Source organism: Sander lucioperca, chromosome 2 (assembly GCF_008315115.2).
Source record: "Sander lucioperca isolate FBNREF2018 chromosome 2, SLUC_FBN_1.2, whole genome shotgun sequence".
In the NCBI taxonomy this organism is placed as follows: Eukaryota; Metazoa; Chordata; class Actinopteri; order Perciformes; family Percidae; genus Sander; species Sander lucioperca.
Genome location: NC_050174.1, coordinates 39,163,803 through 39,307,981, shown reverse-complemented (window position 1 = coordinate 39,307,981; position 144,179 = coordinate 39,163,803). Strand labels below are relative to the sequence as shown.

Below are 144,179 nucleotides of genomic sequence, written 5' to 3'. Positions count from 1 at the left end.
ACTGGCGTCAGTTAGGGGTGTAAGACAAAATCGATACACTTGAGTATCGCGATATTTTATTTTGCAATACTGTATCGATTTTCAAAAACACAATATTGATTTTTTTTTTCTTTTTTAAACTTTTTTCTTTTTTTCTTTTTTTAGTTTACGTGCAGGAATATTTATGTAAGACAGTGGTTCACGTTTATGTTGTGTTTAAACCCCCTACTGCTAGATGGCTATGCTGAGACACCACTAGTGTCCTCGCCTAACAGTGCCTAGCAAGGCCTGACTTTTTGCTAGAAGCTAACAATGTAGCTATGGCTGAACTTTGGCCTACTTTAACATATACAAATTTGCTCATTAGGACCTGTGAAACACAATCCCAAACTGGCAGTTTGATTTTCTGTGTACTGAATTGTTTACCTAAAGTAAACTTCTTTGACTTTTATACACATCATGTCTTTTTTTAAATATTAGTTTTTCTAAACTTATACGATGTAAAATTGCAATATATCGCCTTACACACAGTATCGAAATATACTGCAATATATTGAATCGTGACCCATGTATCGTGATACGTATCGTATCGCCAGATTCTTGCCAATACACAGCCCTAGCGTCAATTAGGGTCAGATTTCTTTATATGCTCATCTGCTCCAAGAACGTTATCTGCAAGTGTTTACATTACATACACTGCTACATGTAGCTACATGCTAATGCCAGGGAAAGCTGTAATCTTGGTTGCAGATGTTGTTAAATTTTTAATTTCTTTCCAATTTTGGATCACATTCCTGCAGGAACATGCCCGTGTGTGTAGTTTGTTGACATTGAACATAAAAGAAAACTCAACGTTTCTGTCTGGCAACAGGGTTGTTGTGTTTAGGCTACACTTGGAAATTCATTTTAACTGTGGCTTTTAAAAGTGAACATTCATATCTTGAGCATTTACACACTGCTGATCTCGATCTGAAGTCTTGTGGAGGCCAGTAGGAAACAACAGGCCCACTGTTTACTCTAGGTGTGAAAGGTCAAAAACAAATCGATAAACAAGTAAAGAGGCTTAATTCATTTTCAGGTTTTGATTAATAACAATATTTGGCTTATGGACTGAGAATTCATGTCACGCTACTGACAGCGGAGGGAGGCTTAAGGATTATGTTTTGCAGCAGCAACAGCCTAACCATTTTAACAGAAAAACCCTTACAGTCCAACTTTCTATTTAACTTTACTGCACTTTCTAAAGGTCACCTGAACTTAAACCTTTGCTAGTTTTTAAAGGTTCAATATATCATTTCTTAAGTAATTGCACAATAGACTTAGGAGCACCAGTGATGAGAGACTGTGTTAACCACCATAACTCAAACTAACAGCATGTATAAGCGATTACCTCGTACTTTTTAATTGAGTGGGTTCAGAGAAGCTCTAACTTCCGAGTTTTACGAGTCTGGGGTCTTTTAACGGCTCAGCCACAGTAATTTGATAATCATTTTCATTTGGTAGAATGCTGGCGATCAATCTGATGGATGACTTCATCAATCCTTATAACACAGTCGTATGGGCCGCGGAGTCTTGAGTGGAAGTCGAGAGGCCATGAATCGTCCCTTTATGAATCACATTCCAACTAAAAGTTGATTAGTGAGCTATTGCAGCAGCCGCACTTGATATTCATTAAGATAAGGTGTTACTGCCAGTGTTACATGGTTTGTGACAATAAATTTCACATTTGCATGAAAATGGGCTCAGAAATTTAAATGGCAAAAATACAGTCTAGCTCGTTGAAGCACAGTTTGGCAGTAAGGAATAAAATGATTTATTCATGAGGCTGGCAGGATGTTGGATACTAGCATCTGATGTATGTGGTGAAGAGTGTTGATACTGAATTTCACTTGGTTTTGCAGTATGTATTATTTCTTTAGGATGTTTAAGAATCAATTTAATTTCCCATTTAAATGAACATTTCAGGCGTTTTGCTGATCCACAAATCCTCGAAAAGTACCTTAAATCAAACAAGGTCACATTCCCAGGTCAACAACATAACAATTGACCAATGGAGCGTGGGTTTCAGAGCCAAAAATGCCCAAACAAATCACACTCTTAAACCCAGATTCATCATGTACAACACTTTCATGATAATTCCCTGGCTGCCTCCTCCTCTTACCCCGCTGGCCAGCCTTTGTTTCGCTTCAGCTCCGTGGTGTGTTCAAACAATTGGTCAGTGAATCATATTTGTACCATCCTATTAATAATTGAGATTATCCTCATGATTATCCTGTTTTGCAGACAAGCTCTCCAGACCAGCAGATTATGAGGAAATAGTTATAAAAGGACTTTGGTATCCCCGTAAACATACAGTAGGTTTATATTACAAATTGGGATTTTTCTGAGAATTCAGCTTTTGGTCACCAAGTTAGACTTAAAATGAAGATAAAAATCCATGTTGTTTGTATTTGTGACCAACTTTTTCACACTTTTCCATTTGTGAGATTTAGAGATGTTAGTAAAGGCAAATTTGTAAACTTTGGACAGAGCCAAGCTAGCTGTTTCCCCTGCTTCCAGTTCCTTTATGCTAAGCTAGGCTTAAAGGCATAAAGGCGCTGCCACCTAACAATCAAGTGTAAATATGGGTTGTAATTGCTGATTGTACAAACGACTTATGGAGTCATTTTTCAGTTTTGAAAGAATAGACAGTTCCTGTTTGTCGCTGTAAAACAATTAACATATATACCATCTTTCCTGTGTAAATAAGTAACAAATACCTACAGTATAATCTACAACTTACTACCATCCAAATGCCACAATTCCCTCTGCATGTACAGAAATGAAAGCATTGATGCAAACTAACTAAACTCAACAGCGACAAATCTGAAATCCTCATCATCGGCCCAAAATCCCTCATCATCTCCTACCAAAACTTCTGCCTCTGCATCCATGGTTCTTCTCTTCCAATATCCACAAAAATCCGCAACCTCGGGGTGATCTTTGACCAAACCCTCTCCTTTGAGTACCGCATCAACCACATTACAAAATCTGCACTTTTCCCATCTCAAAAAACATTGCCCGCCTTCATCCCTCCCTTTCCTTCTCAGCCGCTGTAACACTCATCCACACACTCATCACCTCACGAATGGACTACTGCAACATGCATTCTGTACGGAACAAAACCCACCAAATTCCTCAAAAAAGTACAATATATCCAAAACTCAGCCGCCTGTCTACTTACTCATTCCAGCACCAGAGACCACATCACTCCAGTCCTCCTAGACCTCCACTGGCTCCTCATCCAACACAGAATCCAGTTCAAAATCTTCCTTATCACCTACTACAAAACTCTCAATAACCTCGCCCCCTCCTACCTCTCTGACCTCCTGCAACCTCAGATGCCAACCTCCTTTACCCCTCTCACTCGCCCAAGGCACCGGACCTGGGGGGACAGGGCCTTCTCCCTCTCCCTCAGGAACTCTCTCCCCCAACACCTCAGACTTTCCACATCACATCACAAAACCCATCTCTTTAAAGCGGTAACCAAATTAAAAACAGCTCATTAATATGATATGATATTATATATATTAATATGATTACTATAAATAAGTAAAAAAAGTTCAGTAAATCCCTAAAACAGCTGGCTGCTATAGTTTTTATCAAACAATTACTCAAACTAGAGTTAAAAGTGAATTTGTTGGGGGACCATTTTCAGCAGCAGATTAATACACATTTGGTGCTCTAGTGACTATTTGTGCGAGCAAGACAGTGTATGTTGGACTAAGTCAAAATAAACTACTGTGTGTGTGTGTGTGTGTGTGTGTGTGTGTGTGTGTGTGTGTGTGTGTGTGTGTGTGTGTGTGTGTGTGTGTGTGTGTGTGTGTGTAAATGTCACTCAGAGCAACAGAGTGCGGCTCATTGATGATGTTTTTTTTAAATAGTTTTTGGACAACAATGGAGCTCTACGGCACAGAGGAAGAAGATACAGTATATCAGGCTTTGATACACACACAATACTTGTTAGGAGATACATACATTGTTGGTTTGGTCTTTTTGTGGGATTTAAAAAAAATAACAAAACTATAGAAAATCACCAGCTTCATCCTTTTAATGATAACACAAAATCAAATTACCTACAGTATACTGTATATTGATGCTGTTGGCTAAAACATGTACTAAAGTAATGGGCATTAAAAGCACGTCTTAATGTTAATGCATCAGAGACGTCTCTCTTGTACACACAATTATAGTTAGCCTCAGGGAGAGAAAAAATTAACGTCTTTCTTCTCTATCATTTAAATGTCACAACCGGGGGTTACTTTCATTTACATGTCAATGTGCACGTCAAAACTAACTTTTGTGGAAACCTTTGTTGGTGCATGTGCTGTGTGCATACAGTACACACATTAGTACACCTCAGACTTTCCACATCACTTGCTTACTTTAAAACCGCACTCAAAACCCATCTCTTTAAAGCGGCTTTTAACTTGCAACCAAATTAGCTGTTTTCCATTTATTTTTGTTTCTATGCTGTTTTGCTGCACCTTTTCAATATTATTGTCATGTATATTACAGGATATTTCCCCTCCTCATTGACTCACTTTTGTATCAAATCCTTTTTGGACAATTGCCTGGGACAGCCTCAATCATCTGACCTGCCTGGACGGATGAAAGAGAAAGACATTTAGACAAAGTGAGAGTGGCCCCCGGGGGTCCGAATGGCTCTGCGGTGAAGAATTCCATCTCCAGCTCTCGATTTCCTTGACGTCTCCTCACCTGTGGAAGCCCCTGGGCGCAGGTTGACCTTATCCACAATCCTCCACCGCCACTCGTTTCTCTACCAAACCTTCACTCCCCCATCTCAGCTGGAGAGAAACACACTACAGGCCTGGCACCAGCAGTATCACTACTGTATGTCTCCTCTTTTTGCACCACAAAAGCAGCAGGCGTCAAGTACAGATTGTTTTCAGGTGCCCCATGTAACATTTCAAAATCATCATATTAAATATGAAGTTTTGGTTCAACTACTAAAAAAAGATCTACCTTTGACTTTTTTTTTACCTTTTAGAAATAACTGACATAGTAGTTAACTGAATCCGGCTCAAACATGTAACAATTTTCTCAGTTGGCCAATCAATAGGATTTGTTTGTTTTTCAGCTCCTTCACACCAGGAATTTAATTCTTTATAATAAGATAGATTTAGTTGCCAATTGAACGTTGCCAGTTGAATTGGTTTGTGATCTGATCAGGGTGTCTTACTTCAGTGTTATTGTGGGGAAATTACATATTCCACTGGCCTGAGTAGATCAGTCTGTGGTAATCTGCGTTTTATTAGTTTAGACCTAAATAGCTCTGTGTAAAAAAAAAAAAAAAGTAAGGATCTGCATTGGCTGTACTTGTATTGCTGTACGAGTGAGAGCATGAATTAAGATCCAGGAAGCCCAGTTTGAGTAAGTTTTCAAGGCTGATCAAATGCCATAACACTGCACAACAACTTAAACAGCTGCTTCCATAATAACAATACCTACATTTATGTCTCAAGTGAAGTAAATAGTATGACACCATTCTTGTTACAAAGTCATCTACCAGGAAGGTGTGATTTCACATATTTGATTTGCCAAAGCAGTGCGTTGAAAGTTGAGCCTGGTGCGACTTTATTTGCAATTATTTGGGGAGCCTTTTTCTTGTGGCCCTCGCTTAAAAAAAAGAAAGAAGAGGCTGTGTTTTTGACATGGCTCTGTCTGTCTGAACACAGCCTTGTAATTATGGTTTTGCAAAGATGCCCATACATCCACGCAGAGGATTTTATTTGTAACTGTAGGTCACAGAGACTTACAGAAGAGTTAATGTGCACACTTCCCTAAATGCAGCATTGTGTTGTGTGGCCCAACGCATCAGACCCGTACACATTTGCGAAGATATTGTTGTATTTTCCAATAGCGGGAACTAACTTAAGTGACTTCCACTGGAGGATCGGTAGCAATCAGGCTACTGTTGTTGTCATGAGGGTCAGATAAAGATCTGTTCGGGGGTGGTGATGGCGCAGTGGATATGACACGTGCCTTCGGTGTGGGAGACCTGGGTTTGATTCCCACCGCGATACATTGACCAATGTGTCTCTGAGCAAGACACTTAACCCCTAGTTGCTCCAGAGGCGTGCAACCTCTGACATATATAGCAATTGTAAGTTGCTTTGGATGAAAGCGTCAGCTAAATGACATGTAATGTTTGCCAACATATTACACACTTTAACTTCTGCAGTTCTGAAGTCACCAAAAGGGCAGCTCTGGAGATTATCCTGTTTCTAGTATCTGGTAGTTATATAATATTTAGTATTTATACGTTTTCAATACTTGCTGATGGTAAATCTTTAAAAAGAGCACATTAATATGTTTTTTCATTGAAAAAAAGGTTCAGTAAATCTCTAAAACAGCTGGCTGCTGTAGCTTTTATCAAACAATTACTCAAACGAGAAAAGAGTTAAAAGTGAATTTGTTGGGGGACCATTTTCAGCAGCAGATTAATACACATTTGGTTCTCTAGTGACTATTTGGGGCAGCAGTATGGTGTATGTTGGACTGAGTCAAAATAAACTACAGTGTGTGTGTAAATGTCAGTCAGAGCAACAGAGTGCAGCTCATTGATGTGTCTTTTTTAATCGTTTTTGGACAACAATGGAGCTCTATGGCACAGAGGAAGAAGATACAGTATATCAGGCTTTGATACACACACAATACTTGTTAGGAGATACATTCTTTGTTGGTTTGGTCTTTTTGTGGGTTTTTTTAGCAATAACAAAACTATAGAAAATTACCAGCCTTCATCCTTTTAATTATGACACAAAATCATATTACCTACAGTATACTGTATATTCATGCTGTTGGCTAAAACATGTAATAAAGTAATGGGCATTAAAAGCATGTCTTAATGTTAATGCATCAGAGACGTCTCTCTTGTACACACAATTATAGTTAGCCTCAGGGAGAGAAAAATTTAACTTCTTCTTTCTTTTCTATCAATCAAATGCCATTTCATTTACAAGTCAATGTGCACGTCAATACTAACTTTTGTGAAAACAGAAGTCTTTGTTTGTGCATGTACTGTGTGCATACAGTACATGAATTAGTACTACTGTAGATACTGAAGTACATAAATACCTCTTCTTATCAGAGGATTCCTCAGTAATCTTGTGTCTTTGAGGCCACGCTCATTAATTACAAACCTCACTCAGAGGCTCTGTAACACACCAAGTATTAACGCAGCATGTCATTAATGAGAAAGGGAGAGTGACATGTGAAGGTCTCGCATTGTAACTAATTGAAAAGGCATCAATCATCCAGGGCCATTTTACTTGCCTCAGCACCTGCTATTGTATGGAGGAGGTCACACTTTGAACAGGATCAAGACAACTTAATCTAGATAAATTAACACATGCAGACTGTGCCAGGAGGACGCCTGCCATGAGTGTTATCTGATGGGATCAGGTCCATGGTATCTCTTGTTACTCTGGGAATATTTTAAAGGCCCTTAATACCCACACAGGTTTTTGGAGTTCATCTGGCTGATTTTGTAGATTAGCAGCATTGCATGCAACCAATACTAAAGTGTAATCAGAAATGTCAGAAAGACCCTCTGACCTTGGAACCATCATGTAATATGGAGAAGTTCTGGGAAGCAAAATAAGAGGGAGAGCAGCTCAAGAGACAGTATGGAGGATCATCAATAACCCACCGCCATGAACTCACTTCTGTGTTTTCTTTTCCATACTTGTCATGTATATTTCATCCTCATGTCCCAGCAGCTCACGCTTGGTCACTACTGAGCAGTGCTCCACTGAGGCTGTGGCTAAACAGATGTTTGGAATGGCAGATGAACACAACTTAGGCCTCACATATGCTGCACAATCAAGAGTTGGGAGTGATTTATTCATACCAGTGAATAATGTAAACACACTTTTTCTAGCGAGCAGGGTCTGGTTCGGGTGTGTGCGACTCAGTTCAGCTCACGACAAACTGATGTTCGTGTCAGAGGAAATATCAATCACGTATCACTGTGGGGTTAGCTCTAGATGATTGTACAGATGCAGGCAACAGTAGTGTCTTTTTAGCCATGCAAGTTTAATCTTTTTATTGCATGCTTTCTAACCTTTAAGCTGTAGTCAGAAACGCTCAAGTTAAGTTTTGCTGTGTCTAAAATCACGCACTTCTGTACTTACTCTCACTATTTTGAGTACATAGAGCGTTGACACTGACGAAGTATGGCCAAATGCAATGCACTATGAGAACCTGGATGCTGCACTCAAAACAACCAGTACGTTGAGTGTGGAACGCTTGACATTACTCGCACTCAACGGATGCCGTCTTTGCTACAGAGTTAAGCTACAGGACCACCGACATATTTTTTAAACTTGTGAATATGGCGGGCAAGGATGCTGCAGCGGTTGCAATTGAAACGGCAAACTGAACTATACAAATGTAATTTATGCATGTGTTTTTTTTCAATAAGTACCATTACACTGTAGTCAGAAAGTGAAAAAACAAATAGATATATATCTGGCAGGCGACAATAGGTGGTGGTAATGCTCCGCCCGGTTACAATTTAAGAAGAAGTAGAAGAAGAGTAATTTCTGCTCAGTGCATAGCGGCTGTGCACAATTTGAGACAATACTACACTGTCGTAATTTATACACTACACAAGTGAGTACATGGTGTACACAGTACACAGTGTACTACATGTAACTGTACTCACAGAGGTATCCTAATTGAAACACACCATGTGTCGAGTCCAGCTCAGAACAGGGTTGAGATCCAGTCCAGACCAAGTCCAAATGAGTGTGTTTTCTAATTTTATTAAGAACTTAAGCGCAAAATAACCTTAACATGCAAGGAGGAGAACGTAAAGCGTCGTCCAAGTTCAGTAAATATTGCTGTTTGGCTGCTGAATGATAGAAAAATGAAGAAAAAAATATACAGTAGACATTTTTATGATTTTAGATTATAATATAACAGTTTTTAATGCACCACTTTCAATCACTGTCAATTCAAATCCAGTATATAGACATGTACAGTATACAGTACATGCACATACTGTACATAATCATCCAGTCATGTATATATCCATTCAGTATTTAATTCTTTGCACTATTTGCATAGTTTGCACCTTATAGAACACTTGACTTGTATAGTGACATTTTATTTTTATTGTTTGTCATTGGTGCTATATATGGTGTATATATATATGTATATGATATTCATATATACACCTATTTTTCATATACTTTTGTACATAATAGTCCTAAACTTTACCTTTATTTGCCCAGATTTGTTGGCCTTGTTCTTGGCTGTTATGTCTATTTCTGTGTAGTGCATACAACCGGATTCAAATTCCTTGTATGTGTATATGCGTACAGTATTTTTGGCCGATAAAGCTGATTCTGATTAATGTATACCTGTGTGTCAATAGGATGGAAATCCTTCTTGGAGGTTATCAGCAATGAATGAGTTAATCTTCTGCCCCCCATCTAGTTAGGAAGATTGCGATGGTGAGTGGTGAATTAGATATCTAAAATGACCAGTGTGATTGTAATGACAGCTCTCTGTAAGAATCATTTCATCTGCCTACATTACTTGGAAGACGTGATTAATGAAGCGCAGCGTCCTTCACATTTCTCCTCGACTCTCCCTCTCATTCGCAGACATCAGGATCTGCTGACATTTACTTAAGTTTGGGCTAATGTATTAATTTCAAAGATAATTATTCAATATACTTTTGTCACTGTTGATATAGCTCAGCGTCACCCTGCATGCCCGGCTCTGAAAGGCTCTATATGACTTTGCCAGCTAGGGAAACGGGCTCCAAAAGACATCTCATTCTTTGAAGAAGGCCATATGTGAGAAGTATTCATTGATAAATAAACCTTCAATGAAGTTATGCAGTTAGATCAGAAATCCCAGTCACCATGGATGTAGTTTCCAGATTTGTGCAGCTGTGTTGCATTTATATACATGCTGTGTGTATACAGTATGCTGTGTACATTGGCCATAAACTAGCTAGCTAGGTAGCCAGATGATGCTAGAGGAGATAGAGGAATAGATACATACTGTTTTGTAAAACAACTGCTAGGCTATAGGGTGTGAAAGTCCCATTGTAACGCCATGGTTAGTACTTCAGCTAAGGCACTCAAATGGGCACATAAATTAGCATTTAATCAAAAACATACATGCTTGTAAACATTTAGCATCGATTGTGTCTGCGGGTTAGCAAATCTTACTACATTTTTCCCTTATAGTTTGTTGTTCCTCTAGCAGTGTTTACACTTTGCACTAAATTTGTAAAAGTCACATTTCTGAAAGGCATGGATTTTTGTCAACAAAGCACAGCCATGAAAATGTTGCTGTTTTGTGGTAGATGCTAGAATTTACCCTACTACTGTAGTTACTGAACAAGTCATTAAACGAAATTGGCATACCTCACCAGTGTCAACATAACAAGGGTTAGGTTTAGGTCATAAGACAGGGTTTGGGTTAGGGTTACAACTCGGTACTTATAACGTGAGTCACGTCTTCATATATAATGAATTCTAAAGGAGATTATTGCTGCTTGTTTGGCTTTTTTTATTATTACAAGTCGCATTGTAGCAGGGTTCAAATAACTGCCTGTGTGTTGACACCTGCCTGTGTTGTCCTTTGGTAACTACATTCTAGCATCTACCTTGTTTCCTGAAACCTCCAATATGGCTGACAGAGAGCGGGCACATGAAACCACCTGCGACTGCTCATTCAGCTGGAAACATGCTTGTACCGAGTGTAGCAACTGCACTATTTAAAGCCTAAAGTGGATTTACATTTCGACATCTTTGCATTAGCCCCAAGAAAAAACTGTTGTGAGAGTATCTGGCATTGTATTGTAGATACATTAGAATTTGAAATAAGCTCTGTTAAAGTAAAGAACGTCCTGTCAAGAAAAGAAATGCAGGACTTGTAAATACATGAATGACCACTGTGGACCAGTTTTCTCAAACAGAAAGGGAAGGGTCCTGCTAGAAGTAAGAGGAACCTTCATTTGTTTTTCAAAGAGTATTGAAGTTGTTGGCTTGTATAGACCATGGGGGTCATCTGTCAAATAACACACTCCACCTTTCAGCATGTTGGATTGCCAATACATGTGGTTGAGCTGAACTCCAGCAGAGCTGCTCAAATAGGATCCATATGCCATGGACTTTTCTTTATGTCTTGTAATTGTCAGCAGTATGGCACATCCCCCAAGGAGCTGTAAGGCAACAGGTGTGGAGGAGTACGAGACGTCTATGAGAAATAACTTGGCAGAGGTTTCTGTTTCCCTTCAAAGGGTGATAAGATGGTATTGTTAAAGCTGAAAGACTCCAGGAACCTAAAACTCCCACTGAGAATTAAACAGCTGATGAGGTGAAATGAAAACCTCAAGTGTTTCCTAAAGAAATCTAATCTTTATTATATCTGGTCTATGATATAGTGTATATAACGGGACATGAATCATTAACTGACAGGAACCAGATGTTTGGTGATGTATTGTTATTTTTCACAGTGTTGTCCCTCTGGTGTCATAATTCCATCAACCGGATGAGTATCATTAAAGGCACCCTAAGGAGTTTTCACTATGCAGCTCCTATCAGGGTCTGGTGTGTGTAATGGTATAACCTTTCATTTTTTGCTTTAAGCTTGGACATAAGAAGTCATACAAGCCAGAAGTGCTGGAAAAGGTAAAAGAGACATATATAATCTTTCAGGACAGTTTCCAATTTTTGAGAGACACTCTTAAGTTGGTTTTATGCCAAAGATTCCTGTGTATCCATTTTGTAGTTTCTTAAAATGGATGCCATTTATGTCAGAACTTGTATTTGACCATCTCCTTTTTGCTGAACACCGTGTGGTCAAGATTAGCTCCAAGGATTTTAAAGGATTGCATTTATTGTAAACACACATGAACTGAAGTGACATCTCCAGGAGGTCTGGAATACCATCAGAGGTATTAACAAACCGAAGCAGAGAGGACGAGGTCAGGAATCAGAGTGGCCGTCAAAGGCCCTGGACCATCCTTAAACCAGACGACGCAGCATCAGAAATCGCTCTTCATGCTACAAACAAAGACTCTGAACATCATTTTGTTTTTGCGTGTCAGTCTCTCACCATACAACACAAAAAGAAAACAGCAGGAGCGGGATAAAGCCCGGAGAAGAGCACATCACAGCGGCACGCTTGTCATCCACTCAGCGAAGACGACATCGCAGCAGTGCACACATCATAGAGGTTGTGTGTCCGAGGCCATCTTGCAGATGTCTTTGTTGTGTCCTCTCTCTCCAGGCTGAGCTGACCACTGTGTGTGTGATAGATACTAGGAGACACGGGGGGGGCCGCCTGTGATATTTCAGCAGCTGTTTATTTATGCTGCTGCACCGCCGCAGACAGGACACTTCAAATCATGCTCATCGCTGCCACCACAGTGTGTGTCTGGCAGTCCAAAGGGATCTAGTGCCCGACGTTGCAGTTGAGACACAACAGAGAGTCGAGGGGCACCCTACATCTATCACTATGGATATTATCAGCACAGAGGAAACACAGGTCTACTGTGCAGGTTGTGTGTGTGGGAAGAGCGTGGCACTGGCTGTGTTGACATAGATGCTTTTATTCCACATATATCCAGAATAAAAGCTAAATAGCATCAAAAATGCCTCATGAAACCAGCTCAGTGGGAATAACCTGGCCCATTCCGCCAGAAATGTCATGCTGTTTAAAAGAGGTGGCACAAAATGTAATAATCTGTTTAAAAGATGATTTATCATATTTGACATGTCGTAATGATTTATATTTTTCCTGTGCACACTGGCCCACCTGTGCTAAATGATATTTGTTTATACATGAGAGTTTGTGAGTCACATGAGGTGCTTTTTGGGTGCTGGTCGTAGTTTCTAACTGTAAAAGTAACATGTTTCTACTCTTATCAGAATCAGATTTAGAATCAGAAAAGGATTTATCGCCAAGTAAGTAACACTTACAAGGAATTTGCCTTGGTTGTTACATACTTGGGAGGTGCATACATGACTATAGTGTTTTACAGTGTAAAGCAGTAAATATAAGATTCCCAATACTCTTTTTTTTCCAAAGGTCTTTCCAGTTTGTGCTCAAATGTATATACGAGACACTGTATCTTTGCATAAAAGCAACTTGAGCGGGGGAAACATTTTGGCTTCTCTATGAAACATCAGTATCAGTGACAGCCTTCAAAAACACAGTCGAACCAGTCGAATCCCAATGCCAACACAGAGTTCTCCCGGCTACAACTAGACAACCATCTTTTATTTCCTCATTTATTTTTCATTTAAAGCTGAAGCCACATTGGTGTGCCCATGAAAAATACAGATTTCACCCTTGTCTAGTTGGGGGAAAAAGATCCAATGAGGCAGAAAGAAACATCAACAGGGAGGAAAGGGCAAGAGAGGAGAGAGGGGAAAAAACACACAGTGTGTCCTTTGAGCCGGTGTCACCCTGCTGGGCGGAGTTTGACATTCAGACCATGCGACAAGGCTCGACCCAGGGTGGACGGCCCCCCTGCAATATTAACTCTCATTTGGAGAGCAGCTGTGGCTATGAGCATGAAACATTGAAGGAAACAGCTGCCATGGATCCAGTGCCATCGCACCACCTCTCGCACTGTCTATTAAAGCGCCCTCCCCACTGTTCCCTTAAGCCTGCATGGAAAAGCACACAAACTGGCTCTTATTCCTCATGTAATTTCCCTTCTGACTGCGGTCTCTGGGCGACTTAGCTTGTCTGTGTGAGGCTTGAATGGCTTGGGAGATGTCACCAACATCTGGACGAGGAAAAGTGCTTTCAAGGCCTCTCTGTCTTGCTATTTGGTAGTTTGTGTGTGTGTTTAAATGCAATCAAGGAAATGATACAGAAAGTGTTATTGAAGGAGTAAATAAAGGCTGAAAGGCTACGGACAGTAGGAGAGTGGGAGATGCCCAACTACTGATAGATTGAATAGTAAACTGGTAGGAGAAAAAGAGGCAAAATTATACTGTACTGTTTGCTTTCAAGATTTCCCTTCCAGATGAGTTGTAGGATAAGTGATATTTTATCAACAAATCCCATGAAAATACCAAAACCAGTAATACATGTATCCTACTAATCTGTGTAGCCAATCCTTATATGTTTTTTAATATAAATCTGAAAGAACACATGAAAAAAACATTCTGTTTCATCGGTGGTATATTCTCACCGAGCATGCTCAGTGACATTTACCTGACATGGAGCTGCTCTCCGGGTATCAAAAATGCAGTCACTGAGTTGTTTAGAATAAACAACACTGGACTAGACTGGGTAAACCCAGCCCGATCTGCTGGCGATTTGATTTCGCCCTGCAGCTCAGGCTGGAAACCTGTACATTTATCTATCCTGCTTTCATTACAGTTTTTCAGGGACCAATCACAAACTGGCTTATCCACCTGGTGCGCTATTGGCGGGTTTAACACGATGATAGAGAAGCGACCAAGCAGCTTCTTGTTTACATTCAACATAGCGGCCACCGAAGCGAACTATGCCCGTTGATCACGCCTCTTGTGCAGTAGAAAATACAGAGCAGACTCCCCAGACTAATGTTCAATCTTAAAGGATTGAGCTTGGTCTGGTGATAGCCAGACTAACACTGGACATGTTCAGTACACTGATGAAATATGTCTCCCAACATGAGAGTATGGCTCTATTAAGTGTTTATGGATGCCAACAGCAATTCAACAGAGTGCTGTTGTATGAAGGCACAAGGCTGTGGCTACACAAATAATACTTTAGATGAAATTTTTAAAATAAAGTCAGTCTTATCCTACAACAAATGCCTAAAAATTCAATCACTTCTGGTGCAAAGGCCCTTGTTTCAACAGACTTTACTTGAAAAAAACTGTAAAAAGTTTCACTGAGAGCAATGAGACAGATAAACAACACATTGAATGTCCAACCATGATGCATTTGTGACTACAGGATTTAAAATTACATTAATCTAACTAAAAGAAGTAGCACTATTTTTAGATTCAAGCCACAATGACAAGGCACTACTCAAACTATAACCACTTCTTGTATTTATTCAAAGCAAAAAATATTTGAAATGTAGTGCATCATCTTTCAGAGCTACAGTATCAGATAATGACAGAACTGGCAATGGGTTTAATGTGTCATAGCAACTGATTTATATTATGAAAATGTGCCAGAATATGGCCTACTATTGTAACTCATATACAGTTGAGAAATGAGAGAAAAAGGAGAGAGAGAAAGAAATGAGGTGAGAAATGAAAGGAAAAACTAGCATAAATATTTCTTCTCCAAGCATTCACTGGAGGGATGGACACCATTCTTCCAAAAGAATTTCCCCAATTTGCAGTTTAGATGATGGTGGTGGAGAGCGCTGCTACTGTACAATTCTCCCGTTGGTCTTCAATGGGTTGAGATCAGTGATTGTGAAGGCCATAGTGTGATTCACGTCATTGTCATGGAGGCATCTGCATTTGTAATGTTTCTTCACCCATTTAGTTTTTTTAGCTTTTTACTTTCATGTCTCACCTGTCTGTAAACACTGAATCTCAATGAAGTTGTATTTAGGTGCCTGCTGCCCCTAACCAGTCTTTATCCTCCACCCAGTGCCCATGCAATGTTGTAGCTATCACCTCCCGCCTGCCTGTTCCTAATGAATCACTGTGAACGCTACAGCGACTCTACTTCCCTTTTACAATCATACGTTCATAAGCTATGATGTATTATAAAAGACCCTCCCCTTGTAATGTAGCTCCACAGAGACACATGCTAATTTACTTTAGCTTCTGGAAGGGGTGGGGGCAGGTGAGAGCATTAAAGGTCGTCAGTGACTCCTAGTGACAGGCTGAGATTCAGTATGCAGGCAGCTGAACCTGAAGCTCCGCTGGGGCCCGTACCCCCTGGTGTTCTCCTAGTAGCTGTACAAGCTCCTGTCGTCGGTGCAGTGTGTCAGTGACTGATTCAAAGGCAAATGGCTTTGAATAATTGATCGCCCAGGTCACTGTGGCTTTGGATTATAACCATGTGAACACTCTCCGATTTTCGTTTGTGTGTTTAGCTGTAATGAAAAACAATGTCTCGCAAAGAAACATCATGCTCAACAAGAATATGAATAAAAAATCCTCCTGCAGAGCTCACGCTGCCACCTTCGATGTAAATGAGGCCCTGACTCTTCGCCAGCAATGTGGACAATTAAGCAGTTATTTATTATTCAAGAGTGGAAATAATTGATCATCTGCGGATTGTAATGGCATGGGCAGTGCAGTGTCACTGGGGACAATTAGCAACAGGGGTAATTACACTTACAGCCAATTTGTAATACCAGCATCTCTTAATGCCACATGTGTACACTGGTGTCAGTAAGCAGGATCATGTCTTAACCCAATGGATTTTCTATTTCCAGGTTAAAGAGAGCTGCTGTATTTAATGGTTAACAGCAGGAGATTGTAGTTTTACATACAGTATATGTAAACACTGCATATGTAACCACATACAAATGTGATCTAGGTAAAACTTTTCAAAATGATAATGCCACAAATAGTCGGTGGGTTTAACTTCGATGTAAGCAATTATTGTGCCAAAGTGGGTGTTACAGTTCCAATTAGTAGTTCCTTATTTTGGCTTGTGCATCACTTGTCTGTCTTGACACTCATCCTGGTTTTAATCATCAATGTTTTTACATTTGTGATAGCACTTTTGTTGTTGTTATGCTTTCTTATTCTACACTCTTTCACTTAAAGGTCAGTTCTTGTCATGAGGAGCACTAGTTTTGTCAGGTCTGAGAAAATAACCCTGATGATATTATTATGATGTCATCTAGCTTGAGCTTTGGGACTACACATTTATAACAGAAAGACTGCGTTACAAACTGAAAGAAGTGGGGGGTTACCAGGCATACTGTACATGAAGAGGAACAGTCCTTTGCACCCAAATGCTAAAATGTTAGTGTGTGTGTGTGTGTGTGTGTGTGTGTGTGTGTGTGTGTGTGTGTGTGTGTGTGTGTGTGTATCTTGTGTCTTATACAAACTACTGCAGAGCCGTGTGGTTAATTGTTGGAGTGTGGTAATGCAAACCAGATCATTTCTCTCCACTGCCGGCTGTCGTGGTTTGACCCTTCAGTTATGTTTCCATAATGACTGGTCACCTTGTTTAAACGTATCTGAAATTACCTCATTTCCACTTGCCACACTGGTAACATCAAATGATTCAGAAGAATCTCCTCATAATGTGTCACTGCCAACAAGGTGATTAATGAAAATTGCAGGAAAACTGTATATTTTAGGTACTGTACTTTTTTCAAGACACAATCTTCATAGAAGTATTCAGCTGTGGTTCACCACAATGTTGTATGTTATTCGGTAGGAAGGAAATTCTAATACTACCACCATCTCTGTCTGTCTGTCTGTCTGTCTGTCTGTCTGTCTGTCTGTCTATCTGTCTGTCGGTCCACCACTTTGGTCCAGACTGACTTATTGCATTAACAATTGGATGGCATTCATCTTCCACAGAGGATGAATCCCCTACAGTATATACATTGTTGATCCCCTGACTTTTCATAGTGCCATCATGAAGTCAACATTTTAATGTTTCCAATATTTTGAACTTTATGACCAAATACTGGCAAAACTTATGACATTTCCAACAGCCTCGACTATGCTTCTGTAGTTTTATTGTCCTCTCTCTATTCTGGTGGCGTTGCGGTATTTCTAAAGTTTTGTCCATCTGATACCCCTTGAAGGGGCCCCCTTAATTTCCCTTTGCCTTTCTGTTTTGGTCGACTTGATAATTTAGTCTTTTAAATTAATTTTTGAAACACTGAGTGAAAAGATTTCTTTAAAGTAATCAATTTTGTGGCTGGGTTGGCTTAGTTGGTAGAGCAGGTGCACATTTACATAGAGGTTTATTCCTTGATGCAGAGGTTTATTCCTTGATGCAGAGGTCCAGGGTTCAAGTCCAACCTGTGACGATTTCCTGCATGTCTTCCCCTTTCTCACCTAGCCGTCCTGTCCATTAAAGGTGGAAAAGCCCCAAAAATAATCTTTAAAGTGCTCAATTTTATAATTAATTTAGTTTAGTCCAATGTTGCAGGATACCGTATATTTGATGTAGATCTGTGTCCCATTCAGGGACATTATTACTGATTATATTAAAAGGTCCGGTAGTAGCACATAGCCTACAGTACATACAGCACAATAATGACTCAACCTTTAGATAGTACGTATACTAAACACAAAGTCTTGATTGTTTGTAATCACCTGAAAAAGCGACAGAGAAAAAACAGTGTTTTCAACACTGTTTAACTGACAGAAGTGGTGCAGGAGAACAATAGTGAGACCTTAACACAGACATTTGCGATTAAATCCAAATAATGGTCCTCTACAAAGAATTTTAACTTTCACAAATGAACCATTTAATGTGCTAATGCAGTATGGATTCAGATTAATTGCATTACTAATTAAATAATGTACTTCTTATCAATATCAATCAAAAAAAAGACATTTGAGTCTTTTAAGACATCACAGTCACATAGAAATAGAGGTTACTGACACAAATACAGGATGTGCCAAAATAAACACTGCAGAGCTGGTTAACTAAAAGTGAAACCACTTTACTGTCACTGTCTACTACACACACACACACACTCTTTTTCTCTCTACCCCTCTCTCTTGTTTCTCTGATGATTCATTTCCAATGTGCCCTTTGCAATTAAACCCGGGGGTTCCTCACTTAAGACAGACAGGCCAGGGGAGGCGGGTGTCAGCCGAGACCATCAGTCATGCGTGGACGCTGTGGTGTGGCTCTGTGAATGTGATTAAAAAAAAAACTGCACTGCACTGCAAACAACTGCTGGCTGCCACACACACACAAACACACACACGCACACACGCACACACACACACACACACACACACGCACACACGCACACACACACGCACACACGCACACACGCACACACACACACACACGCACACACGCACACACGCACACGCGCACACGCGCACACGCACACACGCACACACGCACACACACACACACACACACACACACACACACACACACACACACAGACAGTCAATTATCAATGAAATGGCACAACAGCCTATTTCTTCTGAATACTGTTTCCCTTTCAATTCCTTCATTTCACATGGCCTCCCGGTCTCTCCTGTCACTGTCTTTTCCAGTTCCTCTCCCCTCTCTCTCTCTCTCTCTCTCTCTCTCTCTCTCTCTCTCTCTCTCTCTCTCTGCTATCTCCCATTGACGTTTTAGCACATTAATTGACTCATTATTCCGATTCGTACTCAGGGAGGGGGAAGGGGCCGTTGATTAACGAAGGCAGATGCCCAGTCTCTGTAGTGGAGCCCTGGATCACTGTTGTTTGTCCCATACGTTTACATGACTTATTAGAACAGCTAGAGACTGCTGACTGGAAGGAAGAGGAATGTATAAAACCCTCACAGTCAATGACTGGCTTACCAACTGCAGTTTTGATAATAGATTATGTTTTAATTCATTTATCACTCAACAATATCAAAGATTCTCTGGTTCCAACCTCTAACATATGAGGATTTGCTGCTTTTCTCTGTTTTGTATCAGTGTACATTAAACATGTATGGTTTTTGGAGTGTTGGGTGAATAAAACAAGCAGAGTTCTGGGAACTTGTAGGCATTTAAAAAAAAACAATAGTAATTTTTTAGACTAAATGATTAATGAAAATAACCATTATTTGCGCTACAGTGGGTTAGTTCTCCTTGCTTTTATCCCTCAGCCATTCCATGTTGATAGGTGATGTGTAGATAATGCACCTTTGGAGAACAGTAGGGTCTATAGTTTATTGATAATGAAGTCACTTATACTGCAGCAATCTGTGTCCAATAAACCAACCTGGTTGCATGTCGAATCTGTACTGAATTCACTTGTATTTTCCATGTTTTTGTTTGCAGGGCTTCTTTTGTTTGTGGTAATTTAGCATGCTGGCCTGTATGTTTGTTTTTTAGAAAAATCTTTTTGTTATTTTATGTTGTTATTCTTCTATGCAATCAAGAAGACGTCATGTTCCTGTGTCAGAGCCAGAAAAATGGCGATGGAAAAATTGTTACAAAAATGGCAAAAAAGTGTGGATGAGATAGATGCAGCTATGTAGTAGGTAGACTTACATAAATAAAAAATGACATATTTCTCCTATCAACAAGCAAACTTTAAGTTAACTGCTCCCAACAACCACTAACATGAACACAATGTAAAATTAAATGATGACGTGAAAACAAATTGACGTTCCAGTCTGATTATCAGGCTCTCTCAACTCTTCAGAGTTTTATTACTGTTTAAAAGGTCGGCTAGGAAACCAATAATTTATGTATCTGAACTTACAAAATCAAAAACTGAAACATAGGAATTCTCTGCATGCCTCTGCATGGTCCCTACTCCCACCCTCTGTCTTCTACTCCCTCTTCATGTCTCTCTCTATGTGATGCTAGCATAAGATTTTTAGGCCATATCTTTAACCCCATTGTACCACAGGGACAGCTCAACATTTAGCCGCACTGACACGTCCAGTTAGCTACAAGCCCAAAGTTTACCTGACACAGGGTGGCCTACTTATTGGCGCTCGCCCCTTTTCTTCTTTTAAACCACCGCTCAGTCTCCTCAGCCCCCCATTTCCTCCTCCTCCTCCTCCCTCCTCATCCTCATCCTCATACATCCTATTTGAGGGAATTAGGAGGGAATCAATCATTTGTCAGGCCCTACATGTTATTACAGCCAGCCTTACTTCGCAGGCAGGGCATCTTCAGGCGGACAGGATGGGGTGGGTAGTTTTGTGGGTTGGGGGGGGGGTATATCAAAGGGCCGAGACCAGGAATTCAAAGTGACGCAGGTTGGAGCTCTGGTGGCCGTTAAGTTTCTCTGACAAACTGACTGCAACACCCCCAGGCTCTTTTTTCCCTCTCCCTTCCTCTCTATCTGTCTGTCTCACTTCTCTGATATCTCCTCGGCCACAGCCACACTGTTTTGTCATTTAATAAGGCAGGAAGCCGCCGCCATCACTGTTGTAGCAGCCAATGGGAGGCTGGGGGAACACACAGTGGCCTCCCTTTCTATCTGTCTCCTCTATCTGTTCTTTAGTTGTCCGAGTTTGTGGTAGACTCAGACTTGTGGTTTCTCAGACCTGTGGTAGGATTCTCAGGGAAACACAACCTGCTCCGTGTACATGGGTGCTTTGTAAGCACTTCCCAGTCTGGATCGGAGCGGTATGCTTTAAAGTAGAAGAGGGTGCAATTACAATATAAGTTGAGGCTGGGCAAGAAGAAGGAGGTGTATACGCTAGGGTAATGTGCATCCTGAGTGATAATTTTTAACAGAGACGGTCGAGCTGAATGATTAAATCAGAGTTGCTGCATAAAGACCCACCAGGATGGCTAATTTCAGTGTATCCAACAAAGTGATATGGAGTGCTTTTTTTTTAGCACCTTTTGACTCAAACTTTACTGTTTTAGTTTATTCTCACCAGCTCTCATCAATGTCATTTCCAGACCCAGCAAGCATCTATTTTCAGTAAAAATAAATAAATAAAAGGTCTAAAACACACTGTACCCTACATGTGTAGGTGTTTAGGTCAATGGAGAGCAAAGTGGAGCTAAAAGGAGAGTTACTATTGAACTAGTCTCGCTTTGCCAGACCATCCACACGCTGGGGAGCGGAGGAGGGTCTGGCTAGTCCACACAGCATTCTGGGATGAGTGAAAAACCTGCTCTGGTTCACTGGAATTTCTTTAAACCAGTCACAATCGTCATGTGCGGCGCTAAGCTCTGCACGGAGCCGCTGTAAAAATAGTCGTGCGAGAGAAAACTCAGATTTGACAGATAGTCTAGCTAGCTGTCTCAATTTACCTTGCAGAGATCTGAGGAGCAGTTAACCATAGTCCTCATAAATCCACCAGAGATTAAAAAAATTCCAACACAAAGAAAGCGGAAGGAAACGGACATTGGCGAAAATACATGCATCCGGTGGAATTTCCTGCGGCACCGGAGCAATCCCGGAAGTGGAAAATCAAGGATATAGACTACTATTGAACTTACATTCATCAGGTGGGCACAACCACGATTCAAAATGAATGCTAATGTTGCTCCATGTCTGCTAGACATATATATATATATATATATATATACACACGTACACTGCCAACTTAAAAAGTGATCATTTGTCAGCGTTGTGTTTATGGCTTATATACACTTTTTTCAAAAGGCCAACAAATCAGGTTATGCAGGTTTAATAATAGAACTCAAAATAAGAGAAAAATAATAAATAATAGACGGACTACAAAAATATCTCACCTTTGGCTGTTGAGATGTGTTTGCATGAGAAATTAGATTTGTAGCTAAATGTTGTCTCTTACATAGAAAATGAAAGAATACTTGTGATACAAAGAGCTTTCGCTCTTTAATAATACCATACTCCATGTGATACATGCTGTTATCCAAGGCACCTTACAACATCAGTGTTTTCTTTCTGTCATAATTGTATTTTTCTGTTAGTAATTCTTCAATCTGCATAATAAATAAATAATAAACACATTTTACAGAAAACAACCTGACAAGAAGATGACCTAGTTAATGGGTGCTGACACAACACAATATGATTGACAAAAGCCTAACAAGAACTCACACAGCAGATACAACGCACTGTATGACAACCAACATAAACTCAAGTAAACACACTGTGGGCATAATACACAGTTAAAATATCTTACTGCAAAAATAATTTAATGAATTCAAATGAAAATGTGTGCAGTCGCACCAGAGGGAGCAGAAAGTGCCTGTAAATCTGTGTTCGTAATGACGTCATTAGCTCTCAGCTGTTTAAATAGTTGATTAAGGCCCATGCAGCTTGCACACCGACCCCTGACACCCACAACATCTGTTTTGTTTGTGTGGGCTGAAAAGCAGTTGCTCTCACACTGCGCAATATGTGCCTTCATAGCAAGGTGACATTAGCTCTGAGAACAACATACCCACTCCGATTAGCTAAACACTGGAGCGAGTGCAAAGGTCTGACTTTTAAATGCAGCGTTGCTCATCTGCTGCTGCACTCTGACTCCATGCCTGAGAGATATTGTTTCTCTGTTGTTTTTTTTTTTGAGTTTTGTTGATAAATTTTGCAAAGTATTCAGGAAAGAATTCATTTCCATATCAGCAATAATTTAGTATAGAAAAGAAGATAGAATAGTGATGGCATGAAAGTAATGTGGAAATGACTAGTGAATGGTTGATTGGCAGGAAATTGTGCATACATTTACTAATAATGTACTTGTTAAAAGCTTTTTCTCAAATAAAAATCTATTGTATATTTGTAAGTTCCAGCTTCTGTGCAGCTTTTCTTTGTCTCATGTAATCAAGAACCGACTACCTTTGGGTACTTTAATAATTGTTAAACAAAATGTGTAACTGTGTGAATGTGATCAGGGCATTCCTGCAAAAGAGAGGCTTTCTCTCAGTGAACCTTCCCTGAATAAATAAAGGTAAAACAATGTTTACCTATATCTATATCTATATATATATATATATATATATATATATATATATATATATATATATATATATATATATATATATATATTCATCCTTAAACTCAAAACTCAAGTGGTATTGAGTTAAATTATGGCTCTTGGATAAAAATTGTTTCTCAGTTTGTTCGTGTTTTAATTGTCCTGAAACATCAAACCATACACAGATGCAGAATAGATGAAACTTGAATATGAAGGTAGACTTGATTGAAGAAAGAATCCTAAAGTTTCTTATTTGAACAGACCTTTTCCTTTTTGACACACTAACAGTTTTCCCTCTTGTTTCCCCTCAGCGAATAGCTTTACTCACTCACTCCACCGTTTTTACACACAGAGGCCATGAGGAGTGCTACTCAGCATTTGTTCAAGTCTAACATAGCCTGGAAGGAGCTTTGTCGAGCCTAACAAAATCACCCTGGGGATGTCATTGTGATATCATTAGGGTCATCTCGTATTGAAACGTGACATGACATGGAAGATGCGGATGTTTACCAAGCAGGTAGGGGACACCCAATGGATAACAATTAAAATCTAAGAAACAACAAACATACAGCTCAATTAAAGCTTTCAAATATCTGAGAAACAAAATCTACAATTCTGAAAATATGAATGAGGTCCTCTGCAGTGGTTGCTGCTGTCTCTGAGAAGTCATTGTAAAGACTTCTGTAGGCCATATGTTAGATTGCAGCTTGTCTGCTAACAAGCTAGCATTAGCATGTGCTAATATGTTTGTTTTGGTGCATAATCTTCCACAGAGTCACCACTCCCACTCCCCCATTTGCTTTATCTAGACTTGCAGATGGTGACCCGCTCTAATAATAGTCACTTAAATAGGACATGACTTTCCTATGCGCACATATGTTTGGTCCCTGCTGATCTCTCTCTCTCTCTCTCTCTCTCCGTCTTTCTGTCTTTTTTTGTATCTGGCACATTTGTTTTGAATCTCACTTTATCCGTTGCAGCTCTGGCAGCTCGAGGTTGTCGTACGCTCTGACGACGACCCGCTCATGCAGAGCAGCCATGGTGCCGATGCCGGGCATTAAATGAAACGTTCTCTTTATCAGCTTGGCATGACAACAGAGAGAGTGTGTGTGTGGGGGGGGGGGGGACAGACAGACAGAGACATTCATTGAGGACAGGAGAGAGAGAGAGAGTATGGATGGGAATCAAGAGAGAAAGAGAGATCAACACCCGGTTAACTAGCCATGAGCCCAGTCAGAGAACTCACTTGATAATGCACATGCACTGTGCACGTGTATGTAAAAACTGCACGCTGTTGCTTCAGTCTCATGTTGTGCTGCCTGACATTGAAGCTTTTCTCTGCCCATATTTTGGGAGAGCCCCGCCATATAAACATAAGATTATTAATGGTGTCATATAAAAAGGATTTCAAAAAAAATATTGCTTAAATAGTGTAGAGTATCACATTTCCAACCTAATGAATGTTAGTTGATCCGGACTAAATGATCTGAGAAGCTTTAAGGTTGCATTTTCCCGTTGTTAATGACAAATGATATAGGATTAAGGACTTCCTGTATGTTCTATTATATTTTAACATGATGATGCTGCAGATGCAGAATGTGATGGCATGAAAGTAATGTGGAAATGACTAGTGAATGGTTGATTGGCAGGAAATTGTGCATACATTTACTAATAATGTACTTGTTAAAAGCTTTTTCTCAAATAAAAATCTATTGTATATTTGTAAGTTCCAGCTTCTGTGCAGCTTTTCTTTGTCTCATGTAATCAAGAACCGACTACCTTTGGGTACTTTAATAATTGTTAAACAAAATGTGTAACTGTGTGAATGTGATCAGGGCATTCCTGCAAAAGAGAGGCTTTCTCTCAGTGAACCTTCCCTGAATAAATAAAGGTAAAACAATTTTTACCTATATATATATATACATACAATTGGAGGACCTACTGGAGGACCTATACTTTCAGCTCTGGGAACATATAGGCTTTTGTTCCAATTCACAGACACTGTATAGACTAAATAATGTGTTGACTAATCAAGAAAAATCGATAGATTAGCCATAAATTGCCGCCCTATCAAAAAGCTTGCTTACTGTAAGCTTACTGACCTTTACTTTAGCCCAAGCCAATCTGCTATGGTTGGCTTTACGGACAGTAGGATTATCCTTTTTCGGTTATTCTTACTTTAGACTTTTACAATGAAAATCTAATAAAAACAAAAAGGCCTAATAAATAAGAGAAGACTCTCCTCAAATAACTCCCTGAAAATGTTCAGGACTACATACATTCACAGATGTAAATCATGATTTAGGAACTTGTTATAAAGGAGTTGCAATCTGAACTTGAAGTCCTTTTACTTTCTAGAGTGTAGTGCAACACAAACTAGAGATCCGGCCCAACACAGACAATGGTGCACAATCACTGGTTCTTGGCTTCAATCTATTAATTGTTCCATTTTCTTAGTCAGGGGTGATGGTGGCTGATGCTACTGCAGATTGCTAAAACCAGCTTATAGGCAGGGGATGCTTCAAATTCATCATCTTTAAGTTTTTTAGCTTATGGGGAAAAAGTATGGCTTGGATCTTACATATGTCAAGGATTATAATGTATGCTGGACTAACAGCCCACATGGTTGTGCCAGAACTGGGTGGAATGATTTGTGGGTTGTGACAGAGCCCTTTTCATTTCACTGATGGGAGTTGACTGTGGTGCTATAGTGAGAGTGTAATACTGACTCCGACCAAAAGAGGGCTCTCTCAACCTCCGGAGGCCTTGGGGCGGCGGGGTGGGGGGGATGTTGCAAATGCAGAGAGGGGGCATGTGAGGAAGTGAGAGTGTGATTTCTAAGAGGGTTTATCGGTTGGAAAATTTGAGTGGATGGATCAAATATAATCACGCTGAAGAAAAATGTTGAGGGAGAGAAAATGATGCAGAGAGGAAGGGAACATGCATGTCTGCACAAGCCCTGCTTAGCATATTGGTTACCGGTGACACTCCCTTTCAGCACAGCACAGAACTGCTCCAATGGAGCTGCTCAGTTGCTCACTATAAAACTGTTCTTCTCAGCTCCCAGGTGCGATGTGTTTAACTGTGCCAGAAAAAAGAGCATTTTATGATCACTGGATAAGTAAAATTGAAGAAAAGTGTTGCTTATACATGCTCCCATATTGGAAGATTTTCCAACTCGAGAACCACAAAAGTCACTTGTAGTAAAACCTGGCACCAAATGTGCAAAAGTTGTTGAAATCCAACTTCCACACTGGCCGTTTATGATAAATTGGCCATTCAGCAGAGACCATCATGGAGGTCAACGGCTGCCACCATGAGAGCAGTCTGGGTGTTTTAACGGCTCCACTGTGGGCAACACTGATCCGACACACTTCACATCCCTCTCTTTGGAATAACGTAGGGGTTGAGTGACAGAACATGTTTCCCCCGCTGATACCTTGTTCCCCCGTTGGCGCAGTACACCGTCAGTGTTGACGCTCTGGGGAGAGCATGGCTTTATAATTGTAACCACATCCAATTAAATTTCCAATTCAGCCCCCTATTAATCAGGCCAGTGTTCAGAGAGGCAGAAGCTACAGAGCATTTCCTGCAGAGACCTGTGAAGGGAGCTGTATCACATTCACAACAAGAGGATCTTTTCTGATGGGAATGTTTTTCTGCCTCTCAGCGTTTGGGGTTTAACTACAGGGGGGATGTTAGTTATGTGCCACAAAAGGTAACCAACCATCATTTGAGGGCTATATTCTGTTAAATAACTATCTCCTTTTGGCACTGATAGTTGGGGAAAGATTATCTCTCTTCTCCCTTTCTATTTTTACTGAAAACCCTTAAAGGTTTTGTTTGCAACTATTTTCACTTAAACTGAGCTAAAAATGTGTTTGTTTTTTTTAAGTTTGATTTGATTTAAAGTTGATAAATATGGCTACTATCCAACCACCGTGGGCATTAGTATTAATATCTTGCCATGCATTAATCCATCAGAATCAGCGCTATTCAGTAAATGTAAAATGTCTATTTCTTGAGCTATCCATCTCATTACTTCATGACCATTCGTAACCGTTGTTTAATATATTTTTTTCCCACTGTGTATGTAGGCCTACCTCCTGAATTATACTCCTAGCTCTGAAAACGCTGTCTCCTACATTTCACATAATGCAACTCTAAAGCACTTTCATAAGGCTTCCCCTGCCTGGTAACTTTGATAACATCATTAGGGTTATTATTATTATTATTATTTCAGATTTCAGAAATCTCCTTCAATACTAGAGCCACATGACTTTGTACAACTTTTTTCACAGGCTGAATATAATCCACATAATGAGTAATTTGAATTTGATTCAATTTGTAAAATTGGTGGAGTGCCCCTCTATTTTGTGGCATTCCTTTTGGGGATGATGCATCAGTAATGCAGAATGCAGAAAATCTGTGGGATGTCTTGAACGGCCACATCTGTCCTGCACATTATATCAGTGGAATTCTGCTTTCCCATTACATAAATCATGCACCCATATGTAACCCAAACTATTGGGGTGTGACAACTGAAATGATATTGGGACGCAGTAATAATCACAATCCATCTAATGGATCAGGCAGATCTAATCCACACATAGTTAGAGTTGAGCAGGGGGCTGCTAAATCCACATGCAGCTGCCTGACAAACAATAACAGAAATGGAAGTCATTGTGGTGCGCTACCTTTTTATAATCCCCATGATGAGTGCAAGTGTAAGAGAAAGAGCTTTGCTATTGTGGGACAAAGCCTGATCTACATGGCAGTGGGGGTTGCTACACGTCAGTATCAGATACCCCGTCATCCCTGCGGGAATTTGTATCAGCTTTTATCTCAAGCACCTTATAGCGCCAGCTAATCAAAGAGGTTTTACTTTTACCACAACAAATTTTCATCATATTTAGATGGTGATCAAATTAACAGTAGTTCCGCTGAATATCAGTTTTTAGTTACAACTATGAAAGAAGAAAAAACTCTTTCACAGGCATACATGAGGTGGGCTGTAGAATATCTGTTTATCTTTATTAGACTTTGATAACAAAGCTGAGCGGTGTCAGATGTCAGATGGATTCTATGCTTGTACTTAATTTGCATGATTATCAAATGCAAAATCAAATTCCCTGTCTTTTTAAACCTAACACATTTAATGCTTATACCTATCACTACAAACTAATGCCATGCAGCCAAACATTATTCAAACCTGCAGAACCTGATTTTTAATTCCAGAAGATCCCAGAGTTTTCAAAGCTTTAAGGCATGCAAGGTGAATCTTGGGAAAAAATTGTATTATACGATGCCTGAACAAAAATAAATATTTCCATTTAATGAAATGGTGCAGCAGTGGGTTTTACTGAGTGTGAACACCATATAGATTCAACAAAGAGTTGGAATAAGATAATACATAATATGATACTCTAATACAAAGTGGAAAAAGGTTGACTTTAGCAAACCACTTAAATTTCTAGTCACTGTGACAATTTCCCTTTCTGTGAGGACCAAGTAAATTCTCCTAATGTCAATTTCTTATTCAGTTCATCCGTATCCTTCTTTATGTGTGAGTAACATTATGTTAAGCAAATTGACATGATCAATAATAAAAGGAAATTTTACCTGATTAAGCTAAAGGAGTTAACATAAAATTTAAACACAACACATCATGAACCCATCATGTAGGTTCAGGTCCAAGTTGGTTGGAACAGCAACTGCTTTAATTCTGTTTTTTTAAGCTGTACTTGAAGCTCAACTAAAATGGGATTGCATTATATGTGTGTGTGTGTGTGTGTGTGTGTGTGTGTGTGTGTGTGTGTGTGTGTGTGTGTGTGAGAGAGAGTGTGTTCCTTGAACTTAAACTCAGTGGTCGGAGTGGAACAAGCCATTAACAGAAGGTCTGGGTGCATTAACACATGCAGCAGCTTTAACTGCCATTGAAAATAACCTGCATGGCTACTGTGCAGTCAGAAGCTGCAGAGGCCAACTGGGCTGACTCATAAGTCCATTGTCACTCAGCATGTGAAACATGGATAAGCTTTCAGACTGAACAATGGATTGGGCCCCCTGTATAGGCATCTGACATGCTTTAGCTCAGATTAGTGTGTAAAATATAGGTTATCCTCTGATTTAGGTAACAAATGCGCTTCATGGAAATATGAACGGTGATGACTAAGTGCCATTGTTTTAAAGCTTCTATAATATTGCTGTCTAATGCTGTTTGTTTGTTTGTTTGGTGAACAATATGCAAATGATTGTGGCTGATATGTAGGATAGGGTCAGTCCAAATATCATAAAACACGTTTCTTTTAAATGCATACATGTTTAGGCACATGAATTGTGATTTAAATGTATTGCAAAACTGAAAACATAAAAAAAAATTATATTAATGGTCAGTGGGTCGAAGGTCAGAGCAATAGCAAATGCTTTAATAATCATCTTCATCACATTGATGAATAATTAGAATAGAGAAGAGTGGTTGGATGGGACACAATGGATTAATATCAATCAGTGGATACAATAATGTAAATTAAAGCAACTGGACACAACAAGTAATTTAACCCATTAATTGCTCAATAACTCAGTAACTGCACATATAATATTAGGCTGGGATGGAAGCTCTATTGTTTTACTACCCATTGCTTTTAATTCACACATTTGCATTTGTGATAGGGGGTAATTAGGATCTATTTATTATTCACACAATCCCTCATAAAAGGCTAATGAGCATTTGTTTTGATGACAGTAAAAATGCAAGAGAAAACGATTTATTTTTGTTAGCACTCACAGGTCATTATGCTGTAGCCATTTGTCAGGGGCGTAGCATCCTCTGCTTGATCTGAGTCGAGAAGAGAGCTCACTCTTCCACTCCTCCTCTCAGGATGGACTGATCTGCCTGACAATATGTGTCTTCCCACCAGGGATCCATCTGTAATTGTAAGAGGTCTAATGTTTATTCATTTACTTTTCGTATGACTTTACACCTCACTTCCATCTCAACAGTACTTTTTGTGACATATTATTTATTAGTATTATTTACTGGTTGTTTATTTTGACAGTTGTTTTTTAAGTGGAAGTTTTTATTATTATATTATTATCTACCTTTTAATATGTATAATTATTTTCTGATGATGCTTGGTTTGGTTTTTGTTTTTTCCATTGATACTGTGAAATAAATTAACATTGATTTTTATCATTTTTGTGCGGACCTCAGGACGACTAGCAACCATTTTTTGGGAGCTAATAGGGATCTAAATAAAGAATGCTGTTTTTGGAGCCAGAAAATCATAATTTGAAAGGTGGTGCAAATAAGGTGGGTTGAGCAAGCCAGTCATTGGCTGAAAGCACTGTCCATCAAGCAGAAACTCCCTAACATGCATACTTTTAAATTACACAGTATTTTTATTTATTTTTTTGACACCATGTAATTTTGAAGCTAATATTTATGGCTACACCTTGCTATTCATGTAATCAAAAAAAGTTTGGGGGAGACTGGGTGAGGCTGAGGTGGAGCCATAGACTGTTACAGTCTATCGGTGGAGAAACCAGCAATTACCATAGCAACTAGATCCAACTGATAGGGGCCAATCAAACATCACTCTCCTAAAACAAACTTTTATTTTAAATTAATTGTTGAAAAATTGTCACTGAGCCCATTTAATAAATGCAATTAGCCATTAGGATTAGGAACATATTTATAAAAATATATATAAAATGATGCTTTGTATTTTCAAGAAGTGGGAATTGCCACCAGTCACCTAACAGTTAAATAAAAAAGTCCCGCCCCTTCTGCTAGCTAGCTAAACCCTTGTGGTGTTAGCTGGAACTTTCTAGAAGCATCCATGTCCCAGACAGAGTAAAGACTGGTGGAAAAAGTGGGGAAAAGGGGGTAAGACAGAAATAAACGTATATTATGAAGCTAATACTATGGCCATTCAAACAAACTATTTAGCTAGTTAGCCTGGCTAGGTTATTTAGACTAGATAACCTCAATATTTGTTTTCCTAGCTCAGCTTTAAACTAGCCTGTAGCCACCTCAGTGACAGCTAGCTAGTTAGCTCGCTAAAAGACCTGCCAGCATCACACACGCCATGGCTGTGTATGAATATAAATGCACTGCCATTTATCATTTTTAAATTTAGTTAACTTAGCTTGTATTAGCTAACTTGCACTTTGTCCATTAAATTAAGAATTGTAATTATCTTAAATGTGAAATGAAGTTGAGTTGGTAAATAATATGAAGCAAATATGTTTCAATTTGGGTAAAAAGAGTCATAATATTAAATGTGAAAGCATTATTGTATGGTTTACCTAACAATAGTTCTGAAAACAAGACATTTGGGCAATACACAACATTTAAACCAATTAATATGTCTTAGAATATTAGCTTCAATTCTAACTGTCTTGACCACAACAAAGGGGTGTCTGTGTGTGTGTGTGTGTGTGTGTGTGTGTGTGTGTGTGTGTGTGTGTGTGTCACTGAGCAAGGTTGAATAAGCGTCATCTAAACAAAAAATGGTGCTAAATGCCTGATTACACAGCTGCGATACTCCTAGTGCCTTGCTTGTAACAAGGGGACATATCAAAAAAAGCTCTCCCTTCATGCAGAGCAGAGACATTAACGGCTCAAAGGAGAGAAGGTTGGTGAACTAGCATGTCTTCACTCTCCCGGAGGCCTGCTGGCCTTCACCTGTTCCCTGTCCTCTTCTCCTCCACCGAGTTTTCCCCCTGCCCCACAACAGACGTCTTATCAAACGTGACTGATTGCTGTAATCTGGACTGGAGCCATTAAGCAAATTACCTGAATCATTGCGAGGATTAGTCTCATTAACACATGATTAGCATCAAATTAAAATAATGAGTGTTTAACTTGTGATGTCTTCCAGTTGTTGGAACAGCTTGCCACCAGCCATCAGCCACGCCAGGCTTACGCAGGGGGCAGCCCTCAGTGTCAGGGATCCTGAGGTGGCAAAGGCCGACCCTGGTGCAGGGGTGGACTATCCAGTACCTGGCCTGGACTACTTACAGTCGACCAACCCAGGGTGAGTGTTCCGTACAAGGTTTTTCATGTCAGAATGTCAAGGTACTAACATGAGAGACCACAGAAGTTTCGTAAATTTGAAAGGTCAAGTTCTGCACCCGTTATGGAAAAATGGAATTGATCATGATTTTTGTATACACTCAGTTGCCAGTTTGTATACACCTAGCTAAAAGGAATAGAGTCTAGTACAACATCCCTGCAATAAATCCTACATGACAGTTATAAAGTTAAGTTTTTGTTGAAACTGCATGCAACTGCAACTGCATTTTGGAGATGTGGTGCTGTTGAATTCTATTGCGTTATACTGACAGGTGTTTCTATTATTTTGTCCACTCAATAACAAAAACACCGCTCTACAAGGTGTTATGGAAAAAACAAGGTGTAATGTAACATGGAATTGATCATGTCATTGTGAAAGCCTATGACTTATGATATGTTGCAATACTACAATACAATGTTTGCAATTGCTTTTCCCCTCAGGTCCCATGGCACCAAGAGATATTAAAATAACAATATTAAAGTACCAAATAACCAATAACAACTTTAACAAGAAATAGAGCCATTAAACAAAAAGAAGGGACTAAGTAGCTAGTGCTGCCAAAAATCATTGTCATTCTTGCATAGAGAAAAGTATCTTTAACCTTGGCATACTTTTGCTTGTCTCCTGAAGCACCCAGTTTTACAAAGTATACTGCTGTGAAAGTATGGTTCTTGTTTAACAAGTCTTGTCATGTGATTGTGAAAACAAATGTGTGGGTGAATCATGAAGTGCTTCCTGCATTGTAAATCATTAAACCCGCCAAAAAGCAGTATGATATACAGAAACTAGAGATGCACCGAATGACCGGCTGGTGACCGGAATTGGCCGATTTTCACGTGATTGGCCATGACTGGCGACCGGCCGGTCAGTCTGACATATACCGATTTTATGCCGGTCAAATGCTGTAAATAAATAACATTGTAAAGGCTACCATACACAATGCATAGGAATTATATATAGGCTAGCAAATAATAACAATAAACCCACTATTAATTACATTATCTTAATGCAGTGTAACTACTGTAGCATGTAAATAATGCACATAAAATACAAATGTGAGCAAGGGCGTTCAACAATCGCCATTATATGGAATCAACAGCCACGTGCAACCTAGCTAGCAGGTAAAGAACACAAACAGCGAAATCAACAGCTAACAATGAACTGACAACATAAGTTATATGACTTACAGTTCTCAAGGACGCACACACGCAATCTCCACTGGCTAGTTATCCTCCGGACAGCGACTCAAGTCTCTTTTTCCTTTTGCTCCCTTTTCCACCGGGTGGCGTGCGTGCCCGCTCGCAGTGTGAAGCCCGTGTCGGTGCTATTCTCTGACATGCACTCTAACAATCACTTTTTACAGACGGCCTTTTGTACATAACATTGCACTTTAGATGTGTGTGAATTTCCCAGACCAGGAGTAATTTATATAGATCTATTTTATAGCGATCGATTATCTGTTCAAAAAATGTTCTATGCTGCATTAATTAAATGTCATTAGTCAATCACCTACATGCTCTGCTGTGATCGCTTTTCCTCCTCCTAAATTCATAGCATGACAAATTTAGAGGTCAAGGCTTTTGACAAATCAAAGCTCTGTGTGAACATCACCTTGAAACTAGTTTTCGGATGGATGCCTGTCAATTCCGCTTTCTTTGTGTTGGCATTCTAAACTCCAGTCAAGTTATGAGGACTATGGTTAACAGCTCCCCAGGTCTCTGCAGGGTAAATCCAGACAGCTAGCTAGACTATCTGTCCAATCTGAGTTTTCTGTTGCACGACTAAAACAACTTTTGAATGTATACATGTTCCACCAAAACAAGTTCCTTCCTGACACTATTTTGCAGAGGCACTGCCATTGTGTCGGGGCTTAGCGCCGCCCATGACGATTGTGATTGGTTTAAAGAAATGCCAATAAACCAGAGCACGTTTTTCTCCCATCCCGGAATGCTGTGTGGACTAGCTTGGCCCTCCTCCGCAGCGCTGTGGAGGAAGGTCTGGCAATGCGAGACTACCTTGAAACTGGTCTACAGTGCAGCACCTTGAGCATTGTCACAGATGTCAATCAAGACACACTGTGTCCCCAGAAGATACCCTTTAGTGAGCATTTTCAAAAAGAAGGTAAGGACATGGTTTTTGGGCTGTTTTTATAGTGCAAATTTGCCTTAGTCATTGTTTTTGTGTGTCTTTTTCAAAATTCCTTCGGAAACCTTTTGGAACTCAAAAAATATTTTTTCTCCTTCATTATTTTTTCAAATTAGCATGAAAAGCAGGGATGCTGTTTTCCAAAAGTTATGTGTCGCAGCTCTGAAATCACCTACAACTTTCAAACTTTCTTTTTATCATTTTTAAAACCTAATTTTAATTTGTACATTTGGACTACCCTTTATAATTGTGCAGATCTTGTGTTAGCTGAAATCATATTTTTTATTCATTTTAATACATACATTAAGTTGCATTGGAATATATTTATATAACCCAGATTTGTTCTCTTCTCAACTATTACTGGTTTGTCCTACTTCTGGCAACTTGCTGCTGTAATGACTCATTTTTATAGGGAACAATGGTGTTTAATTTAGAGCTATAGTGCGTAGTTTCTGTCGCCCCCATGAGGAATTCTAAGTTATGACAACAAAACTGTCGGCGCATCCACATGATACAAGCCTTCCGTGATCGCGCACCAGCCCCACCCCTCCTCCACGTAGTTGCTAGAAGCCAAGGTGGACACAGAGGATTAAAAAAACATGGACTCTTCAGAAGAGGTAATTATCTTTGCTCGATTTTCTACGTGCGAAAGTCATCAGACAACACAATTTTCTGAACATAGCCATACTGAGAAATACAGAGAGTTTTGTGGAGCTGAGAGTCTTAAAGGGGAACTATGCAGCTTTTTTAGCTTAATTTACCTTAACTGAACAGCTTCGGAGTCATTGGAATGGTTATATGACTTTTTTTCGAGTTGAATGGTGGTCGTTTCGCTTCCCCCCTAGGGCCTGTGAGCTGAAAAACCACGAGCTGCTGGCCTCAGCGTCAGGAAGTATTGCGTGATATTGGGTCTCGCGATGTATCGAATTGCTTCACGGCACTGCACACATACGCCTGTTCAGGAACCGGCTAACAAGGTAGCGATGGAGTTTTTCACACTATCGTCATGGCTGAGCCGGCAAAAAAGAAGCAAAAAGCTAGGAAAGCATTGTCGGAGGAACAGAGAAAGAGGAAACGGCAGGCTTATCGAGCGAGGAGTCAGACACAAGTAAACATAGGAGCTGCCAAATATCTATTCCGAAGCTGTAGGGGGAGCTCTATAGAGAAACCTGCGAGCAAAAAGTGAGAAAACAGCGAAGAAATGGCCAAAACTGCATAGCGCCTCTTTAATTAGCTTTGTATCAACTTATGTGGCAATGGCTTGAATGAAACGGACGTTCATTAATTTAAAAAAGTTATGCACTAAAGCTTTAAACCTGCATATTTAATGAAATAATGAAATGTATACCATAAATAAACTCTGCACAGATATCTAAGAGAAGTTTCCATGCTGCCAAGTGTGCTTGTCCATTTATAACCCGACTTGCTCAGTGTGTGGATAACAGGATTGGACGAGGCTTTCTACTGTTTTCTCAAATCCCAGACTCTGCAGACATTTAGTAACATCTGTCAAACCATAATTAATCAACATTCGCAGATGTTGCTTTCCTGCAACCTGTTGACATTTCCCCAAAAAGCCTTTGCAACAGAGAACATCTGATTACTTGAATAAATAGTAAAATGTTGCATTATCATCCTCACAATCCACTGTAACCCCCAATTTTACAAAGTGAAGATGAACAAATGGCTGGAAGCAGCCAGGGAGTGTAGTGCACCTTCTGCTTTTATCTCAACAGGAGATTTATTTTAATACCACAAATGCATATTTAGTAACCGCTAAGTGTAGTTAAAAACTATAATGCTAACCTGCTGCTTGGAGATTACGGACCATGAATGACATGTTTTATAAGAGGGGTGGGGGAGAATGGATGTCAAGGGCTCGCCCAGCAGCACAATTTAATATCATACGCAGATAGTACAATTCCTTTTTGCACTAATGAAAACAATAGCAGCACTAAACACTCCAGCCTACATTTAATTTAATCTTTGAGGGATTATCTTCCTCGGCTAATGTCAGAGTGTAAGACGGCCTGTGAATATTAAATACATTTCCTCTGCAGATGCTCCGACAACATCGGCAGGATAATGTCAACAGATTTTTTTTCTGAGTTTCCTCATATGGGTGGAATTACTTCATGAAACATTTACGCGGAAGCGTTTGCCTTTGCCGAGTTTTCCATTATGCTTGAATGTCATGAGACAAAGAGGGTGGGGTTTGAGGATGAAATGTGTGTTAATGGCCTTGTGTTCCTTTGGCTTTGGCTGAATTAAAGGGCTTAGCAAATCCATCTTAACCGTGACTGTACTGCAAGAGGTGAAGGGAGGAGAAACTCACTGCAGCATTGTGCAGAATATTATGTAAGTGTGGTCACTCATAAAGGTCTGACTCAGTGTGCATTATCAACAATTACATTAATGTTTAGTTTGAATAACTTTTACATTAATTGTTCATAGTTAACAGTTTAAGCAACTGAAAACCAAATGTATTTAGTTAGCCAAAAATGGGAAGACTACTTTGACTAAAAACTTGGGTAAGTTTCATTGCTCTAATTGGTTGTAGGTCACTTTTTGTTGCTCTAATTGGTTGTAGGTCACTTTTTGTTGCTGTGATTGGTTTTAGGTCTATTCAATCACATGCAGAGGCATTTTGACTTCACCGTTGATATGAAATTGAAAATTATCTGAGAGATTCAATGCGTATTAGTCTGGTTATGCCAGGCTATAGGCCCACCAGCGTGCTGAAAAAAAGTAATTATCATAAACTTCCCCGAAACTGTGATCACTTGACTACCAAACATGGCAGGGGAGCATGTTTATAAGCTTTTGTGAATTGCTAAAGCACAGTGTGGGATATGAAGCTGTCTCCTCTAAAATTCCGCAGCCAGCTGGAGTTTCAGAGTGTAAGTCAGCCTCAAAATGGCGTCTGTTATTTGCTGAAATCACTGATAGAGTAGACAAACTTTACAGCCAAAATGCACTAGCATTTGGTTTATGGCTGACGTTAATTTCCCCACATTGTTGCTACTTTATGTCTGTCTGAGCCCATCTGTGATCTCTGTAGCAACTGTATTTCTCACTGAGTACACTGTTGGCGCACAGTTTTCCCTTGCAAGTGAATGAAAAGTCATCCTAAGGACATAGCGGCACTGCCTAATTGCAGTTGATTAATAAAATACTAGCGCGGGCAGCAGTTGGCAACTCCATTATTATGTTTTTCAAACAGATTAATTGCAGTTAACAATATGAGCCTGCCACCAGTGATAGCGGGACTTTGGATACAAAGGCACTCATCAAGACTGAGCCCGGATCACATTAGTCATTTTAAATAGCTCACTCAGTGATTACTCTCATGGACAATTTCAGTCTGAGGTACAGGAATGTGCTGTTATGAGCTCACAGATGCTCAAACTACTGAAAGAAGTACAACTGATTGTACTTTATCGGTCCAAAACACATCAGTAAACTCAATTCACTGTCAGTTTAGTCAGTGTGAAAAGAATCAGATAAGATTGACTTATGTTAGTTGAACAGCATGTAAGACCCAAATACCTGTACATACAGACTCTCAACACTGCCTCTGCAGTTTGGGCTGGAGGCTCAGACTCTGGTAATGAACTTAAGCTGAGGGGAAAAAGGGCTCCCCTCCTCACGACAGCAAATAGCCAAGGGCAATAGCCGATAACTAATGTGTGGAATATTGCAATTAGCATGGCAAAGTACTTACAGGGATCAAATTAAAAAATTCATTAACGCTCGCACTTAATTAAGAAACACTTTTCGGTTTACATGATAAATTATGACACCTATTAAATCTTCCAGTACAAGCTGTAATGGCCTTCTTTGCTCCTGGGTATAGACAGTGTTTCCTTTCAGGTTCAAGGAATTCTCCAAGGACCTGAAGTATTTATTAAAGAGTTTTATTAGGAATAATGTTTCCCTCCAAGGGATACAGGAGCAGCCATTTTAGGGAAGATGTGCGGATGTTTTTTTTCTCTTCTTTTGCTGCTGTTGCACCTCAGCATCTTCCGAACATGTCAACCTTAATTGAAACAAGATTGGAAATAGCCTTGAGTTGAATATGTTGGTAAGGGAAATTAAAATAATGAATTAAGCTGACTTAGATGAGAAAAGCAACTTGCATGTTAGAGATGTAGCTATTATACATATATTATAAGTCCTACAGCACTTTTCACTGCAAGCTTGTTGAGCTACTCTTGTCTGTTTGCTGAGAGGTTTAAAATGTTTTAACATTAACAATTAATTAATTATTACCAGAGAGATGCTAGAAACAAATGTATAGGGTGTTAGAGGTTCATCAGTGGTTCTTCTCTAAAATGATCTGGTTATATATCATATCTGTTAAACCAGTGTCTTAAAAGAGTTTCATCAACCCATGTGTTGCGGAACATTGTGTCAATTAACACCCCAGTTGACGTGTCACACAGACAAAAGACGTAATCAAGGTGCCAGAGCCTGAAGTGATTAAATTGCTGCTTGTCAACAATGGGAAATGGGAAAGTGGTGTAGTAGTGGTGCAGGAGTCACTTGATATATAGACAGGGTTATGTTATTTTAAATTAGTTTGAAATGTTTTTTAGTTAAAATGAATAAGCCAAATCCATTTGGACATGCCATCATGTAGTAACATGATGGCATGTTACTACATGATGGCATGTCAGCCACAGTGCTCAGCAACAGCGGCTCTGAGTCTTGGCCTTTAACAGTAGCAACAGGGGTCAAACAGGGGTGTATCATAGCACCCACCCTGTTGCCATCTTCTCATTGGTGAAGAGCTGCCACAGGGAATTCCAATCCTATACCGAACTGATAGCCAGCTCTTCAACCTTAACAGGTTTAGAGCCAGTCATACTCGTTTCGAGTGACCGCAGATGAATCCATTTGGAGCTGCTGATTTGCTAAGGTCATGAGAATTTTGATTCTGAATTTTGAGCAGAGAGAAGATGTTTGTGAGACTCGTCATCAGCCCAGCTTTTGTAAATGTTTCTCATACAGAGGAGCATGTTGTTGTAAGTTGAAGATAGATTATAAAACATAAAAAGTCACCTAAATTGGACTCATGAGGCTTTCACCTGACAGAGACAATTACTGTATTGGAGGTTCATGGAAGTATTGCCAACATGGATGAACCTTTGAAGAACTTTATAGTTGTAGTCAGAAGGAGCCCTTCTGCTGTTACACAGCATTGCTTACTTTTATTAGCTGCAGTTTTGATAACCAGTCCACTATTAATCCATGCAACGCAAACTAAACATTCATGTTCCTTTCAGTAACCCCTTTCAATTGTATCGTCATACAGTTAAAAACAATAATCCAACTGTTTATAAAATAGTCCCACTGGTGTGGAGCACTAGCATATTTTTTATTCTAAGTCACACATGTTGGGTACTTGTAGGGGTACAGATCAGATTATTGGCATATTATCAAAGATGTTTATCAATATTAATAAAGTTATGAATATGGTTATTAATAACTTTATCAAATCAACAAACAATCAAAAACTCAAAAACTTCAGGGGCCAATATTGAACTTTGGAATAGTCTCATTTGTCAGTGGAAGGGTGAAATCCGATCACTGACCTGTGTTTAACCAGCAATTAATACAATAATACACAAATAATCACAAACAACTGCTAATTAAAGTATAGTAGAATTTATTAACTTCAAAATTATCAATGGTCAATCAATAATCCTTTGATCAATTAAAACCAATATATGTTTCTTTTAAGTACAACAAAACAAAGCAAAAACAAAACAGCATGTGGGGAGACCCTCTCTGTGTGTGTGTGTGTGTGTGTGTGTGTGTGTGTGGGTGTGAGAGAGTGAGTGTGAAAGAGTAGGGGGGGTTGACGAGGTGTAGTCTAGCCAAAGACTACAAAAATGGCTACTCCTGTGAGCTGCACAAAACTGTATAACCCCAAGAGGGCGGTATTGCTAGGCTAGGCCCAAGATTAGCCGTTAGCTCATTCAGGCTACCGTGTGGTTGACACAAAGGGACACCCTGAGGAGCGCAATTGTTAAGCAGTGTGCGTTCTGTAGCTAGCTACGTGACATATCAACAATGCACCGTGATCAGTGTACATTCACAGAATAGATTTGACTCAGCGGTCACAATCATAGATTAATTAATCAAAATGTGCATCAATAGCACAGTATTAATCAGATCACATTAATGGTAACACAAAATAGCAGCAATAGCCAATTACTCATTAATAAAACACACTATTTATCTCTGCCCAGACGTAAGCCTTCTTACTGTGTGTTCAGTCCGTTTGTCCGTAGGTTTCCACGAAAGAAACGGGGGTCCGTGTCTGCTCGTCAGCAGATCACGGAGGAAAACTTGTCTTTCTTCACGGGCAGTGAAAGACAAGCTAGAGTCGACTTTGAAGAAACCGTGTCCGATTTCCTTCTAGAGAATGTGTTGTTCTCTCCGCAGTTTTGAAACATGATGTGTGTTACAGAATCCAGTAGTGTTCTTTCAGAACGCCGAGAGATAAATCCACTTTCGCCAGAAAGTAGAAGTTTTGGCACAAGCTTGCGTGCTTCCTGCAGCAACAGGGTTGCTATGAAAGACGGAGATTTGTGGGTGAAGAGGTTATTTATAGGTTAAGACCTCATGCTGTGTTTATGGTCCCAGGAGCCAATGGGAGATCAGAGTTCTCTCTGAGGAGGTGTGAACTACAAGGTTGTAGTTTTTAGAGTTTTGACCACTTTGGCCACTCCTTCGTGGTCATTCGGCCATTTTGTGACCCTTTTCCCTTGAGGTGACCTGTAGGAGTTTGGTGAGAAGGATGTGGACTTTACCGTAGGCCAAGATCCTTTGTTTGAAAGACCACATGGTCTGAGTCTTTTGTCTTTGAGTCACATGTTGGCTGAAAACCCTTTGCTTGAAAAAGATGATGTTTAACCTCCTCGATGGTCCCAACACACATTAACAAAGATGAACGTGCATCAGATGAACCTCTGCTCTTTTTTATCTTAGATAGACACAACACATCCAGTGTATTGGTTTTAAAGGTTGTGTTTGCCTTTTCTTTTTCCCTCTTCCCTGTTTAACCATTTACATTTACACTTTGGATAAATGACCTATACATAGTATTCCGATGACGTCACGCGAACGCAATCCACCATATGGTATGGATAGAGCGTCCGTTAAGCGGCAGCAACTGCACGGCAGCGTCTAGGTTAATGAGTGATACAGTATATTAGCATTTCCCGAGTTAAACGAAAACTATTTAATTTTAAGGACGAAATGGTCACTACCTGTGTAATCTATGGCTGTCACAACAAGTCTAGTGATAGCAAAACGAGGCAATCAACGTTTTTACAGAATTCCAGTAGTGAGGGAAAACGAGGGAGATGCTACAAAAGAAGTCAGCCAAGCTAGAAGAAATGTATGGATAGCCCGAATCAACTGGAAGAATTTCAAACCTTCCCAGAACAGTAGGGTGTGTTCAGATCAGTTTATCCCAGGTAATATCACATCACTGTCAAGTTTAGTAAAAATAAGAATTTGAGGTGAAACACCAGTGTATTGGTAATGTTACATTATTTGGAGATAATGTTACAGTTAACCTGCCATTAGACTTGTCAGTGGTTTTCAACCTTGGGTCCGAGGGTTCGAAGATGTCCCACACCCGAGCAAATTGATGAATTGTGAAACATCATCAATATTTCCTTTACAAAACATTAACATCATTAGAAAATGGTTTCTGGTCTCAGTCATCTCTTAGTCATGGAATTCAGGATGAAATTTCTGACAATCAAAGAAAATATTTTAAATTTGGTTCAGTGAGACAACATCTCATTAAATGGGGATCTGTGACTAATGTGGACTAAATTAGGGTCCTTGATCTAAATACTGTTGCAAATCACTGGTCTACAGGTAGGCTTGACTTGACTCTTATGAACATTAAATAACAGTTTAACAAACTTTACAGTTTAAAACTGTAAAGTTTTGGTCATCATGTATCTTAACTCAGACACACTGTGACCCCCCCTGCTTACCTTCATGATAAAACACACCCTGACTGGGCCCCCTCTGTGGAGCTGGGGGCCTGACACTCCCAGCCCTAGCAAGCCTAGATACAGCAGGACCAGAACCTCCCTGAAGAGATACCAGCAAGCAAAGTCTAGAAGAAACCCAACTTCATGCCAGTCTAAGACCTGCAGAGCCTTGCAGTCTGAATATCAAAGATTACTAACTAAAAACAAGCATTTAAAGGGGTGCTATGCAGTTTTGGCCATTTCTTCGCTTTTTGCTCACAGGTTTCTCTATAGAGCTCCCCCTACAGCTTCAGAATAGATATATTCTGGCAGCTACTATGTTTACTTGTGTCTGACTCCTCGCTTGGTCAGTCTGCCGTTTCCTCTTTCTCTGTTCCTACAATGCTTTTCTAGCTTTCTGCTTCTTTTTTGCCGGCTCAGCCATGACGATAGTGTGAAAAACTCCATCGCTACCTTGTTAGCCGGTTCCTGAATGGGCATATGTGTGCAGTGCCGTGAAGCAATTTGTTACATTGCGAGACCTGATATCACGCGATACTTCCTTACGCTGAGGCCAGCGGCTCGTCGCCCGAAAGTTGCAAGGGTGGTTTTTCCGCTCACAGACACTAGGGGGAAGCGAGACGACCACCATTCAACTCCAAAAAAGTCATATAACCATTCCAATGACTCTGAAGCTGTTCAGTTAAGGTAAATTAAGCTAAAAGAAAACGGCATAGTTCCCATTTAAAAGAAAAGTGTGACCACCCTAAAATAACAACATTCAAAACCTTGATGGTTTTACTTACCTTCATCCAAGATGCTATTCCAGAGAGTTCAAAGAGTGTGATGACAAGATTTCAGAAATTCATATTAGTCTTGATGAAATGAAGACACAACGTTTGTGATCGAGGGGAGGCCAGAGTGACCAGAGTCCAGCCTAGTGTTGTCCAGCTCATATGTCTAACTCATCAACAAGGCTTATTTTGTCTTCGTAACGCCTACTTGTTAACGTGTCCAGCGTGTCAATATAAGTTGTGTTGTTTTTGGTTGTCATGTTTCGATTGTGTCTTCCTGTCCACATCGGTGTAGTTTCAAACTGTCTATCCCTACCAAAGTTAAATGCGGTTAACTGAGGTTTGACCGTACAATATGGCCGACGCCCCCTTCAAATGACGTCATCGAATACTATGTACTATGTGCTCATGAGTATAGGAACTAGGGGTGGCACGGTTCATGAAAAAACATCCGAACCGTTCGGTCCGCTTGTCTCGGTTCGGAGCGTGTGTGCGTTGCACGGTTCGACGCATGCGCAATGTAGCCTCGTGCCCGTCAGGTGCCCGTATGTGACCTCAGACAGTGTGTTTCCCTTTCGCGCAAAAGAAGAGGTGTGGACGTTACCAACAAAACGTACAGCGAAAGACCGTGTAAAACATTTTAGACTGTCCTGCCAACCTGTAAACATTTCAACATCAATGTACGCTGCGTTTTTTCACTCTAAAGTCGCTGAATCGGCTGCTGTTCCAATCCTGTCGGCTCTCTGCAGCGGGCGGGGCTGCTGCTCACAGAGCCGTATACTCTGGCTGCTCAGTTCCCCCTGCGACTGACGCATACACACACAAACACACATGGTGGAAGCAGGAAAAACCGGTGATGAGACGTACAGGATGACCTAAATTGAGGACAGCTACGCTCGTTATTGTAAGTGCAATGTTAAGTTAAAGTCCAATAAGTACTTTATCAAACCGTATCAATGTGTGTCCCAGCCCAGGCCAGGATAAGAAATTAACTAACAATGTAAAGATCAACAAGCCACTGACAGACATGTTCAAATTTGATTCATTCATAAATTATTATTTTTTGTCTTAAATCCACCAGCCATTTTCATATTATACCAACATTTGCACATCCTGAGCCTTTTTGGTAAGATTACTAGGAAAACTCAGCCTAGAGTAATTTTATTCTCCCCAAAACAAGTTTCCTTTTTATTTTTAAAGAACTATACAAAAGAAAATCTCAACTTTTTTATGTTTAACATATTCTGACTTATTCAAAAGACGGAGCTTTAAGAGTTCCTCTCTTTTTCTTTTTAAAGGATACAATTTTTGTAAGAGCTACACTGAAGTTGGCAGTTTGATAAATGCATGCTATTTCAATTGATATTCTGTAATATTTCAATCTTCGTGTGCTCCTGTTCCTGTTCCTGTAGATGGCAATACACATTCTCTTTTTTTTGCCAAATAAATGAAAAGCTTGTTGAAATCATCAATGTCTTCCCTCTTGCTGTATTAAAAGCTCCCCTAGCTTTCCTCAGAGATGGTCCCAATAATATGCTTAAAGTCAAGTCAAATTCAGTTTGTGCATGATTACATGATATAACTATTTTTAATACTGTAGTCTACATTGTGGATGCTTAAGCTAAATATCATATGCTGAAGTATATTTCTGGAGTGTTAAAGATTAAAAGAAAAAATAACAAGAACCGTACAGAACCTTGGCCTTTGGAATTAAAGTAGCCCCACATCATCACATCCCCTTCACCATACCTAGAGATTGGCATGGTTTTATTTCAGTTAGCCTAATAGCTGGTTTGATTTGCATTGAGAGATGATCTTATGGAAAGTACCCCATGCCAATCTCTAGGTATGGTGAAGGGGATGTGATGATGTGGGGCTATTTTAATTCCAAAGGCCAAGGGAACTTTATCAGGATGCATAGTATCCTGGATCCATGAAATAACTGGCCTTTAAAAATAAAAATCTGCCCGCCTCTATTGGAATTTAACATAGGGGTGTACTTACTTATGCTATGCCCCCTGTATTTTAAGGAAGAACATTTATTTATTTACGATACATTATTCATTCACAAAGAAAACTGGTGTTCTCAAAGGCTGGATTTTTCCTAATGTATTTCAATTAAGGCATTAAGATCAATTTCCAAAAGATGATTTTTTTATTCCTGTTTTTAGTCAACTTTAGCAGGGGTTCCTATACTCATGAGCAGCACTGTATACTGCAGAGACACATGAATCCTGAGTAGTGGATTATACCCTCTTATTCAAAATACTTCTTGTCATCTGCAGAGGTTTGTTAATCAGTGGTTTGACTGCAGGCTGCAGTATTTTCAAATTGAAATTATTGCATCTTTATGCAGACTCACAGAGAAAAAGAAGCCAACTGATAATGCATTGAAGTTTAGTCTCATGGTGGAGGCATCGCTGTGTTTGGAGGCCGCTTGTCAACTCCCTGAGCAGGGAAGCCCTGAGGCCTTAATCATCTCATTTATATACCAAGGATGATTCCACACACCAGTAAACATTATACTGATCATCTCACACAAGCAAGTAAATAAATCTCATTAGCAGAACAGTCATCCACAGATGAACCTGTTGGTACACATCAGAATATAAGGTAATTATATCAATGCAGGCACCTGCGGTGTCCTTAATGTGCTTCCTCACAACAGTCAAGAAGCTCTTGACAGGAGGCCTCTTGAACTTTGATTGGCTCAAGTGGCCATCCTAGACGGCCTCTTCATTTTAGTAATTTGAGCCTTCCAGGGTATCTAAAATGGCTTCTGAGCCTGGGTGCGTACATATACAGTATACAGTATATCATTTGCTATGGCATAAATTCATTCACAACATAGATTATTTTCTAAAACCCTCCTTAATGCATTTATGCTTCCTAACTATTGCTTTATTGAATATTGCATAGTTAAACTATTCTATATAGTACTATATAAGGGGATTTCCAGTGGCTAGTGCATCTGTTTGAAGTAACTCTTACTAACATTTCTTGTTTAAAAGTCATACGGCTTAGTCAAAAGTAAGGATATCTGTATTACATTTTGCACCTAATCCTTTATTATGGAGTGCCTGCTAATACACGGAATAAACTAATATTTTTATATTGTATTTTCTGTTGTTTGTTGCCCAGTGAGTGCTGGGATAGCCTCCAGCCCCCCTGTGACTGTGCCAGAATAAATGGGTATAGATATGGATGAACTGATCGATATATTTTTCCCTACATAATATATTTGACATTGCATAATAGGCTACAGAAAGATTTGAGGAGTGTCAGTTTGGGTCCGATATGGCAAGTAGGTTTTGATAGGATTCAGACAGCCTTTCTTTATCTGAACAATATACTAAAGTTCAGACGCAGCTTTCAGCTAACAACAGAACAATATTATAACCTACAAAATACCATGGAAAATGACGGCTGGGCGACTGTTAGTGACATGGTGAGGGTAGGGGGTGGGAGAGTGCTCTGGTAGGTATAGGGAAGACCCTTAGCATGTGCCTGTTGTCTCATCCATCCATCCAATATAACTTCACATCAATCATAAGTGCCGCAACTGCTTTATCAAGTATCTAGTGAAAGCTTGTGATATTTCTGTGGTTTTATTTGTAGCTTTTGAACAAGGTGACATCAGGAGAATTCAAAGTAAATCTTTGCTAAATTGAGTAAATTGGTCATGCATTTTGCTCTTGGAGACAATTAAGATCTTGGGGGTTGAATAGGAGTATTTGACAGACAGAGAATTCGGGGTTCAACAGTTTCCTTCTGCTGCTGCTTCTTGGATGATCTTATATCAGACATGATTATTTCAGCATTACATGGCTTTGCTACCTCTTTCTTCATCAACCCCTAGGGTTAATAATTGGCAGAGCGTGTGACAAAATGGCCGGTGGACAAGTCATGAGTGCGCAAATGTGCGGTTAATTTGAAGTCTTGAATCCGGCGCTGGCTCACTTCGGTTAGATTATTTCAAACAAGTGTCCACAGCCATGTGCCATGACTAAATTATTAACTGTGTATTTCATAATGTTACTGACAATATGTTAACGTGTTTTTTCACCTCCCCCTGCCGTGAACAGATGGGTCCTTTTACTTTATTTTCCACATCAAGTATGATTATTTCTTTGTGCCAAAAGCCACCTGCCGTTCCTTGGTCTCTGTTCTAATTATTTATGTTGGTAACACACAGCAGGACTTGTTATCAGTTGGATGGTATCTTAATAAAGGAAGGCACATCAACATATTGACATCATGTTCAAGGGGAAAATTTATCATCAGGCAAAAGCTGGCGGGGGGGGGGGGGGTACCAGAGCGGCTCAGGCCATGTGCCAACACCTCAAAATCTGACCTCCTTTTGTTCCCCGACTTCTGAGTTCCCTCTCCAGCACACATCTGAGGAACCATGTGATGATAATTAGGTGAAAGCCTATTAAAAAGTCAAATAAGAGAGAATACATTATCATTGAGGTACCAGGACCAGATGATTTCAGTTGTGTGTGACAGAGAAGGACAAAGGGATCTAACTGCTGCTTGGAAAAGACAAAAGATCACTACTTGTTGGTGGCACATAAAGGGTGTGATCACACCTGGTATTGTTTCTTTTGTCCAATCCACAGAGGAAAAGTTCACTGTGTTGCATTCTTGAATTTGATATGTTACAGCTCACAAATACCTGTTAGAAAATAACTCGAGCTGGTAAACAAAAGTCACTTGAACTCACAAGTGGCTTGTTTATTGGGTTCTGGTACATTTCCATCAACGAGACTTTACTGACAGGTAAATGTCAAAAGAAATCCAAGTCAAGTCTCTGTAATTTTGGCAAAGAATGAACAGATTGAACTAATAATGAGAGCAGATGGGTGCATTCAACACAAAAACAAAAAAATATGTTTTAACCCCCCTAAAGCTGATGAAAACACGTCAGTTTTGAACTGAATGAAAAAAAGTTCCACCAATGCTTATTAGGACACAAGGGAAACATTATATCAGTGATTCCCCTCAGAGCTAGAGAATGGAGATTGAGTTAAAATATTGCAAATAAAAGTAGCAATTAAGTTAAGTAATAATGACATTTTTAAAGCATCCTGTCGTGGGGATAGGTCACTCCTAATCAGGGCTCCACTGTTCTAAAATGTAGAACACTTACAATTAAACATACTCAATGCTTTAATCTCTGGGAGCTAAAAATGAATACACCATAATTACAATTTTACATGTACAGCTTCGCTTGTTTCTAATGTGACTGGAAATGGGTTCAAAATATGTCATTGATGACGGTTGATGCATTATAATTACAGATTCCTCTATCCTTTCTAAGCTTTTCTATCCATCCCGGGCCAAATACAAAAGCCATCGTATTACCCCACAAGGACAGTAAGCCATTGTAGCACTCCCATTACGAAGCCAGATTTAAAAGCGTTACAAAACCTTTATCTACCCAGTTAAGAACATATATGGGCTCACGGTATCCACAAGAGTGCAGTGAGGAAAAGCCATTGTGGAGCTCAGACAATGCACTGACCATAAATCTATAATAACCTTTAGGATTAAAGAATATGCTCCCTGAGTTTAATTACATATTGCTTCTGAGAGGTTTACCCCACTGGGATGAAGAGGCACACTGCTGCTCCTGGCAACTGCAGATGAGGGACAGACGGCCAGAAAATTAACAGTAGGATTTATTTAATCTCAACTAGTGAAAGTTTTTGTGCGTTAAAAGCATCCACATTCACTGCGATGTGGATAAAGTGAGAGTAAGAACAGGCCAACTTACAGTGTATCAGTATGAGACAGACATACAGCACACACACATTTGTGCATGCACACACACAAACAAACAACACATGACGTCAGACCCTCCTAATCTCACTACAGTATGTTGCTGTTATTAAAGCAGGAATTGGAATTGTCATGCAAACAATTGTCCAGTTGTAATAAAATAATAGTGAGTCGACATCTACATAGGTCATAAAAGTCATATTTGTTGTTTAAAACACTTAAGCTGTAGACTTTCTGTTTACTACAACCATAAAAATATGTGGATAGTGCAGCAGTTTTTATATTTGAAATTGGCAGCAGTAATGGCAGTAGTCAGAATTTGATGGGCATCCATTAGTGCACGCCTGGTGTCCTCTCACATTGTAAAACAAAATAGTAAAGTGCATTAATTGCATTAACTGTAAAACATTAACTGTAAAATAGTACAATGTAGGGCTGAAGCCTTTTTTTGACAATATGTATCTGACATTGTTGATATGTAGGACGAGGGAGTATTCTGAGAAACTCTAACCCCAAATGTAAAACATTTTATAAAAAAGAAAATACATCATCATAGGGCTGGACAATGTGATCTTAAATATAGGTCACAATAATCCCATTTATCTCAGTAGGAGCACATGTGTCTTTCCTTTTTTATAAGGGCTTTCTTTTTAACATGTGTTTTAATATCTACAGTATTACCATTTGGAGATTATGGACTTCTGGACTAGACTTTGGGCTGATTAGTTGGTTAAAAGTTTGGTCATATGTCATTGGTTGTTGTAGTTATTCTCAGTTTAATGGGATTCAGATAATTTATTTATTGGAAACTAAGATGAGAGGACTCCGGTCGGTAAGAGATTCAGGGCCAGATGTACTAACGCTTTTGCGCCCACTTCAGGCATATTTGTTTCGCAACATGCTCGTAAAAGCATGGCGAGGTATGTACAAACAGGCCGCACTGAGGTAAAAGCGCAGACTGCCTGTCGCGGGAACTGAAAATGGCAAATTGCGCTTTTCCGTGTCATGCATACGCATTCAAGGGAGGGTCAAGGGGACAGTGGGAGTTTCCCATAAAGAGATGGGAGGGGAAGCGTTAAATGCGCCTAATTATGTATTCCGCGGTATGTACAAAAAACGCCCGTGAAAGCGCGCCTCTATTTTGCCGTGAAAATTCTCAGCCTCCTAAAAGCAGGTGTAAACCTGGAAGCGGGTTTCCTCTCATATGCCTCCTGGTGAAATGGCAGCAGTAATCCGAGCAAGACGAAGAGAGAGGCCAAGGAGACGAGCTGAAAAGATCACACTTTTTCAGTTGAGTGAATACGAAATCATTAAGCGTTACAGATTAAGCAGCCATGCAATATTACAGTTACTGAAAGAAACTCAGAGTTCACATTCCATTCCAGCAGTTGTTAAGCTCCTCGCTACATTACAAATATTGGCATCAGGATCATTTCAAACAGTCATAGCATCTATTGTCAAATTTACCATTCGCTAAGCCACGCCCGAAAACCGCCACAGGCCAGTCGTGGCTTAGCAACCGTAACTAGGCACGGGAGGTCTGTCAAGCTTTCGAGCAAGGGAAACACCGTACGCTGAAGCGTTGTGCAAAGCGTTGTGCAAATCCGATAATCCGATCCGGTATCCTAAAAGTTTGGACGCGGTGGTGGAATTTTTCCCTTCCCGAAACCTAAAACCCAAGGGGAGAAAAGCTGGGCGTGGATGAAGCAGTGTGGGAGGCCCCATTCACAACTAGCTAAATGTCGACAGTATTAACAAAAACACATACGTTAGCTCCAAGGCAAGAACACGCTAATGTTAGCTAGCTAGCTAGCTAACATTAGCAAAACGAACCTAGGGGTTAAATAACAGATGTGTACCCACTCTGTCGCTCTCTGGGACATGTTTTCAAGCTAGCGCAGACCGCTGATTAGCTTACAACGCTAGTATTCGGGGCACAGGGAAAGTAACAACAAATCGTTATTTATACCACTAAAAAGGCTCAAAATATCACCAAACTTCAACGGTAGTAATGAGGGTCCCTAAATGTTAACCGAAGCATTGAGAACTTTGTAAGTGTACAGACAGTTTATTAAAAAGATAGATTATAAAGACAGTCGCGTTCTCGTATACAGGCGGCCGCCGTCTTGGGAGCTACTGTCTTTCTGCCCCGAATACTAGCGTTGTAAGCTAATCAGCGGTCCGCGCTAGCTTGTTTCAAGCTCCAAACACATTTGATTGCATTGTTTCATGGCATGACCAGATATTTTATAAATATTTTAAATAACACAAAACAACTAAATGGTGGTAGGTAATACATCTGATTTCTTATAGGCCTACTGCTTTAGTAAAAAAATATTTTTTCAGGGCTCTGGCTCTCATCTGAGACTATTGTCGACGCATATGCAGGACGCAAAAAACGAAAATTACTGTTGCACTAGTCTGGACATCTTACCGTGCCAATGTTGTAATAAAGGTTTCCTAAATGCCATGTATATAAATTTGCTGTCAACTTACTAATTGATTGCGGGTTTTGTGTAGATTTGGACTTTTATACGTTGTTATTCCACATTGTTTAAACGGCGAGGTGGATCTACTGATCGCTGTGGATTACTTTTTTTCCATGTCATTGGATTACGGCAAAATACGGATCTTTTTTCTCAACGTGTCTTTATGTTTTATGGTGTGACTGCGCTTGGTTTCTGCGTCTGGAGAGACATCTCAACAGAATGTAGGTCCAACACTGATTGTTCACCGTTACATTTTAGTTGAATTTAAGCGTCTCTCTATTGCATTCCAAGACAGCCGTGCTGCGATTGGATTTCATAAGGGCGAGTTGTTAAATTGTTACAATGTAACTTAAAATCTTCTTTAAAAATAAACATATGTTTATTTAGCATGTTTGTTTTGTCCATATGTGCTCGTGCTGTGTTCCCCAAGTGGTAGGCCAGGTCTCAGCTACTACAATGAGTTTTTTTTTTTTTTTTTTCCCCCCCTGCTCGAATGCCAAACTCCACCTATGATGAAAACATGTCCCAGAGAGCGATCGAGTGGGTACACATCTGTTATTAACCCATCCTTAAGATGATTAAAGTCAAGACGGAGGCTCACTGACATACCTTAAAATACATTTCAGCATTTGTTAATTGCTAAAAATATAAGCAGGAGAATGTTATTATTGTAAAGTGTTCAAGCTAATGTCTTGTGTTTATTCCACAAGATTTATGGATAAGCTGTTTGATTTATAATTATTATAATTATTAGATTATTTTCAAATTTCACTTACCCTGCTGTGCATGAACATAGCTCTTCCTCAATTTGTGTGTTTCCCATTTGAATGGTCAGCGTATGAGGCGGCTCACATTATTGCATGACCTATAGGCTTTAGCTTCAATTTTGATGAAATTATTCTCTCATTGGTTGCATATTATGTCGTGGATATATCCCTCGAATGCAGACTGCAGTCCCTTTTGTCTTGCTCTCTCAGATATTTCACCTGTTCGCCAAAAATTACTGATTATCTCCTTGGGAATGTCTGACACCGGTGCATACATACTATAATGGACGTGCCAGGCACGAAAGCTTGACAGGCGTAGCAACAGTAACTAAGGAGGGCGGGGCTTAGCGAAGGGTCAATTGTTATTTCCTCCTTTGCATCCCGTGATCAGGTGAGATTCAGTATCCTTGCAGGTGAATATTGTCTGCTGCTGAGCCTTTTGGAGGTGACAGGTTGTGTTTAGGAAACCATCAAGGAGGGCCATATGTTCCCTCTAATCTAAAGGGACAGTGCAATGCTGAATGTAGGTTAGCACCTGCTTCATCCATGTAATTTTTGAGTGAACTTCTTTTTAAAACTCCCATTGTGCTGCAGAACAGACACCTGAGTTTGCAGATGATTTGTTGGATCACTTTTTAACAAGCATTTTTTAGTGGCGAGTGTGCTTACTGAATACTGTCGAGTCTTCGGGTTAGACCATACTACCTGCAATGTCACTGGGAGGAATTCATTAAAAGCCCTGTGAGTGGTTGTGTGATTTATGGTAGATCTTGGATCCCTTCCTTTGAATTATAAAGTCTTGCGATTAACAGATTGAAAGGACATTTAACCCTGTGTTGAGAGTGTGCCGGGAATTACAATGAATGACGCTGAAGTTTAGTAGCACGAAAGTTTAAAAGAACGAGAAACGCTTACCCTGTCAAAGAAGCAAAGTTCCCCACAGTTCTCCTGTAGGACAGTGGGACAATAATTCAGTAGGTTGTAAGTAAAGGAAATGCCTATCTATTGAGTACACTCCTTTGAAGAATATTGGTAAGATTACACCGGTTTAATTAGTATGCAAATTAATTTCTTTATGATCACTTTCTTTCTTTCTTCATTATATTTCATCTCTATTTATCCTTCAAGAAAGAGAAAGATTAAATTCACTTTGTCTTGTGTTAGAGTGCTAATTTATTGCTCTGTAATTCATTTCAAATATTACCCATTAATCAGACACATCTGTACAATTATATCCACAGAATTTCTTTTGAAATGGCTGAACTTACCTGTCCATTTTGCACTCTTGCACGTTTATTATCGAGGACATTTAATTTGACAACTCAGGAGGTCAAACAAGTATTTGAAGTGATATTTTACTTGGCTAAAGCGTTTTTTTTTTTTTTTAGTGCACGTTCAGTACTTTCCAGAGTTCTTGAAATCAATTATCATCATTCACTTGCTTGTCTTTTGAAATTTGGGAATAAAACAAGACTAACTAAACCGGTAGTTCTCAAACTGGGATTCAACAGCACTGTTAGGTCACACAAGAAAATGTACCTCATTGATAAAATGTAACAACATATATACAGTATACTGCTTTGCAAATATACTGTAGTATTTTGTTACTGTGGTAAGTACTTCATCCTGTGAAATGATCACTGTATTTGAGGCCCCAGGCTTCCACTATTGAATAGCCTTAGAAAATAAAAATGACTGCTGTCACAGTTTACCATACTGTACTTAAATAGAAAGGGTGGAAATGGCTGATTTTTAAAGGATGATAAGCCAAAAGCATTGAACTACAGTTTCTCAATTGCTAAGACACATTTCTTGAAAGCTGCTCTCCTTCTCTAAACTGAACACAAAACCCAATTTTCAAGCTACATTCACAAAACCTCAGACTCTTCTTGCAAAACCAAACTTTCACCTCAAAACAGTTCAATCTGTGCTCAAAACTTAACTATGTTGTCAAATCGTGCCCCGAGTCAAAAAAAAAAACACTACTGAACAGTCACTAAACACTACGTAGAAAAATAGAAAACACAATGCTCAGGACATGAAGCTGGAGAAATAAATGTTTATTGTTCACTGTAGGCTAAATGCATGTTGCAAAACAAAAAAAACCTGTGCATTTAGCACTGTACAAAAGAAATCTTGTGCATTTACACGTAGCACTTGTAAAAACAAACAGAAATCATGTGTTTGCCACTTGTGTACAGTAAGCCCATGTAAAAATAAAGTACAAAAATATACAAATAAGTGCATTACTCAGCCACAGCATCATGTCTCCATACTGGGTCAGGCCACAGGACTTCATCCACATCACAGGCCACATTTTGTCTGGCCAGGCAACGGGGGAAAAAAACCCTGGCATGCCGTATCCAGGCTTGGTATGCCTCCACACCTATGTCACTACAGGAAAGTCCCATGGCTTGCAGGAGATTTACCCTGGTGTAAGGTTGGCGTTCATATACCTTCCACCGCCATGAGAAGAATTCCTCAATGGGGTTTAGGAAAGGGGAGTACGGTGGAAGGCAAAGATTGATAAAACCTTGGTTCATATTGAACCACTCTCTAACCTGGAGGGCTCTGTGAAAACTCATTGTCCCAAACAACAACATAGATGGGATGCTCATCCTGCTGCCCTAATAGAGCATCTCGCATGTGATTGAGGAAAATGAGGAGCTGGTGAGTGTTGTAGGGCCCCAGGTTGGCATGATGGTGGACAACCCCATGATTGCTGATGGCAGCACATAATGTGACATTGCCACCACGCTGCCCAGGAACACCAACAATGGCCCGATGGCCAATCACATTAGCCTCTCCTTCTCCTTTTGGTGAGATTAAACCCAGCTTCATCCATGTAGATGTATTCATGGGGTCTTTCCATTGCATCCAGTTGAAAAACCCTCTGTAGAAATAGATATAGTTTTGTAAGGGATACAGAAAAAGTGATTTAGGCCACTACAGTAAATCACTACTTAGAGTAATCAACATTGAATGTGTCTGGATATATGCCAACCTGTACATACTGGAATCTTTGCTCTTTGACTCGGTCTGAGTTGCGATCAAAGGGCACTCTGTATAGCTGTTTCATGCGCAGTCTGTTGCGCTTGAGGACACGATCAACAGTAGAGAGGCTGACACTGTTGATGCCCTCAACATTTACATGGTCCTAAATGATCTTCTGCTGAATTTCACTCAGTTTAATGGCATTGTTCTCACGGACCATATCAACAATTAGGGTCTCTTGGTGTGGGGAGAACATACCTGTCCTCCCACCCCCATGTGGCAGTCTTTCAATTCTACAAAAAGAGAACATGGAGTTACAAAAAAATATACATGGAATACTATAGGCCTACAAACAGTTAGACCAACCCTCCATTACAATACTACAGTACATTGGTAGAGTGATGTACTGAAACATAGATTTACTTACAGTATACTGTGGTACAGTATATAGTATGTCATACAGTAATTGCTGTCAACATTTACATACTGTACTATAATGTCAAAAAAAGGTAATTACCTGTTCTCTTCTCTAAATCTTCGGATTATGGTGGACACAGTGAATCTACTGATGTTTGGTTGTACCCTTTGTCCAGCCTCCCTCATGCTCATACCATGGACAAGAACATGGTCAATCACAGTAGCTCTGATTTCATCAGATATTACTGTTCTTTGTCTTCGCTGACCTCCTCGACCTCCTCGCACACGAACTCTTCCTCTCAGATTTCTATCCATTGTAGGGCCTCACAAACCAGTGCTCTCTGAACTGGCTTATATGTTCCCTCACATCATTAGCCACAAGTGTGATCAATTTTGAGTTGTTGTGTTCAAGTGGTGACACCTGTGCTTTAATTGTGTTTGACTTTTGTCACCTGTGCTCACCATTATGCAGCACGGGTGCATCACAATGAAAATGTGTTGCAAGTTGTGTCTAAACAGGTGAAAAGTGCTTATGGTTTTGCCAAAAGAGTGATTGATTCAATCAGTGGGTTCAGGCAACTGAGCATTTGGTTCAGACAATAGGGTTTAGTGTTTTAGCAATTGAGAAAAACTGTAAAAACAATCTTTACTTTTCTGATGTTGAGAAGAGACTGTGCTGCCCAGCTCATGCATTCTCAAACTTTTTGTGACCTGTGACCCCATATGAATTTCCCAAAATTCTCATGAACCCATCAGTTAGAGTCAGAAGTTATGTTGTGTCGGATTATAGCGCAGAGTGTCTCTCCAGTCAGAGCATACACTTGGATAATGGCATTTGAAAAGCACAATAAGTCCCCTCAATTCTCTGGCCTCGGTTTCCTATTGTATTGTGTTTATTGTGTGCCGTTATCACAGTGTATGTTTGAGCATGCAAGTTCATTCTTGACCTTACAAATAGTGGTTTGACAAAATAATAACTCAAAGTCCACATACTTGTTGACAATTGAGCAAACCTTGTTCGCTGATGAAGACCGTGAGATGCAGTTGATAATGTTGGTGAAAAAAACGACCCTTATTTAAGATGATTTTGTCAAAATTTACATTTTGTTTTGATTTTAGCAGAGCAACCAAATTCACTGAGAAAAAGTGCAACTGCGTTCCATTGGTATATCTATATTGGAAACCTGAAATCGCCAAATCTGCATATTGAGCAATTGAAAGCTTTGCTTTACATCTTGCCAGGCTATTATCAGCTCATTTTGGAGAATTGTGGCAAGTTTCAGGTCTCAACATGCATTTTTGGTGAATTAAGTATTTGCAGTGCCTAATCTTTCTTCACTGATTTACCTAAGATTAAATCCTGGAAAGTTGAGGAGGGCGGGGGAATACATTTTGCTTGCGAAAATATAATTTTTTTTCTTTCCACATTAACATCTGCAAGAGGGAGTCATGACTAGGCACCTGTTTGGTTTTGAGTAATTTTTAGATAAAGAACTTCTGCACTTTCCAGTTAACCACCACTGGTGACACCTGCAGAAGCCCGTAGAAAAAGCTGTTCAGCAGAGGGTCTTGCCACATTGTAGCTGTAAAGCTTAACAGAGAGATCAGTCAGACCTTAATCTCTCCATAGCTGACCATGCATGCCCTCCTCTCCACCTCTATTCTTATTCAGATAATGTTAAATTCTCATAATCCATGGGCCTGGCTATGGTCTGAATTAGTATAAGCCCATAGACTTCACAGCTAAATGAAACAAGACCCTATTGTTGTCACAACAACGTATACATATTACAGCAAGGAGGAGGAGGGGGGAGGGTTGATTAAATCGCCCCCTTCCTCTGCACTGCTATCAAAGCTTTGTTTTTTTAATCATTGCTGACTAATAAGACCCCACGGAGCATCCAGACCCGCAATGAACAAGATCACATTGTGGCAGATCACCTGCGCTAACCTTCTGTCGAGTTACAATGCCTGTGATGTACTATATGACTGCTTCAATCAAAGCAGCAGATTTAAATATCCACAAGACTTTCCAGTAACAGCCTCCATGTTAGATTTATGCCCTCTTTGAGAAAATTACATTCACTCCCTGTCCTCACTGTTTGGCATCCATTACAGTTAATTATTATCTTCTAAAGCCATACAGCTCTGTAATAAAAAGGGAAAAAAAGAAAAACTGAAGTTTGTGCCTAGATTGAGGCATAAATTGTCCCGTCCCTGCTGTTGCGAAGCCATATCTAATTATTTTGTTTCTCCTCAGTCTGTCTGTCTGTAAGTCCAGGCATACGTGTTGACCAAAGGTTGTGCAGCCTGACTTAATATTGGACTTATTTTTAGCCATGCAAGCAGCGTGGCTCTAGAAATGGCAGCTTTGGTTGGTCCATCAATGTATGAAATGTCTTGACAAGTACCACATGCGTTGCCATTTTGACTTAACTTGAACTGCAATTATCTCCAAGAAAATTAGCATGCTAACTAGGGCTCGACCGAAATAACCCAGTATCAAGTACTATTGAAATTTCTCCAGTTAAACAATACATGCATTTGATCCTTTTTGTACCTAGATCTAGAATAAAATTACTATTTGTATGGTTTTGCTCGTAGCCAATCACTGCAAGCATTCTTTGATTTAATGCGATGTGTGATGTACAGCTACAACCCATACAGTCTGTGGTGTGGTGAAGTCGAGTGAGGTGTATTTATTTTTTTAAGATTTTTTTTTGGGGCATTTCAGGCCTTTATTTGTATAGGACAGCTGAAGACATGAAGGGGGAGAGAGGGGGAATGACATGCAGCAAAGGGCCGCAGGTCAGAGTCGAACCTGCAGCCGCTGCGTCAAGGAGTAAACCTCTATATATGGGCGTGCACTCTACCAGGTGAGCTACCCAGGCGCCCGAGTGAGGTGTATTTGGCGGAGTTGGCAGTTCACCATGCAGAGATGCTTCCATGTACATGATGGGTATAGAATGAACTAGAAGATAAACTTATCAAATCAAGTACTGGTATTGGTGTCACTTTAGTGGGACGATACCCAGCCCTAATGCTAGCTTTGGTAGGATAAAATGCTGATTGTTAGCATATTAACATGCTAACTGAAGCATACACATGTAAACATGCTATTGTTACTTACGAAACATTACTGCATTGAAATGATTATATAGCCTAATTTACAGTGCTGGGAAAATATGAGGTTGCATTAAATTAATTTATTCTCACAACAGTTATAATTTGATGAATTATTCTAACTGTAACTAGATATAACAAATGTTTCAGTTAAGTCCTCTGCTCTAGTGACATGTACCTGTGTGATAGTCTTAGGTCTCCACGAAAATATTTTCCCTCTGTGTGAGGCAGATGCCAACAATGTCATCAATGTCATCTTCCTCTTCCAAGTATAAGCAGGTGTTCTGTTTTGCCCTTTGGAAAAATCAGTAGAGTTTGTTTTACATATGTGATTTTTTATTTTTCTCCTCGCAAGATTAAATCCTCCAACTCTACGTTGTTATTAAATTTATTTATTTAATTAATTTTATTTAATTAAATTATTAAATAAAAACAGGTCCAATGTTTGTTTTTCTCTCCAAGTATGTTAGTCATTTCAGTTGTTACCATGGGCATAGAGGGACATTAAAACAAATGTTTGGTGATGACAGTGGTAGCAGCTAGGCTAACAGCTGGGACAGCCAGGGGAGCAGGTGATGTTGGGGCGTGAGCAAGGGCTGAGACTCCTGACACACACACACACACACACACAGCCACAAACCCCCCCCCCAACTCCAACGTGCTCGGTGAGGAGTCTTCATAAATAATCTTCCAGCAATCTGCCTCTCCCTCCACTCTCTTATTAATTACTTTTACGGCCAAAATCAAACATCTGTCATGCTAGAATATACAAATTAATTATGCAGCTTCTCCCCATCAAGATCCATATAACATTGTTCCTCAGTGCCTCGCTGGCTTCAGAGGTAGCAGAACAGGAAATAGTTCTTCTGTATAATTTCTTCAAAAAGATCTGAGACTTGATTCGAGAATTAAAAGAGAATGTATTGTTGTTTCACAAAAGCTTTTCACATTCACCGTACAGACAGATTTAAAGAGATTACCTGGACTCAGAGAGCTCAATGTGATTATGTTTTTTATCTTTTATTTAAGCACGGAAAGTCAACTGTGCATGTTTGCTCTTGTACAGAAACAATTCGCTTGATCTTTTAAATAGACAATTCAATGGCTCATTTTTATTTTTATTCAATTCATTGGTCCTTTTTAGATATTTTACTCCTGAGACCAGATGCATTAACCCTTTTGTGCTTATGCATAATTTTAACATTGTGCTCCTTATAAGTCACACACCATAGCCTTGTTTACAGTGTACAGTAGGCCTTCCTGCACATTTCTGAGTTTGTGTTTATTTCCCATATTTATGGATTTTCAGTTGCAGTGTGACTGTAACCCAAAATATCAGTGCTGATATTTTTTTGTACAGTCCTGTACATCCCTGGTTTTACACCAAGGCTCCTGCTAAAGGACCGTGTGTGTGTGCAGAGAAAGATGATCTTCGAGATCCATGGGCCCACTGACAGAAGACAGCTGTCTGCCCATCCTCCAGCTCGGCTCTGAGGTGTCCTGGGACTCTGCCTGCTCGCAGGTCAGGACCCCAGAGGGGAGGCACCATTTGGTACCAGTTACCGAGCAGCAGGGGGGCGCCGGTGCCTCCCTCCCTCCTTTCAGTCAAGGTAAGGCTGGCCAGGCAAACTCGGGCAGTTCCTGGCTGGCTGGCTGCCTGGCACGGGCAGGAGCTACCCATCATGCCACAGTGGTGAAGGGCCTGGTGACCTTGAGACAGGCCGGGCTCCTTCCCCTCGCTGTGCTGCAGACTGCTTATGAGACGATGGATGGAGGCACATTTTGTGCGGCTTGTGACTGAACGAAACATGTGCTGCATGAGTGGCACTCACTGTGATGCATTTTTAACCAACCTTTTATGGTGGGAGGGTCGACTGAGCAAATTGTTAGTGGGCTGGAAATGCTGGTTATCTGCAACACCCAGCATTATAGGTGTTATATACTGAACGCATCCAAGCTGGCGCGCGCCATTGTGACGTCAAAATGATGTCATATCCTGCCGGCGCGTCCAATTTATAGCGCGCGCCAAGCTGTCGCGCACAGCTCTTTTTTTTTCAGCGCCGCGCGACAAAGCGGAAACGGGAGGCCGAACGGGTCCGTAGCCAGGGCTCTCACAGTGACTGCTAGTCTCTCTTGTAAACTTACTGGGTTAAGATGAGTTCTTTTATGGTGAATGAAAGGCTTGATCCGACGAAGTAGCTCATCCAATCAAATCGAAGCATTGACGGCAATGCTGCAGCCAGTTCTGCCGTTGTTTACCTTTTTCTTCTTCTTCTAGTCCGTAGAAAGAGCAACGTCGGTAGTCTTTGCTCATTAGCGCCACCGCTGTTCAGGAGAAGACTGCAACTAGTGTCGCGACCACCAGCGCGGGTATAAATGGTCACGGCGATCTCATGACGTCACATTTGGATGCGCCACGCGGTTACTGTAAAACGGCCTTTAACAGTTGACAGTTAAGCCCCTGACACACCAACCCGACTGCCAACCGTTGGCTGAAAAGGCAGTCGGACTGATTAGTCGGTTCCCCAAGGTCCAAAAAGTGCCTCAGAACACACCGAAGCGACGCCAACTTGAGAGTACGTTCTGCGCGTGCGCGAGATGTAATACGTCTCCATAACAGCAGGCGGCGCTAATCTGTATTGTCGCCCAAAAAATGAAAACCAGGAGCTGTTTGGACGAACGCTTCACGTGGGTCTGGCTGTTCCCGGATTTTTCAACCGGGCATAATGGTGGCTTCGTTCGGAATACGAAGATAGTTCACCGAAACGTGTTTCTGAAAACATTTTAAGCGAGAAATTGGCCATGCAGTTGCTGAATCTGTCTTCATTTCAGATCGACAAAGGTCAGTTTAAAAGATTTTCGTCAGATTTTGAGAGGCTTAGTCACACTCATCCCGCTCATCATTTCCGGGTTAGCACTCCACCAATCAGATTGGTCATTGAGTCTGACTGCCCGCCGTCCAACCCAGCAAGTCAGGTCTGCCAAAATGAAGGCAGACAGGTCCTCCAACGGACGACGGCACGGGACACCGAAAAGACTTGAGTCACTGACCTCGCCAGACTGTCCGACGGCCGATTATCGGGTTGTGTCAGGGCCATTAGGATGCATTTACACCAGGCATGTCTGAAGAGATTTGTTTGAACTTTGGAGCATTTCCTCCTTAGGTTCAGTCTTATGCCAAGCAGTTAACGTACAGTCAGCTTGTCTGCCTGTGTTTGTTTTTGTTTAGCATTGATGAGAGCCATTAGACTCAACCATGCTGTCGAAAAACCAAAACTAGGTAAAAAGTTCCATAACGCCGCAAAGTTGGGTGTTAATTATCAGCAATACATTCAGCAATAGAGAGACAATTGTCAATAGAGACAATTTCACATCAGTCACTTGATTCAATGTAAGTATTTAATAACAACGCAAAATATATTGCTTATGTTTTACATTGAGCTAAAGTTAAGTTACCAATTTGCCTACACAGGTTCATTAATTTCCATGATTGAGAGACATACAGCACATAACTTTGATGTAAATATCTACGGAGGACACACTGTCATCTTAGGATGAATACAAAGGACTGCAATTTGAATAGAATAAGAATTAAGAGGAGTTAAGGTGGTTAAAAAATCCACTTACAAAACACCACAATGGAACCCCTAAAGGTTCCCTAAAGAGTAACTTCCAAATTGAAATTCTATTTGTTGAGAAAATGGACTCCTTATGTGGGAGAGATGTTATTGGGTGCTTAGAAAATATTAATTAAAGTAGTACATCTCCAAAAAGCCCCTTTTGAGCTTTTTAAATGCCTCTACAAATATCAAGTACTGTATATGGAATCCTAAAATGCTCTGATGAATCCCATCAGCTGTAAAGTCACCTGTGTGTACACATGTAAGTACGAACCTGCTGTTAGTATGGTAATCTTAGTGTACAAGCATTTTGTCTTTGTCATTAAACAAAAAACAAAACTTACCAGTCCAAACAATTTATGACTGTTAAGCATGGCAGCATATATTATGACAAACAACACATGCTCCATTATGCCAGCTGGTGTAATGATGTGGTAATGCCGGACTCATTAACTTCTGCACACAGTTTATGGTGGCCTTTTATGACAGAATTAATTGATTCACACATGAATTAAAACAAAAATAACTGGAATGAAAATGCAGTTGGATGCTGGCCTCTAATCTGTCATAAACACTTCTGGTGGCAAAGCGGGGTGACATTATTCATGTAAATGACTGGTCATATATGCAATAAACAACCCCAAACAAGCCTTCAGTTTCACAGATAGCTTTGCATTTCTCACCAAGCTGAAATCAAAATCTCCAACAACTATTAATTACTTTTAGACATGTTTAATAAATATGTGTTTATTCCCAATTTCTTAAATCCTATAAATGTTTCTCTTCTCAAGGGATCTTATTGTCAGTGGTGACATTTGTACTTGCAGTTCTAGCTCTTTGTTTGTTGTTAAACCATGTATGCTGATTAAATCTTCGTTCATTATTTGTTCAAACGAGCCGTTAAATGGAGAGATTAATTTGTAAATTGTAATCACACACTTTCTAGACGCCTGGATTAGACACCACAGAATGTGGTCAGTGCTGCAGATATTATAGTCTTAATAACAATTAAGAATCTACAAATGCTGCATTACTTCTACATTTAATTTATCCCTGAACCGGAAATAAGGCAATTAATAGATGTTTGAATGCTGGATTTGTAGATTGAAGTTGGAGATAGGTTGGGATTCAGTACCTTCAAATGTTTTCTTCTACAAGTTTTCTTCTTGTCAGGATGGAAAAGCCTCTTAAGTAGGGTTGGGTACCAAAACCCAGTTACACTATGGAACTGGTTCCTACGCAACCGGTAGGAATTGGACCGGATTAGAACGCAAATTTTGGTTCCTCATTTCGGTTCCACTTAATGTGTTGACTGAAATATTTTCCCTCTGTTGCTCCCAAACGGACGTAAAAATATCACACTTTCTCTGTAGTCTACCGTTAGCTAACTACTGTAAATGTAGGCTACTTTTAAAATGCCATATTTTCCCTCTGGGCTCACCAAAACGGACGTAAAAGCGTATTAACCATTCATTTTTCAGTTTTTCAAGAATCGGTTTAGGAATCGGAATCGTTTTAAAAGTTCCGGTTCGGCATCGGAATCGTAAAAATCCAAACGATACCCACCCCTACTCTTAAGACAATGATGGGACATTAAAAGGCACAACAAAACCCTTCTGTACACAGAAATGTTTAAATTACAGTGAGGTAGAAAGATAAAGCATGTCATGGGCTATTTCTTTGAATGCACTGCGGCACATTTTTCAACTAAATCAGAAATAAAAGCTTTTTGCTTTTTGTCGAATGCAACCTCCAAGATGATTTATTACAAGAATGGCAGCATTATGTCTGATGTCTTCATCATGATCAGGTCAGATCTCTTTTTCTTTGAAAAGCCCAATAAGGAACCTCTAAGGGAAAAAAGGGATTTTCTTCCAGCATATGTGACAGTGGAAGTCTGACATTTAATCAAAGATGGAGCTTGCATCAAAAAATTAGAAAAGGCTCAGGCTTCTGCCTCAGCTGACTCGCTACCGAGCCACTACCAACAATTTAAGCCATATGTTTAAGAATTCCCCTCGAATCTCCGAGATGAAATGAAGAAAGTATTTAGCTGTGTTGAGGATCACATCAGAGCGGTCCCAGCGCTCCATATTGAAGAAATGATTTTTATCTCTTGGTTTGGACTTAAATGTAATTGTATACAAGCTGTGCTCCGCTTCAAACCCATAATGAATTCCTTAATCCGAATGTCATTGTTATGAACTATGCAATTACTTACCCTGGGAGGAATAATCCATCTTTGAAGCTGGACAGATACTGTATTGGTTTTAGCAAAGGACGCTCAATCAGTGGATTATGCGTGAATTGCTTTCGCTGTCATCTTTCACTCTCACTGGTCAAGTTTTTTTTTTTTTTTTTTTTTACAGAAGGTGATGTGTGCTGTTTGACAACTTCTTACTTTTTCTAACACAAGAAAAATAAACCTGACAATCATTGTTTACAGATTATTCTGCCAACTGAAGGAAAGCTTTCATTGTATTTGATACAGTAGACCTAAAACTCTTGTGTGTTTTCTGTGGCAGAACATTGACACACAATTTCTTTTTTTTTCTTGGAACAACCATTACTTTTTTGTCAAAAAATAAATAAAACAAAACAATCATAAAAAGATGAGGTCACTAAAGTTACTAGCTTTTTCTGGAGCTTTCAACTGATCCTATGGTCTTCATTAGTGGATTGCTCAGTTGTCATGATATGGCTTAGTTGTTGTCATATGTACATGTATATACCATATGATGACAACTGTGAGCCATCTTCATCATCATCAAAATTGAGCAAACTCCATCTGCTGATGATCATGAGACGTGGTTGAAAGCTCTGGAAAAAGATGATGAGAGGACCTTGATTACAGTTGTGTTTATTTTCAAACTATCTACTTCAAGAATAATTTTTCACACTCAACCATAATTTGTAGTACTTTTGGGGTTTGGAAGATAAATGCTGACATGAATTTGTCAAGTAATCTTTTTTTATTCTTGGCAACTAATTCCATGTTCAGACTCATTTTAGTTTCTTTTGACATATTTCAAGTTCATTCGATCATCAACAAAATGAATTTGAATTACTTTGTGTCACTGACTACTTAACTTTGCTAAGTCAAGAAATGATACACTGTAAAATCTTTAGAATTCAGAATTTCTAGCCAGTTTGTCTTGCACAAAATAATGTAACAAAATGCATATATGCCAATGTTATTTTCTCTTAAGTATGCGCCGAAGTTGCACTGAACAAAAAGGCTTTTCCAAGTTTGGAGACTTGTGCAAGCAGACAGACAATTTTTTTTTTTTCTCATTTTATTCCGAAGCTAAAACATTGCATGGAGGCGCTTTATCGTTGTAGCTCAGAGTACAAGGAGCCTCGGCCACTGTGGCTCAACAGCCGCTCAAGATTTCATGTCTGGGGCAATCCTTGTCACAGCTTGTATCACCTCACCGACAGATGTCAGCGAAATCAGCGACAGCCGATCATGCTGATCCCCCCTGTAATTATGTGCGATGATCCCGCCGTGACACGGAGCTGTGGGAAATATGTCCGTCAATACCATCGCCGCAGGCAGATGCACCAGCATACCCCTGCCCATGCCTACCACCTGCCCCCCCTGTCCCTCCTTCCTTCACCCTCCTCCTTCCGCCTCCTTGCTCCTTCCTTCCTTCATGAGCTGCTGCCTTTTCTCTTGATCTCTCCGTTAAGCCTCTTCACTGGGTACTGTATGTTTAACTGGTTAAACATTTCACTTTGAGCCCTTTGAACCACATGTTCCTCCTGGCTTGTCATTTCTAGAGTAACGACATGAATGGCATGGAGGTTTTATGAGACACAGACGCGTAATGCACATTACAGTAACATGAGGTAAAATCCAAAAAGAGCAGCATTGTTGGTATGTTTTTGCTTACCTTGTGTCTTTGGTCAGGTCATGCATTTCATAATGCTCACAGAGGGCTGGACAGCTGCTGTCCCTGACCAGCCCTTCCTCCCCATGGCCAGAGTTGCAGCTCTGTGAAAAAGGCCACCACACAAACACAGCCTCCCTAAAACAGAATGTGGCATATGCTCAACTAAGGAAGCGGCATCAAACATTCTTGCAGAGCTCAGCTCTATGTGGCTTCTCTCCATGAAGGCCCTGCAAGGCAAAAGGTTTCCAAACAATTTCACATTTTCATGTTGAAACCTTGCACGTAAAAAAAAAAAAGAGGAAAAAAACTAGGGGAGCTTTGCATATTCACACATGCCGCGGGCTAGCACAGTGGCTGCTGCTAGCCTCTGTGTTTCCAGCAAAACCTTGACAGAGGTCACAAACAATTTGCCGGATCCTGTTAATAAGAGAGCTTTAAAAAAGAAAAGAAAAAAAACAGCACTGATGATCACTTTGCCCAGCAGCTAGCTTCATCATTTGTAGCCATTCCAACATATGCTTGCAAGATAATAAAAAAAGTGGCATTAAACATGGTGGCAGATTGAATTTTGTTCCAGGCAACATATAGCAAGTCAATCCTTCCCTCTGGAAACCTATTAACTATAAGGTAGTTAATGCCACTAGTCATGATGGTGTTTCTTGCATAATATAATTTATAGTAGATAGAGGTTCATAAATGGGAGGCATTGTAAAATATTTCCATTATGTGGGGAATGTCAGTGGGTAATAAACGCTTTATTCTACTTTTAATGGCTCTCAATCTGTTGTTGTTCCCAGCAATTTTTAAATCTGTTAAAATTCAGTGAATATCTTAATGTGCGTGTTTAAAGCAGGAAATATCAGTGAGTCTTTTACAAAGTGACTCTTGGGGCGCGACTTTTTGACTGACTGGGCATAAAAAGACTGAATTGCAAGTCCAGTAAAGTGAAAGTGCATCAGCAAGACTCTTTTTATTACCTCAGCTTCTCTTTTTTATGCAGAAATTATACATCTTTCTTTAACAGTGCTGTAAAGGTTACACAGTCATTTAAGCAGCAGTTCAGACAGATTGATGTTTATGTCATTACAGCAGCGAATGAAATGTGCCTCTCTTACTCCAACATAAAGCAGAAACGAGCTTCATCCATTGATGACATTGGAGATACATTAGAGTCAAAGTTGGGGAGAGGAAGACAGTGGTTATTACCTGACAGTCTGGATGGGGGGGGGGGGGGGGTAACCTGCTGCTGTTATAAGTACCTCATTCAGTCACTTTGACTGGTGGTATTGGGACCCATTTTTCTATCATAGTAACAGAAACCATTTAGAATTACTTTTTTCTGATGTATTAAAAGGATATTCAAAAACTGATTATTATCTTTTAAAGTGCTCATATTATGCATATTTTCAGGTTCATAATTGTATTCGGAAGTAAAGGCTGGACTACAATAGAGCTGTTTGGAGCAGTTTGTGAACAGTGTTTTCTGTTGGAGATGGTAAGTCCCTTTGGGGTGGACTTTGGGCTTTTTCACTTTGTAAACCTATAACATGCACAAAAAAAATATATAACACAATAAATTAAAGGGAAAAAGCCAAAAAGCATAATATGAGCACTTTAAATAATTTTGTGACAGTTTTCCTTTCAGATGATCAATGCTTCTTTGGTGTTAAAGCTGTGGTGCTCCAAGAACACTTGAGCAATAAGCTGAGAGAAAAGGGCTTCATAGTAACATTTTTATATACACTATGTTGAGCATAGCAGTTATGTTTAGTGTAAAATGTACGTGGTATATAATATTATAGGTAAAATGTTTTTACAGTTTTTGTAGTGCAAACAAGCCGACACATTAGCCGGTGCTGAGAAACTTTCATACTGTGAAATGCAGATTAGCTTGTTAGTCTTGCCTGTCCTGGTTGACAATGACAATAAAGTCCATTCATGTGCTTACATAATTATGGTCTGTTCCACCGGCAGTGACGCATTTCACACCACAATGAAATCGAGCATCACACGAATCAGCCTGTTGGGGCAGTTTTGCAAAGGCTGATTCAAATAAATGAGATACTTCAACAATTCACATTCTTCCACAATGAATCAACCTTCTTCTCTGTTGCCTCTCCTTGCTGCAGAGGACAAAAAATGTGTGGGAACATACAATAATATAATGTAGGCTACTATTTTAAACTACGGAGACCTACCCCAGGTACCATTTTCCAAGTTAACTTACAATATTCAAAAATATTCTACAGCTATAATATCTACAGAAGCTACTCACTATTTTTGAATATGCGGCTGCTTGACCTGACGTGCAGTTACTAAACTTTTCAAAACTAAACCTATAACATGTAAATTGTCAGCTTTCTCACTATGAGTATGTAAAGACTATAATAGCGCACTGGAGCTAACAGTTGACCAAGTACCAGAGATGTTCACAAGTCATTTTTTGGAAGTCAAAGTCGAGTCTCAAGTCTTTGAGCTCAAGTCCAAGGCAAGTCTTTTGCCACGAGTCAAAGTCAAGTCTCAAGTCTCTGGCCATCTGATCTGTCCCTAACACTGTATTGTTAAATCTTATGAATTCAAAGCATGTCCTGTAGCTACCATCCATACAGTACAGTATCAAAATCAGTTGTAGGATAACTTTATGGGGTCTACTTAACGTATCCCTCTAGCCCTCAGACCTGGTGAAATATTAACCTAAGTCTGTCACATCATACAACTATAAAGATACAATTTGCTTAATCCCAGGCAATCCCAGCATTAGCACAACACTTTGCGATGGTTAGTTTGTTACCTGTGACGATATATGCTAAATGTAGCGTCTCTTTCACTCAAAAAGTGGAAATCAAGAGAATAGTGGCAGAGCCACACCAGTTACAGAACAACATGCATCTCAGTGTCAGTCCAAATTACGCACAATAAGCAGTTTGAACTCACTGATGTAATGCAATTTATTTATTTTCTAAGGGTTAGTACACTCAGTGAAACTGAGTCCAGCACGAGGGAGATCTGACTCAGAGGAGGAGAGGTTAGTGAGGCCAGCGTCTCCACGGCAGGTGACAGTGCGCACGGATCCGCTGCGCCACGCATGGATGAAATAATGAAATAGTAAATAGGGCTACAGTAACAGAAATATGTGCAGAATTAAGACAGTCAAGACGGCCCAGTGTTTGGTGGACCACGTACACCTTGTTCACTTAATAGCATACAAACAGTAGTAGTTACAGTAGTGGTTGCTCCAGAGGCGTGCAACCTCTGACATATATATAGCAATTGTAAGTCGCTTTGGATAAATGACATGTAATGTAATGTAATGTGAAATGATGAAGACATGCCATTATAGTCTTTCTTCTGCGTGATTTACAGCTTTATTGCAGCTCTTTGTCTCCATCCCAGAAAGGAATTATTTGCAGATTACGGCTCTCATTTCAGTTTTCAGAGAGTACAAAAAAAGATCTGATAACATTTAAGATTTCTTGTTATACTAATTTGGTTCTGCTTTGTCAAATTAAAGAGGATGGCCTGTAATTTTATGGCTGCATGGACCAAGCACACCACTAAACCAATAAAACAGCCCCAACAGTGATATCATAACACTATTGTATTCACTCAGCCAGAACGTCCCCTGTTGCTCTCATCACCGTGTGCCACCATACTGTAGATAACTCTCTCCCTCTGATGCACCATATCTGATTATGTACCAAGTGATCATAGAACAGAGGCTGCATCTGAGATTTTAATTTTATTCTTCTTCCTTCCTTGATTAATACAGACATAAACTTGTCTTGTTGAATCCTCTACTTTAGCATAATCAGCTTTCTGCAGATAGCTTAAGGCTCTTCGGGAACCCCCGCTCACTCCTCCCCCTACCATCCTGCTCCCCACCCCTCACCCCCATTACACTCAATGACATGTGTTTGTTTATTTATATTTCAAAATATCATCTGCCCACAAATATCTGTCCATCCCTCCCCAAGAAAGTATAATCCACAAAATGAAAGTGTGTCTCAATACGTCTCAGTATGAGCTTAGCCTGTAAGACGCTGCAGCCTGTCCCTGAAAACTCATTCACATCGACCCGCCCACCCTCCCATCTCAAAAAAATACTTTCTAATAAATGCATGATATGAATCGCCTTGTTTTTTTTTCGGATTTAAGGATCAGGCATCTGGTTACCACCTCTTTTAAAGTGTGGCAATATGCTCTGTGTAGTCTTTGGTGTTGTAATCTTGGGGAACAAAGTGAAATCAGTGTGGCTGGAAGGTGACGAGCTGAAGATCTGCAGTGTTTTTTGACAACAGCTTGAGAGGCGGGACAGATTGTCATTTGCTTGGTTTTGGGCAGTTGGTGCATTCTGGTGGTTGGATTTTGGATCATTTGATATCTGATGTAGAATTGTTCTTGTGTGCATTTTGCATTAAGCGCCATAGATCATTTTTCTTGGAAGTTGGAATCATGTCATGGTATGAAGCACATGTTTCGTAGAATATACGTATCTTCATTTTTAGGACATAAACGTCAAAGTAAAAAAAGATTTGAACAATTACAAAACTATTAATCAAACTTTGAATTTCTCTAAAACGTTTTGTCCAACTTCTGATAGCCAAGTCTTAGAATCAAAATTCTTCAGTATTAAAAAGTATCCACCAAGGTTGGATTTCTGCAATGGCCCCATCTGTACCTACATGCCTTATCATGCCCACATACGTTAGTGGGAACTCTATGCAGATTGGACACATTGTGTACTGCAGAAAAAGTTTTAAATACTGATATAACCATCATGCTAGAATGCAGCCATAAAGCACACTAGAGGCTAAACCTTGCCAGTGAAAACTTCTACATCCACACAAAAGCATAACAGCACTGAGAAAATCTTCTTTTTTTAATAACAAAAGTAGTTTGCCCTGAGGGCGACTATGGCTGAGCGGTCGTGCAACCTGGGGGGCTTTAGTGAGAGGAGGCGAGGGAACACAGGCAGGGAGGCAGGGACATCAGCGCGCTCTGCAACACTAGTCACGGCAGATGGACATATCACAAGGCCCGGCGCGAAGTTGCTATAACACATAATGTTGTTTGTGCCATGTTTCCAGTTCTCAGAGCTGGGCAACCAGCACAAAGGCCTGGATCCTGAACTGAAACAGCTTGACTCGGTGTAATGAAATTGCCTGGATCCCAAGTGCATCCTCCTTTCTCTCGCATCACTGTATCGGTACAATCGCGTTGCCAGACACAATGAATTGGAAAACCTCAAGAGGGTGTTGAAGATGCTTCTCAGCGTTTTTTTAGATTTGAAATGAGATGCGACTTTGTCAGTTTGTTGTAGTGGAAGTGCAGAAAAACACGCCAAGGCTCATATTTGGTGAATATTGGTCTCTTCCCCCCTCCCACCTGCTCAGCATGGAGCCATGTTAAAATGATCCTCCCTATTGTCTGCTGACGGTCAAAATCCAACAAAGCGGGTTTCACTTACCTCGAGATGAAAAGATTATGAGCTCAAACATCACTTTAGTTATGGGTCAATAGCTTAGGGTTTTAATCTACCCCCCCCCCAAACTGCATCATCATCATCACTTTTGGCACAGATGTCTTTGGTTAATCTTTAGGGTGCAGAGAAACATGCAAAAGGCATGGACTGTACAAGCATACAGAGATGTGAGAAACTTTCACTGAGTAGTTTCCAACTCCTGACTCACTGAGTCATGTGTAAGGCAACAGAAAATGTTATTGTGAAATTAACGTGTGCTTTGAGATATTATCCACTAATCTAATGCTTGTCGTGCTATCGTTTGTTTTCACTCGATGTCCCGGCTCCCATCTGTAGCCAGTTTGCAGGAAACAATTTATAATAGTAATAGTAATAAGCAGTGACAGACAATAATCGATTGTCTACTGATGTTGTTGTTGATTTTCCAGTCGCTGCTTCTTTTGTTTTTGCCTTTTGTCTGTTGTCTGCTGTGTTCAGACTCCGCTACATTCAGGAAGTGTTGTTTTTAAGAGCAGATATAATAAAAAGGGGAGTTCACATCTGACTGCTTGAATTTGTTGATGAAAACCATGTGTAGGTGATGCATCGTGATATGGAATCGGTTTAAATCGTTGACAGGATAATCGTACCGTATCAAGTTGTAAGACCAGTTAAGATTCACACCCCAAATGATCATGTCTTATTTTTGAATGAATATGTGATGCACTTAATTTGACTGGGGAAGCAAAATGGTGCTAATGATAAGGGCCTATTCATGTATTTTTTATACATGAAGCGGTCTACTGTATGTCAGACTGCTCTGTAATGGGATGTCCTAAAAATACATTTTGAATGCTCAAACTGGGCTGCACCTTGCTGTGTGTACATTCTCTCAGTTAGAAACTGCTGTACATTGTTGATGGAAACATAATTTTGGAAACCCAATTCAATTTTTAAATCTTCAGAACAGTGGCCTCACTTGTTTAGGGAAGACATTCATTTTTATGACATTGTTTCTTGCATAGTTAATTGACATTTTGTATTTTATGGAGTATTTTTGATGTTTTATAGTTTTACTATATTAACCACTTTCTTTTGTGTTAATGCATCAACTTATATATTGCTTACCGTGTTTTTAACGTTTTATTTTTACTTTAAAAAAATGTCTTATTTCTGATTTTGAAAAGTGCTATCCTAATAGTTATCCTAACTTTTGTATGTACAGTAGATACAGAATAGTCACAGCATCCTGTTGACCAAATATCTGTATGTAGAGGTTGTTGTGGGCTTATTCTCCATCATGGCAATCAAATGTACTTTTCTAGACATTTCCAGAAATCTGTGCATTCTGTCACAGCGTACAAGTCAACTTCCTTCACTGCAGTGTCTGTACCTTCCAAACAAAGAAGAATCATAATGATTGGATTCATGGTGAACCAGATAATCCAATCTAAATACCACATTCGATCAGTATTGCACAGAAAAAATAAAAAAAATGATGAACTTCCAGAAGGTCAAAAGTCAATGAAGATCATGTTGTTATATTGAATTTAAAAGGAGAAGTGCAAAAACCACAATCTGTGCTGGTGAGACAAAGAAATATTAACCACAAAATATCCAATCGTGAACACAGAAGAAAACGGTACAAACAAATCCGGTATGAGCAACAAGTAAAGAAAATGGCTGTGACATACTGAGAGCAAGTTGACAATTTGTGTAGTATAATATCTGACATCTTTTTACCCTGAATAGAAATAAGGTTACTGTCATATTATGGAAATGCTGGTATATTGTCACAGATGCATAACACTTGAACCATATGCTGTATTCAGAGTAGTGTTTAAAGCTGCATGAGGAAGGATTTTTATGATAATACTAGAGATGTCTTGAGCTGATTCTAAGGATAGGATAGTATGATAGATCGGTATCCTGTTTAAAAAAAAAAAAAAAAACTGAGGCAAGGGTTAGTAAACACATGGATACACAGACAGTTATCATTAGCAACAAGCACTTTACAAACATTCAGGTAGCAGCTTTGCATACTTTTGATTAGTATGAGCTAAATGCATAAATTGCATTTTAATCAGGATTTAGTTAATGAATTCATTGCCTTATTGATTAAACATGAATCAGCCATCAGAGTTAAGTCTGTTTTGGGGTTGTGTCAGTTTCAAAGGGTCATTGTTAATATGTTGTGAAATCAGAACAGAGGCTAGATACAGTTTGTTATAGTGGAGAAAGTACAGATATGTTATTCTCTGTATCTTGCCCAGGGACTACAGATGAAAATGAGCTTATAGCTAACTCTGGTACTGCTAAGGAGCTGTGCACTGCCCCTGTCAAATAAACAGATGTGAAATAGTGCAAAGGCACCGTGAGGTTGAGATGCGGTTTTATGATTTTTAAACAAGGAATTTTATTTTAAAATGTAGAATGGTTGGAGAGAGGAGATCCAGAAGTGAATGAGAAAAGAGCAATAGATGCGAGAGTCTCCCTCACTGAATGTTCTCAAAGCTCCATTTACGATTTAAAGTGGGACATACATATCCTATCACCTATCCCCTGCAGGGCATGAAACACTTTAACAGTACCCTTTTTTAACACTGTAGTGCTACAAAAGCTCCATGTGTAACAGCTGCTTTGGTAAGTGTCAAGTAAATGTAAAAAAAAAAAAAAAAAAAAAAACTTGTCCCGTGATATCTTGAGCAGCAGAGAGATCTACAGTCAGAAAATTAAAAACGCCCAGGTGTGATTGATGTGGGACAGGAGTGAAGGTCTGGACCTCAAAGTATCTTTGACTCTGCCGTCTGCGAGGAGAGAGTGATTCTTTGCGTGGCGATTAAACTTTGAAGTATAAGGCCACATTACCTTTTCTTCCAGTGATTTATTACCCAGTTCCCTTGACTGTGTCCGGGGGCTTTGGACACATGGGTGTGATTTATTGTGGCTGATTCATTTAAGTTCTTGAATAAACATTGTCGGAAGTTTCATTAATATTCCGAAAGGTTAAACAAAAATGATACCTGTGCTGAAGTGAAGTTCTGCATCACTTTGTGTGTAAATATCTTCGACATGCCAAGGGTAAATGCACTTACCAGATTAGATGGGAAATGGCTGAACTGTTTAACAGCAATGTAAGTTTGGAGGAAACATTTCCAGGCTTCGTTGGTTACTCTAATTATGTATTTATGTTGGTAAATCCCCACTACTAACCCATTAAAGTGCACATATTATGAAAAGATCACAGAAAGTGATTTTTTCATAATATGTGCACTTTAATGGGTTGGGTTTAATGGATTTGGGGTGTTATTTTGTGTCTCTGGTGCTTCCACACACATGCCAACTTTGAAAAAAAACATCCATGCTGATTTGAGTGAGATACAGGTTTCTGAATGTGTCCTGCCTTCAGTCTCCGGCTTTCTACGTAATTAGCCGAGACGAGGGGCCTAGGGGGCTAACCGTTAGCATGCTAGCTCGTTCTCAATGGCAAAACACTGCTACAACACACACAAATTCACCCTATCTACAAAATAAATTGTATAGAACTACTTACATGTCCCTGTTCTGCAGGTATTCCACGCAAAGTTGGAAGTGCGCCCTCGTTTAGAAGAAGTCTCCCAGCTAATCCTGCCTTGTACAGGCCGAAGTTGCAGAAACAGCTAGCTAGCTCATGTAATCCTTACCTAGCTACTGTGCATGTGCGACTGACAACAAACTTACATTTTATTTAAAATGTAGGGTTACTTGTTCTGAGTGTAAAGAATGATCTACTGTTGACTAAAGCTGAAATTATACTGCTGCAAAGATGCATGTAAACGTCTGCAAAGCTGCACAGAAAAGGTTGTTCTGGGTAACCACCATGCAGACCTGCACATGAAGCATGCTGACTGAGCAACTTTAGAATCTTTTAGATATTGGTCTTTTTACAAAAATGGTTCCCCAGTTAGGCTGACACTAAACGTTTCTTGCTGTTGTACATGTATGTTGGTTTCTTTATCTGTGATTAATGATGTGATACACTTCCCTTGACTTTTTAAAATATTTTTAGATGGTTGCACTGTTCCTTCAGAAAGAAGTGTCAGCTGAGTAACAGCAATGATAGCCTGAAACCTAGAAGAAGCTAGCTTTCCACTTGACAAAAACTATATTCTGCTTGTTAAATCCATCTCAACAGTCTGAATGATATATCGCATTAGCGTGGTGAGGATTTTAATTAACGCTAAAAGCAAAAGGCATTTGCTGCTGCTCACTTTGACAGTGCAGATATGAAAAGTGAAGTCTGTGTCCATATGAAGTAGATCATCCCGGTCTGTAATTCAGCTCAGGGATACTTCTTGGACGGCGTGCGGCTGGTGCGGCGCTCAGTGTGGTAAACAGCAGCCATTAATTCCATCATTAACATTCCTTTGTGCTGCACTGCTAGTACAGAAGGCTTCTTTAATTAAATCAGAGAGAAGTGCAACAACAGTCGCCATAAGGCGTGTATTTGTCTATACGTTGTGCCTGCGGTCGCATCCGTCCAGGCACGCAGTCGTGTGGTTGTGGGGCATGTTTTCACATTAAGCTCAAGGAAGAAACAGCTCCTCCTCATCACAACGAATCTGAGTACAGCTGCTTGTTTACTGTGTGATTCTTTGTGAGGGGACAACAGCAGCATTTCTTACACAGCCAGCATCTCTCGAGCTGTGTTGTTGAAACCAGATTCTAATCAGCCTTCAAGATTACCTGCAAAAAAAACACCTTAAGGTCTGGGATCACTACTTCAATACTTTTAGTAATGTCCTGGTTCGAGGGATAAAGATAAGATAGATATCAAATGAACTGACACTTAATACTAATTTGTCTTTGGCTGTAGATGATTATTGACTTCACACAGAGAATGAAAACAAACACACAGTAACTCTTTTCAAGAAAATAGTATTATTCAAAATGTCCAACAACGCATATTACACTCCCATTTCCCACCCCAAAATACATTCGTCAACAAAATGTCTGGCCAGAAACCACATTTTAAGTTTTGCTGCAGCAATAGTCTCTTTAATTTAGTTGTGCACAACCCAGTACCTGTTTGAGCTCAGTCTAAAAAAAAATTTATCCGACACGATCCTCCAAATCCACAGGAGGGAAAGACCTTACTGGTGAGATAGTAGAAATGAAATCCAAACTCAGGCCTGAAGTTCAGAGTCCAGTCCGCTGTCCACCACGCTCTCTCTCTCCTGTTACGGCTAGCAGAGTGGAAACACACCGCTCCTCCGTCGCACCCGCGCTGTCGCTCTCACAGACAGTCGCACAGTACAGCTATGTCAACAGATAAAAGTTTTCAGACACCACCATCAAAAGAAAGAAAAAAAATAAATCCCTTTTCAGGATGTTATTTCCTTATTTTTCTTGCAGAGCTAATGTTGGCCGTTTCTCCCTCTGTAACAGGCTAAGGAAAGAACGACACCAGCGTTTCGCAGCTGCCACCTAGTGGGCATTACCGCAAAGTGTTTGCCACTGCTGAAAAGTGTTGAGAATTAAAATGACTCGATTAAAACAAAGTGGCATAACCTCAGCTATTTGTGTCTGATTAATAAGTAAAAAATAGGAAACTCATACTTTGTGTTTTTACTCATGTATTATATCTGAAGGAATATTTTAGCTTCAGTTCTAATTAGCTTGGATGAATGTACAAAATGTCCTATTATGATGACAAATATTGACACAAATCATATCATCCCTGCTTAAAACTTTAAACACAACCAGCCAATTTGGGGTGGGTTACATCGTCAGAACCCAAAGTGTTGTATGTGTAATAAAGCACTTTTCCAAACAGAGTGAAGTCATTTAATATATTAACATAACGTGATAAGACAAAAACAAAAAAAAGTCAAACAGAATAAAACTAAAATAATGAAGAATTGAAAGAAAAACACTAACTTGTAAAACTGAGGGAAGGATTTCTGATCATTATTTATATCAGTATTTGGCCAGATGCTAGAATTAAGAGAACATTTTTAAAAACACAACCACAGGATATAATTAAGGCACAGTAAAACAAAATGATATGAGCAGAAGTATGAACTGGTGGAGGCTATGGGCAGATTTGAAAAGATATTCAGCAATCACACATGAGTGCAATGTTTGGGTGCCCACATGTTTTTGGCCATGTATTGTATTGAAATACACATACAGTGGGATAAACCGAGTTATGGTTCATAGTGGGTAAACCCAGACCAAGATACATATTAGTGAAAGACAGCAGAATCAAATAATGGGGCACACAGGCTGTGATTCATGTTACCTGTTTGACCAGTTAGAAAACATATGGACACAAAGGTAAAACACAGTCTTTAAATTGGATGAAGAGATGTCTTATATGTTTTTATGCATGTTTTATGCATGATATAGTTGCATAATCAATTAAGTTGATTGAATTAAATATCATAAATGTATCTATTAATGTGAAGTGTCAATTTTGGCATATTTTTAACTGTACTGAAACACAAAATTTTGTCCACATTTTTTATTTTTAATTTGTAAATTCAAATCCACTTTTCCCCCCAATTATTGAAGATGTGGTGTTTGTGTACTGTATGCATGAGTTTGTAAAATGTAAAGCTGCTCTGTACATTTATCTTAAAGCTCTTTGTTTTATTCAAACCTGTTTTTTCCACACGTCAATGAATTTGTGTTTAAATGCGGAAACGAGAAGCGCTTGCCTGTTTGCGTCTCCGCGCCCACTTGTCGTTGCATTTACATGTACGTGCATGCTTGCGGACGCGCATGCCTGCACACATGCCATTGCATCTGTGGTTATAATATGTGCATGTGCTCTCTGACAGAGTGGCAAGAGCACGGAAGGATTCCCCCAGCGTCCCAGGTGCCAGAGTGTGTGTTCAGTGAAGGGTGAGGACCATCTGCCGGGGCTGGGTGAAATCAGTGCAACATGCAGGTGCTGGGGTATTTACCCCAGCACGCAAGGTAAAAAAACAAAGCAGGGGGTGGGGGGGGTCACGACCCACAGAGAGCAGGGTGTTTGGCCTAGAAAATTTAGACCTCATGGTCAAGTGCAGCATGCATAATTTAAAAGTCTGTAACACTTTTTTTCAACATGAAACACTGGTGCTATGTATTTAAAGGTAGTAGTATTAAAGTCCATACGCAGGCCATAGTTCCATTTAAATGACATTTTGCTATTGTCTATCACTGATGCTAAAAGCCCCCAAATAACTTAATCATAGTCAGTTAAAAATAAGAAAAATTTTAAATAATGTAAATCAAGTACATCTTTCCTGGGGAAACATCTCTGGCCCACAGGAAGTGATGTATTTCCAGTAGAAGTGTGAAGATTAACCAATACGTATCAGAAAACGTATTGGGTATATGGATACATAACCCCAGATCTGAACCAGCGCCACCAGTGATTTGAAAAACATGAAATGAAATTTGTGAAAAACATTACGGTAAATAATTATTTTTTAAATTGTGCTTGTTTCTTGTGGCACCTTTCAGAAACCACTAATGTATTTCTGTTGAGTTTTTAAGAGTTTCCCAGTATTAAAGTTCTTGTCTGGTGGTAGGGTTGCATCCCTCAATAGCTATAATATTATATATTAGGATAAAGTTAATGGCCACTGTGCAGCAATGATTTACAGTTCCCTCTTCAATGCCTACGAATGTGTTCAAAGGACTGCGAGTGGACTAAATTCTGCTTAGGACCCAAAAAGGCTTGGGCTGGCCATGTACTTGTTTTAGTTGCTAAAATAGGATCCACTTCAGTGTGTTCAACAGCTTCAGATTAATTTCTTGCAAAGAATCTTAAATACATGTATCACTGTCGGTGACCCAGACCTCATTGAACTAAGGAGCTTAGCCTAACATGGAAAAAAAGTTCTGTTAACAAATTCACCCATTTCTGTTTGACAACTTGCTTTTTTGTTGTTGTTTAACTATTTTTCCTAGCTGTATTGATTCAATTTCCTCTATTTAGTTTGTGTTGTCTGCATTAATATAAGCTGAACCTAAACCTTATAATTCCAGCCACCAGATCGAGATCATTCATCAAATTGGAAGCTGCAGTATACATGTCCAGTCCAGCATAGAGCAACAGCACACCAACGGTATGCCATCAATATATATAACACATGCTCATAGCATAAACCAATTAATTCTGCTTCCATTATTTATGATCTGCCTCAGTCATTGAGGACACTGGGATGTTGAAATACACACAGTTTAGAGCCCTCCAGTCTGCCATATATAATTCTTTCTGATGAATTGTTGTACAGATGTTTGCATGTTCTGTCTGCAGACTGCAGTACATACGCTCAACAAAAGCAACCCTTAAACTGTAATCCTGCATGGAGGGAGGGCGGGTGGATAAAATTAAAGAGATATGCTTATCTAAACTATTTATTAAAGAACCATATCCGAGGTATAATCCTAATATGTTATCAAGAGCCAGGGGGATTTCGGACGTACGTGCAGCGCAGAAATCCAGGTGTACAGGGTCGTAAATCGGGGGATTAGCGGAAAGGTTATTGTAATTTTTTAAATAACACAAAAGCAGATTTCATTATTAAAAGGCTGAATGGACCATCTGGGGGGAGGAAAGTGCTTTGGTTTTCAAGCACTGTGCTATACTGTACCTCCATACACCAATTATTATTATTGCTTTTCATCAGACCACCAGGTCAGTTTAAATGAAAAGCATTTACAAAAGCATATCTGATCATGACTTGTAGTATGAGGACACCACAGTCTCTATGAATAGATTAACAGACTGTACAAGTCTGAGTTATATCAGAATCACGTTATTCACCATGTACTATGGTATTACAGTAGAAGTAGGCAGCTTAACCTCTACCAAAGGGCACACCGGTACAAACACCAGGATATGGATTGTGCTGTACCATTTTTATCGGTTTAACCTGGATTTTATTTGTCCCATCACTGCCTGCAGCAGTGCAATTCACTGTATGTTAACCAATGCATCTGTTGACCTGAAATGTCACTGATGGGAAATAAAAATACACGAGTGGAGGCTTCCCTTTTGTGCTTAAACAATGCAACCCTGTCACCAGACAAGAACGGACATTGACAATTGACATTTCAGCAACCCTCAGAAATATATGTGCTATGACAACGTTTCTGTCCGTTTCTGTCTTTCTGTCTTCATTATCCATGCGTGGCAACAACAGCATGGTTAAATTTAGAAAGGGTCATGGTTTTGGCAAATAAACTATGGTTAAGGTATGGTTATAATTGAATCTACGGAAATATTTGTTTATGACCGAGGAAAGATCGTGGTTAAGGTTTAAAAGACTGTTAACATTAATTGGTGGTCTGTGACTAGCCTCAGGTCACCCACATTGATGTGGGTGACACCCATCCACCACCAGTCCACCACCCTGACTTCCACAACCTTTATTTATACAGGTAATCTCAATGGGACACAGGGTCTCATTCTTAAAAGAGATCTGTTTGAGACATTACACAACATCAGTTACAGACAGACAAACATATTACAATAGTATATACAAGATTTACAAAATAGTATACAATATTTAAATGAAAGTGCCAAGTAGACTTAAAACACTAAAATACTAAAAACAAGAACAAGATTCCAAAGATGTTTTTTTTTTCAGTCCCCTTAAAATGAGTTTAAAATTCCCTAGTAGGATCAAGCTGGACAGCTTTAGATCCTGCTGCAGTGTATTCCAGGTTAAAGGGGCAGAAAAAGAGAACTTTCTGCCTCGCTACAGAAAGAGCACACTACTTCCTGCACTTGACATTGTTGGTGACGTTGAGATGTCAGAATTGTCCGATATGAATGGGCTGAAACGAATATACATTTGCACGCTAAAAATCTTTCCTACCCATTGTTCCGAACCTAACTTTCACAGACTGCTCATTCTCTGAAAACTTGCATGAATATGAACATGTAATATACTGTACTATATGTATCAAGACGCTCGTCTTTTTGGTCACAGTGGTCATTAAAAACAATTCCCAGATGCATTGAATTGCAGAGTGTACAACCGGAGCTGAGTGTCAAATGGATAGATCTGATTTGCTGTTTGCTATTGCATGGGCCTACTAATAAAACACAATAATGATTGGACTGATATCCAATTATTAGTTTCTCCATTTGGTAGGTCATTTGAGGCAAATCAGTCTTCAACATAAAAGATAACAGGTATTGCAAGACCGCTCACGTTGTTTCAATGGTAACACCAAAAAAGCTATTCGTAAAAAAAAGTGTATCAACAAATATGGAGGCAAATTACAAAACAAACAGGATCTTGTAGATTAGCACTCAAACAGAGTAGGACACATTTAGTCCTGCTGTAAAACAAACCCCAAACACACTACAAAGTAGGGAAAAAAAGTCAGGATAAGGATGTGCTGATGGATACAGACTTGCTGTGTGCTGCGCTGCTGTGCTCATATTCGTCAACCACTCTTAGCAGACTCGTGTGACACCAGCCACCTCGTTTTTGAACTACGCTTGCAGCTTTCTGTGACAGGTACGCCAGTCGGCATCAACATATCCAGCCACAACAGCCGCGACTCACGGCCCGGAGGTTCATCCGTTCTGACGGATATTTTCTGTTTGTTGCCCGAGGGATTACAGGCCCCGATGAAACAAAGGCACAAACATAATGTTTTGTGTTGGAGCTGCTCCTGTCTGCTGCAGAGACTATGCAGTAGAAAAGGAGATTCCCCACCCCCCCCCCAACCCTCTGATTTTGCTGTGTTGTTCTTGCTTAGTTTTTTATCAAAGTGATATTCCTCCAACAGACTGGACATTTCCTACTTACGGCTTTGTGTATACACTGGATATGTAAAACATCTCCGAGCTTGTGGATGAGTACTTTAGCAATTAGTGCTTGCCCATCTGCTTTACTTCAGTCTTACAGTACTGTACAATTTAAAATAAAAATAAAACTGTCAATCCACCAGTTGCATACAATTCACAGTAACTTTAAAAACAAAGTGCACCAATTTGGACATCTGCAATCCCAGTATACCCAGGTTATAATGAGCTATATGAAGATGGAGAGCCTATATCTGACACCAAACCATCACCAGACCAAAGTAACACTTCAGTCTGGTAAACATGCTTTTTTATAAATGTACTTAGGGACTGTTCGTTATTTATTTCAGGGGCCACCGGAGGAGTTTTGGGATCTTTAGTCAAAATAGACCTGACCCTCCCTTCACCAGCAATACATTTTGGATGACCCTCTAAAATGATTAGGAAAAAAGGGATGACCCTCCCCAATAATTTATTGAATCCTTCTGTACTGGTTTGCGCTTGGCAAAGATGTACAGATGCCCATTGTTTTTTTTACAGCCATGACATATGTGATTAAACCTCTGCATTCTCATCTTACGCATCACAATCTTCTGTTATGGTGGCCATTTCAGTAGATTTACTCACTAACATTGCTGTGGAAACATTCATTACACTTCCTGCATTACTGCATTACTTCAAATACTAAGTTACTCCTCTAGTAAACTAGTAGTCACATGAAATAAAACAATAAAACATTGAGACCATTCAGCAAAGCACACTGGGTAATACGAAATTCAACACTGGTTGCTATGGACTCGTCACTAGGCTTCCTCAGTCATTGCATATTTTAGCACATAGGTAAAGCTGCCAAAGCTGAACATTATCCAAAACTCCATTTCTCAGACGAACGTCAATTTGGGAGCTTGCATGCTACCACTCCTTCCTTCTCAAATGCCTTGAAAAGGCTGTCGTTTGCACAATTTCACAAATAATCACCGGGACCGAAAGGATATTTGAGTCGGGTATGGCTGCAGCCTGGAGACCTCCCATCTCGTGCCATCCCGGCTGGTGCCGTCCCGGCTGGTGCTGTCCGCGGCGTGAGCTTCGACTTTTCAAAATAATTGCGTCTGGTCCGCTATGTTTCCGTACTTTGTTTTGTGTTTATATGTGTGAGTGGGATTTATTCAGTTTGGGAAATCTAAAGCTACAGTTCAAATTGTCTGACTGAATAAACAAGGAGGGACCCATCTGCTAGCGATAGGGGCCGAGACTGAGAGAGCTACATGGAGCTACATGGATAAATATGCACCAAACAAGCCACTTTGAAGTGTTGCTGTTCTCATAAATACAAAAGTTGGGTGACCCTCCCCCCTATCAAAAAAATTGGATGACCCTACCCTCAACAAAGAATAAAAAGACAGGACCCTCCCCTATTTTCCTCCGGTGGTCCATTCCATAAATACCGAACGGTCCCTTAAACTATCTAAAACATATAAACGACTGCCAAACTATAATTGACAGTATGAAGGCAGATAAGAAGTTGCGAGTATACTTTGTTAAATATATAGTTTATAATAATGTTGAAACTGGACTGAAATATTTCCATGTTTGTCCTGTGGCTGCAGCTGTGTCACTAATTTAAACAAATTAAAAATAAGTTCAAATTTATTTTTTATTTTGCTACTCAAAGAATACAAATAGATACCAGTATGGCACACATTAAAACTGTATATCTAAATCATTTTTTTACTGCACCTGATATCGCCATTGTAAAAAGTGCAGCATTTTCTCCTACTCAAACTGAACTATAGCTTCAACTGGGACAGCTTTTTCCTTTACATTTTGTGATTTTAAAAGGCTGTTAGATATGCTCTGAGCTTATTTTAGACATTCCAATCATGACAGTATATGCATTTGTAATGTTAGTCATATTAGCTGATGACATTATTAGCTTGGTTTTAGGGGTCAGTGTGGTGCTCAGGGACACCTTGTCAGGACTCTTTGTCTGCAGAGCGGATCATGCCCGTGACCTTCTGCCTACAGGACACACACGTCAACAATCAGGCCCAACCTGCCACCTCACAACATGATCAAATCTCCCAGGCTGCTCATTTCATCACGGCAGCACAGACTGCTGGTATTTACAGCTGATGAGCACGCTCAGTAGGGGCCTGTACCTTGATGTATGTGGAGAGTCACAGTCATGCTTTAGTGGGGGGTAAATTCAGAGCCATCGCACAGTTGGGGCTCTTAAAGTCACAGCATTGTTTAGAGCGAGAAGGAGGCTGGGGCAGAAGGTCAGCGTCTCCATACACAACACAATTACAGGAAGACACACTGGAGTGACTGCAAATCAAATATCACAAAGGACATTTCCAGTAAAGGGCTTATTAGAAAGATGGGCAAAATACACTACACTGAAAAAGGTACATTTTTGGACTGAAAAGTACAGAGATGTAAGAAAATGTATCTCAGATTTATTGATCCTCCATATACATACATGTAGTTTAAAGCAATATACTGTTTGTTGGAAGCTGTTGAAGGATTATGCTCTCGTCACAGTAGTGGCTACTAGTGTACTACAGTTCCTTCTTTCAAACCCTATAACCAGTCAGAACATTGATGTTGGACAATTCTTAAACCACTGGACAATGCAGACCTTTTTGTAAGTAACTATTCCTACAATATCCATGTAAGATGTCATAGGTCAGACACAAACTCATGGACATGAATTGCCAGATACAACAATACTCAATTATTAATTCCTATAGGGTGACTGGTTGATCTTTCTGTACTGTCTATAATCTCTATACTGTCTTTTGGCTGTAAATGTAAAATCAACACAAAACATTATTTTTCATCACTATTAATATGTAGTAAAAGTGTAAAGAAAAAGGATCAATTGATCGAAAACTTTTGTGTCAGCCTCCGGCTCACCTTCTCCGTGTGACTTTATAAGGGTTGAAGAGTTTCACTTCACGACATTTAGAGGGAATTCATACTTCTCATACTCAAAATATCAGAGCGAGACACACATCTTTAATATTGCTTGGAAAACAGAATTAATTATCACCATAACAAATGTCTGCTGTCTACTTCTGTGGGTGTTTGTTTATAAGTGTGTTTTTGTACTTGTCTGCCTGTGAGATGCAGTTAGTTTCAGACATTTAGTGAGAGGACAGTTTTACATTGAATCCTCACATCTTCACGGCTGAAATGTATAACGTGAATGAATGTGTTGTATCTATCTTTATGGTTGAATGTACTGAAACATTAAAGAGTGGGGATTTACTGTGGCTGCAGATGCTCTTTGCTATTGAGAAATGTTGATCGGGTTTGTCAGGTCGCACCTGTCCCGTCGACAGTGCCAATGGTGTTAAACTTCATCTCTTCACTAAAGATGTTTGAATGAGTGGCTGGGTTAGCTCAGTTGGTAGAGCGGGTGCACATATGTAGAGGTTTATTCCTCGACGCAGAGGTCCAGTTTTCGAGTCCGACCTGTGACGGTTTCCTACATGTCTCTTCCCTCTCATATCTCAGCTGTCCTATCCATTAAAGGCACAGAAAAATGCCAAAGATGTTTGAATGAGATGAGGATATTTCCCTTCACAAACATTCTAGATGCTATATCTTTTTTTGTTGCCGTTTTTGTGTGCAGCAGTGTGTTGTACATGCTATAAATTAGCATTAGAGTTTTTGTTAAGGATGGAGCTAAATTGAAGGTTAGTTTACTATTTGGGTTAATATCTCGGATTATAACTAGGATTGGGTTTGGGGTAAACTAAGGTTCTAACTGCAAATTTTAAGTGCATAGTGCACCAGGAGTTTTTTTTATCCTTATGCCAGACTATACAATATTTTTATGAGATGGTCACTGTGTCGAATTACACCAGGGGTTTTCAAAGTGACCCACTACACAGGAAAAACTTTGCAATTGATGCTCTTAACAGTTTTTGTGACTCCCCACATCAGGTGGTTGGGCCATAATTGGGCTGATACTGTGTAGTATGAATGGCATACGATTTTGGGAGGAAAGACTTTAATAGGATATCTAGTCAGTGCCACTAAAGAATAGACAAAATAGAATAAAATAAAGAAGGTTAAGTTTAGGTTAAGACTTTGGTTAAGGATAGTTTTATAGGATAGGTCTTGGGTTTAAGGATTAGGCTACTGTAGGATCAATGGAAATGTTGGAGGTCTAAATGTAATCAACAGTAAGTCCTAAGAAGTCTGACAAATACAATGTGTGTGTGTGTGTGTGTGTGTGTCTGTGTGTCCGTGTGTCCGTGTCCCACTCCCTCTTTGGGCTCTCCTCCTTGCTCTTCACAGATCACTAGCAGTCCTCCAGCCCCGGCCCCCGTCCTGATGATGTAATTATTTCCCAGTGGCACCTGGGAGCCACGGCCGCCATTCGGAGGCATCGCTCACAGCCAAGTATGCAGATGTTTCTAATTGCTTTCCATTACCAAGAATAACAGCTGTTTATATCTATCAGCAAATAATTCACAAGAGTTCCAGACTGTTAGGATAACATATCCCACCTGGTCACCATCACCAGTTGTCAACAGCCGAGGGCTGCGCTTGCCAGGCCTCTTGTTTACCGAATCCCCCGATAAAATCGGGCTTAGAGTCACCTTCAGCCATCTTGCTTTGCACCTCCCAGGATTTCCTATTTTATCTTACAAGTCAATCTTTAATTATCATCTCAAAAGAAGACGGAAAATTACATTTTGTTTTTGTCATGATATCCTGTGCTGTTATTGTGCCCAGCTATATCAAATATGCATTTCACACTATACCCTTAAAGCTCTACTAATTAGTAGCAAGTATTTGAATGACTACATGTAAGTGGAAAAGTGTCACTTAAACCCCCCAGAGTTTATGGAGATTAAACCATAGCAACAAGGAGTGAATATTGCACTTGCATTCAACTCCAAAGTAATGCTTACTGTATGTTACTCTGTGTCTGTTTGATGAGTTTATAGACAACTGTTTGCTAAGTTGTCATATGTTTCCTAATTTCATATGTCAGGGTTGTGTGTTACTCAAAACAATCTTAAAAATTTGTAAATAAATAGAGCTTTTGAACCTAAAACTGTTGTCAGGGTAGTCAGGGCCTTTTTGCATAGAAGCTTAAAAAGCTAATTCTTCCTTTGGGATTGTTTGTAATTTTAGGGCATGAGTTACTAATTTAAGAGACAGATATTGTGGTTTTCTGGTGTTTATAGTCTTAAAATGTAAATACCTTGTCTATAACTTTATAAAAAACAGAAAAGTTTCAAGTTTAAACTCTTATGTCCAACATATATTTTCATGTGCTATACCTTGGAGCTCACAATACCATTTTTGTAGTACTATACTACTAAAGTTTTGTTCTATAGTTTTGTATGTTGCTGCAAACAAGCAGCCAGTAAAAGACCCAATCTGACCTCCCCTTAAAAATGTGCCTCTAGAGGTCTTTTTAAAGGGCAGCGTCATTTGTTATACAGAGTTGTTGAGTCTTACTACTGGAGCGAGCAGACTCACCATGTGTCCACAGAGCTGTTTTATTTCCGAAGTGATGACTTAGTCGCATGGTGCTTTAAATATTATTGGCCTTGCAGCTCCTCTTACATTCCTTTTCATGGGGCATCAACCTTAATTTGGTCCAGCAGTGAAATCAGGGAAGCTCATCATTGTCCCTCCCTTTCCCTTAACTGAACGAACTTCAGATCTACAATGTCTCTCTTTACGTTTCGATCGGATGGCCAAATACCATGAAGCATCCACCTGCATGTGTAACTTTTTATCTGCCACATTCATCCTCCATAACAAGTTTAAATATTAAGTCTGATACTTATTTTTGTTTGTCTATATTTAGTGTTCATGTAGGATTAGGAATTGAAATCCGAAGCTAAAGAGAAACGTGTGTTGTCACGTCTACTGTGGCTATTGAATTTCATTCCACTTGGCACTGGGGCTGTTTGATAAAGCTACAATTGTTTTCTGCCCTGTGTGCAGTACATGCTATGCAGGATGTTTAATATTGTTTGATTACAGTGTATGCTGGAGACTGTAGTTCTTATCCCATTAACAGTTCATGTTTACTGCTTAGACCGTAACTGCAGTCTTTCTCAGAATTTAACATTAGTGTTTTACCTTTACTGTATCTTAACCATATTTTATTTGCCATAACCACATCCCAAACATTAGCCATAGTTGCCATGAGCAGAGAAAGAAATTGTGTTTAAAACATTGTGTAGCACATTAAAACAAGTTTTCACTGAAGCTAATCTGAGGTTTTACAGACTCATCCAATATCAGCCTTCTGTTTGGACATAGAGTTGTTTTCATGTCACCCTTAGGCTCATTGACAATGATGAAGATTGGAGACTTGACATCATTTAATCCATCATTCATCCATCATCTTTTCAATCTCTGTATTTCAGCCATGATGGTTTTGATGATTTTGCTGCTCATACAAACTGGAAGTAAATGTGTCATAGAATTTACATCTCTTCCTGTGTACCAGACATAGAATGTTAATAGTAATGGACAGAACATGTGTGACGTCCCCCATAGGTTTGTGGAGATCTGCTATGAGTTGTCAAGTTTGCTATTACGGGCGCAGCCATCCTGGTTGCAGATGTGACGACATTTTAAAATCAACGAGACCATAATTCAAAAAATGAACATCATTCTGTGTTGCACAAGACTTAAAACTAGCGATTGAGACCATAAACTCATTATGCAACGTGGTATCATGACTTCGCGTAAACATACACGCCAACTTTCTTAAGCCAAGTGGCATATTATCTGTACGCATTATGAACTATCCGCGTGTATGTCTACGCTTTATACAGCGGACGGCAGTCTGCAACGTCACAAAGTAAACATACACGCCAAGTGGCACGTTCTACAGCATCGTGTTATCGTGAGGCTATGTGTTATCGCGAGACTACGTCACACGCAGGTTTTAGGAAAACAACAAATGGACAAACGGTTGGGATTAGGAAGAGAAAACCAGGTTGGGTTTAGGAAAAGAAGAATGGGGTTGGCTTTAGGAAAAGAAGAACGGGGTTGGGTTTAGGAAAAGAAGAAAGCGACAGTTGAGTTTAGGAAAAGAACAACGGGTTTGGGTTTAGGGGTTGGCTTTAAGAAACGCCACACACGGGACACAAACCCCGCTCTCCTGGGTCAAACTCCTGTGTTTTACCCATCCGCCACCCCAACCAACCTCCCTGCGCAGCAATTCGCCCTTTCATGCTACTCCCTACGGCATCAATTCACACGCAATCTCAAGGTAATGTAACTCAATGGAGGCCAAACGACGTTGATAAACACGCTAAAAAGCGAGTATGCATCTTGATAACACGCTAATAATGGCATACGAAATGTTTACTGAGGTAATAAATCAAGTGAGAAGTGGGTCATTTTCTCATAGACTTCTACAGAAACCGAACTCCTTTTGCAACTGTACGTGTCACCCCCTGCTGGAATTCAGATAGAATGCAGGTTTAAGGCACTTCCACATTTGCAGCACTTCACCGAACCGGATGCTTTGTCATATTAACAGTCTATGGTACCAGAGGATTTCCCCCTGGTAATACCTGCACATCAGTGTTTGTTTAGAACAGTAAAAAGCTTAAAATAAAAACATGAGAGACACGCGCAACAAAACGTTCTTGTATCAGAATGTCACAGATGATTACGTTAAAAGTAACATGCTGACTAGACTGAACACTGCGGCCTTCCCACAAATGAAGTCTGCCTTTCAAGCGCCATTCCCGTTTCTGGCGGCAAGGCCCAGCCCAGTATTGTGTGTGTGCTCTGTCTGACACGCTGGCTGTTGGGAATGAGCCATCTGACGGGGAGTGACTGCCAACAAGAGCAGAATGTCATTATGAGTGGAGGCTGCTGCGGGCCTGCCACCATCATAGGGAATTCATCACCACAAGTGATGATGATAATGGACTTTGCTGCAAATGACTTTGGATGAGCAGTGTTTTTGGCAAGCAGCACAGGGTCTGACTGGAATTTTTTCTCCCTACCTCAGAAACAGAGAAGAAGGCTTTCAGTGTCCCAGCTGGGCTGTGGGATGCCCTGTGGTTGTGGAATTGACATTGGGTAAATACTTTGTGTTTGTGCTGAATTTGGGCTGCTGGTTTGTTATCGTCAGTGTTGACTAGTCAGAAACAGTTTGATTAACTGTACTTTCTGAATTTGATAGAATAGATTAAATATTTACATTAATGTAGTGTTAAGTTCATGACTATAATTGCATGAGTCATTCAGTCACGCACTGAATACATAATACAATAAACATCTATTTCGCCTAATGAAATTTCCAATAACCTCACAAACACTGCTTCTTTTTTTTCTTCTTTTTTTACAATTTAATAAATCACATTCTGTAATTGGCTGTTTCCGTCATGTTCGCTCCTCTGAGAGCCCAGGGATTCAAAAATAATTGTCCAACTTTGCCAGAGTGCTCAAAGCAAAACCTCATCAAGTGATAACTTTAACCGCCTAGTGTCGCCTCCACATGAGAACATAGCTATGGGGAGGTGACAAAACTGTGACGACTCTATTATGATCTACAGGAAAAGGAAAGCTAACAAGGCCGAGGCTCATTATGAAGAGTGACAAACAACAGTTAGTTGGGATCGGGGAGGTTTTATCACTATTCTTTGACAGAATCCCTTTCAGTGATTATGAAATGCCTCATTAAAGCAGCACACTTGAAAGCGTACACGATTCGATGTGAGATAAAAATCCAGGAGAGAATTCATGTGCGAATTAAAATAGAAGGTAAAACAGCTCAGTGATAGACTGTTGACCACATAATTAGCAGTTTCAACCCTTTTTTTTTTGCATAAATGCAACATTCTGTCATGCATATTCAAATATGCGCCCTGCTCTGACATTTTAATTGGTTAAAGAGTTTCAACAGACAACAGAGAGGAGAGGATGGTGGCTTTTTCCGGCGACGCTCTGGCCTCGCCTGAAAGAGCCGTCACTCTGTCATGCAAAACATCTTTCGGGGTTTGTTTACCAGGCATGTAGCAGAGTGAGTACTCTCTGGCTGCTAATGTGACAGTTGCACTCTGGCTTTCAGTTCAGCGGACATGTTGTTTTGGAGAGAAAGCAGGAGGATGGTACCCAACTTATCTGATTACCGATGATGTACATCACACATCCCCGACCGACTTTGCACCGAGACAGCCAAGCGAGAAGGAAAGGATGTTGGATATCTGTAAACAAGGCTTGACTGACATTGCGGCAGACGATTTGTGAGGCTCAGCTGAAGATCCGTGCCACATGCATGCCACTGAACTGAAGGATATCAAGACACTGTGGGTCAAATCGGCAGTCATAGGACACCTGATGAACAGCTTCACATGCAGCTTTATGGCACATTCCTGACTGCTGACTCAACCCATGTATTTATTAGTGTATTGTAAAGTAAAAGTCCCAATTAATGCTGATCTAACGTGTATTGCATGTGTAACATGTATGTACATTCGTTTCCATTCACCCATTTTAATGCACATTTTAAATATGTGCAAAAAGACAAACATCTGAAACTACCAGAATTTTATTTTAAATGCAGAATTCTGGCCAATATTTGTGGGGTTCCGGTGTAGCCAGCGGATAAGCAGCCAAGACTTCCTCTTCTGTGTGCATGGGCCATGCTGCTATTACAGCCTCCACTCTTCTGGGAATTCTTTTGCCAAGAGTTTGACTTGGCTGCAGGGATTTGCTCCCATTCAACCCATTCAAACACGAGCATTAGTAAGTTCCAACAGTGATGTTGGGTGATCAGGTCTGGGTGTTGGATGGGGATTGAGGTCAGGACTCTGTGCAGGCCAGTAAAGTTCTTCCACACCAAACTGGGAAAACAATTTCTTCACGGACCTGGCTTTATGCACAGGGGCATTGTCGTGTTGAATCAGGAATGGGATAAAGTTGGAAGCACACTATTGTCTGAAATATTATTGTATTCAGTAGCTTTGAAAGTTGTTCATTTCTTACTGACTCTCTCCCAGCATTCTGTGTTACTTCATGATCTCTAAAACCAAACGACAGAAGTGCCGTGAGCCTTTGCGAATGTCAAACCATATGGACTCATTGACAACTCCTGTGGCCTATATCTTTAACATGCAGTCAACAAGCCACCTGATGTTTAGGTAAATAGTTGCTTGAAACACACAAACATTGCACAGACCCTGAATTTATTTGGTTTTCAATCATATGGCAGATGTGTTTTTTCCATATTACTAAGCATATGGTCATCTCCCTAACCTTTTTTTACTGTAATAATTTCATCCATGAGTAACTCATGATTCTTTCGGCATCATGTACTCTTATTTTTGTTATGGCTAAATGCCACAGGGACCTGTGCTAACTTTAACCAGCCGTAATTTCAATTTGCAATGCATATGTTTCAGAAAAGAGCCCCACAGTTAGTACACAAAACACCCCATGAGCGCCGAGGCAGTGACTGCTGCGGCAGAGGTCCATTAATATGCATAGCATTGCTAAAAGCTCCAAAGTGACCTACATGACAAGGTTCAGTATACACTCCAACTGTGTGCTACACTTGTGGGACTTAGCCGCCCATGTTACCTTAATTAGTGTCTTCTTGCCACGGACGGCTTTTTTCTGGAGAGGCTGTTGAACTTACCCGCACACTTGTATGCTGGGGTCACCTCGGTCACTCCAAATGCCTGGCCCTCGACAGCTCGGGCACCTCTCCACAGCCAACAAAATGGTTGCCATTAGCCTGTAGAGGACGACCGCTAACATCCCCATTAGATGCACTTTAAACTCCTGCAGTGTGTCACAGCCATCCGACGATGACACTCCAGCTCTTCCAGGTAATCCTCGAGGCCCTTCACTGACGGGATGTATCAATTAACAGATTTGTTTGCTTTCCTCTCCTCCGACCTCATTTGCATAGCAGCCGGCTAACGCACCGCTCAAGTTCAAGAGCACTGTTGACACTGTGTTTTTTTTCTTTTTTTTCTTTATCCTCTACAACAGGCAGCAGAGGGGCCAAAAAATGAAAAATTACCATACATATTACAACTCAACTGCTGTGTTGATGTAAAAGTATCCAACAGAAGTGGTTCGGAGCACAGAAAGTTACAAGATGTTAGCAACCACTCCAGGGCGAAGCATTGTTGACACTCATTCCTGTTAGGTCTTCGTCAAAGGAGAACTTAGCATTTCCAATGCTAAAGGACAGCTGTTGCTGGCAGGCCTTTTTCTCACTGGCGGAGGCACCACTGTTTAGGGCGGTAATCTGTCAGCGCGGTGGTGTTGCCAATGTGCTCTACCCCTAGGTGGAAGCAGAGAAATGTGGCTCGGGGCTCTATGCATAGCAATGAGGCCAGACAGATGTAAAAATCCACTGTGGTTTTGCAGCCTCAGTGCTCTCTCTGGGTGTTAGCCTGGATCCTCCCCATCAACCTTTTGAACACATCCATTCCCATGATGCAACACTGTTGCAAGGACATATTCATCCTGTCTGAGTGGAGGCCTTCACCGTGATCCAGACAATTAGTATATTCCCTGGCATGATAGTTTTACATTTGTGGAAACCGCACATCAGAATAACCAGACACAACTACTGTAAACTGTATTTTTTATATGATGAATTCTTATTCATAGATGTGATTATTATTAATCCTTCCTAAACCTACAGTGGCCTTTTACAGTTGAGAATGATTAGCATTCTGCACTAACATGCATTTGAGAAATACCCCCCCCACACACACACACACACACACACACACACACACACACACTCACACACACACTGAAACTCCCTCAGATAATTATCAATACCACTTGCATACTGTTTTTTTTAATGATTAGATGTCAAAGTTCAGTATTCGATAATGATCGTCACCACACATCATTTTCTGGCTGTACAATTTGTGGTTTGTTGGGGAATCGGTGCACTCAGGCCCTATAGATTTAGAAATGTCAATCAGAATGAATGAGCGGGGAAACGAGATGTAAACACTGAGAGAGTATTTCTGACACTACACATAAGGATGCAAGGGGAATTAGCCAGAAAGTGATGCTGTAAATCCAGCTGCTTAATTTAGCTAAATATGCTAAGGTCTTCTTAATTATTACCACAGCAATTTCCATCACTGCTGCTGCTGGTTTAACTGTTGCATCCTGCAAATCAGTAAATTGCACAACTTTTCTTATCCCACACAAGCCTGCAACTATACTGATTTCTATAATTAACATGTATGTTTTTCTAATCAGACAGAATGTCTTGGACAACAACAAACAGGCCTCATAACTGCATTACAAAACGTATAGAAATCCTTTTCCTTCCTCTGCTTCAGTATTTTCTTTTGTGCTTTTATCCTACAGACAGCTTGTTGTTGTGCCTATATCATTTGTACTGATTAAAACCTGCAGTATTCTTAACTATTTAGACACAAAAACTGTTCACGTTTTTATCACCTCAGCTGTAAATGACTCCAGTTTAACTTGCATATGTTTGACTCAACAGCTGACAAAAGAGAATATGTACATATAAAGGCAATTTAATTTTAAGGGTTGGGGACTTTAATTGTTGTGTAAGTACTCAATGTATGCAGTACATATGGACTCTGAATTTCATCCTACATTATATTTCTGAGCAGGTGTTTTTTAGCTGAAATGCTGCTGCTACCTTGCTTTTCAATACAATATCATCCTCACAGAAAATTACTGTATCGTACATTCCCTCCCACCTGGAGCCTCTGGTAGGGGAGGAAAAGATCAAATACAGCAGCTTTTAAAAAAGCAACAATTTCTTCTACAAAATGTATAAATATGCTATCAATTATGTTTGCTAAATATGTTTAAGGGGAAGCGTAATTGCTGCCTGGATTACATTACCTTGCAATTTTGTTTTCTAATCCAGGAAATTATATATTGTTATAACATTGTCATAACCAACACAAAAAAACAAAGGTTGTTATTCAGCTGTCTTTCTTGTAACTTTTAGAATAAAAAATGATTACAATTTTAATTTACAGTAAAGTGAAGTTCTAAAAGTTAGAGAAACTGGAATCAGATTAGTTTTGATTCTGTGCTGACATCCTGCTGGAATAACGGTATTTACAAACTTTTCAATAATTAAACGGCTTGTTCATTCATGCAACTCTAGTTTGTTTGTAGTTGGGCAGCGTGATCCTAAAGGCCCGGACACACAGAGACGATATTCGGCCGTTGATAGTCTGGTGAGGTCAGTGACTCGAGTCTGTTCGATTTGACATATATAATCGGCGGGGCGGGCATTGCCTGCAGTCGGACTCAAATGACCCTTCTGATTGGTAGAGTGCTAACCCGGAAACGGGGAGCGGAATGAGCGTGACTAGAGTCTCTCAAAATCTGACAAAAATCTTTTAAACTGACCTTTGTCGATCTGAACAGATTCAGCAACTGCATGGCCTATTTCTCGCTTAAAATGTTTTCAGAAACACGTTTCGGTAACTATTACAAATAAAAAAAACATAGAAACTTTTACTGCAGTTTGGATAGAAAAAAAGTGACTGTAAGTGAGGCTACACCTGTGCAAAACCATTTCCGTTTTCTCATCTGAACAGAACTCATTAGAAACCCATAGCATTAAATGAAGATGGCCTACAGTAAGTGACAATGTGAATCATAGCGGCATATAAAGCAGCCTCTCAGCCAAATGCTAATGATTAATGAGGCACATGGGTAAACCTAGTTGCAGATCCCATCTTCTCCCACATGCAATGTCATCTGCAATAAAGTTTGCTCCTTCAGTTTGAAAAAAAAATAAAAAATACATTTAGGTTGACATCCCTCCGTGTGAGGTCAAGTTTTAGATCTTCAAACTAACAAGCAGGCGTCATCAACGATAAAATGTAGAAGAGCTTTAAAAAAACTTTAAATCCCTACTTGTAAAATAAAGACGGTATTGCAAGGAATTCTTTAGGGATTCATGTGTTTAAATAACCCTAAGGTGCATATTGAGTCCCTCTGGATCTTGGCTGAATCCCCAGTGAACTCGTAGTTTTTATGGTGCAAGTCACACGTGGTATGTTTTCAAGCCTCTTATCAACACTTCAGATTAGCAGGCCTGCAGTTCACACATTTTAGTTCTTGGCCTGTTAGGATCCACAGAAACATGGTACTTTGGACATGGTCACACTGCCAACAGATGGTGAGAGCATCTTTAGGCTTAGCGGATGGAGACAGACAGCAGATAGCTGAGTGCTTTGGTTAAAGAGACCCTTTCCCACAAACAGAAACTCTTCATGGCGGTGACACGAAATGTATGTTCCCCTGAGGCATAATTAATGTCTGTTTTTAAACTTATGTGACCACTCTGGGAATGTGGTGGAGATGAAGCTCTCATCAGTAACTAAAGGAAAGCTGAGACATATGAAGGCAGGCTTAGTGACAGTTAATGTCAGGTTTAGCACAAAAGGGGGTTAAGATAACACTTGAAGATATGATGCATGATAAAGAGGGCACTTCATGACACTAAACTCTGTATGTCTTTTTTTTTTTTAGTTTATCCAACATGTTTATCTTAACAAAAAATCATGTTAGTTTGAAAATAACATGTCTGATAGTACTGAACTGTTATTGGATTAAGCTGCTTCTGTAAGAAAGTTTGATTTTAGGGAAAAAGGTATATTTTGTATCTCTAATGCATCACAATGGCCAAATATATCACATTTTTAGTGCAGATTTATTACTTTTTTTGCAACCCTGTCTCCTAAAAACTGTTCATATACAACTCATTTGCAACAGTGAACTCAATTTGAGGAAACTTTTTAATGAATGTGTCTGTGAGTTGCAAAATGTTCATGCCGAACATATCTGCAATATTTGATTTGTTTTCCTACACTATCTGCTTGTGGCCACTTGGCAATGATTTTGTTTTTTTATGGTTATGTTTAGGCAATTTATAGCACACTGTAAACACTGTAGTTAAAGATGGTGATTTTTGTTGGTATGTAATTAAGGATGAAAACATATCTCACTCCAGTTCCTATAACTATTATAAAAGACTGCACAATTTGCTGTAAATTACCTTTGGACCTATTGAGTATACCAGTAACAAAGAAAGATTCTGATGCTTTCATACAAACAGTATTTATTTTACTTATACTTATGCAGATTAAATTTTCATTTAAATAACTGTCTTTTAATTTAGTCACTATGGCAGAAGGGGGTAATACAATGATGATTGAGCCTATGGCCCACTGATAAAAGTATTGCAATATTCATATATTTGCAGAATTACCAACTGGGTGTCTGACGTGACATTCCTGGAAAAAATGCTAATGTATTACAATTTTTCTCTATTGTATACACACACAAAATGGAACCATACACACAATTCTGAAGACTTGAAGCTTATGTAAGAACAAGGTTTGCGTTCGGAATCGCATACTATGCACTATATACTCAATACAGTATGTATGCTATTGTTCAACATACTTTTGTGTAAATTAACAGTAGTCTGTATTTTTTCGAAACTCTGCAACTCAACTCGGGAAATTTGGGCTGAAGTGCTTTGCTCGATAGAAAGTCAGCGTTAGGTGTTAATGAAAACAAAAGAGTTTTTTTCAAATATTCTTGCTTGCTCAGATTTTTCAGGCCTGGGTTTGTTTTGACAGCTCACAGAGAAACATTACCAGACTGAAACATGATGCAGTTTCTTAATTATCTCCAATTAAGACACATTAAAGTAAAAGGATAAATTGTATGTCATGGTCACCTTAAGAAAGAGATAAAGAGCAGTACAACAAATGACAACGGTCAGACAATGTAAAAAAAACTAACATGATACCAGTCTGTCTGTTTTGGTCAAAGAGCACATGGACTAGGGTTTATCTGCACATCCCGATCATAAATTCTCTGAAGCTGAATAATGCTTGTTTATAAGCGAAGCTAGTTAAAGACGAGCAAGCATTTCCTTTAGTCTCCTCACAATATGTCTAATGAGGCATCAGGATGAAGTAGTTTGTTGTCTCGCATAACCAGATGGATGTAGGCTGTGATTAAAACCAATTAACTCTCCCCGAGATCTAAACAACTTTTCTGTCATTAATGCACATATTTTACACCTCATTAGAGGCACGGTGATTGGAGGTAGAAAAAAATACATAAAAAAAGAAAGGAGATGGGGAAAAAAGATGGAGTCATTTGCATTTTAGATTTACAATATGCTTAGGATGGGAAAACAGGATATGTATGCAGGGAGGAGAGAGAGAGGGATGATGGAAAGTGGCTTAAAACACTCCAGGCCACATCTGTGTGTGCTGAACGAGCTTCAGGAGGTGACACATGACTTCTTCTAATTAACTGTAAGGTTTTTTTTTTTTGGTTGTTGGTGTAATGTGAATGGCCGTTGCCATCATTTTCCCCTTCCCCCTCCTGCGCTGAAATGTGCATCGTGGGGTGAAACGGGCAAGATGTTAACTAATTTTATTTTTAATCTTCCCTTTTGCCGCCGAGCGTGTCGTTCGGGCATCGCGTCTTCTGAAATTTCCTCGCCTCTTTCACGGAAACATATTGGGGCAGAATTCGCCAGCTGTCGGCCTCCTCTCCCTTCTGCTGCCATTATCCTCAGGCCCCACCCCGCCTTATGGCCGGCCAGCCTGCCAGGAACAGGGCCCGTCCAAAATCAAAAGGTGGCTCTTTTCAATTCAGGCCATCGTCACATGTCCCCAAACCATAACCCCCACCCCCCACCCCTTACCCTACACCCTGCACCCATCCACCACCCATGTATACAACCTACAGTAGACGCTTCATAAACACGTAATCCATGTTTCTTGCCACGGTGCATATCATACACAAGGCAAGGCTTTGGCTCTCCAACTCGTGATAGTGCCTCTCATATGACCATATGCCAACCCTTCCATAACCCCCACCCCCACATCCCCTCCTCCTCCTACTACTATACCACCCTAACCTCAACATGTTCGTCTCAGCATCAGGATGCACATAAGCTATAGAAGGTTTTACAGTAAAACACCCTCCAGGTTTCATTTCTTGCTCCTTTAGTATGTTTAGTCTCATTAACACAAATCTGGACTTTCTCTTTCACAAACTTGATCGGTGAACAGTTTTGCTAAATAGGATTTGGTAACATAAACAAAGACTCTAATAATATATAACTAATAATAACTAATAACTCTAACTAATATATATATATATATATATATATATATATATATATATATATATATATATATATATAGAGAGAGAGAGAGAGAGAGAGAGAGAGAGAGAGAGAGAGAGAGAGATTATAAAAATAAGACGAATGTAGTACATACAATACAATGCACTTTGGCTTAGTCCATTAAAAACAAACAAGCAGTGTAAAGACACATCACTAATACATCAGTCATACATCATGAGGACTTTCGTATTACCAAGCACCTAGAGTCTGTGCTCTTCCCATGTTTTTTAATAGCCTTTATTTCAAAAGAAACTGTTGTGTTAAATGAATATAACCTTACACTAACTTTAACAACCAAAACACAGCCACAAATCTTTGATCCATGTCGTTCATAATTGGACTTTTTAACAATAGGCCATTAACTTTGTCTGTATGCTACACAGCACAACAAAGTAGGAAATAACAACAATAAACACATCTCAAACAGACAAAATAGAAACAATTAACTATGTGGACTGTAGTTGTATGGTAAAGGCACAAATAGCCAGGAAAAATGACCAAATCAACAAAATCTGCTAGTTGGGCAGGCAAAAAGTTCCACTTCTGAAACGCTCCGAGTGTGGTGCGACGCACAACAAAGGATAGAACAAAACTGCGGCACATTTGCGTCCGGTGGAATCCTTGCGTTACCATCTTGTTGCTAAGTGCTGATTGCTGTGGTGTTTCTGCTCAGCACTTCCCATAAATCAGTAAATTAAACTTTTTTTTATAATTTGACTTTCTGTATGTTGCACTTATTTGTTTTGTAAAACCATGATTAATATTACTGCTAATAAGTGGCCAATTCTAAACATCGGAAAAATGGAAAATATATGACTTTTTTTTGTAGATTTTCATAATTAATCTATCAATCAATAGTACATTTGACCAAAACAAAATGACAAATGCTGATTAGAAATTGATTCAAATGTCTTGTTTTGTGTGATGAACAGCCAAAAGATCTTGTTATGTAATGGAAAACGTAAAGTCAAGAGGCTGTGACAACTTAATCACTTATTATAACTCTTATCCATTGCTGTTCTGTTGATTGGCGAATCAATTACTCAACTTCAGCTCTAGTCTGAATTTGCTGTTGGCCTTTCGAAGTCACTTATTAAGTCATTATTATTAATATTAGTGGTATCACTGCTGCAGTGGACTGTCGTTAATATCTGCCCCACATTAAGTGGGTCTGTCTCCCGTGAAGCTCGTCCAGTGGATTAAGTAAGGCTGAGTTACTTCTTCTGCCCTCAGGCTCTGTGTCATATGCTGTTTTAGGATCTGGGGGACTGAGGGGCCCCGTCCCTGTTGTTCTCTAATGGAATCCAGCTTCCACAGAGATCTTTGAGACGTCTGCAAGCAATTTTATCGCTCGCCACTTTTGGGCCTTGTCTTGAATCCACAAAGCAGAGTGATATAAGGAGAGTGTGATGTGTCTGGGTGGGACAGTGGTTGTCAAAATGGGGTTTGGGCACTTCCAGGGGTCCCTGAGGTGACTCCTGAGGATCCCCAATATGTCAGTGTAGTGATCCAACTGAGTGAAAGTATTCAGGTATTCTTTAATATTTTATGTTTCTATTTTGATTTTAACCATCCAAAAACGTTGTTGACTCGGTTTATGTGGTTTGTTTTTAGTTTCTCATTGTCCAATTGCAACCAAACCAGAATTTACAGATTGAAAACATAAATTAATGTCTATTTTTATCTACTATAAATAGAGAAATTGGAACATATGTGTCCTAAATATGTAAATTCTTGGCTCATACAGAGGTTTATTTATTATTAGAATTATTAGGTGTTTTTTCTGTAAGTGCACTCAGGATTAGAATTAGATATAATCTGAGTCTATGTCCTCTACTCAACACATACATAACATGTCCTGTAGTTGGCCCTGTGGTTGCTTTGGTTTCCCCTTTATGATCACTAAAGGCTGGTTCAAAATAGAATGTTTGATACTGAGGGACTAGTCTCAACGGATGTACAATTCTGGGATAAAGTCTGACATACAGTGTGTGATGTTCCTCCCCTTTCCCTATCTCCCCTATCTATTTAGCAAGGGCACCGTTACTGCATCTGGGGCTTAGCGCTGCCCAGGACGGTTATGATTGGTTTAAAGAAATACAAACAAGCCAGAGTGCTTTTTCCCCTATCCCAGAATAGATAGGTGGTGTTGCCAGACCATACTCCAGCGCTGCGATTGACAGAAATTACTGAAACAAAATGGAACAACAAAATTGTAGCTTTAGTCCTGTTTTGAAACCCAATACAACACTAAAATCTAAATCCATATCACTGATGCACAACGTTTAGGCTGTTTTACCTCTGAACAAACTCTTGATCCACAAACACATTAAGGATTAGTACTAAACGTGTAGAAAGTACTAAGCATGCTGGTGTTTCCGTTAGAGGTCAGTTAGAGTTTTTGCTGCAGCTTGGGTTGGTCTCTGTCAAGGCCAGCTATCTGGTGTGGTTGGAACAACGGAACATGGCTGGCATTTCCTCATTAGGATATTCGTTAGCCTCATTTTGTTGCTGTCACAGCCAATCTCCGTTACATCTCTCCACCTCCATCATTTCAGAAGGGGGGGAAAGACAAGTGGAGAATCCATCTGAATATCTCAATAAATACTCTGTCCTCTATTCAAGGGCTCAGGGCTCATTAGTAGAATGAGGTGATTGTAAAAGGAGGCTCAGGTGGTTTGGGTAGAAGGAGACAGTGTAAAGACATTTTAATGTACCAGAAAATATTACCAAAACAGACACGACTGATGTATTTACAGCATTCTTAAACATTAAAACTTTGATTTTAGGTATGTTTATAGCAGGCCCATTATTTACTTTTGGATCATGAATTGTGCGTTTTAAGTCCTGGTAGAATATCCTGGCTGTTGAATAAAATGGTTTAATTATGAATCAGGTGTATTTTTAGATTATTGTTTTAATGATATTGTTGAAGTGTTTAAAATGTATGAGTCTCTTGTTGCATCTACTATAGGGCTCAAATGGCACTTTAAAAAGCAGGTATCACTGTTGAATTTGACAAATCTAACATTATTAATTTTCGGTCTGTGTCTGGGTCAGTCTGTCAGCCAGACAGTCAAGTATGTGTGTGTGTGTGTGTGTGTGTGTGTGTGTGTGTGTGTGTGTATGTGTGTGTGTGTGTGTGTGTGTGTGTGTGTGTATGTGTGTGTGTGTGTGTGTGTGTGTGTGTGTGTGTGTGTGTGTGTGACAAAACAAATGCGACGCTCAGCCTCCTTTATTTATTTATTTATTATTTTGCTTGTGTACCGGCGTTAATTCGGTCTAACGAAAGCGCTCATTAGTCCTAATAAATGCTGTGACTTTGCCTTGTTCCACTGGAGCCTGACCTTTCTCCGTGCACTGCCCATAACATCTCCTGCTAGGATTTTCACTGTTTGATGCCTCCGTTAATTGGGAATGATTTGAGCTTTTTCTTCTGCTTTTGTTGCCGGTCGAATTCAGCATGGAGCTAATGGCAAATGTCACTGTGAATTGGCGGCTACATTAGCTGCGAGAGCGCTCTCGACCCCCCCCACCCCCCACCCTCCCAGATGATGTGCGTATATCACTAAAACGGACCCTCAGAAGGCTGTCCTCCTCATTAATAGGGGGCTTCCTTGAAGGCGAGCTACGCAACAGTTGTGTGGGCATCATGTGGAATCATCAGAAACAACAGGATTATTTCAACCTTGTCATTAGCCTGTGCCCTCTACATCTTAAACGCTGCTAATGAACAACAGCGATTTTGCGATGCAAAAAAGAAATTGGCCGTGCACAGATTAGAAAGTAACTGGGATGATCAGATCTAATTATGCTTGTACACCTCAAACAGCATGGCATTTGGCTGAAAGGTCAAGAGAAATCCCCAGCCTTAATCTGCCGAACCTGTGCCTTCTAGCCCTCTCGGATATATCAGCTAATAGCAGCCAGCAAGAAATGAAACTGAAACTTAACCCCTGAAAGAGAGAAGCTAAACTTTGCTCACAACGTTCGCTTTCTTTAAGAAAAGGTAGCAGCTATTGTTTGGCTTTGTGACAAATGCACTGTGATGAATTGTAGGGGCAGTGATGTGTGTAAAGCTGTTGTCAGTGCCTTATTACAATATAATCAAGTGTGCTGTACACTTGCATTTCCAGCGTAAATGCATGATACAATTACTGAAATTAAAAAACACACTTGACAGCGTGAGACACGTCCTTATTAGTGGAAACTTGTCCTTAGTCCCAGACACACTGCAGACTTCTAACTTTATTCTTCTGCTCAACCAAATAATGTGCCTATGTCCTTATCTGTATATTCCGTTCCTCCCTCAAATTGTATTTTGTTAACAAATGTGAAAAATAGCAGGCATCAGATTGCAGCAATTCGGTCCCACACACACCCTTGAGACTGTGTGCTCTCTGCTGATATTGCCTTCCATCCCAGCGAATCTATTTGGAGATTGAGGATAGGCACGGGCCATTTTCAAAATGCTATATTCACCCATCATGTGCTAAAAACAGAGTCTGTCATAAAACTGATTATATTTTTTTGCTGTTAATGTGCATTGTGGGAAAAAAAAACGATGGCAGGCAGTGAGATGGAGGGAATGAGTGGGGGATGATAGGAAGAACCTTGATTAAAGTAAGATGCATGCGCCTCTATGAATCAGAAAATATAAATCAAGAGTCAATGTAGCAGTGTGGATCTCGGCAGGCGGCAAGTAAACAGCCCATTAGATTTTACTGAGCATCATCACGCTCCAAAGTGTCTCTTCTCTCTCGTTTTGTAAAAGCTTTCTTTTCTGCATCTACTGAGTCTGATTCCTTAATGCTTCACCAAACTGACTTTCTGCTTGACTTCTATAAATGTGTTGCACTAAACATGTTGCGTTTTACATCCCTCGAGTTTCCTCGAGGAGAGAAAAAATGTGTTTGTCGACATGGTAAATAACTGCAGTCTGACAGACTGTGCCGTGACTGAGTTCCCGTCTGTGTTGGGTGTCTCTTTGGCGCCCTGTCTCCTTTAACATGATTCACCAGAGCAATAATGGGTCACTTAGGCATGTTCCAGTTTCTGCTTTTGCCCACATCATCATCACGCATGGACTTTGTCGTACCCTCTGCACATCGGGCACTAGGGCAGCAAAGGTCTGTTTCAGCCGCAGCAGCAGCTGGACGATAGCAGATGCACTTCTCCGATAAAGAGAAGCAAACGTAAGACGTGGCAGAAATATGGGGGAATGGGGCGAAAATGCGGCGTAAGGGCCCGGTTCGTCTCTGCTGCTTGTCTTGTCTCGTCGAGCGTATGTGTCGTCCTCCTTGCTTCTTACAGGCAGCAGCTGAGCCAGTGGGGGCTGTGCACTCCCCCACTTCACTCAGCCTGGCGTCCGCCGGCTCGGGGGCTGACATTTCCAGAGGTGCTAAGTCACTCAGCATCTTGTTACTCCCTCTGACAAGTCAGGCTGTATCATAGCGAGCGCCAGCAGACTTGAGCCATGGCCAGGAGGAGAGGCCTCTTTCACACAAGTCACTGATCTTCCCTGCTGGAGGTGCCGAGATCTCAAGGTGTTTACAGAAGATCGGGCGAGGTGTCAATCACACTTTTGGCCCCGGCACGCTACCCCTGGTGCCAGTCAGGTGTGAGGAGTGGTGCGAGATCGAGGCAGGGGATTGGTTGATGGAGGGGAAGGGCATCGCAGTGACAGCTCCGCGGTGTCAGCGGTCAGATTGCCCAAAACCAAACTTCATGGCTGATTTTCTTTGGTGCAGTGGTCGAGAGTGACACAAGTTCCCCACCCTGAGGTAAAAATAGAAGCTTGATTCACTTGTCATTTTGCACTGAGTGCAGTCGCAACACACCATGAAGGAGTCCTGGATCATCTGCTCATTCGGCCTGTCAGCCGGAGAGTTATTGGAGGGTTTAGAGAAAAGGTCACTCTACTGCTGAACTGACTGTTCACTCTGTTAGTGAAGGAGAGATGTGCAGAGGAGTCCAGTCATTACGGAGTGCTGCTGCTGCACTACATCCACAGATTCAACTAATTTCCCAAGAAAAAATATTTTTAAAAATCAGGTTTATCAGCTGTTCAGACATTATGCAAAGTAGATGTTATATATGTATTGCAATTATTAAATATAAAAGATTACATTTTCTCACGCATGAAAGATGTACAGTATATTGACAGAAACTGCCTCAGTGGGATCTAATGTAGAAAGACAGAGAGAAATACTTCCGACTTTTTCACAAACTCGTTGACTTGTTCATCTCAGCCTTTCACTGCATTAGAGACAATCCAAGTGATGTGGTCCACTTTCCTGTTTGAACAAAGTAACACAACAGATGTAATTTGATGGCTCCATTTCTAATTCCTCTGAAGTCACTTAGACAACGAGGGGAGGCAGAGAACCACTGTTCTATTATGCATGTGTTGCCATTACCCAGTGAAGAGCTCGGCCTGACAAGGTGGCGTATCCCATCATGAATTAATCACCCTGCGCTATTCATCAGAGGTGACTTTGAAATTTTGAACGTCGCCAGTTTTAAAACAGCCAGACAGATTTTTTTTGTTGGCATAATTTATTCAACTTTACGTTTACACAGTGCATTATCAGCCGTGCCTTGGCGTCCAATTGTCAAAATGTTCCTCTGAAGGATTCAATACTCAGCACACAAAGATTAGCAATAGAAAAATGACTGTTAATAGGAGAAGAAAGACAAATGAAAATGTTCATTTTTAGTCTCCTGTGGTATATAGCGTGGATCCAGAGTGTTTAACTTCCATTCTGATAATGGTTGCTTTCCTTTCAGATAACTTCACACCAGCGTTCTTTTTACTAAATGCTATCGCTACACAGGACAAGGAAGGCCTGCTTGATAAGCTTCGCTCTCAAATTAATCTATTGGAAAAGAGGAATATTTGGCTATCAGCTCTAATTGTAACATGTTCCGCAAGGCTGATAGTAGTGCATGTGGTGTGGACTACTAATAGAGACGATGGGGACAAAGGGAGCGTGTACAATAAAAATAAGTGCAATGAGAGAGAAGGGAGCGAGAGAGCCAGAGTGAAAGGAAAGGAGATAAAAAAATATATAATTGTATTTTTTTCTCTTGCTTTGTGTGGTCTATAATAATACCCTCGCTTATTCTCGGCCCATTTTATTATATATCTAGGTACTTGCTCCCTCTTTAAAAGTATGTTTTAGATGTCTCCCTTGCATTGTGTACACATTGTGTTAATATGAAGCCTACAATCACTTACCACTTACTATAAAAATCCCTGATACACTCCAAAACAGATGCAAAAGAGCACATTAGTACATACAGTGGATGCACACGCATTTCTTTACCTGCTGTCTGTGTATGTGGATGAATTCCACACGTGGGCAGTTGGTGGGTACAGTCCACGTAGGCTTAGATTTTGGGCCGCACATGGTTAGCACAGATGTTTGCATGGACTGTCGCCAACGTGAGCTGCTGACATCATGGACCCTCGTAGCTACACGGAAGCAGATGTTATACATTGCCCATGAGGTATGCTAAAGTGTTAGCAATGAACCTGCTATCACCTATTATAGCTTTTGCTAGCATTAGTTCACAGTCCACTAATTACTCATCATATTGTCTACCAAAGTGTTAAATGTAGTTTACTAAGTAACAGCAAGGAGCCTGCAACTAATAAGTGAAGTTAGTTAAAGTGTTAGCATGATACTAGTTTCACTCAGCATGCTGAAGCATTTGCAAGCATGCTTATGTCAACATAGTTTTTAGGGAGTTATCCCTATGTTACCTCAGCCCTATGTTCCATCATTTCTGAGATTTATTCCACATCAAAATTAGGCCCTGTGTTCCCTCAGCCCTATGTTACCTCAAGGATTTCCCCCCAAAATTAGGCCCTGTTCCCTCAGCCCACATACCCAACCATAGGGTTGAAGGAAAAAAGGACTGAGGGAACATAGACATGCTCCCGTTTTTAGCTGCTTTTTAGCTACTTTTTAGTGTTAGCTCGTGGACTAATATCAGTCAATAAGGCATCTACTGAAATGTTTACATGCAGTCTACTGGCTCTCAGCAAAGAGTTAGCATGCAGACTATTGTCAACATAGTGTATTCCAAAGTGTTAGCATGTACTGCAGACTGCTATCAGTGAACAAGGCATTTGCTTGTGTTTGCATGGGACACCTGTGTGAACAGTTTAGTAGGATGGTTTTGTTGTCTATGTTCTCAGTTAGGAGCTAAGTTAGCTAATGGGATAATTACTTAATAACAGTCCTGTGACATTTTGTGTCCTCTATTAGTTGGCAGTTATTCAGGTCTCCTTTCTCTTCTTTGTCTCTCAATGTTTGCACTTTCTCTGTCTCTCTGTCCTTTTCTTACCTTCTCTCTCTCTCTCTCTCTCTCTCTCTCTCTCTCTCTCTCTCTCTCTCTCTCAGTCTCTCTCCCCCTCAGTTTGGGGAGAGGATGTGGGGAACAGCTGGGCCCCATCACTTCTCGTTGCGGGCCTGGGAGAGACGTAGCTGACAGAGTGATGCACAGAGCCTGTCCTTGCTAATGACTGCGCCATTCTCCATCATTATCACCATCATTAGGAAATTAGGGGGACAGAAGGTATTTACTGTAAACCTGCCACCTCCCAAGGAGAGATAAATAGAAACTGATAAATGTGATCGTGTGACGCTGCCTGTCTATTAACCTTCCCATTTTCCAGCTCCAGCATATGCACATTTAACAATCATTAATATTCTCTAATTGGGCCAGATTTTAGTTGAGGAAAAAGACTCTTGAAAAAGAAGGACTCGTGTTCGTAGCACTTGCAGATATTGTTTTGTGTTATTAGTGTAGAATGGCGGCACCCTGAACACACCAGTGTAGTACGCTTTGGAAAGATCCTGCTGTCAAACTGTTAACTGTGGAAATTCAGATTTATGTTATAGACAATTAAATAGCATTGCAATGCTTTTCCTCGGTCACCTGCTTCCAAAGAATGATGGTACTTTGTCTCCCTTAACCGTGTCTTTTATTCATATTTATTACACAGTGAAGGTCACACTTTACAAACATCCCACATTTCACTTTAAAACCAAAAAACGCCCAAAAATTCACAATTTTGTTTGTGCAACCTAAATCGCAAAAAAAAAAGAAAAGAAAAGAAATACAGTTTTACTATGCGCAAAACATCCGTTCTTGCATTGAGAACTTAATTTGCATTTATGCCTGATATCTAGGTTGCAGGGACACACCAGGGTTTTGTGTTACATTTGACCAATTTAGCTCTGCTGTGTGACAGACTATGTGCTAATTTACATCTTGCTAACTGCTTGGCAGCACTGCAAAGGCTGATTGTTCAGCGTTTCACTGCGTTACAGCTGGATAACAGCAGGTCAGGATTGCTGTCAAGGGCACACACACAAAAAACACACATGCACCCAGTACTTGTCGGTCTAGGGGAAGATCGGCTTGCTCAGCATATACTTACAGTATGTACAGTATGCTCTATGTGGAATCTTACTATATGAGCCCCATACACACACACACACACACACACAGACAAAGACACAGAATGAGCTGGGGGCAAGGAGACTTGGGCGATGTGAGGATAAAGGAGTTGCAATTGTTTAGCTTTTGTGTTTCCAGAGTGATGTGTAACCTCGATCCTGTGTGGAAAGCAGTGTGTTTGGTTGTTTGATCGGTGCCGCTTAATCTCACTTGTCTGATTTTAATAATTTAACACCATTTAATGTATCCATTAAGTTTGATGTTTTTGCCCCCTGTTCTTTTGGGTTGAGCCATGTTGACATGTTGATTTTTTTTTTTGTGTGTTGCTTTCATTTTCTTTCTCCATCTCACCTGCAGAGTTTGTGCAGTCTTGTTCTTTCTCCCATAAGTATTCTATGATAGTTATCTAAACCCAGGCAAGTTTTAGGGTACATTGCAATCAATCCAACATACCAAAAATCTTATATTGTCTAACACCCAGGTTGAGAAGCACTGATCTTGTGGATTCTATGTTGTCTTGAAGAGAAAAATATGAATGATGATTCTTGTACATTAGGGTATCCTTTACCATCCTCACCATTGTCTGTATGTGGATCAAGTCCTTTTTATTTGTCAGCATGATCTGAAAAGGTACAGAGCCATCACCACAATGAATGCACACGTTACCACTGAGTGGACTTTATTAGCCATTCAATGGACACAGCTACCATTCCCACTGATTCATAAGTCATCCAAACGAGAATGTTGTCAGCCTGTGTGTACTGCATTTATGTGAAGCGGGATTGCATTGTGTTTATGGTGTGTATCAACACCAGAGAGGGATTTTGGGGCCCCCATCTGACAGACATCTATCACATGTTCATTAACTGGCTGTACGTTGATCTGGGATTGTGTGAGGAGGCTGACGAGGGAGGAAAATAATCCTCCTCAAATCACTGACAAGACCTTAGTGGACGCCATCAATGCAGCTGATGAAATTTGATAACACAAGTGTAATTTTATAATGAAAAACAAAAACGCTGATGTGCATTTGATGCAGCAATTAGTGGGGTCTCTAATGATGATAATTTGAGTTTTAATTCTGAACCCACTAGTGACTGGCAGAGTCTATCAATTACTGCATTAAAACAGGCCCCAGCTGCAGCAGCCACGGCAGCCGCCTCCCAAATTGTCGTCTAAACTGCTGTCGTCTCCTCTCCCATCGCTCGCCGGCGTAATTGCAGTTTAACCAGTTCATCATAATCACACAACAGTTTCCACTCCCGGTAGAACGGGGATGTGATTTTCACTTCAGAGTGTGTGCCATGAAGTGTGTTTGTGTCTACAGATGGCTGTTTCCAGACATGTGCGAGTGTATGTGTGTGTGTTGTGTGTTTTACAGGCTGAAAAAAAAGTATTTTCTATGACTCATGTTTGCAAACATGTTTACGTTCGTCATGAGGTTAAAAAATAGCATAGTTTATTAAAAAGGTATTTTTTCTGGTATTTATTCAATTCAAGACTACAGTATGTCCTCAGAGTCAGGGCATTAAAATACTAAACTCTGTACATGGGGTTTGTATATATATTATTCATAGCCCTATTTATAGAACATATTATACCTAACATTGTCTGTGGAGAAAATGAAGATGGGACTTTAATGTCAAGTAATCTGGACATCCAAAATACCTGCTCTACTCTATTTAAATCAGGTAAACCGAGGCTGTCTACTTCAAATGCTGTATGACTGAAGTGATCATTTTAGAGAGGGTAGCCAATCCCTACCAAGTTTAGCTGTGATGCATAATTAGTCTGTAAAAGCTGTCTTATTAAAACAAAAACAAAAAAATCCTTATACCCAATCAGTATACACGTTATCATTGGTGTATACATGGAGACATGATTAAAATCTAAAAATAGGGCTTCTATAACTCCTCTCATTTGGAAAGTCTCGCATTCCCCCCTTGTCTATTATTTCTCTTTGAAAGAGCAAAAGCAAATTTCAAGGTAGAACAACTCAAGCGTGTTTTTCTGCATCCCAGCCACATGCCACTTAGCATGATCAGCACTTCCACCGCCAGCTGCAGGCTGGACGACAAACAGGGCGAGTGTGTCACACCGAATAAGAACCAAGGCGAGCGTGAGCATTGCACTCTTCACTTATTGGCCGCTCGTAGTGTTGGTGATCTGTAAGATGAAGCCCATTCTGCTATTTCAGTTCACCAAATATTACCGTGGATAGAAGCAGCAGCTGAATGCCTACAGAGCCAAAATGCTTCTGTTCAGCTGAGAGGGGGAAAAAACCAAGAAGTCTAGCCACTGTGCACACAGTGGCAATTTATTAATGATAAACAAGTGGAGAAAGGGAGGAGCCTATTTTACATCCTGTGACGTGTCCTGCGTATGTTGGGAGACCAAAGGAACCAATGGGAATATTCAAGAGATCCCGCAGATGGTTTAGCAGTGCTACATGTAACATTTTAATATCAGCAAAATGTTGAGAAGACAATGGCTGAATCTCATCAACCTTATTTGATAGCTCCTCGGCTCCTCTGTCCTCGGCTGGACCGGAAGTTGTTCTGTCCCTCCTCGGTGAAGGCCGTCTCATAGCTCTTATTTCTGCCCCGAGGAGCGAGCATCGTGGAGGGATCTTTGAGGAGCTATAGCCGAGGATACACGAGAGCAGCCTTCCCGGAAGCCGTGCCACTGAAAGAGTTGCTAACTCTGCCCATACAGCTGACTAATTAATGTGACGCTTCAGAGGAAAGGGCGTCTCATCCCGCTAAAAACACATTTGCTCGTTTCCTCTCTCCTCCTATGATTTCCTCGCGTCTCTCCCGTGCCTCCTCAGTGGGAGGGACTAAGACGCGAGGAAGGGAGGCAAGTGGAGGACTCGAGGAGGCAATTGAAGCAACATGAGATGCAGCGCATGTCCATCTCTAGTGCCCTCCATTCTGCATTTTATAATGTGATTGGAGAGAAATATATGCAAGATCCTTTTTATGGCACAAAACGGTTGGAGGGCGCCTTTCCGCTAGAGCAAAGGTTTTGCAAAATGTGCAGGGTTGTATTCTGGGTTGATTCTTCCACCAATACATCTCTAATAGAAAATTGTCAATGTTTTTTATGTTGTGTCTTGTTAGCCACCAGCACATTCAAGAATCCTTTCAGTTTGATTTAGAATTGTGAAAGTATTTAAAGCAGAGATGCTTTGTGGGGTCACTGGGTCCAGGTGTTGTTGGTCAGCAATTAGTCTGGCTTAACGGATGTACATTGCTAAGACACAGCCTAACATCTGGCGTGTAATGTCCCTGTGTTTTGCAAGGACACCGTCGCAGCTGAGGGCGGTTTTGATTGGTTTAAAGAAGCCCAAACAAGCCAGAGTGTTTTTCCCCCTATCCCAGAAAAGATAGGTGGTGCGCCAGACCATACTCCAGCGCTAACACAGCGCTGTAGAGTTGGGGAGGTCTGGCAATGCGAGACTAGTCAGCAATATATCTCCAATAAATAAGCTAACTGTCCAAAATGTCCGTTTTTTTTCCTGGTATATATTTTAGTAGGAAGCTCCCCTTTTTTTTCCTGTGCACCCATTGTAAATTGTTGTTTATGCTGTTGTAATACAAAGTCATTACTTCCTCTATCTGTTGTGTTGATAACGTCAGTATAATTGACGTTTCGGCAGCACTTACAGTATTGAATCTGTACAACAACAGAGTCATGTCATACACACCATTGAGTTTCTCTTTTAACAGAAATACTGGTTTTATTCTCTCATTATTTCCAGTTGTTTTCACTTAGAAGTGAAACACAGAGTGTGGTCTAAACCTACTCTATCTGTAAAGTGTCTCGAGATAACTCTTGTTATGATTTGATACTATAAATAAAATTTAATTGAATTGAATTGAACTTAGCTGGGTCCTTTTTTTTAATCATTTTTAAGCTACCGTCAATGTAACACATTTCCTTTTCATTTCCTTTACATTCTTTTCCCATTTGAAGCCTTTATTAGTAACCAGCCTTTATTTAAAACTTGACCATTATTTGAATACCACCTTTTATTTGAGAATTGACTGTATATTGTTATTTGAAGATGCAGATACAAATTGTAAATGAGACAGCTTTGGAGTTGAAAGAAGGGACCTTAAAATGAGCTAGGCCGGAGTTACCTTTTTACTGAAATCACAGAGATGCAATTGATATGGATCTTTTCATTTAACTTTCAGTTTCTAAAGGAAAGACTTCCCAACATGTCCTATTCCTTTAAATACAAGCACATGCAGTAGGAAGATGCACACTGTCCTAACTGTTCACTCAATGTGAAATTAGTCCCACATAATCACACTATCTGATCTCACACCACACATCCAAAATTCTCTCTCTCTTTCTCTCTCTCTCTCTCTCTCTCTCTCTCTCTCTCTCTCACTGTCCAGCAGACCCATGAAGCTTGATCAGTGATGTTGTGCTCGCGTCCAAAAGTTTCCAGAAGAGCAGACGAAGAAAGAAGTCGGGAGGCTGGATCAGCTGGCCTGTGATCTCCTGTGCGAGCCAAGCTGTCTGATTGGCTGGAGGGCTGGAGGGCCATCTTGTCTCCCTGGCAGGCAAGTGGCTCAAGCAGTGTGGTTGAGGAGGTGTGTGTGTGTGTGTGTGTGTGTGTGTGTGTGTGTGTGTGTCTGTGTGTGTCTGTGTGTCTGTGTGTGCACGTGCAAGTGTAAGAACTTGGAAAAGCAGAGGGTGAAAATGTGTGGGTGTTAGTATTGGTAGGGGAGGGTTTCATGACTGTGACCTGTGAAGATGACGAACGACTGGCGTGTGTGTATTGCAGCATATGTGTGCTTGTGTGTGTGTGTGTGTGTGTGTGTGTGTATGCGCAGAGGGTATCTGCAGGTCCTTATAAATAAAAAAATGTCTGAAATGGGCTTATTCAAGGCCTGAAAAACACAAAACAAATAGTTAAAATCTTTATTTTTTCGAATCGTAATGATGATGCATTAACTGGTTTCTTTGAGCAGTATTTTGACTTATGAATGAATCCAGAATGGGTTATAAGTAATGAGTTGGATTCATTTGCTCCTGTAAACAAAACAATGGCCCTAGAGGTTTTGTGTTTATATTAACTATATTTAGTTGGTTCAGTTATAAAGTTTGCCTGAAACTAAAACTTCAGAGAAAATTAGCTTTAAAGGTCTCACAGTCTGCTTTCACTGACTTTCAGATACCTCGATGTACGAATGACTGCAGACATATGTCTGTTAAAGTTTATTTTGATTTACTCGCTCCCAGTGAGTAACAGATAAAACAGTAGGAGCAGCACATAACACACAGCACAGTAACATGACACTTGCAGGACTCCAGATGCAAGAGACACACTCACACCTTACGATTTGCGTGTAACTGATTAAAATGAAGAAAACCAAATTATCGTTGCTCAGTTATGATTCTGCAGATAACAGAAGTGATAAAACCAGATCATCAAATTCTTCCATCCTTCATTATAATAAAACTGAATGTTTAAAATGTTTTATCTGAATAGAGTTAAAAAGGTTTTGTTTTATAATTAGGTTTGTGTGTGTGTGTGTGTGTGTGTGTGTGTGTGTGTGTGTGTGTGTGCTTGTGTAACTATATTCGTGGGGTCAAAAACCGGGAGTCCAGTATACTTGTGGGGTCCCGACAGTTTTGTGGGGCCAAAATGCTGGACCCCACAAGTTTAAAGGGCTGTTTGAGGGTTAAGACTTGGTTTTAGGATTAGGGATATAATTAGGTTATGGTTAGGGTGAGGGTAAGGGTTAAGTTTAGGCATTTAGTTGTGATGGTTAAGGTTAGGGTAAGGGGCTAGGGGATGCATTATGTCAATGACGGGTCCCCACAAAGATAGTGCCACAAACCTGTGTGTGTGTGTGTGTGTGTGTGTGTGTGTGTGTGTGTGTGTGTGTGTGTGTGTGTGTGTGTGTGTGTGTGTGTGTGTGTGTGCAAGCACAGTGTATGCATCCTACACTGTGGAAAAAGTAGTTACACTCTTGTTTTTAAAACATTTTATCATGTAGCCACACTAGTGATTTAGTGTATTATTTTCTTGATTATTTTCTTACTTACTTTTAATAGCCAAACGTATGTGGACAGAGTGTGTTTGTGTGTGTGTATGATGTAGCATTAAGATTTACCTTCACTGGAACTGAAGCATCTAAACAATGAAAGAAGGGAGTATTTTGAATGTAGCCCATTCCCCTTTACCCCATATTAGAATTTAAAACAAAATGTAAAATTGCATCAGATAAATGTAATCCAGTGCGTATATCTCCATCTTTTGTCTTTCATGTAGGGGGAAAAAACATCTTAATTTGAGTATGCATCTCCTAAGCACACATAAAGATGTTTGTTTGTGGACAGTGAACGATTTGCAGCTCATGGTGTATTATTGTGCAGCAAACACATTTTCAAACCTCAGATAGTGAAGCCGAGCCTGTGGATGGGCGGGTCAGAGTGTAGCAGCAGGCCAGTGTTGGCTCTGCTCTGGGCTGTAGCAGAGACACAGTACAGGCTGAAATGTTGAACCAAGGTCCTTTGTGTTATTGCTGACATTATGTTTCATTCCCTAATTCCCCCCCGGCGTGCACTTTTTGATGATCGTACATCACACGCAGACACTGAGTGGGCATAGTGGAGTAGGACAGATAATGACCAGTACTTGTATCGTAATAGCCGCTAACACCAGAACAGCGGGGGGCTTTGACCCTCCCACTTCAGCTTCCTCCTCATCTTAAAGGACATTGCTGTCTTTCCCCAAGTCATTCTACAGTGCATGTGGATTATAGTTTTACTTTTGAAGACTTACTGTATTGTGGAGCTAACAAATGTGTCTCTCTGTGGAATAAGGAATCCTAACAAAACAAGATGATCTTTATGTCGTACTAAATATTGAACACACCCCAAAGATGACAGGCTGATGGCCATGGACAAGTCCAGTGTCTATGTGAGAGGAAATATCTAGTCAGTAACCTATATTCACAATCTAAAAAACGTCATGGACAGACATTGACAACAAGCAAACCTACTGTACCATTTTCACTCTACTGGGAATTAGGACTGGGCGATATGTTTTTGTCCCGTTACGATTCTTTCACGATTGTATCGCGATTTTCATTTGTTGTGATTCTAGAAGTATTCCGATTCGATAGAATTGAGTATTGCAATTTTCTTTTCCTTTTTTAACGAAAACAAAAGTTGAATAATACACTTCTAGAGACACTTCTAATATTTCATGAGACATTTCTAAAAACTAATTGTTTTCTAAAAGTAAAGCACATCACATGTCAGTCAGTCTGACATTTATTTCATTTGTAAAGAAGTATATAACGTGGATTTTCTGCATTTTTTTTTTTTTTAAAGATAATTTTTTGGGGCTTTTCTGCCTTTAATTTTGACAGCTAGGTGAGAAAGGGAAGAGAAAGGGGGAAGATCATCACAGGTCGGATTCGAACCATAGATCTCTGCGTCGAGGCATAAACCTCTCATTATATGTGTGCTTGCTCTACCCACTGAACCAACCCGGCCACGATTTTCTGCATTTTCTGTTCGGTCTGTTTTGCTGGAAACTGATATCATGTAGTCGCCGTCGGCGGTACCGCATAAACAGAAAATATTTAGGTGAATCATTGGTAACATCATCGCAATTAACATCATGATACATACGTGAATTGATTTTTTTTCCCACACCTACTGGGAATCTGCCAACTCATGGTCTTTTGCTTGTGGAAGAAAAGAAAAAACCAGAAGTGAAATATAAGAAGAAACTGAACTAAATGAGTAGAATCACTGATTTGCTTCAGATTAAACTAAAGCAAATCAGATACATGTGGCTCTCTTCCACCAACATTTTCTGCCTTTGATTCATCATCCTTAATTTGCCAAACAGTTGACAAAAATGACCAACTTAAGTTGTTTTAGGTTACTGATGGTAACCTACGGTATTGTACAGTGGGTTTTTGGAGCTTTTTTTAAATCTGAAAACAGCTGCCTGCTGCAGCCAAAAACAACACAATGACAGTGATGAGAGTGGACCCAAACAGTAAAGTTGTGGGTCGGACAGCTAAACAATGAGTTGAAACTCACCATAAAGCTCTGTTAAGCTGAGAGGAGCTGCAGCTTCAGGTGATAATCCTCTGTAGGCTCATCACTACGAGCACCCTTTTCACATTGTCACTTTTTTTTTTTTTTTTTTTTAAGATTATTTTTTGGGCATTTTCAGCATTTATTTTTGACAGGACAGCTGAAGACATGAAAGGGGAGAGAGAGGGGGGAACGACATGCAGCAAAGGGCCGCAGGTCGGAGTCGAACCCGGGCCCGCTGCATCGAGCAGTAAACCTCTAAATATGGGTGCCCTGACTCTACCAACTGAGCTATCCGGGCACCCTTGTCACATTGTTTTTTTATAAAAAATATCAATTATAGCTGCTTTAACCCTGACTAGAACACAATTTGCTTTAATTGCCCAAACTTAATGTCAGCTGTTTCAGAGTTCATGTGTAATTCATTAAATGTCAAATATGAGTCTTGTAGAGCAGATCAATTTGAACTCTAATCAATGCAGTTGTCCACATTAGCCACATAACAGCTTGTCCTTTAGCCACATACTATAACTGCGACCCAAAGTGTGTTTTTAGGCATGCTATCTGTTTTCTCCTGGCTTTAACGTCGGCATGTGGCCAGTGTAATAAAACGTTTAGGACCCAGACATTGGACACATTAACATGAACACTTGCACATTGTGTTGCAATCAAACACACACGATAACAATTACCACAGAGGACTTCAGTCAAAACCATCACTAGTTAATAACAATTTAACTGTAGACTTAACCCTTTATAATCTCCAGTGGTGGTATCAGTCCCTGTATGTGTGTGTGTGTGTGTGTGTGTGTGTGTGTGTGTGTGTGTGTGTGTGTGTGTGTGGTATGACATCATCCAGTGAGGTGCTTTGTTGCTGTGACACCCATGGCCTTCTGGAGCCCAGACACCCCCTGTGGAGACCAGAGAGACGTGTCACCTTGATCACTGTGTCCCTGGGAGACTGCCACACACACACACAAATTTAAATTACTATGCTTGTGGGGACTTCCACAACCCCCCCCCCCCAATCTTGACATTAACCTGTTACTAATAATAACAAAAATGCTACTATAAACCCTAAATCCAGAAAAAACTGAGTTCCCTCACCTTTCCGTAAGGACACCTTCTTACCATCTGTTTGTATTTAGTCACATCTTCAGTCATACTGTGAAGCACAGATTGGATATTAAAGTAACTGCATTTTCTATTTCCAATATTATCACAGAGCTGTATTTTTAATTACCATAATAACTGAAGATTATTAATTAGACTGAAGAACAGGGTTGATTCAAAGTTTAACATGACGTTAATGTTGTAAAATTTGGTAGAAGGTTAAGAAAGCACTGTTTCGTTAGTGGACACAAAAAAGAGAAAATGAAAGAAACTGCATATTTAATGTGTCAGGTTCAATCTCTTCACATTTTTTCATGTACAGCATAGAGAAAAAAAGTGTTTCTCATAATTTTCCCTTAAGTGTTTTTTAAGGCATTAAAATATATTTCAGTGATATTTTTGGATTTTATTTCAGTAATTATCAAGATAATACCACATTATCTTTTTAGCCAAGATGATTCAACTGTTAATATTGAAACAGATTAGATAATTATCCCTTTGAGGACATTTTGTCATTACAGCAGTAAACATTTGAAAGATTCTAGAGGCAAAGTAATAAAATAGAATTAAAAAAAAAAATAAAAAATTGATGTTATGATATCAACAAGTTGTGTGTTGTAGACATGGGTAGTCGGGCTATACTGTATATGTCACTTCCTGTACATTGCGTCCAGCAGTGGGGTTTGCACATATGGATGGATATATAAAGAGGCAGCTTCTAGCTTTACATGATCAAGATGATTTCACAGCCCTCAAATCAATTAGGAGCCAGAAGACAATATGGACGTCAGCTGGCCAGCGGCCGCAGCCTCCCACTGGGGAAATCTTCGTCTTCTCTTTCTAAGCACGACTTCCAAGGACGGGTGTGATGTCTCGCGAGTGGAGGGAGGGGAGGGGGGGGGGGGCAGCGTGGTGGCTGCAGGGAGCAGTGCTCTCCAGAGCAGCCGGTGTCTCTTGTGTGACAGGTGATAAAGTTTGAAATGCCAACCCAGTGCACTCCAGGCGCAGGTGTGGAGAATATGTCCAGGAATAGCCAAACCCTCTGTTCACAAGTCTCTTGACACTGCTGCGACAAATATTGCCCCCGCTGAACAACCGCCGGACTGGAGACAATGATATGTGTCACCTTGGGTTCTGTGGGGGGGGTGGGGAGGGGGGGGGGGGTTGTGCGCTTCCTGCTGCAGTATTTGTTTGGATGTTTGCATCAGGCCAGTAGTGATTTGTTCACCTTTACACATTTAATTTGAATAATGTTACAGATTACAGAGTTCAGTTTTAGTACATATTAGGTTTGACATTAAAGAGCCACTATTATGCTTTTTTGGATTTTTCCCATCTTTAGTGTGTTATATAGTTTTTGGTGTTCAGTATGTAATAGATGTATAAAGTACAAAAAAGCAAATGTCACTCCAAATGGAGCGCTCTCTCCCACAGACAACAATGCCTAAAAACGGCTCACCCACATTCCTGTTTGAAATTCCTCAATTAATGATGTCATTGATTGAGAAAGCCAGGCCAGTTTTTCATATGTGCTGCCCATAGGTGCTGCATCAGCAAACGCAGCCCGTCCAGTGGCTTGTGTGAATTTAGTTGACCATTCACAACAGAGTGGGCCAGCAGACCAATCAGAGCAGACTGGGCTTTTCAAGAAGGCGGGCCAAGAGCTCAGACAGAGTGTTTCAGGTGGAGGCACTGCAGCATTGGGCAGTATGAGAAACATAATGTGTTTTTTGAACATCAAGGCATGTAAACCTATTCTCGTTGATCGCAAGAGTATACATATGACACTGAAAAGGAGTATAATAGGGGCTCTTTAATTATTGACCTCCATATATATTTATCAGCAGGGGTAGATCTCGGTTTTGATTGGCTTGTTCCATTTAAGTAACATCATCTTTGGTCCAAGTAAAGCCTCAGCAGGTTCCACATGCTCAGGCAGACAATGGCCTTTTGAATGTTACTGTAGACCCAAATAAATGCATTGTAGCATGCAGTTCCTTCTAATTTCGGACAGCTGTTGTTCTTATCGCAGCTCATTTTACCATTTACTCCGATGTTTTACTATCCTCACATTAGCCTCCTGACCATAGTCCCTGTGTTGCGACAGGGGCTTCAAGATGTTTTCAAATCTCTGCTGCTAATGTCTTGCTGGGGGTGGCCATCTGTTTTTGCATCTCCCACCGAAGCTGTGCCGGGGACGGGCTCCTGGCTCCCGCCTTCACTCGGCTTCTGTTGGGGGTAATAATGTGTGCTGGTTCTGGGAGCCCAACTGGTGTCCATGAGTTTGTCCTTTACCGCCACTCATCCTTGTCCCAGTCACGCCACAGCGAGGGCAGAAAGCCATACCGTGATGGAGTGGACTTCAGGGGGCTGCTTTTCATCGCTGAGAGGGGATTCTGGGCAGCCAAAGTGGAGTCACTCTCTCCACACTGCAGCATCTCCCCTCCGTAGCATGTTATTACAGTAGCATGTTATCTCACATTGTAATGTTACATTTTAGGCTCTTATCACTACACTCTCATCCAAAGGGACATATTCAGATCATGATTGCAGAGAGTCTACTAAGCTTTATGGACATTAACACAGTGAACAATGTTTTAGTGAGTTGCAGGTGTAAACATGTCAATGCTTATGGCTAAATAACTATCCACTTGGAAGATGGAAGGTTTTTTTTGTTTTGTTTTTCATTCATTTACCTTGTTTACCTTGTTGTTTTATCGTATTTTTTAAGTAACATCTTCAATGTCTGGCAGCCATCTTTCTGTAACCATTTGCATGTGGTGAAAATAATGATTATATGCAATCTTGCAACATGTAGACATACTGTATACAAAACAGTAAGATGTCATTTCAATTCCAAATCACAAAAACACAGTTCACTCTAATGTAACTAGCGTTAGGGTTATATCCGTGACATGTTGTTTTCTGGTGTGTTAGCATCACAGCTTTGTGAAGCTATATTGTAATGTTGTTATTTTCTTGTAATCATATTCAGAATCCTTCCTCACTAATCACAAGTAACCAATAGAAAGCAGTGCATGACAGTTGTAGACAAACATCCCTGTGACCTTTTAAATTATGATTTATGATGAAGAGCAATAAAAAAAAAAACAGTAAAAAATACCTAATTGAATGAGTAAAAAAAACAGTTTAATTTCAGACAGTAAAGGAGCAAATAGAGGAAGAGATAGTAAAGAATTGATTCAGGTTTTCACCTCATTCTCCACTTAGTTTTATAGTTGTATTAACCACCATCAGTCTAATACATTAGGCCATTATTACAAACATTATGACGTTTGTAAAGGAGACTGTATAGACTTTTATTTCAGTTTTATCAGTCGAGTTATTTGGTTTGCCCTTAACTTTTCATCATCTGGCCAGTCACATAACAGAAAAGTAGTTCCCAAATCAATCAAGCCATCAGTGGAGCAAAGTCAGGACTTCCTCTCAGGCCCTTGCGTCTGCAAATGTGCTGATTTTGACACTGAGCCATTAATGGGGTGACTTGAGCCATAGATCAGGGTAATTGTGGCATTAGGCAGCAAATTGGAGCTAAAATAACCAGATGCAGGGGCAGATAGCCACGTCCTACTCCAGAGACGCTTATCCCAAGTTCAAGGAGAGTTCAAGCATAGAGAAGGTACTGTAACCCCACCGGTTCCGAGCACGCAGACTCCTCTAGAAATTATCTTCACAAATATACGATTTCCGAAGGGTGTAATTGTCTTCACGCTTATGGTCATTCATGCCTCATTTCATTTTCCATAAGTCTATATTTTCCTTGGCCTATTACGAGGGTATGATGCACCTAAGGCTGGAAGATGAGCTCTTTTTTTTCCTTTCCTGCGCTTTGGGAAGCTTTTCTCTGAAAACTCCTGTCAATATGGATTGTAAGAGATGGCGGTCGTGTAAACTTTTATGGCTGCAATAAAGAGCCCCAGCACCGCCCATCATCAACCCCCCCCCCTTCTCCCAACTCCCATTTCCCATCCAATCCCGCATCCCTGCACCTCAGCCTTAACAGAGAGAGAAACATGGGATGTGACACTAGCCATTAGGAGACTATTGTCCAGTGGTTTTCACCTCTGACATCAATCTTTACTATTTTCTGGTGTGTACGTGTGTTTTTTTAAACTGACAGGAAATCATTGCAACATGTATTACAGCGTGTTACTGCCAGGGTAAGGACTCAGTCATTTTATAATGAAAGCTGGTTTTGTTGTTTGGGGGAAGTAAGTAGTTTACTATACTAAGCTTGGTGTTAAAGGTGCATGCAGAAAAAAATACTAAAAAGTAAAATAAGATGAAATCTTTTTATTGGATGTTTTATTTATTATTTCCACAACATACATTTTGACAACCAGTTATCCAAGTTTATGCAATACTATCACTTTAAAAACAATCGCAATTCCTCATTTTGTGCTTCAGTTGTCCCTTTTTTTTAACAATTCAGAATGTAGGAATACAATTTAGAAAAACAACAAAATGTGGGGAGAAAATCCTTACATGCAGTTTGTAGTAATTTCTGCAAGATAAATGAGCTTGGTGCCAGGGTGCACTGAATACGTACCTTTAGTATTATCCATCAGAATTCTGAGAATTTGTTTTCATTTTCTGCTTGATTTAATTTTTCAAACTGGTGGATGCGTCATTTTGCAACAAATCTCATGTTTTCACGTAATTATTGTTATTCATATCAAATGTCTAATGCTACAAGCTGCTGAATTACTTTAAAGACAATCGCAAATAATCATCCTCTCAGTTGCATCACTTCATTAGCTTCTACAATAGGACAATGACTCCAATTACCCAGAATCCCCATTCCTGCTCTCTATGGCTCCATCTCTGACCGTCTGCGGGGGCTGGCTCGTTGCCAGGGTGCATTCAGCGTGCTCTGATTCACCATAGTTATCGAAAATTTTCATTATTTTGCAATTTATTCAGATGGTGTGACGGCGTTTAAGTTCTGCCCAGTTTTCTCAAATTCAGATGAGGCCAGAGGCAGAATGGCTAAATGAATGCTCTTACTGATCTGCTAATATGGAAATGTGGCAGCAATTAAAGAATATGTTGTGAGGTTAAAAGGAAGAAGGGATATTTTAATGGCAATGTAAATTAAAATATTAGAATAAAAACATATAATTGTCCCAACCACAAGACTAACAACAACTGTTTCCCACATAAAAAAGAAGATGTGCTGCCATCAAAACAAAACAGCCATCTTGTCATCAGCCTGACAAACTTTTTACATGCGGGTGGGGAGGAGGGGGTTAGAGGGGTTGGGGTGAAGAGGGTGAGGGCGAGGGGGGATCCGTGGCTTTAGGCAATGACTAAAACACAATCAACCTTCTCCCCATCTCCTCGCGCTGCCGTGGCCCACAGCCCCCCGCTAATTAAAGTGATACAACATCTCACAGGCCAGTGCGCACATCTAATGGGCTGGGTGAGGCCCTCCTGCCTCATATACTCTCACTCTATAGCTATGACCACACACACACACACACACACACACACGCGCTATCCTCCCGCCTCCACAGATCATGAACCCAGCATGGTAGCACCGATCAAAGCCTCTTATCCTGACCCCAAAATCTAATGTGTAGCTGACCTTAAACAGGGGCCTTGTCATGTCTTTAGGCTCACATCAGTCTATGACACTGATACAGAGAACAGGGTGCATGTAGGTAATAGAGTACATGATGTCTTCTGCGTGAGACAGAGAGGAGCAAAACGAGAGAAATAAAAAGAAAGGATCTGTTTAATTTAAGACAGTAACAGAGCAAGTTCAAGAGGAAGGCATAAAACATTCAGTTTTGTAATGTTTATAAATTGGAAATGTTTTCAGGAGCCAAGAAAAACAGCCATGTTTTCAACTTTGCGACAATGCATTTTGCAGATAATCCAATGGTTTATATAGCTGAAGAAGTAGGGGAACACAGTTTACCTTCAGGTCATCATTTAGTTTTAAGAAAAGAAAGCAGGAAAAGTTATATGGTTGCTGTCAGGGTCCAAAAATTAGCACCATCTACTAGCCAAATTCTGGTAAAATATGCAAGTGGCTGATAGTTTTGCTTCACTCACCAGTCAAATAAACAATGGTTATATATTAAGTGGCTGGTAAAATATGAACATTCACTAGCCATTTGGCTGGTTGACAAAGTTCATTTTGGAACCTGGTTGCTGTTATATGGAAACCAGTAACTGCAAACATGCTGTTAAAATTAACTGTGATTTAAATTTTTGGTTTAATTAATCTGTAATCCAACCCTTAGAGGAGCATGTGCACCTTCAAATGACAAGGCTTTTACACTACAAAAGTGACTGCAGTAATATTCCACTTAATCTGGATATGCACGGCCAGGATCATGTGTTGTGAACTACTCTGAAAAAAAAAAAGCAAGACCCCAAGAAAATTAATAAATAAATAAATAAAAAAGATTAGAGAGAAGAAACAAAAGTAGAAAAAGACAACAAACTAGTTAGACAGACAGACTGACATTATTAACAGTAGGAGAAACTAAGAAAAGAAAAAAGACAGAGAATATAAAAGAAAGACGAACACTATAAATACAAAGAGAAAAACACTGTACTTAGTGATTAAAAGGAAGACAAAACAGAAGACAAGAAGGACTAAAGCAAGACCAACAAAAAAAGAAAAAAAAGATATAGACAACCAAACTGACGACAAAAACAATTGAACGCTATGGGGATGGACATTATAAAGAACAAGAAAGACAGGCACAAACAGACAACACTAAGAGAAAGTACGATCTTAAAGAAAGTAGAAGAAAAACAAAACAAGACAGAAAATAGCAGAAGAGAAAATACTTAGAAATGCTTCTTAAACGAAGAGAAAAACAACAGCCAGGACAGACAGAAATATCAATATCAAAACAAAGAAGGAGAAGAAATAAAGGGAATGAAAGATAAACAGAGATACAATGATGGACTTCTGAGAAGGAAATGGAGAGAAAACAAAAAAGAGGCGAAGCAAACACTCATCAAGCAGCCTGTGTTTGGTCATTTGGAAACTCTTCTTCTTGGATGATGTTCCCTTGAACCCAGTGTGTGTGTGTGTGTGTGTGTGTGTGTGTGTGTGTGTGTGTGTGTGTGTGTGTGTGTTTGTGTGTGTGTGTGTGTGTGTGTGTGTGTGTGTGTGTGTGTGTGTGTGTTTATGTGCGCTCACGCACACACACACACACACACACACACACACACATTGGCTGCCACTGCTTCTGAGTTTCGCCTGCCAACATCAAAAATGAAGTGGTCAGCAGACAGCTTGGCTTGTCACAGGAAGCAGTAGGCAGCCATGCCACATGTAGCTCAGAGGACAGGCCAAGGAGGGGCGGGGGGGAGGAACGGGGGGAGAAGGGGAGGGGGTTGCTGAGAGGAAAATAAAGGGGATGGGACTGTAAGGAAGCATCTTCGAACACCCCCTAACCTGATCTCATCACACCACATCTGCTGATGTGAACCCGTGAGGCGGGTAGGTGTCGCCATCCATATTTGATGAGTGTTACAGGTTTTCTGTGTATGGCTTAAATTTTACATTGGTTTGAACTATAAGCCTGACTCCAGTCACCTCCTCCCTCTACATTAATAATCAACACTGAGCTTTTTGACTTTGTTAACTTGGACTTTACTTGGCAGAGTTGGTCACACTTTACAAAGGCAGCATTCCAGTGTTTTATCCAAGCAGCAAGCCCCGAGGCTGAATGTTGGAAGTGCTCGATGCTGCTGTTCTTCTAATGGCCACTAGTTGCTGCCTCCATAATATGATCATAATAATAATATTCAAATGTATTTATAGAGAGAAAAAATGACAAAGTGCAGTAGAACATAAAACCACAGCAGACAACCACAATTGCGCAATAAAATACAGGATAAAAAACAACTGAATGAAATAAGAGGAAGCCAAATTAACTGAAATCAGTGTAAGCTGCACAATAGAATTGTGATTTGCGAAGCAATTATAAAGAGGGTACGGACTCGGACTTGATTTTCTTGTGTCAAAGCTAGCCAACCAACTACAAGATATTTCAATAGCAGATATGTGATTTTAGAATGAATCTCCTAAATAATTCATAAAATTATCCAAGATTATTTGGTAACAATGTTAACATGTATGCGTACAGTACCAGCACATGAGTGATGTATGTGGGATTTCAGAGGGATCGGCTACAAAGAAAGTGGAACATCTAGCAGCTATATGCCTGATGCTAACGTAAATGCTAATGTGTATACAGCTTGTTCTGCTGCCCCCAAGTACAGTTTACAGAGTTGTCTTAATAACATACCTGCCATCTAACCATGTACTCACAGTAACTTCTGCAGGGTAAAACTAAAATGTGACCACTGCAATAAGAAAATATCTGTTACCAACCCTTAATCTTTCAAATGTACCAATATACAATATGTGCATTTCCACTGAGGCTTGCTGTATTTACTTTAACAAGAACTGTTGTACTTTTTAAACCTATGTAACTTTTCTATATAACTCTTGTATCAGCCTTTGTAAAAGTTGTTCTTCATCCATTTATATTGCATACGTTCATTACTACTACAATTTATTCTCCAGTGTTATTCAGCAGAACCACATTTGGGTTTATTTTGACTAAATACAAATAAAAACCAGTTACTGTCCGAACAAGACACCTTGGAACATCTTCTAAGTTTCTAAGTTACTTTTAGACTTCTGTATTATATTATGTGACTGTTGTAGCAGCAGGAGCAAAGCAGCCTGCCCCTGTCTGTACGTTGAGGTGGCATTCAGACTCAGAGGGCTCCTGTAATTGGGGAGACAAAGAAAGAAGAGCTAGCGAGGTTTTAACAATCCCACGTCAGCAGGGCTCCATCAGCCGTGAAACAAAAGGGACCCAGTGATTTATCCAGCAAAAGGAAGGAGGGGTGGGGGGGGGAAGCAAAGGCAGCGAGGAATTATCCGGAAAGGTCATCCTCAATTTCTGTCCAGAAATGATCTTTTCCCACTTTGTAATAAACATTTATCTGATCCCTTTATTGGCTTTATTAGATCTGACAGTTTAGTTAAGCCATTTGCAGCCGCCGCCGCAGGTCGTGACAGTTAACGTTGCGCAAAAAGTTCCATTGCCTAGGTTTGTATTCACAGCACTGAGGGGGCAAGGACAGTAGATCTGGGCCTGGCATTATTACCACTGTGAAACAAAGGCTCTGCAGAACTGCTCATGCACATTTAGATGCCCATAAATATCCCTCCAGCACACGGCAGAGCAGAACATCCAGACACTGGGGCTGACAGGGTGTTCTGTTTAAGAGAACATCTGAATGTCAGTTGGGTGTCATTATTGTAAAAGCTGCACTTATGTGGTATATGGGTTTGACAAAATAATGTAAACAGCTCATGACAAAGGACCTTTTAAAGTGATGATAGATGCAATTTTAAACACGCCTACAAATGTGGCTCATATTTGTTGAATTGCGACTGCAATTGACCGCTATAGTTTTACAATCACTACTTTCATGAAATTGTATATATATTTTATACCAACACATACGTATCTGAACAATTAATGCAGGCACGGGATGGAAACCAGAACATTTATTTTTATTTCACTGTTTTAAACTATTCAAACAGTCGTAAATACTGCCCCGCCGCTGCAGTAATGTTTGCAATGTGATTTTGCAACTTTAAAGACCTTCATCATGACCTACTATATGTCTAAAAAATACAAAGAAAACATAGTCTTTGGAATTATATTGTAAAAAGAATGGACAGACCATGTCTGAATGTTAAATGTCCTCAGGCCAATATGCTGGTGGAAGTGATGAAAGAAACCTGCCATCTAGTGATTAGCAGGTTACAAATCCTTTAGAAACGCTGATAAATGTTGCTTTAAGATGCTCTGCCGTCCTTCTGTAATGACAGCCAATCCTGCTGTTGGTGCTTGCATCAGTATGCAGCGATAATGGTGCGGTTGCAGAAGCAGTTGTGGTTGTAAACAACGTCTGTCATTCAGTTTAATGGACTTGGGGGCATTGTAATAGCTTTGTACCGCTTTCACATTCACTGCACCAAATGTGTAAAGTAAAGCGCCAGAAGATCATTTTACCCTGAAAATAGATTAAATAAACCTTTCATCTCTTTCATAGCTCTATCTTCAAGGACACCCCCCCTCCCCCTGCTAATGCCTCAACCCCCTCCCTCCTCACTACACACAATATATTCTGTCTCTATTTCAATCATTTGTGCAGGCAAATGACAAAAGGTCTTTGAAATGTATTTGAATTTGTCTGTTTGAATGTTTCTGTGTTTACTCAGCTGTCACCGGGTGAAATACAGCCCGTCTCCGCCACATTACCAGCCGCCTCCTTCCCCAGTTTAACTGATAAGAACACCACATACAGTATTCTCAATCCTCTTCCAAATAATGACCGGCCTGTGTGCCCATGTTCCTCCTATTTGAGAAAGTGCTTCTTATTAGTGAGATTTATGAGGCCTCGCCACTCTTGTGGTGGACCAGCCACCTCAGAATTTGTCATTGGCATCCCAAGGTTAATTAGGTTGATCATGTCTTTAAATAGCAGGATCATCATTGCTCTTCTCTTTCGCCTGCCTCTCTACTCCCCCTGGTTCCCTCTGCCGGATATCAGCAAGACTGCTCATCGGCTGGGCTCCCATTCAGGAGCTGTCAGGGGGTTTTTTTCTCTTATTTTTTTATTTTTTCAACCAAATCCTGGCTCCCAATGTGGGGCAGGCGGGCTAAGTTAGCGCGAAAGTGAAGTTGTCACTCAGAGACAGAGGAGGTGCGGTGCAGTGTGGGCCGGAGGAACGGTTTGCCTGCGCCTCGCCTCCAATCCAGACCATCTGTGGCCCCAGCTGGAGTGCCAGCGATGGTCTGGCACTTGTACCGCGCCATATTTACAGATCTAAACACAAATGGCTACTGCCTGATTGTTTCACGATTCATTAGTCAGACAAGCTCGGCTCTCGCGCCAGCCCAGCTGTTACAGAGTAAACCTTTGTCACTTAATAGGGCTGCTTATTGCCTCCCCATCAAACGTATTGATCTGTGGCCTCCTCCTTTTAAGGTGAGGTGACTGGGACAGACAGGAGGAGGAGACTGTGACATGGTGGGGTCAAGAGGATGTACAGAGGGTTTATTAAAACATGATCCACCAGGAGAGATATGAATCAGAACAGAGAAAATCTACAATTGATTTTAAGCACATGGTGTCGTTATGTCCCTATGTTCTCAAAGGAACTTCACAGTTCACCCTGTACAAGATTGTACGTCCAGCCAAACAGCTGATTTCATTTTACTCTTGATTTTGGTTAAAGTTGTGTGAAATCAACTCTTGTAGTGTTTGATAGAAATACATTTGTACATACCTGCAGGCCCCAGGCTATGATGGCATATTTTGTGATTTTTTTATTTGTTTTGTTTTTCAGTAGGGTTTACTTGCCAACCATATCTGGACTTTGCACTTGCCGTTAGCATATATCCAAGTTAGTTGGATGCCAACATTGTGACGCAAATACAGCTCATGTAGGAACCTGAAGTCTATTTATTAAGTGGCTTTGTATAAAGTTAATTTTAGCACGTTCTACAATATGGCCAAAAGTATGTGTACACCCCTGTCCAAAGAAACTTTATGCTTTGGGTTTGTTTATGGTTCCAATGAAGGGAAATCTTAGTGCTGCATCGTAAAATGATAATGTAGTAGTGTAGATAGTGCGCTTCCAAATTTATAGAAACTTTTTGGGGAAAGCCTTTTTTAGCATGACAATGTCCGCATGCACAAAGCCAGCTCCATAAAGAAATGGTTTTCTCAGTTTAGTGTGGAAGATCAAATTACAAATTGACCTTTGAGGCACTTTGGTATGTGCTTTACCCTAGTCTCGCATTGACAGGCCTTCCTCCACAGTGCTGCGGAGGAGGGTCTGTCTAGTCCACACAGCATTCTGGTATGGGAGAATAACGTGCTTTGGTCATAGGCTCTGGTTTATTGGCATTTCTTTAAACCAATCATAATCGTCTTGGGCGGTGCTAAGCGCAAAATAGACTCGGGAAGGAACTTGTTTTGGTGGAACGTGTACGTTCAAAAGTTGTTTTAGTCGTGCAACAGAAAACTCAGATTGGACAGATAGTCTAGCTAGCTGTCTGGATTTACCCTGCAGAGATCTGAGGAGCAGTTAAGCATAGTCCTCATAAATCCACCGAGTTTAAAATTACTACACAAAGAAAGTGGAACGTCCAAAAAGAGTGACATCCGGTGGAATTTCCGGCAGCATCGGAGCAAGCCCGGAAGTGGAACTTCGTGGATATAGACTAGCTTTACCCTTTTTTTTTAGTTGTTGAGGTGAAAGTCATGTGATAGTCTGACCTGTAAGGTTGGTGTAAGGTTGAGCCCAGAGTAGCCAAAGCCCTACAGCGCCTGATATAACAGGAACAGCAGCCTGAGCACTATGTGTATCGCCACAAAATTAAAAGCTGTCCTCAAACTTACGGACCAATTCCTTTTAGAAGACAAAGAGAGGGGAAAAAACAAAGAAGGGCAATCCTCAGGTCAAGCGTTTTACACTGGTAAGTGGAAGAAGGTGTATTGATTTCACATTAAGAGCACCGGGACTGGCTCCACACTATGAAAGTAATTCACGGATCTGGACCTCAAAGACAAGCTCAGCTATTGGCTTTCTGCCATTTTCCATCCTGCTCAATAGAATCTATGAACATCAGCGCGAGCGTGCGGCGTATGGTGTCCTAAATGCCGACATTGATCCAAAAACATTTTTTGTGTGTAAATGTGTCACAGCTGATCACAAGGGAGAAGAAATTAGACTTGTTAAGGGTTCGAGGTGGGTGGGTTCAGGGGTCAGGTGGAGGGGGATAACATTGTTGCAAAGAGGGAAACCCCAATGGAGCGATGAGGGTCGGAGTTATCCAACAGCGTGACATTTGTATTGACTCGCTGTCGTCCCTAATACAACATGCATGTACAGACATACTGTCTCTCCCTCTCTCTCTCTACAGTAAATGACACGTGTACGGTAGAATAAGCATTACACGTCTCAGAACTTTAAATACCTGATTTAATTAACACGTTATTAGCTAATTAGCGCATGTTGATTAATGCTCTATTAATTCTCCACAGACCCAATTGAATCCTCAATGGCTACGTTGGACATTAACGGTGTAATTAGTCGCCCAGGCTGTAGTGGGTTTGCAGATGTGCGGAGTTAAGATGATTTACAAATCAAACCCAAATTTCTTATTGTGAAGTTCTTCTGGTTGTATCTTTGTTTATTTGCTGTTTGTTTGTTTGTTTGATGAACTTATTGTGTCTTAATGGGTCTTCCTATGTGTGTGTGCATGCTTTATATTGTTTTAGCAGTAGTGGAACAAGTATTCAAATCATTGCCTTAAGTAACAATAACAATACCACACTCGAATACTCTTTAGTTTTACTAAAGTAAAAGTACATGAGTATTAGCAACTTAAAGTGTCAAAACTAAAGTACTTATTGGGCAGAATGCAATTATTATAAAGAATATTATTATTATTATTATTATTATTATTATTATTATTATTTGTAGAATAATATATATTATTACATTTTATTATATTTCATTTATTTAATTAGATCATTATTCTTCATGCATTAACATGTAAGCAGTAGGACCCAATTTTAGAAAATAAAAAAGTATAATCTGAAGTGTAGGGGAGTATAAAGTAGAATGGAAATTCTCAAGTAAAGTACAAGTACCTCAAAATTGCTCACAAGTACTGTACTTGGGTAAATACTTAGTTACATTCCCCCACTTGTTATTAATTTTCCTACATATGTACGTGTAATATGTGTGTGTCAGTATGTGTGTATAAGACAAGGTGTTTATGCAAATGTGGGTTTGCATATGTGCAGGTGTTTGCACACGCATCCCTGGGAGTTGAGGGCATGAATGCCTGTGTGTGTGTGTGTGTGTGTGTGTGTGTGTGTGTGTGTGTGTGTGTGTGTGTGTGTGTGTGTGTGTGTGTGACACACACACACACAGCTTAGGCTTTGTACAGCTGCCGACCCTCAGAGAGGCGTGCTGGGGCAGCGTGAGCCTCCAGTGCATCTATCATCACGCTGACAGGGCCGCCGTCCCCACACACTGTTCAAAGTGAGATCTTCAGTATGGCTGCTTAGCAAATAATTGATGGGGTGCTTCCCGTTTTTTAAGGAGAGGAGCGGTTAGACGGCAGGCCAGCGACAAGCACTTTTAAAGTGATGCGTGAATCACTCTTTCATGACCCATAAAGCCATCTGGAATAACAAAGCACCCGGCTACCGTTTGGGTCTTTATTCTGAGTTTCCGAGACTCACCGCTGGAGTGACTCTTTTTTTTGTTTTAAACAACGATGCTCTGTCCCTGACTCCCTGGTTGTTTCATTTGTCTTCTCTTTCCACTTTATCCTTGGAAGGCATCTTGTCATATGTCTGTGAATAAGGTTAGAAATAGGATATGTTTTTACTTCTGTCTATTTGTCTGTTAGCAAAATATCTATAAATACAGTTAGTGTCTGTAAATGAAAGATATCGAAAAGCTGGTGGACAAGTAGCCGTGCAACTTTGAGGTTTCTGCTACTAGATGCTTTTTGTATTTTTGACCAATAGTTTCTCCAGTTTGTTTCAGTACAGCTGGGAAAGTCTATGATCTACAAGTCTTCCAGTTTAATTGCCAGCTGTCATTGCATTTCAATGCTCGTTGATCAGAAAGACAAACAAACATTTACAAAACAAATGTAAATCAACACAATCTTTTCAGAGGTCCTAGTCGGACTTCATTAATCCAAAATGAAATATAAAAGCATGAGAAGGCAGGAGCCAAGAAGAAAACAATAAAGTTAAAGGTCTGTAACATGTTAAATGTAAAACCTACGAAAACCTCAGCTATAAAAAAGTGCAGCTGTCACACTTTGCCTGCAGGTGGCATAAGAGTCGTGGAGCAGCATTTACTTTCTTTGCCTGTAGATGGCAACATCAGCATGACTATGTCTGTAGATCTAAACTACTGCTGCTGCTATTAATTAACTCCTTTAGGGGGTACCAAAGCCCGTCTACGGAAAGCCATTTCACTCCCTATTTAGCCCCATTGTACCGAATTTGGTTGCAGTTCCACCAGAGTTCCACTGGGGGTGATCGCAGGCGAGTGCAAAATGAATGGGACTCTATGGAGCTAGACGGCTAAATTTGTCTCTTTCGCCTGATTGTCGTTCAGAAATCTCAGATTTGATTGTAGTTTTTGTAAGTTCAACATGGATTATAGGTCGAAAGTTGAATGAACGAGTACTTATGTCCTTTCGATTTCTTACAGGTTGAGTCGATGTTGCCCATAACACGCTAGCATTCTGTTAATGAATGCTGATTGGTCAGTGAAGGGCTGATTACGACCATAGATCCCACTTGACGGCATCCGAAGCAGAACCAGAATGTCAGAGTGAATATTTCGGCGTGGTCTTTAAAACATCAGCAAACCTCTTTCTAGCTCGTGTATTGACAGGGAGAGCCTAACCTGTCAGCTGTGATGTCGATGCCTCGAGAGAGAAAAGGAAGTGACTCAGAGCTTGTTGTAAAGCAGTATCTCCGGCCGTATATGTGTATGACGTCATTGACATTTTAAAAGGCTTTTTAGAACAAACAAAAAACACTTTAAAAAAATCTAACACCTAGCAGTGTGTATTTTCTTAGCCTCCCCTTTCAAATGCAACATTCAAATTACTAGACAAAAAATTATATCATGAGAAAAGTAGATTTTGAGGGGTATAGCTCCATATTGGTCCCATTGGTTCTGCACTCGCCTGTGAGCGCCCCAAGTGGAACTCTGGTGGAACTGCAGCCAGTTCAGAAGCCGGAAGTATCGAGAGAGTGGAACTTCTTCCCTTATTAGAAATTCTTTGGGGGTACAGGTTGACAGGTGTAGAAATGATCTGACAACAATGAATAGCCCCTCTTCTTGTGGGGAATCTTAACACAGTTTAGACTTTAAAGTATTTACTGGTAAGAAAAGCAATAGATCTAAACTATCACAAGTTGCAACATACAGAACCAAAAAAGTTTGTTGTGTCCTGTTTCAGAAAAAAAGAATCCTCTTGGCCTGTATTGACAGAACATAGTGAACCGTGAAGTGTGATGCCTGCAACGTCTGCGTGCTGTCTTTTCACTTCCTGTTATTGTCCAGCATGTTTGAATGGCGTCTGGAGCCCACTGCACCTTCTCAGCAGATGGACTGCAAATATGGCCTCTGATTTATCTGGCCACTGATTAACTGTGAGAAAACAACACTCCACCAAATGTGTATGTGTATGTGTGTGGTGGGTGGCGGTGGTGGGGCGGACGCTAATATATTCATGAAAATGTATTCATAAAAAATGATAATTGTGATCGAAACCCCTCCGTGGCTCAGAGGATGAGTCAATAAAAAGCAGGCGAAATTGACAGGCGCCTGTTATATGGACAGCACTTGCAATAACAGATGGGGGGGCAGAGGGATGGACTGTGCACGGGAGCCTGATTGATCACACCAAAGTGGGTGAGTGTTAAAATGTTACGCAACAAGCTTTTATTTCCTTCCTTTGCACTACTTCATCATACATGATTCTTTTACTGTGAGAGGAATATTTTGTTAAATCTATTTTCAGGATGTTAACAACTCAGATCTTAACACTTTATATCATTATTCTATTGTTAAAGGGTTAATCTGAGCTAATTCCACTCACTTTAAGTGGCAACTTGTTAGAAAAAACTAAACCACTCTTCTTGTTGTCTGTTAATATTAAACATGATGTTTGCATGATGGAAGCCATAATACTGCTGACAAACTCCTGGGAGCCACTTCCTGACCTTGTGGGAGACAACATCAACTTTTGTATTATGACTTCAGTTTTGCTTAGGAAAAGCTGCTGTAGAAGGCTTTTGTCAGGCATTTCTGTACTTTGCTTTAAGTGCTGTAACTGACTCTACTTGCAAGTAAACGAACTTTGAGACAATTTCAGTGATTCTGTCCATCTCTTGATAAATAATTATCGTAACACAGCTTCAGCTCAAAATGTAAATATTAACATGTATAAACTGACACAGGTTCATACTTGGAGATGAGTTTGGACTCTCTTTCCTCCAGAACGTTTTTTTTTTTTACTCGTCAGACTTCAGCTCCCTCGTTGTGTGAGCGTTAAGCGGCGAGTTGGACAAGACTCAGACATAGATGAATGTCAGCCATTATCGCGGGCGGCCATTTGTGCTGGTATTTGACTCACTAATGATCGTCTTCCAGGCAGGGTTCATCAGCTTCAACGCAGACACACACACACACACACACACACACACACACACACATACACACACACACACACACACACACACACACTCACACTCTCAGACTCAAACTTGGGGCTAATTTGTCCCTCTAGTTTATCATTTCACGATAACAATCAGCTCATCCACGAATGCACACCCTCCCACTTTGCCTTTTAACGCACTCAGTCAGTATATGTGTTTTGTGGAGGGAGTTGGCTACAGGTTTTGCAGTGCGGGAGGTAGATCAGTCCTGGTGGACTCCTGGCCTGGTCGGACTCCCTGTTGGTCCGTGGCAGCCTAGTGTGTTGGCAGGCCCACCTGGACCCAGCACCTGCTTCTGTCAGTGGACATGGCAGAGTGACGAGTATTGGGAGGAGGGTATTTGTTTATTTGCAAGTACCTTAGGAATAAACCAACTCAAGCTGTACAGGGTCAAATCTCTATGTGAGAATAAACTAATCTTATCAAGCAACATCACAAAATTTAGTTAATAAATAAAGTTATTTTTGCCATTGGGGTCATTTTTGGATTTATTACAGTAAATATATTACATATTGGACCTTTAAGAGTTGTGATTCTGGCCATCAGATCCAATATTCACTCTCTTCTTTACTCTGTTTTAGTCTCCAAGATACTTTTTTTTATGGGAGATCAAATAAACCAATCAACAGCCCTGATATACAATGTTTCCCTCATACTTTTAAAGTAACAGTACAAAAAAGGATACTCCTTAATCTTAATGTGATAACAGAAAACTAATATATATTAAAAACTGATTAAGCAGCTGATCAGAGCTAAGCCTTTGGGTAGTTTAAATTCAAGCTGGTTCTTAATGAAGGCAATAACAAGAGTTACAACATAGTTTTGATTGGTAGCTGTAACATTGCTTTCAATAGTAAATGTTGCCATGTGCTCACAAAACACTGGGGGTGAAGAGGGGTGTGTGTGTGTGTGTGTGTGTGTGTGTGTGTGTGTGTGTGTGTGTGTGTGTGTGTGTGTGTGTGTGTGTGTGTGTGTGTGTGTGTGTGTGTGTGTTGGCAGCACAGTCTGAGCCCTTCACTAAGGTCAGCTCGCCTGCCCCACTCCAAAATATCCCTGGGAGGGAGAGAGGGGAGGTACATTATACCTAATGATGCCTCGCCAAGAGTTGCAGAGTGTTGGGCATGGGGCGAGAGAACAGGGGGAGATATTTTGCCAGGACCCAGGAGGTGAGGGGGAGAGGAAAGGGGGGAGTTAGTGAACCAAACTGTGAGTCCATGAAAGTAAGTCTGACTGCTCTGTCTGTACATGCAGACACACCAGAGATTGACTGAAAATGGCTTTCAAGAGTTTCTGTATGAATGTTTTTGCATCAAAGTCATTGTCAATAGAATTTATTTAATATTTTCTTTTTTTTTCACCCAGGTCCTGATTCAGATGTATAGACACTAATGTGAATACATTTGAAAACACATTTTTCTCTCTTTTTAGCACCCTATGTGCAATAAATGGGATTTTTACATCCCTGAACATGGGTATTTTAAAAACAAATGTCTGTATGATTAGAGCTACACTGTAAATTCAAATAATATCAAGTTGTTACAAAATTCATACATATGAGATTTCATGGTTCACAGTCTGGTGTGTGAATGTTTGATGCATTTCTTTGTTTTTTGTTTTTCCAAAATCTGTTACAACACGTTTTAAATGTTTTACCTTTTGTACCTTTTGACAGGTACTACGTATAATAAACATACATTTCAATGCTTGAAATCTGGTACATTATACAGAGATGTAGCTAAAAGCTCATTTTCAGCCCCATTCCCCAGGCAGGTGACCAAATATAATAAATAAATAAATGGGTTTTATTCCATTTCTCTTTCAGACAATCATACAAGGATTCAATGCGGATCTGATTGAGGCTTTCGATGCAGCAACCCAGGAGTCACCGTTTCACTGGTAGGTCTAATTATTGATGTGGCAATGATGGACATGGCTTCAGTTTTATCCCAGAATGTGAAGCTTATCATGGTGGGAATAGTTTCACTTAGGGAAAGCCTCTCTTTTGCAGGAACGCCCTGATCACATTCACACAGTTACACATTCACACCTGGAAGCTGCCCAGTACAACCACAGTCTGATCTGCTGGCCACTGAGCAGCTCCACTGAGCAGCTCCACTGGAGCGGTTGGGGTTAAGGACCTTGCTCAAGGGCACCTCAGTGGTGGTAATGAGGGAGCTTAAGAAACAACATTTTAGACCACCATGGGTTATTAAAACCTGCCACTGAAACCCAGACTAAAATGAAATATTTACTATATTTACAGAAGTCAAGGAAACGTTAACAAAGTGTAAATGTAAAAACATTGCATTGCAGGTTTTCCAAGCTACCAAACTGATCTGCTGTTATCTGATGTTTAACAAAAGGCTAATATGAGCTCAATTTTGTAAACCCATGTAACATACTGTGCATGCATATGCAGGTGTATATATATATATATAACACATTCATCTGTACACTCCAATTGCTCTTAATGAAACAACCAAATGAATTGTGTTATCGCCTTCCAGAACAGCACATTAAAAAAGCATTTTATGATCTCATCTGTGGCAAAATACAGTTTTCTGATCTGACACCGCTAGTTCGGTAAGTTTAGGCACAAAACAACTTGGTCATGGTTAACAGAAACCACCGCGGACTGTCGGTATAGAAAACTGAGACTTTCTTGACTTGCAGAATTATTTTTTCAATTGATGTACATCTACGTGTAATTCATGGCACAACCAAATATGATCAAAAATTATTTGTCTCTTGCCGTTTACTACCAAACATATTTTTTCTGAAATAAGGCCTCATGGTGGTCCACCGTCCAAACAATACGACATCACCATAACAGCATATTGTCATCCATGTTTCGTTTTGCCACCGTGCGATTCTGTAAGAATAGTTTGTTTTTCCTGCCATCTACTGTCTGCCTGATTCCATGTGAATGCAGCATTAGACGTGTGGCTCTCAAATAATGTCAAACTATTTCCTCCTTTGCTCCTAACGGACATACTAATATTCCTGCGGCCTCTAGAGGGCTTTGTCACTTCAACGTAAACATACAATGGTTTTGAAATATCTGATGCTGTCATTTTTTTGGGGAGGTCAGTCTTGTGCACACTCACTCACATTTATATCCACAGCTGAATGAGAGCAGCTCAGCAGCACTCCAACACAATTGAGATACATGAACAAATATGAATATTTAATATTTAAGTGTTGATATTAATTATTCATAAAACTGGCACTTTGCAAATGGATTAAATTAATTATGTTGATAGAATTAGACTAGATTTGGAGCTTAATATAATAATGTTTGTATTATATTTGCTGTAATGGATTCAGAGCCATCTCCTATTAATGGGATTGATGACAGTTCAAAGCCGCCAGGGTCATTTGTGCATCATCAGGGCTTTACATTAGTCAAGTTGGATGACGTGTGTGCACGACTTTTAGAGAAGGCGATAGAGTCTCCGTTCTACTGTAGTCCAAAACTTGTGACACTGTGAACAAAAGGATGACACATAATAGTGATTCAAAAGCATACAGTGTCAAGCATAGTGCAAATTCTCCTTCATGTGTCCTTTGTTAATGCCATAGATTTTAGAGGTTAATACCATTATTTTATTACACAGTAAAACCAAATTAGTGTTACAACTCTAATGTATCTCAAAAAACTGTACAATTACTTTCCGCTAATGACAGTAAAGATGTATGGAGCCCCCAAACCAACAAAAGTAAGTAAAGTGTCATAAAGTCAACTATGTAACCAAATATAACTGACCTTTTACTGATTGTTGTTGGTTCAGACTTAATAAAGACGAGCAACCACGATTGAAGTGCAGCAGCAAATCAGCAAGCTAAAAGGGAATAGGGACATCTGTCAGAGAATCGCTAACAAAATATTTCAAGTCCTACTGCTAACTTACTTGTTTTGTAATCTTACATTTGCCTTTTGGCAGCAGCCATAGCATAGTCTGCAGAGACTTAGCTTGGGTTCATGTCCCGCACGGACCACAGTACAGAGTGTGGACTGGTAGCTGGAGGTGCCAGTTCACCTCCTGGGCACTGCCCTTGGGCAAGGCTCCAAATCCAATAACTGCCTGGAGTTACAACTATGACCATGTTAACTCTTGGTTTTAAAATGCGTCTTGGGCGATCGGATCACTAAAATGACAATCAGTAACAATGACTACATTTACATGCATAAGCCTACATGAAAGTGAATATTCCACTAATATTTCTGTTTACATGCAGCAGAGGATTTTTCCAAGTTTTTCACCGGTGGTGGACCATGCAAACACAGCGTCCCTCTTTCAGTTCTTCAACCACCTTCTTCAAAACGTTGTTGCGATATTTGCGCATATCTTCATTGATACCCAAGTCTTTCTTAATAAGTAATAGTTTAAAAGTAGGTGTGTTCATCCTTCCGACCAGAGATGTAGGGTTTCTCTTACACCTCTACCCCAGTCTTGCAAACTGTTGGCTGGTTGGTTTGTGTACAATAGAGGTCGACCGATATGGGTTTTCTCTGGCCGATGCCGATGCCGATCTTTAGAAATCAGGGTCAGCCGATGGCCGATTAATGCTGCCGATTTATTTTTGGCCGATATTTGGCCGATATGTGCTTGTTTTTAAACCTCTATTTGAAAGATAAAATGTAATACTAATATACACAGAATTTCTCAACAAAAACATTTATTGAACACTTCACCAATCTACACTTGTATACTTCAATTAAAAATGTATAATGTAAAAACATACTGTATATTGTATAAATAATGTATGAAAAATATATTAATAGAAACAGGTCAGAAGAAAATAAACTTTGTCAAATAAACTTTTAAATGAAAAAAATTAAGTTTAGTGCACTTAGCAGCATTTATTAAACTTCTGAGAATACAAATCTGCAAGCTTCTCAGAAAGTGACATTATTAATCTCAACAATATTAGGCTACCTCCTAACTCCTGTTGAATCACATAAGACTAGGGCTATCTAAAGTCAGTTCTTGTTCACCTTGTTTGTAAGATCATTGTTCATTTGTTGAAGTGTTTTATCTGTGTTTTGGGGACCCTACTGTTACATGTCCTGTTGCACTCATTAGATCTTATCTGAGCAGATTTCTGTCATTCAAACAACTCTTAGTTGTAATTTAAAACTCGTCCAGCCAATTTAATAAAATGAAGGGTTTTATTCGTGCTCAAGTCCATAGATGCAGTTAATGGATACAGGCACGGAGAACTGAAGGCTCTGTTAGCAACGATTAGCTCCGTTAGCGGTTAGCTCCGTTAGCGGTTAGCTAGCTCCAGTTAGCTCCGTTATAGGAGTGGATGAGACTGCCACGGACAGGGGTAACAACCAGACTCTGATAAATGACATTCGGGGAGCTTCCACAGCGGTGTGGCCGCGGTGTTTTGTACGATTTTATTAGTACAGTTAATCCCAAGGCAAGAACACCAGCAACATGCTACTATTAACGGTCTGAACCTGAAGTGGCTGCGCGAGACACACGGCAAGACTTCACAAGGGGAGGGGCTGGAGGCAGCTGGTCTGGGTACGCTGTAAAAAATGTCGCCTATTCATGTTTTTAACACTAGGCTGCCCGCAGATGCGCCTGCCTATTAATCGGCTTGATATACTGTGATATTGGCCGATGCCGATTATGTTAAAAAAAAAAATAATCGGCCGGCCGATAAATCGGTCGACCTCTAGTGTACAACAACCATAGCAACGCACAGAGCTGTCTGTAAGCCGTTAACAGGCAAGAGAAACTATAGCAAACTGCGGAAAAAACCCTGATTGAGACTCATATTTTGAATGTGCTGTATACATGTCCAAAGAATGCCTCTAAATCCCGAATAATACCGGCGGATCCCACATGTCTTAATCAGAAAATGCTAAATTTGGAAAAAGGCCTTATTCGGAAAATCCAAACGGAATATGCTGTTTACATGACCTGTATCAAATTCGGAATATTGTCATATTAGGAAAAACAGTTGAATATTAGTGTGCATGTAAACATACTCACTGGCATCAAATGTGAGGGTTTCTTTGTGTGTGTATTTTGCTTGTGTGATGTAAGAACTTTGCAACATCTTTCAAGCTGTGGTTCATGCTGTGAGTGCCTGACCTGCAGGGGGGCTGAGGGGGAAACACAGTAGAAGCCACAACATTAATTAGCCTATTAGACACCTCCTTTAACTTAGCAAGACACAGCAAAATGTGTCCCATATCTGTCCTCCCTCCTCCTATCAAGATCACTGGTTTTTAGACTTTGACCTCTCAGGGCTGTTGGCAAGATAATAGGGAGACACACTGCTTAAGGTCCAGCAGAGATGTTTTATTATTTATTTTATTATATTTTACTTCACTTCATTTTCAGATGGTATCGCATAGATTTTTAACAGTTGACTCACTTTTAGCATTTAACATTTGAACTTCACATAATCTACAGTATATAACTACTTATTGTTATTTTTATATATCATTTCACCTCTTTCAATGTTTTGAACCTTCCCTTTGGTACATTATTTAGTTTGCCTTTGTGCACTGTACTCAGAGGGTTGTAAACGTGGCTGTGCTCTTGCAGTGACTATAAAAGAAAAGTAAATTAAAATATGATCAGACGATTACGTTAGTTATTTATTGATTATCAACCAGTCATTGCTTCCTGCCTCTAAAATAATGGAGGCTCTACTCTGACTATAGCTATGTAGAAACCTTTAAATGCTCAGTTTCAGTCTATTTATTGATGAAATTGTTTGACTCTTTTGTAAATTTATTTCTTAACAAAACCAGATATGTCTGCCAGTGTTGGTGTTGAGAAGTCTTTCCCACCCTGACAACAATACAAATATACAGGAAACTATACCTCTTTTTCAATACCTGCCTCTAAATTGGGCAAATTTGAAAATGTAGAATATTAGCAGAAAGTACCAGCGATCAGCAGCTTCAATCTAAAGACATCAGCTCTTAAAAAACCCCATCAGTCAAACACTAGTTTCAAGTGGTCCTGTCCCTCCTTCCAGCCCTGTGCCAACACACTTCCTCGCCTTTAAAATCATATTACATTTGCTGAAGCCTGCGTATAAATTTTCCCTGCGTCTCATCAGGGCCCCCCACTCAGTATGGCCTCTCCTCTGACTGATATTGGCTCATCATACTTAATCTAGGGTGAAATTTCCTAGTCTGTGCTAAATGACTTGCAGCCTTCACGAGAGAGGAGATATTTATTTTTCTCAGGGCTAATGACCTGTCCCCCGGACCCACCCACTGATGGTTATTTACTAGGGCCCAGATGCTTGGGCTCAAAATGAGTGGTAATGTCAGCGGGTGCCATCCTTCATCGGGCCGCTCTTGATTGAATCCGAGTGATCCCATTGACATTGACTCTGTGACTTTTAAGGCCATTACCTTCCACCGCCCACGATGATCACCTCATCATCGCTTCCGAGCTGACAGCTGATTAGCAACAAATTACTGACAGGAGAAGGCTCTGACACCGGGTGCAAGAGGTTGGAGAGAGAGAGAGAGAGAGAGAGTGTGTGTGTGTGTGTGTGTGTGTGTGTGTGTGTGTGTGTGTGTGTGTGTGTGTGTGTGTGTGTGTATGTATGTGTGTGTGCAAAAGGAGGGGGGGGGGTGTTACCAAGGAGTCGGAGGCCTCCTCCTCCTCACACACACATACACACACAGAGTCAGACACACCATACACTCAAAGTAATAGCTGTGTCTATGATGCAGCGGTGCCCTCGCCACTAAGCTCATGGTAATGTAATAAGTGTGGAGGGAAAACACCGGAGCTCATATGGTTAGCCCCTTCCTGCAACGAGTGCACAAGCAGCTGCTCCTCATTGGTGAAGAGGGAGCACATTTCATTTGTGTGGCTTTGTGTTTGGGCCTGATTTGGTTTATCCATAAAGTAGTGTAGAAAATGAATATTCACCACTAGGGTTCTTACACGTTTCATTCTTACAAGTATACTTTTTACAAGACTGTTGAGCACCAACAAAAAATCCCCAAAAACTG

General features: G+C 40.2%; 1 long non-coding RNA gene across 4 annotated transcripts; it reads left to right on the top strand.

The window, feature by feature from the left end:
• Positions 1-31,342: 31,342 nt before the first annotated feature.
• On the top strand, positions 31,343-118,903 carry LOC116054457. 4 transcript variants are annotated; one of them, XR_004106073.2, is made up of 6 exons: positions 31,343-31,449; positions 32,447-32,602; positions 78,959-79,097; positions 80,157-80,236; positions 87,247-87,351; positions 114,028-114,202. It is a non-coding gene; the product is annotated as an uncharacterized LOC116054457 (long non-coding RNA). The 4 variants fall into 4 exon arrangements; XR_004896307.1 differs by lacking the exons at positions 78,959-79,097; positions 80,157-80,236; positions 114,028-114,202 and adding an exon at positions 118,560-118,903; XR_004896308.1 differs by lacking the exons at positions 78,959-79,097; positions 80,157-80,236.
• The last annotated feature ends 25,276 nt before the right edge of the window (positions 118,904-144,179 follow it).